At 48.4% G+C, this 142,897-nt stretch overlaps 2 protein-coding genes across 4 annotated transcripts; one reads left to right on the plus strand and one right to left on the minus strand.

Annotated features, from left to right (window-relative positions):
• Nucleotides 1–4,761: 4,761 nt before the first annotated feature.
• Nucleotides 4,762–95,088, plus strand: HK1 (hexokinase 1; the record flags this gene model as incomplete). Of its 3 annotated transcripts, none has more annotated exons than XM_080693889.1 (18): nucleotides 4,762–4,788; nucleotides 33,486–33,648; nucleotides 50,280–50,428; nucleotides 55,183–55,302; nucleotides 60,164–60,259; nucleotides 60,838–60,937; nucleotides 61,025–61,208; nucleotides 67,493–67,648; nucleotides 70,748–70,981; nucleotides 81,196–81,500; nucleotides 83,252–83,400; nucleotides 83,683–83,802; nucleotides 85,430–85,525; nucleotides 85,994–86,093; nucleotides 88,943–89,126; nucleotides 90,832–90,987; nucleotides 92,110–92,343; nucleotides 94,944–95,088. In XM_080693889.1, 17 exons carry the CDS (start codon nucleotides 33,507–33,509, stop codon nucleotides 95,086–95,088), a joined length of 2,670 nt encoding a protein of 889 aa, XP_080550015.1. The 3 variants fall into 3 exon arrangements, with proteins under 3 accessions (XP_080550015.1, XP_080550014.1, XP_080550013.1); XM_080693888.1 differs by lacking the exon at nucleotides 4,762–4,788 and adding an exon at nucleotides 7,015–7,198; XM_080693887.1 differs by lacking the exons at nucleotides 4,762–4,788; nucleotides 60,164–60,259 and adding an exon at nucleotides 7,136–7,198.
• A 2,775-nt stretch (nucleotides 95,089–97,863) lies between these two features.
• Nucleotides 97,864–112,351, minus strand: TACR2 (tachykinin receptor 2; the record flags this gene model as incomplete). Its single annotated transcript, XM_080694816.1, has 5 exons — nucleotides 97,864–98,080; nucleotides 99,941–100,137; nucleotides 101,769–101,922; nucleotides 106,592–106,786; nucleotides 111,960–112,351. 5 exons carry the CDS (start codon nucleotides 112,349–112,351, stop codon nucleotides 97,864–97,866), a joined length of 1,155 nt encoding a protein of 384 aa, XP_080550942.1.
• Between the last annotated feature and the right edge of the window lie 30,546 nt (nucleotides 112,352–142,897).

Raw genomic sequence — 142,897 nt, forward strand, 5'->3', positions numbered from 1 at the left:
TGAGTGAAAAGAGAGAGAGGTAAGGATGATACGGTGCAATAAACATCTCACCTTGTCGGAATGCCAGGGTGGTCTTGGCTCCAGTTCCAGATCCTCCACTCATGTAGCCTCCGGGAAGTCACTTGACTGCCCTGGCTCTCAGTTTGCTGTGAAGTATTTCTATAAAATGGGGGTATTGCTAGTCTATCTCACTAGATTGTTTTGAGGTGGTTAGTCAGCTTCTCCATCACTGTGACAAAACACGTGAGAAAAACATCTTCCAGAAGATTCATCTGGGCTCGTGGTTTCAGTCCATGGTCATTCTGCCTGTGCTTTGGGCCCGTGGCAAGGCAGAACATCATGGCAGGGAGCGCCTGGTGGGGCAGCACTGATCACCTCATGGCCGCCAGAGAGAGAGAAAGAGAGAAAAACAGACACACACAGGCTGGGGTCAAGATACACCTCTTCAGGACACGCCCCAGTGACCTACTTCCTTCCACTAGGCCCCACCTCCTACAATTTCCCAGTAGTCCATTCAGTTATGAATCCGTGTATGGATTCACCCAGTGATGAGACTGGAGCCCTCTTGATCCAGTTACTTCCCACAAGCTCTACTTCTGAAGATTACTGCATTGGGAACCAAGCATTCAACATGGGAGCCACTGGAAGACACTTCAAAACAAGGCTCACAAATTAACATAAGTAACATTTTTCTTAAAAAATTTTTTTTTTTGTGGTACTGGGGATGGAACCCAGGGGCACTCTACCTCCGAGCTGCACCCCCAGCCCTACTTTTTATTCTTTATTTTGAAACAGAGTCTCACTAAGTTGGGGAGGGCCTAAGTAGCTGAGGCTGTCTGTGAACAGCAATCCACTGGTCTCAGCCTCCTGAATGCTGGGATTACAAGTGTGCGCCACCACCCCGGCTCCTTTAATTTAATTTAATTTTTTTTTTTTTTGGTGGTACTGGGGTTCCTGGAAGCCCTTCTACCTCCGTGCTACACTCCCAGACCTATTTTATATTTTTATTTGGAAACAGGGTCTCTTAAGCCAGCGCGGCTGGCTTCGAACCTGCGCCATCCTCCTGTCTCCGCCTCCCAATTGCGGGGATTACAAGCGTGCGCCACCACGCCCGGCGACCTTTTGTTTCATATTTAATGCCGGAGATTGAACCTAGGGCCATGATTGTGCTAAACACACCCTCTACCACTAAGCTATACTCCCATCCCCAAAGAATTTAGAACAATACCCGGTGTATAATGAAGCTCTTTGTAAGCAGTGGTCATTGTTATCATAAAGCCAAATGTATTTAGTTTGAAAAGCAATCATTAAGCTGGGCACGGCAGCGCACACCTATAATCCCAGTATTTGTGAGGCTGAGACAGGATGATTGCAGGTTCAAAGCCAACCTCGGCAATTTAGCGAGGCCCTCAGCAATTTAGTAAGACCCTGTTTCCAAATTAAAAAAAAAAAAATAAGGCTGAGAGTATAGCTTAGAGGTAGAATTCTCCTGGGTTCAATCCCCAGCAACACACACACACACACACACACACACACACACACACACACACACATTATTTTTACTTCGTTGGGTCAAAACAGCTTTTCCTTTAGAAATTCTGTTGCTAAGAGATGGGAATTCTTACTTTAAAAAAGATCTTTTCTAGCCGGGCGTGGTGGCGCACGCTTGTAATCCCCGCGCTTGGGAGGCAGAAACAGGAGGATCGCGCAGGTTCGAAGCCAGCCGCGCGCCCTGGCTTAGGAGACCCTGTTTCCAAATAAAAATGTAAAAATAGGTCTGGGAGTGTAGCCCGGAGGTAGAAGGGCTTCCAGGAACCCCAGTACCACCAAAAAAAAAAAAAAAAAAAAAAAAAAAAAAGATCTTTTCTGCCGGGCGTGGTGGTGCACACTTGTAATCCCCGTGCTTGGGAGGCGGAGACAGGAGGATCGCGCAGGTTCGAAGCCAGCTGCGCTGGCTTAAGAGACCCTGTTTCAGAAATATAAAAAAATAGGTCCGGGAGTGTAGCCCGGAGGTAGAAGGGCTTCCAGGAACCCCAGTACCACCACCCCCCCCCCAAAAAAAAAATCTTTTCTTACTAAAATAGAAAGTCAGTACCTAATATGCTTGTATGTTTACTTTGCTGGCCTATGAGGTCCTGTGGACTAGGAACCCTGCCCAGGTGTGGAGGTGGCTTCTGTGTGTGAAGACTTCCCAGAGTGCTTTGGTGCTAATTCTAAGGAGAGAGGTTCTTTGCTGCCCCTGTGAAAGCCATCAGTCTTGTGTGGGTGCTGAGAAGAACTATCCCAGGAAACTCAGGGTGGCCAGCAGGGTGACTTGAGATTGCTCTGGTCCAACGAGATATGGGCTTTCTTCAGGAAGAAGCGGGCCTGAGATAAGGAGCAGGTCTGAAGCCTAGGAAGGCCTCAGCGTCCAGTTAACTCTGCCCTGGGTCCCAGTTCTCTCTGCCTCCAAGACTTGTCAGATGCAGTGGAATGAGAATATGATATCCAGAGACTGTCAGGGTGGGACTGGGCTTTTCTCAGCTCCCCTGAGGACTGTTGGTCCCAAAGGGCATTAGAAACTTCTTGGGATAAAAGTCAAGAAAGGTGATTCTGGGGGTTACTCTCTCTTTTTTTTCTTTCCTTGCAGTACTGGGGATTGAACTCAGGGGCATTCTACCACTCAACTATCCCCCCAGCCCTTTGTCTGTTTTTTTTTTTAATTTTTATTATATTATATTATATTTTTTATTTGGAGACAGGGCCTCACTTAGTTGTAGAGGGCCTCAATAGGTTCCTGAGGGTGGCCACGAACCACCCTCAGGAACTCAGGGGCCTTCTACCTCCGAGTTACAACCCCAGCCTGATATTTTATTCTTTATTTTGAAACAGGGTCTCACTAAATTGCGGAGAGTCTCACTAAATAGCTGAGGCTGGTCGTGAACTCGGATCCTCCCAAGTACTGGGATTACAAGCGTGTGCCACCATGCCTGGCTTTTTTTTTTTTTTTTTTTAAGCAGGGTCTTGCTAAGTTGCCAAGGCTGGGTTTGAAGCTGTGATCTTCCGTTCTCAGTCTCCATCACTGTGGATTACAGGGTACTGGAATTACAGGGCCCAAGTACAGGTGCAAAATTTGGATCTTGTATCCCATTTGCCCCTCTTATTTCAGCCTAACCCTGACCCTAGTACCTGAAGCCTTCTGCCTGTAAATTACAGTCATTAAGCTGGGCGTGGTGACACATGCTGTAATTCTAGTACTCTGGAGGCTGAAACAGGAGGATCACAGGTTCGTGGCCACCCTCAGGAACCTAGTGAGGCCCTCTGCAACTAAGTGAGACCCTGTCTCCAAATAAAAAAATCAAAATATTGTTGGGAGTATAGCTCAGAGATAGAATGTCCCTGGGTTCAACTCACAATACCAAAAAAAAAAAGTGATTTTACAAATTCAGCTACTCCAAGGACTGGTGACCAGCGCCTCCTCACCAGCTACGGACTATCACATACTGAGCAAAACTATCTGCAAAGCTGATTCTAAAGTTAAAATGAACTCTTAACCTTTTTTGCGCTCCTGATTTGCAGAGCCACTAAGACACTGGAGAGTATTGGAGTCAGTTCATTTTAGAATTTTCTTTCCGATATGCTCATTCAAAGTTAGAATCTAAATTACCGGTTCAAATTCCTGGCAGCACCTGAGTCTCACAGGGGGAACTTGAAAAAGCGGTGTTTGAACTGTGCCCTGGATGGATTCAGTCATTGTCTTGGCCATCCACAAACATTTGGAGAAAGCTCTTCAAGTGACTTGAGTGCAGCTGGGCTGGAAACCACTGATCTAACTCGTGAAATGCTGGACCAGGATCCCTGCAGGATGTGCAATGGTATAGGCACTTGCCTTAATTTTTTTCTTGCTTTCTTTTTGAGACCTTACAAGCTCTTTAATTTCCATACCTCATTGATTGATTAAGTGCAGATAATGATATTTGCCCTTCTAACCTCCGCAGGGCTGTTATCAGGGGAAATGAGGCAATAAACGAGAAACTGCTCTGTAAACTGTCAACGTTATGCAAACATTGCTGCTGCCAGTGTGCTCCCAGGTGCTGGGGGCACAGCGTCCACCTGCTAGAGATTATTTCAGGAGTCACATTCCTGGGGCTGTGGGTCAGATGGGAATCGGGAGAGGCGTTTTTACACAGCCTGCATTGTCTTACAGGCAGGTGTATTTTGTGGAGTAGCAGCAGCCTGGCACCATGTGATAATTTCTCCAACTTGTACAGGGAGACCATAGTGAACAGAGTTCAGGCAACTTGAAGGAAAGGAGAAGGCCTTATGGAGGGGCTAAGACTCCCTTTGGGATGAGGTCTTTCTGTGGCATCGGGGAGGAATCAAAATAAGCTGGGGGTTAAGAGTATGTAACAAGAGAAGGCAGAATAATAAAGATATGCATGAGGTGACCATTGGCCCGATAAACAGGGGGACACAGTACTGGAAGCAGTCTGATTGGGGCAGATAAAACCAGCCCCTCAGAAGACAGCCACCCATATCAGGCAGGCGGTCATGACTCAGTGTTACTTATCTGGAGCCCAGGCTGCCTGAGGTGGCAGGTGGCAGGGATGGACAGAGCACCAGCTGGGCATCAGAACTGGGTTTGAGTCCTGGCTCCAAACGTGACCGCAACCTGACACTGGGCAAGATGGCCCACCAGTTGCGTCCCAGGTTCCTCATATGCAAAGAAGAGCCTTGGTCTCCATGTGGGTGGACCCTGAGCCCAGTCCCGGTGTGCCCTGCGGAGGTGCTGAGGCCTGGGAGGCTGGGGTAAGTAGCTGTGGTGGTGGGGCTCGGGCAGGAGAAAGCGAGTCAAGAAGGCAGGAAACGTGAGCGGGCGCAGGCTCGGAGTAGACAGTAGGGGAGAGTGGAGTCATATTACTAAAGGCCTCAGCCACCAGGCTCCAAGGGAAGGTGGGCAGGGGCATGGTGTGATTAGGCTGCCTTTTAGCAGGATTAATGTGGCCTGGAGCTCAGAATGACTTGGATGGCAGGAAGCCAGGGAGAGGGAGGATTGCTGGAAGGCTCTTGTCATATTTTTGGCCCAGGGAAAGGAAGACTGGGGGTTGGGGGAGCAGTGGGAAAGGCCTAGAGATGTGTCTCCGTCAGCACTGCCAGGCCTTGGGGTCTGATTGCATGTAGAGGGTGGGTGGACTGAGCCACCCTGGGAAGGAAGGAGCTGCTTCCTCAAAGGCCAGGGAAGGGAGAGCAGAGGCACCTTCCTGCCTGCTCAGCCAGGCATTTGCAGGGTCAGCTTCTCCATCCCTGGCTCAGATAAGAGTTTAGGGGGCCAGCTGCAGGCTGGTTGAGCTTGGCAGCACATTTGCAGAATGTGAGAAAGGCGGTGCAGAGCCTCCACCTTGTCCTCATCCGCAGTCCTGCTTTATGGTTACACTGGTTAGTGTGTTTGATAGGTGCTAGAAAACCTCTCTGTTCCCGGTTTATAATTATATAATCCAGGGGCAGAGCCAGCCTTTGTGGGGCTTGAAGGTGGGGGAGGGGGTTCCCTGGAAAATAATTCAAACATAAAACTACTAGGTCCTCCCAGGGAAAAGGGAGTGAGTGCAGGTTTTAACAGCTTCCCAGTCAATTCTATGAAAATATCTACCACTTATTGGGCATCATATGTCTGTATTTTGTTTATAGTATTAACAACCAAGAGGAGGGGTGGGTAGTAGTATGTCCATCTTTTGGATAAGGAAACTGGCTCAGAGAATTGACTCAAGATGCCTCTTTGCACAGGCCACGAGGCAGGTGGTGCGGATGGGCTTTGGACCCAGGGTTGTGCTCCTCGAGTCTGAATCTAAACTCTTCCGCTGGTGATGGCAGCTGTCAGGTCCCTAACCAGGAGTTTCCTGGACTTAAACCATCTTCTTCCTGATGTAACTGTACCTTTGCTAGACCTAGCCAGGGTTCTCAGCACCTAGGGTTAAGGGTAGAGGGAGGTTGGACTCAGGGAATCGCATGGTGCAGTTTTGGTCTCAGGAACTGGCCTATTTGGACGCAGGGAAGCAAACCCCAGGGGAAGCACCAGCTTGGAAGATCCAAGCTCCAATACTGGATCTATGACTTCCTGGCAGTATCAATCCAGCAAGCCTGGCTTGAGAATGCAACTTCCTTACCTGTTGAATCAGGACAGTAAGTCTGAGCTCATTACTGTCCTGTAAGGAGAAAAGCTAGTGGCCTTTGGCACACAAAAGCAATTCGCTAAGAATCCTAAGAATCCATCCATCCATCCTTGTAGCATAAACTCTGTTTCCGCCATCCTCCCACCCACCTCGCCTAACTCCCTCTGAGGAAGTGAAAACGATGGACCTGGGAGGGGGCGCCTGAACTGCATGCCCGACCTCCTCGGGCCTGGATGCTCAGGAGGAAGAGGAGCTCAGGGGCACGGGGGCGGGCCTGGGGCCCGGTCCTTCCCGGCGGGGCCGCACGTTGTGAGAGCGCCACAGGAGCCGGTACCCCTGGGTTTAGCATCGCCAGCCGCAGACGTAGGCCAGGCAGCCGGGGTGGGTGGGGTGACGCGCGCCCGCGGAGGGCCAGCTGGGGGGCGCCGCGCCCGGCCCCGGCCCCGCGAGAACCGGCAGGCGCCGGGAGCCGGGCGCCAAGACGAGCTTCCTGGCTCCGGCTTCCGCTCGCTCTCCTCGCCGCCTCCGCCCCGGGCTGCGGGGACCCCGGGGGCGCGCCCTCATTTCCCCCGGGACGGCGCCCCGCCCTCCAGGCTGCCCCACCCCGCGGCTAGCCCCCCGGAGCCCCCCGCGCGGGCCCGCAGCTCCTCCCGCCGGGCGCGGGCCCCGACGTGGGGGACGTGCGGGGTGGCGCCCGGGCGCGGGGGACTTCGCGGCGTCGCCGCCCCTGGGTGGCGTGGAGGGAGCGGCCGCCGCGCGCCGCAGCCAATGGGCGCGGAGGAGGTGGGCCGGCGCTGTCACCCTCCCGGGCGCGGGAGCGCGGACACGGGAGCGCGCGAGCGACGCCGCGCCCGGGCCGAGGGGGAGGAGCCGCGGGAGGAGGAGGAGGAGGAGGAGCCGCCGCGCCGCCGCCGGAGGACCACTGCCTGCCCGGGCTGCGGAGGACCCACTGGCCGCACGCCTGCCTCCCCGCGCGCCCGTCCGCCAGCATGATCGCCGCGCAGCTCCTGGCCTATTACTTCACCGAGCTGAAGGATGACCAAGTCAAAAAGGTGAGCCCCCGCCCGCCCGCCCGGCCGCAGCCTCGCATTCCGGCATCCGCTCGCCGCCGCCGCCTCCATCCTCCCGCGCCCGGCCTCCCGCAGGCAGCATGTGGTTGGACTACGGTGCCCGGCGGGAAGGCCTCGCCCTGGGATTTCCCGGGGCATTGTCGGCCTCTGGGTGTGTAGAGGAGGGAGGCGGCGGGCCAGAGACCCCCGAGACTGGGCTGCTCGCTGCAGTGTCCTTGAAACAGGCCGCGGATGTCAGATGGGCCCCTGGGCCATTCGGGGAGCCGGCTGGGTGGAGACCAGAGGGCTGGCCCCAGGGCCTGTTTGGAGGGGTCCGCGCGCCGTGGGCGGAGGGAGGCGTGATCGAGGAGATGCTGGGGAGGTGAGCGAGCACCCGGCGGGGGCGCTGGCTCGGGGCCAGGCATCCCATATTTGGGGTTCCCAGCGGAGGGCGTTGGGTGCCCAAAGAAGCTGTCACCCGGGCTCCCACAGCTGTAGCAACTGCTCGTTAATCCGAGGACGGGGTGACCTGCCTTGCTTTCCGGAACCGGGAGGGGCGCGGAGGCCACCGGAAACTTTGCTCACAGGCCTCAGGTCTAGAGCCGCACGTCTCAATGGAATTTTTTATTCCTCTTAAGCTGTAATTTCCACTCAGCCTAGGAGCTCAAATAAGACTCTGGCCACTTGAGTTGGAGGCCCTGACGTGTGTGCATGTGGCACGTGTGGTACTGCACATGGGTGCATCTCTCTACCCTGGGGGATCGCCACCTTTACATCTTAGTGTCTGTCCTATCTGCTGGTGGGTCTTAAAGCTCTGTCTCATCCTTCTGCCAGTTTTGCTACCATATTTTTCAGAAACAGCTCAAGTGGCAGGGAAAGATGCCCATCTTATCTGCCAGGTGTGCACAGGCTCCCCACCTATCTAGTCGTGGGTGATGTTATTGTGGGGTTAGCTGAGATGGACCCCACAAAGTCAACCTCACTTTGAAGATCAGACAGGCAGTGCTGCCTACAGGTGAGAGGCAGAAGCGACAGACGTGGATTTTCTGTCCTGTAAGCCACGGGATGTCCCTGTCCAGTGACTCCCTCATCTGACATCCTAGGAAGCTGGCCTATGGAGGGGCAGCCACCTCACAAGGTCACCCAGCCTTTTAGAGGCAGAGCCAGGGCGGGGCTCTGGCCTCCCTCCACCCAGGAACTTGTCTGGGGCTCCTCCTGGAAGTCAGCTGAGGGGGAGGGGCTGGCGGCAAGGTCCCCAGGGAGGCTGCTCCAGTCCTGGATCCTGTGCAGGGTGGAGACCTGGAGTGGGGTAATTAGGAGATAGGTTTGGGAATCTGCTAGGGACCTGGGGTTGGCAAACTGCAGGACCCTCGCGCCCCTGGAGCACCTTGGAAATCGCCCTGGCAGTTGAACTTAGGGAGCCCGTGCCAAGGCATGTGGAGTCAGCCTTCCCACCCTGGCAGAGGGTGCCTGGAACAGGCCTCCCACCTGCAGACACAAGTTTCCTTTCCTCCTCCTGTGCATGGTGTTCTCTGGAGTTCAGGACAGCAGATCACCATGGTGGGGATCCAGACTACCTTGTAAACCAAGCCTCCAGCATTCACACCGCCACCTGTGTGACTGCAGCCGCTCCGCTCCCCGCTAGTGCCTCCTGCTGCAGAGTTGAGACGGGGTTTGGACTGCTCGTGGCTGGGATCTTTCATTGCACATGTAGTGTCTAGTGTGACCCCAGAGCCTTCCACTCCTGCTAGTGGCCTGAACCACATCTACCCAGGTGTATCCTGTCCACCGGCCCGGGTTGATGTCCGAGTGTGTGACTTCTGACTCAAATGATCAATCCCTCCTCACCCTGAGATTGTGACCTCAATATCCCTTCACTCCCAGAGCCACAGAACCTTGTTAGAGAAGAGTCCAGGGGCCCAAATTTCCATCCAGACAACATTGTATGTCAAGAAAATTCTTTTTTTGGGGAGGGGGTCATTGGGGATTGAACCCAGGGGCATTCTACCTCTGAACTATGCCTCCAGCCCTATTTTATTTTTTATTTTGAAACAGGATCCAGAGTTGTGGAGGGCCCTGCTAAGTTGCTGAGGCTGACTGTGAACCTGCAGTCCTCCTCTGTCTCATATTCCCAAGAACTGGGATTACAAGCACGTGCCACCACACCTGGCTGCAGTACTTTTTAATTTTTATTTTGAAACAGGTCTTGCTAGGTTGCCAGGGCTGGCCTTGACTCTGCTATACTCCTAGGTGTATGCCACCATGCCCAGGAAGGAGATTTTTTTTTTTTTTATAGTACTGGGGATTGAACCCATAGGCATTCTATCTCCAAGCTATACCCTCAGCTCTATTTTATTTTTATTTTGAAACAGGGTCTTACTAGGTTGTTGAGAGTCTCACTTCTTGAGGAGGCTGTCCTTGAACCTGTGTGATCCTCCTATCTCAGCTTCACAAATTCTGGGATTACAGGCATGTGCTACCACCACGCCCAGCTTAACAAGAGATTCTTCAAAAGGGAGATGGCTTTAAAAAAAAAAAAGAGAGAGATGGCTTGCTTACATCACATGAGGATTCCCCCCCCCCCCCCCCCCCCCGGGTCTGGGAATGGAACCCAGAGGCATTTGACCTCCGAGCTACATCCCCTGTCCTATTTTTTATTCTTTATTTTGAAACAGGGTCTTACTAAGTTGCAGAGGGCCTCACTAAGTAGCTCAGGCTGTCCGCGAACCGCGATTCTCCAGTCTCAGCCTCCCGAATGCTGGGATTACAAGTGTGCGCCACCATGCCCGGCACATGAGGACTTCTTGTGCCACTGTGTGTGTGTGTGTGTGTGTGTGTGTGTGTGTGTGTGTGTTACTGGGGATTGGACTCAGGATTGTTCCACCTCTGAGCTATACTCTCAACCCTTTTTATTTTTTTATATTTTGAAACAGCATCTCACTAGGGTGCTGAAAAGTCTTGCTAAGTTGCTGAGGCTGGTTGAACCTGCAATCCTTGTCTCAGCTTCCAAAGTACTAGGATTACAAGGGTAGTACACCATCACACCAGGCTCTTATTTATTTTTGTGGTGCTGGGGATTGAACCTGGGGGCATTCTACTTCTGAGTTGCGCACCTAGCCCTCTTTTATTTTTTACTTGGAAACAGGCTCATGCTAAGTTAATGACAGTCTCACTAAGTTGCTGAGGTTGGTTTTGAAACTGCAATTCTCCTATCTCAGCCTCCCAAGTACTGGGATTACAGGCATGTGCCTCCATGCCTGGCTCCACACTGGGCTCCTCTGCTGCTTTCTGTGGGGGATTGTGTGGATTCCTGCTGGGGTACCATGTCCACCTGTGCGGTGGGTTGGGCAGCCCTACCATGTGCTAATGTGGCCTCCTGAAGATGGGCCAAGTGGGCGCTTGCTCCAGGGACCTCCTTAGTGTTATTTGTTGCTGAGTATGCAGGAGCTAGAGGACCATGTCTGCTCTCCTGGGGCTCAGGATAAAGACCAACCATTCCCACCCAGCACTTACCATGGGAAAGACTGGCAGGGGGTGCAGGACTCCAAGCCCTGTTCTTCCTGTAGGGTGGGGCCCTGCTTGCCACCTGAAGAGGACCCAGTGAGGACTGTCCTAGCCTGGATGGCCATGATGATTCAGCCCGCCAGCTCAGGTAGTCTCTGGGGCTCTTGACACAGACCTGGTGACCCTAGTAACCCGCTCTCATCTTCTTGCTCTCTGGTCTGGAGGTAGGAGGAGGGAAGGTGGGGTTTTGCTGGAGAAGGTTTTTGGGTTTTTCTAGTGTACAGAAGTGATCAGAAAAAGGTTGTCACTTCTCATCTGTAAAGCACATCAGTAATCCAGCCTCATAAACTACATCCTGGGCTGAAACGTGTTGTTCAAGCATCTGACTTCCTGGCTCTGAGCCCCCTTTTCCAGGCTGCCTCTGCATAATATTGCTTAATGGGTGCTGTGAAAAGGGTGTCCTGGCATTAGGCTGAGCGAAGCATACAACACGGATTTTCCTTTCACCCTTGTAAAGCTTTTAGGAGGAAGAGGAGGCACGTGTGTGCTTGTGAATGAGTCCATTCATCAGAATGCCAGACATCTGCTAGTTCTGCAGCTAGATGTTGGGTCTTTTGACCTCTAAGTGACTTTTACCATGCCTCTCATCCACCAGCTTCCTCTCCTGAGTGTAGCCCCTAGGGCCCTGGGGGAGGGTGAAGGATCTCATAGTGGGCTGTTTGTTTAGAAAAGGAAGATGGATCCAGGAAAGTCAGAACTTGGCCTGTAAAGACTAGACTTCCTTCCCTCCAGGTTTCTCAGAATGGTGAGCACACACCAGTGGATTTTCTCTGGGTGGGATCCCTGTGGCCCTAAGTAACCTTCATTAGGAGGTGAATGGACAGGTATGGTTTGTCCAGTGGGGGATCCCAGGAGTCCTTGAGTGCTTGGCCCAAGAAGACGGGGTGGAGTATGCTTAGCAATTGAAGGGCAACCCAAGGTCCATCTCCTCAGAGCTTGGGTGTTCCAGCTGCAAAGGCAATCATAATGCAAACACAAACACAAAAACACCTGTTTCCTTATAGCTCAGGGATGTTATAAAATTATAAAAATTGTCTCGCACACCCCTCAGTCTGATGTGAATCAGCAAAAGCCTCTCTTGATGTGTCTTCATTTCACAATCCCTGTTCCCTGCACGCGGGTCCTCCTAGGCATTCTCCCCAAGGGAAGCCCCATCACTTCCTCTAGTTGGATAATTTGGGAATGTCGCAAGGAAATAAATGGGGCGGGCAGGGTGGCTACGAGGAGCTTCTGCATCTGACCATTCCCACACTCCTGCTGTTTTCTAGGGCAAGCATGGCCAGCTTTCCTCCAAAGATTGCTTGGGCGTGACTGGGACTGCGTGCGTGCGGGTGCGTGCGTGAGTCTGTAGCCAGGGATTCCTGGCTGATAGAGTTAGCCACTGGAGCTTGCCCAAGGAGGCCTCAGGAGAAATGCTGGGCACACAAAGGCAGCCCCACACCTCTGCATCCAGGAATCAGAGTTGGCCAGACTGCTGACACCTGCTTGTTGATTGGAGGCCCCATAAAAAAGCCAGTGAGGCTCACGCAATCATTTTTTAAAGCAATGCTTGAGTTTTTTATTATGTGCAGGCTGGGGTGACAACTGTGAGTCAGAAGTGTTCCTGTTCTCATGTAGCTAAGTAATTTGCTGTCTTAAGATTTGTGCGAAGCATACACTGTTATGAAAGCCTGTAGCGGGGTGGTCAGACTGGGGGTGGACAATCACTAGCTTAGAAACTGCTTAGAGCCAGGCTCCAGATGTGTTAACCTGGGCGGGGTGGACAGGAGTCTGGCTGGGAAATCAGGCCCGGTGCCCACTGCTTTCCTATCTAATAAACCACAGCTGTGGGATCTTACAAAATGACTTAATATATTCTGGGTTGTATACATTGTATCTGATCTTAAAGAAAGAACTGGTAAAAACTTTATTGATAGATAGGTTTTTACTTTTGGAAATAACATTGGCTTTTGGTAAATGGTCCAAATGGTGATGTTATTCTTAGGAACTTCATAAAGTGGTGTCAAATGGATAGTAACTGAAATGTCGTTTTAACGGTTGTTTGCTTGGAGCATCCCCACATATTTTCTGTTAGTCACGCCAGACATCAATAACATATATAATTGAGATTACATTATAAATATTTGAAATGCTCATCTGCTTTCATTGGATCTTTCCAAAACCTCCCTCAGCGAGGCCATGGGGACAGGAGGTGCCATTCCTGTGATTCCTGGCAGGCCTCTCTGGAGCACCTTGCAGGCTGCCCTGTATACTTGAGACAGCAGCAGGGGGCAGAGATTTTATCCTCCATCTAGAAACAGCTGCCCCCCCCCCATAACCACTGCTCCCGGGCTTGCAAGGAAATCTGGAATGGGGCCCAAGGGGCTGTTCTTCCTCCCTCTGCTTCCTTTATAGGAAAACTCAATGATTTTGTTTTCTTTTCTTTTCTTGGTACTGGGGATTGAACCCAGGGGTGTTCATCTCTGAGTTACACCCCTAGCCCTTTTTATTTTATTTTTTTATTTGGGTACTGGGAATTGAACGCAAGGACATTCTACCTCTGATTCTACCTCTGAGCTACACCACTTGCATAATTTTTTAATTTTGAAGCAGGCTCTCGCTAAGTTGTGAGGGTCTCACTCAGTTGCTGAGGCTGGTGGTAAACCTATGATCCCCCTGGCTTACCTCCCAAGTACTGAGATCACAACCTTGTGCCACCCAGCTCTGTTTTTGAAACAGTAGCTCACCAAATTGTTGAGTGTTTGGTCTCATTTAATTGTCAAGGCTGGCCTCTAGCCTGTGATTCTTATGTTTCAGCTTTCCAATACTGGGGTTAGAGCTATGCCACAGTGCCAGGGTCATCCTGTTGATTTACTTATTTATTTATTTATTTATTTATTTATTTATTATTTTTGAGGTGCTGGGAATGGAACCCAGCACCCCTAGCCCTATTTTATTTTTATTTTGAGTCAGGGTCTCCCTAGATTAAGACCTAGTGAGTCTTACTACTTGCTGAGGCTGCCCTCAAACCTGTGATCCTCCTGTCTCAGCCTCCTAAAGTACTGGGATTATAGGCATACACCACCATGCCCAGCTCATTCTGTTGATTTTTGTGGTTTACCTTGGAAGCTATATTTTAATTCTCTTCCTACACAAATAAAAAAATGTTAATTTTGAGCCTGGTGTGGTGGGGTACGCTTGTAATCCCAGTAGTTGGGAGGCGGAGACAGGAGAATCAGAGGTTCAGAGCCAGCCTCAGCTACTGAGTGAGGCTCTCAGCAACTTAGTGAGACCCTCTTTCCAAATAAAATATAAAATAGGTCTGGAGGTGTAGCATGGAGGCAGAAGGCCCCTGGGTTCCATCCCCAGTACCACAAAAATGTTAGTTTTATTATGAAATATTTGAGGCACATAAACATACCGAGGTTAGCATAACACAGGTGTGTACGGACTCTTCTGAGAAGTTAAACAGTTACATTTACATCACAGCTCTTCTGTGCCTCTGATCCCGGTCTTCCCCCAGAGGAGACCTCCGTCCTGAATTGCTTATCATTTCCAGTAGTGCTTTTGTACTTTATTACATATGGATAGATCTATCTAACATTGCTCTATATGGCTTCTAATCTTTTCAAATGCTGCTGTACTGAATGTATTTAAGCAATATGTGTATGGTATTTGTATGGTTTTATTTTATTTTATTTTTTTGGGTGGTACTGGGGTTCCTGGAAACCCTTCTACCTCTGGGCTACACTCCCAGACATATATATATATATATTTTTTTTTTTTAATTTTTTTTAATTTTTTTTATTTGGAAACAGGGTCTCTTAAGCCAGCAAGGCTGGCTTCGAACCAGCGCGATCCTCCTGTCTCCGCCTCCCAAACGCTGGGATTACAAGTGTGCACTGCTGTGCCGAGTGTATGGTTTTAAATTTTTATAATTGGTGCTATACAGTATCCATCTTACAGTATCCATCTTTCTGCCAGCTTGCTTTTTTAAAGGTCAACATATTTTAGAGATTTTTTTTTTCATGATCTATGTAACTCTTATTAATTTAAACTGCTACATGTATTTTTTTTTCTCTCTGTGGTATTGGGGATTGAATTTAGCACATTCTACCTCTGAGCTACACCTTTAGCCCTATTTTTAATTTGAAATAAGGTCTTGCTAGGTTGAGACCTAGTGAGTCTCACTACTTGCTGAGGCTGTCCTTGAACCTGTGATCCTCCTGTCTCAGCCTCCAAAGTACTGGGATTACAGGCGTGCATCATCATGCCTGGCTGTGTACTCTCACATTGTGTAACTCTCCACATTTAATTTATCATTAATGAATCCTTTCTTCTACTTTCTCTTCTTTTTTTTTTTTTTCCCCCCTTTGGTACTAGGGATTAAACCCAGGGGCATTCTGCCTCCAAACTACACCTCCAGCCCTATATAAAAACATTTTTTTTTTTTGGTAGTTATGGGAATGGAACCCCAGGGGCATTCTACCTTCAAGCTACACTCCCAGCCATATATATATATATATATATATATATATATATATATTTTTTTTTTTTTTTTTTTTTTTTTTTTTTTGGTGGTACTGGGGGTGGAACCCAGAGGCTTTCTACCTCCGGGCTATACTCCCAGCCCTATTTTTTATATTTTATTTGGAAACAGGGTCTCACTAAGTTCCTGAAAGCCTCACTAAGTAGCTCAGGCTGGCTTCGAACTCGCCTGATCCTCCTGTCTCAGCCTCCCAAGAGCGGGGATTACAAGCGTGTGCTACCACGCCCGGCTATTCTTTACTTTAAACAGGGTCTCACTGAATTGCAAAGAGTGTCACTAAGTAGCTGAGGCTGTTGGGGAACCACAACCACTGTCCTCCGATTTCACCCTCCTGAATGCTGGGATTACAAGGGTGCACCACCACACTCAGCTGTTCTTTAATTTTGAAACATGGTCTCACTAAGTTGCAGAGGGCCTCCCTAAGTAGCAGACCTAAACCTACTATCCTTTCTATCTCAGCTTCCCAAGTACTGGGATTATATCCTTTCTGCTTCTGATGGTTTCTAATTTTTTGAATGACAGTGTCCTATGAACTTTATCTCAACTCCTTCAGCACAGGCGCAGGTTTCTCCAGGCTTTAAGTCATCTGGGCTGGAATTACTACGTGAAGGGCTGTGTACACCTTGCCATTTACATTTTGTCAAATACCATCCTTAAACTAGGCATGGTGGTGCATGCCTATAATCCCAGTACTTGAGAAGCTAAGACAGGAGGATCACAGATTTCCAACCAGCCTCAGAAATTAGTAAGATTCTTAGCAACTCAGTGAGATCATGTTTCAAAAATAAATAAATAAATAAATAAGAAAAAGGGCTGGGGGTGTAGCTCAGAGGTAGAATGCCCCTGGATTTAATCCCCAGCACCCCTCCCCCCCCAAATTGCCATCCTTGGTGGCCAAGCCATATCATACTCCTATGAGAGTTATGACAGGTTGCCCTTGTTCATGGGAACCTTTGGTAGGGTCCAACCTTTAAAAATTTATAAAAGCGGGGCGTGGTGTGCGCACGCTTGTAATCCCCTCGCTTGGGAGGCAGAGACAGGAGGATCGCGCAGGTTCGAAGCCAGCCGCGCGCGCTGGCTTAGGAGACCCTGTTTCCAAATAAAAATGTAAAAATAGGTCTGGGAGTGTAGTCCGGAGGTAGAAGAGCTTCCAGGAACCCCAGTACCACCAAAAAAAAAAAAAAAAAAAAAAAAATTATAAAAGATTTTTTTTTTTTTTTAATGGTACTGGGGATGGAATCCAGGGGCATTTTACCTCCGAGCTACACCCCCAGCCCTATTTTTTATTCTTTATTTTGAGACAGGATCTCACTGAGTTGCAAAGGGCCTCATTAAGTAGCTGAGGCTGGCCGCGAACCCAGATCCTCCTGCCTCAGCCTCCCAAACACTGGGATTATAAGCATGCACCACCCTGCCCAGCTCTGAAAGATCATTTTTACAGTCTGTCCCACCTTGGTCATTTGACCATTCACCTCCCAGCATTGAGGCTTAGTTTAAAATGAGCTCATTTCCTAATTTGCCTTGTCAAATGGCCCGTGTTGCAGAGTCTCACGAGTGATGTTGACAGCTGTGGTTGTGAGCTGTGTGCTCTGCCACAGCTGAACCATTCCCGTAGTGCTGGGCAGGGGCGGCTGCAGAGGAAGGCTTAGAACAGCTCCCTGTGGCCTCTTGCATTCCAGGTGATGCTGTTCAACTCTTCTGGGAATTAAACAGCACATGTGTCTACTTCTGCATGCTCTCTCCTGGGTGGCTTGATTCTGGGTAGGGCGGGGTTATCTGTCCCCTGAACAGGCCCAGCCCTGTTCAGAGAAAACTTGAGCCAACAGCCTTCCTTATACCAGCTTCTGTAAAAGGAGATGGTTCCATAAAAGGAGAAGGTGACTGTCTCAGACACGAAGTCTGCAGCCCAGCCCTTTGCAAACAGAAGCTGAGCCATCCCTGTGCAGGCAGAAAATGTGAGCTCAGGCTCACCTGGAGTCCATGCCCATTCCGGGCTCCCAATGCCAAGGCTGCGGGAAGCCAGGGGGCAGGAGTACTCATGTCTTTAGGTTCCATCCTTCCTTTCTCTCCATGTGGCTCTCATTTAATCATTAGTGGTAATAGCACGAGGCCAACTATAATGCCTGACATGTTTCCTGCCAGGTACCCTGCAAGGGCACTGTGAGTGTCAGATTGTCTGATCCCCACTGGGCTTGTGTGAGGTGGGTACGGTGGCGAGCGCCTACGCTGGTGAACACCCTGGGCTCAGGAGTAAGTGATAGAGCCATCCAGCCCGATGGCAGGGCTCCCGCCTTATTCTTACTTGGGCTATAACTCATATAGCAATTCAGTGGCTTTTAACACGTTTACAAGGTTGTGCAACCATCACCATCATCGAGTTCCAGCATATTTTCAACACCTCAGAAAGAAACCCTGTATTCATTAGCAGTCACTCCCCATTCCTCCCTCCCTGTGGCTGCTGGGAACCACGAATCTACCCCCAGCCCCGCCATGGAACCCCAGGGTGCTCTACCACTGAGCTACATCCTCAGCTCCTTTAATTGTGTGTGTGTGTGTGTGTGTGTGTGTGGTGCTGGGGATTGAACTCAGAGCCATTCATTCTACCTTTGAGCCTCACCTCCAGCCCTGTTTTATTCCTTATTTGGAAACAGGGTCTCACCAGGTTGATTCCAGTCTCACTACTTGCCTAGGCTGTCCTCTGACCTGTGATCCTCCTGTCTCAGCTTCCCAGGTACTGGGATTATAGGCGTGTGCCACCTGGCTTGGCTTTCTTTTAATTTTTAGGGTCTCACTAAGTTGCCCGGGTTGGACTCAAAATTACGATCCTCCTGCCCTAGCCTCTCAAGTACCTGAGACTTTACTATTCTGGACACTTCATGTAATTGGAATTGAATGAAATGTGGCCTTTGAGTCTGGCTCCGCCCCTTAGCGACTGCTTTCAAGGTTCATCCCTGCGGAGCCCAGGTGGGAGCTCCAGAGGCTTGTGGAGGGACACTGGGATGATTTCCTCTCTGGGGCTGTTGTCAGTCATGCTGCTGTGAACATTCGTGTTTGAGCTTTTTGGATGGACATATGCTTTCATATCTCTTGGGTATATGTGGAGGAGTGGAATTTTTGGGAGGATCCCTGCATATTACCCCCTTGAGGAAGGCGCCATCTCCATTTGGACCCCAGGAAACTGAGGCCCTGAGTGTTGGAATTTCTTGCTGAAGACCATACAGCTCTTGAGTGGTAGGGGCAGAAGGCCCCCTGACTCAGAAACCCCTGTTTTTTCCACTCTGTTACACCCAGCTCTCTCATTTTGTAGTTTAGGGAAGTATCCCGGGAGGAGAGGCTGGGTGGGGAGGGCCAGCCCTGGCCAGGGAGCCTCCAGGTCCCTCCACCCCCCAGCCCTGTGCTAACCCACACCCCTGCGGCCTGTAGCTTGGGCAGGATGTTGCCCAATAAGGCCTTTCACAGTGCAATGTAAGGAATTTGCTGTTTTTCAAATTACTTCCAGTACCCTTTTCATTGGTCACCTCCCCCATCCATCTTTGCGTTTCAAAGAGGACCCCCAGAGAGGGCAGTACTTAGCCTGGAAGAAGATCCCTCCCCCACTGCCCACCATTTGGCCATAAACAACTGTGGGGTGACACACACACAGGGCATCCCGTGGGTGGAGTTATTAACCCACACCTTTCCCTGATGGATCCTGGTGTCTTCCAGGACCCTGGCTGGGTGAGTGAGGAAGGAGGAAGAGACCCAGGCCCCTGCTGTAATGGATACCTCTTCACTTTCACAAAGTTCTCTTCTGTTTACAGAACTATTTAGTAAACTGATTTAGATGAGAATTTGTAGCAAGCTTGGACATAGGTATTTCTTCCTGCATCTTACATGGTGCAGGTGAGGCTCAGAAAGTGGGATTTGCCTGATTTCGGTGGCCAGAAAGCAGTAGGGCCCACATGGGAGCCCGGGCCTCCTTGATGAACTGTGGCCAGGGCTTCAGACTCCCAGAGCCACTGATGGCGTTCAGGGCACAGTACCCCAAAATGTGGCACCTTAGCATTTGAGGAAACGGGCAGGAGGGGGAAGGTTACTCTCTGCCTTGTCCTCCCCTGAGGCCTCTTAAAACCTTGGAAGGACTGTTCTGATCTTCCCCTGAAGCAAGTCCTGAGACAAACCTTCATTGGAGACCTCTACCCTGCCTGCTCCTCATACCTGGAGGAAAGGGGAATCCTTACCTCCAAAGAACTGGGATACAGAGAAGAATCCAAACAAACAGGCCATGTTAAGTTCCCCCGGTTTGTTACCAATGGATCATACCGCTTTTGTCGAATCATACTTTTCCACAACTTCTACTTCATCAAACCTGGCTTGAAACGAGGTGCCGGGCACCGTGGTGCACTCCACAGTAACTTAGGAGACTGAAAAAAGAGGATTGCTGGTTTGAGGCCAGCCTTAGCAACCTAACTGGACTCAGTACCAAAACAACAACAACAACCCCAAACCAAAAAAAACCACACAGGCTCATTTGTTTCTCCAAGTCTTCATTTCCTTCTGAAGGCTCCCATGTCATGTAAAACATATTAATTTGTATGCTTTTCTCTTGTTACTATGTCATTTCTTAGAAGGAACTCAGCCATGAACCTAAGATGGGAAGGAAAGATAGTTTCTTTTACCCTGCACCATGTTCTGCAGCGCAGTGGCTTCCCAGTAGAAGTGGTCAGTCAAGGCTCCCAGATGTGTCTGAGAGGCTGGAGTCCTGCTGTCCAGGGAAGTAGCCGCCAGCCCTTTGTGGCTGTTGAACATATGAAATGTGTTGTCTGATTTGAGATGACCTGATGAGTATAAAATCCACACATGTTTTCATAAGCTTCATGTGGCTAAAAGAACATAGAATAGCTTATTTCTAAGTTTTTTTTTTTTTTTTTTTTTGTGGTACTGGGGTTCCTGGAAGCCCTTCTACCTCTGGGCTACACTCCCAGACCTATTTTATACATTTTTTTTTTTATTTGGAAACAGGGTCTCCTAAGCCAGCGAGGCTGGCTCCGAACCAGCGTGATCCTCCTGTCTCCGCCTCCCAAGCGCGGGGATTACAAGCATGCGCCACCACCCCCGGCTATTTCTAATTTTTAAATTTTGATTCTTTGTTGAAACAGTATTTTGGCTACTTGAAAATTTAAAATTGCTGTATGTGACTTGCATTATATTCCTATTGGACCGCTCTCTGCGAGGCAATGGGTTTGGTGACTCAGAGGCATGGACAGAGGCACTCTGCATCCTTTATATAATTTAAACATTTTTCGGGAATGCTTGTCATCAAACCCAGAGCCTTAGGCATACTAGGCAAGTGCTTCTACCACTGATCTACTTCCCTAGCTGGGTACCCTGCATTTAAAGCAACAGGCTCCTAAGAGTATTTGGCCCTCATCTTTCTTATCTTTAAGACCAGGAGCTGGAATCTATGCTTTCTAAAGAACCCTTGCAACTTGAGCAGTGCTGTTCAGGGGTATAAAACTCCCTGGGCCTCAATTTCCTTATCTGTCAGATGGAGTAAATGATTCCTGTCTTGTTACCTGCCCAATTATCAAATTAGAGACAGACATGGAAATGCTTGGAAAGTATATAGAACTGTAAAAATGTCAGGTGCTGTTATGACTAACCTAGAACATGCCTGTCGGCACCTTGAGCAGCCAGTAGCTTTCTAGATAACCGGAGCCCCAAGTCTGGGCAAGAATCCTGGGTTCCATTTTGCCTCATGGACCGTCTCTGTGTCCATGATCCCTGGATGGACAGTACAGCGCCATTGTGGGTGTCTGACATGCCTGTGCTCTGAGGACTCCCAAGTCCTCTGGAGCTGGAGTGTTGGCCACAGATGAGGGTGAAAGGGCGGAGGTCAGAATCCTCCCTTGTCACTGATGGAACCACAACGTGACTTGCTCAGGGTCCTCCAAGGCCGTGCATCTGGACGAGGCCCAGGGCTTTTGATGTCTGGCCTAGGCCCCTCTTACCACGGGTATCCTTGACCCATAGCCTGAGGGTCTGCTTTTCTCACAGTGAAAGACAACCTGCCTGTACTTCAGATGTCCTCTCCCTCTGTTGGGAGAGCCTGGAAATGGGAATTGCGTATGGAGGCTGGTTCCTTCCCAAGCCATCCACACAGAGACGGGGTTAAGCTTGTTGTTCCCGTCCCGCCACATTCCAGGGTACTGGAGCCACCTGTATTTTTAGCTAGTTTGGAGTGACAGCTTTGTTCTCCTCTTGGACCAGGGCACAGCAACTCTCAAGCTAGCCTGGAAGCTCTTATTTATGGGTGCCAGGGTCTCCAGAAAAACCTCAGACAGGGCCTTATTCCTGTCTTCCTGGCAAGAAGAGTCTGAGGAACAAGGCTGGAGCCTGTGTTTGGAATCCTAAACCTGTGCTGCTCTGGTGAGCACTGGGGCCTGGGACAGTTTTGCCTGCGAAGTCTGAGGTTCTTCCCATATGAAAGGAGGTCATTAATAGCCACCTTACAGGCTGTGCGGATTTGGAATTTGGATGGAGGCAGGTTGCTGTGCCCAGCATAACCTCTTTTCATTTTCTTGTTCCTAGAACCTCAGTTTCTACAAGAATAGGGGACTTGGGGCCAGACTTGGTGGCACATGCTTCTAATCTCTGCGCTTGGAAGGCGGAGACAGGAGGATGGTGCAGGTTCGGAGCCAGCCTCGCTGGCTTAAGAAAACCTGTTTCCAAATAAATATATAAAATAGGTCTGGGAGTGTAGCCCAGAGGTAGAAGGGTTTCTAGGAACCCCAGTACCACCAAAAAAAAAAAAAAAAAAAAAAAAAAAAGAATAGGGGACTTGGTGTTTTGGTTTTTTTCCCCCTCCTAGGAATTGAGCCCATAGGTACTGAACCTTCCAGCTACACCCCCAGCCCTTTCTGTTTTTTCTTTTCTTCTTTCTTTCTTTCTTTCTTTCTTTCTTTCTTTCTTTCTTTCTTGTGGTACTGGGGGCGGAATGCAGGGGCTTTTCTACCTCCGGACTATATTCCCGGACCTATTTTATATTTTATTTGGAAACAGGGTCTCACTAAGTTGATGAGAGCCTCACTCAGTAGCTGAGGCTGGCTTCTAACCTGTGCAATCCTGCTGTCTCAGCCTCCCAAGCACTGGGATTACAAGTTTGTGCCACCATGCTGGGCTCTGTTTTTTCTTTTGAAACAGGATCTCAGTACATTGCTGAGACTGGCCTTGAATCTGCCATCCTGTCTCAGCTTCTCACGTATTGGAATTACAGGCCACTGCTCCAGGTTGGGGGGCTTGTTTTCCTTCTGGTTTGTTGTGTGTAAACAGTTGTATGAACAGTCCATTCATTGAAACAGAACCAACAGATTAGAGGGATATGCCTGAACCTGGAGGAAGAGGCGGGGAAAGGGAGCTCGGCACAGGTGCCAAGTGCCTAGGAATAGTTTTTGTGTGTGTTTGTTTTTATTTTGCTTCGGTGATATTTGCACCGAATCTTTTATTGAGGAGCCTCTGCAGTGGGATTTATTTTCCCAAACGCATACCCTCAGTGACTTACAGATAATTCAGCTTGAATGGGAAGAGACTCCTGATTATCTTTAGAGTGCCTCCTGTGCCTCTGGGCCTCAGCCAGCAAGGGAGATGTTGCAGGAAAGGAAGAGGTTAGAAAGGCCTGGAACTCACCACCCTTCAGAGGAGCTGGGGCTTGGGGTGAAGGGCTGGGCCGTTTGGGGAAGAATTCACTAAGCCTTATCTGAGCCAGCAAACCCTCTGAGACCTCCCTGGGCTAGGCGTCACCAGAGGCCTCCCGCCGGGCAGAGGAGCCACCCAGGCTGGGTGAGGAGCCTCCGCGTGGCACCATCTCCAGGCCTTGGGGGCATGCAGAAGGCCCCACAGGCATGGCCCCTGAAGCTCTGTCACTCCCAGTCTAGCAGAGGCCTGGGCCATGCGTGTGTCCCTGCAGCACCAGGAGAGACACACACAGCGGGTCCACAAGGCTACCTGACTCCTGTGTAGTGGACACCTAGGGCAGAGGGGATGCCGAGGAGCGGAGTGGACGGTGTGGGGCGGGTGGATCATGGCAGGCGCTCTGCCAAAGGTGAGTCTGGAGGTGGGCTTGGGAGGAGCAGGATCACTCCCTGGGATCCAAGGGGCTGTTGAATGGTGGCCCTGTGAGGCCTTGTGGATGGAGGATCAGGGCCAGGTCCTCGGGTGGATTGCTGTAGAGCTTCTAACAGGTCCACAGTGGCTCTCCGGTGGTGAACTCCTTCCCTGCTTGGAGATGATCAGTCAAGAAGAGGACAGAAATGAGTGTTGGGCTGCACCGCAACAGCGAGGAGGGGGCGGGCAGCTGGAGGCCCCGCGCTGGCAGGAAGGAGAGAGTGGAGGACTTCAGCGGGCGCCAGCCACAGCCAAGAGCCTGGTGCGCCAGGCCTTTGGCTGCCATGGCTCATGAGCTTCCTTCCCTAGGAAGGAAGGTGTGTGAGTGCGGCAAGGAGCACGTAGGCAGCTTGTCGCATGTCCGGCCCCGGCTGGAGTGGGACGGGCCCTCTTGGAAACCACCGCATGGGACCACGCTACTCTGGAGTGGCTGGAACTGTGGTACTAATGCCACCCTTATATGCCTGTGTCCCACTGTACCAGGAAGCCCCTGGCCTGCTTCTCCCAGGGCTTAGAGGAAGGAGCATAGGGTCACAAGTCAGGGAGCTTGGTGTCCACCCTGGTTCCCTCACTGACCAGCAGGCCACTTGCCTGGCTGAGGGACCACTCTGGCCTCTGATTTTTTTTTTGGGGGGGGGGATTTAAAAGTGACCATGCTTAACCAGACATGGTGGCAGACACTTGTAATTCCAGTGCTTGGGAGGCTGGGACAGGAGGATCACAGGTTGATGGTCCTCAGCAACTCAGTGAAGCCCTCCACAAGACCCTGTTTCAAACTAAAGAAAAAAAAAAAAGAAAAGAAAGAAGAGCTGGGGGTAGTTGGTCAGATGTAGAATATCCGTGAGTTCTAGCCACAGCAACCTACCCCCCCCCCCAACACACATACACAAAGAGACCGGGCTCGCCTTGCTTCTCCAGGATGGGGGAAGGACCAGTATGTGCAAGTGCTGTGCCTGGTAAAGACCTTTATAGGTCAGTCATCGTTCACACCCCTGGGACACATAGGCAGACTGAGGTGCTGCCAGATGGCAAAGCCAAGCTGTGTTTGCATTGCCCCTCTGTGTCCTGACATCCAAGCAGGCAAGGTCCTGAGCTAAGGGTCCAGTAGCTATGACTGTCAGGGCACGTCTGAAAGACAGTTCCCAGGGGAAACAGGAAGCTGGAGTTCAGGAGCAAGTGCTTAGGATGTGATTCCAGTTTTGTAAAACAAAACAAAACAAAACAAAACAAAAGCCAGTGTCTGTATGCATGAATATTTGTTTAGGTAGGAAAATGGTACTATAACAGAAAGCTCTATTAGCAGGGATACCTCTGGGGAGATGAGGGGTAAAACTTATACTTCTTTTATGTATTTATGTGTATTTGAATATTTTAAAAAGTAAAGTATATTACTGTGATTGTTTTTTGGTGGTACTGGGGATTGAACTCAGGAACATTCTACCTCCAAGCTGCATCCCCAGCCCTTTTTTATTTTTTGTTTTGAAACAGGATCTTGCTAGGTTGCTGAGAGTTTTGCTACATTGCTGATGCTGTTCTCAAACTTGTAACCCTCCTCCCAACTACTGGGATTACAGATTTGCCACCATGTCTAGCTTAAATTTTTTATTTTGAAACAAGGTCTCACTAAGTTACTGAGGGTCCCATTAAGTTGCTGAGGCTGTCCTTGAACCTGTGATCATCCTATCTTAACCTTCCAAGTACTAGATTACAGGTGTGCACCACCAAATCCAGTGATTATTTATTTATTTATTTATTTATTTATTTATTTATTTATTGGTGGTACTGGGGGTAGAACCCAGGGGCTTTCTACCTCTGGGCTACACTCCCAGACCTATTTTATATTTTATTTGGAAACAGGGTCTCACTAAGTTGCTGAGAGCCTCACTAAGTAGCTGAGGCTGCCTTCAAACCCGTGTGATCCTCCTGTCTCAGCCTCCCAAGCACGGGGATTACAAGCGTGCGCCACCATGCTCAGCTAACCCAGTGATTATTTAAAAACAAAACAATGGTTTCAGAGGAATTTTGCCAGTATCTTTCTCATCTTGCTATTTTCAGGCATATTGTCACCTAGCTTACTTTTCTTGTCTACAAAATGGGCAAATAGCATTTGTCATAGATGCATTTTTGAGGTTTTATGTAAAAAGAGTTGGGGACACATGATTATGTCACTTAGGAATGGGGAAAGGGAATAACGTTCAGTTCTTACTTTTTTTTTTTGGCACATTAGCATCCGCCCATCATAGGTGAAGGCGTTACTAATCCTTTTTTATTGTGGTACTGGGGATTGAATTCAGGGGCATTCTACCTCTGAGCCGCACACCCCAGCCCTGTTTTATTTTTATTTTAAGAATGTTTTTATACAAAATAACCAGTTATATGGAAATAAATCTATAGATCTCAGAGGATCAAAGGCTTTTTATAAAGTTCTTTAAAAAATTATCCAACACACAGTATGGAACTATCGAGGTAAGTGTTGCTCTCAGTGAAACAGGGATTTAGCAGACCAGGAATAATATACACAATATCAAAATAAATAGCACTTGCCTTTCCGGTACTGTTTCAGGAAACTTTCCAGGAAAAATCACACAGCTTTTGCAGCAAGAGCAGAGGTGCCTGACTCTGTTGCCTTGGGCTGGTGGAACCTGGCTGGGGCTCCCAGGCAGGTGAATGAGGTGCCCAGAGCTGTTTTATTATTTATTTTATTATTTATTTTATTTTATTTTTTGCAGTACTAGGGATTGAAACCAGGAGTATTTGAAACCAGGAGTATTGAAACCAGGAGTGTACCTTTGGGCTACACTCCCAGCCCTATTTCTTTTTTGACATTTAAACAGGGTCTCGCTAGGTTGATGAGAGTCTCACTATTTGCTGGGACTGTCCTGCAATCCTCCAGCCTAAGCCTCCCAAGTACTGGGATTACAAGTACTACTATGCCTGGCTAGCCCTGTTTTATTTTATTTTTATGTATATATTTACTTATTTTTTGTGGTACTGGCCATTGAACCTAGGGCCATTCTACATCTGAGCTACACCTCTATTCCTACTTTATTTTTATTTTTGAAACAGGGTCTCCCTAGGTTGATGAGTTTCACTATTTGCTGGGCTCATCCTCCTGTCTCAGCCTCCCAAGTACTGTGATTACAGATGTGTGCCACCACACCCAGTATCCCCAGCCCTATTTTATATTTTATTTATTAAAAAAAATTTTTTTGGTGCATTGTAGTCATACAACTTAATGGGGTATAAGATGGTAGAGGCATACACGCACACATCACTTTATATTATATTATATTTTATTTTATTTTACTTTTGGGTGGTACTGGGGGTGGAACCCCCAGTAAAATATAATAAATATAATAAAATATTTTCTACCTCCAGGCTATACTCCCAGACCTATTTTATATTTTATTTGGAAACAGGGTCTCGCTAAGTTGCTGAGAGCCTCATTAAGTAGCTGTGGCTGGCTTCGAACCTGCGCGATCCTCCTCTCTCAGCCTCCCAAGCACGGGGATTACAAGCATGCACCACCACGCCCGGCTATATTTTATTTTAAAACAGTGTGCACCACCATGCCTGGCTTATTTTTACTTTTACTTTTATTAAAATCTTTTAGATTTTAGACTCTGTGTGAGTCACAGGTCTTACATTTCCTCTCCTATAACATGGAGATCATGATGTTTTTCCTACCTGCTCTGCCAGATTGTAGTGACAGGAGAGACTCGACTAGAGCCAGCCTGACTAGAGCCCCGCAGACCAACGTATTCAAGCACTTGCTTCATGCCTGGCACTTGGCATCCACAAGCTCATTTTATCGCTCTCTATAAAGTTCAAGTGGGATAAAGTACGTGAGTTTTCTGTGTATGCAGGGCTCAGGCCGCTGCAAACGTGAGGTCCTGAGTGATACTAGTCAGCACCCAGGACTGCTTCTGACTCACTCAGTCTCTTTTGGGGAACTGAGCCTGATGGTAAAACTAACATCCTCATTGACCCGTCACTGCCAGCTCCCGTGGTTTTCTTTGCAAGTGAAATGTCTTGAGTAGAAGTTCACCTGAAAGGTTCACTGAGCAGCATCCATCATGCCTGATGCTCTGCCTCATTCTTGATCCTCATGGGCATGGACAAGAAAGGAAATGGCATGTCCACGGCTGTGCCCCTCCACAGGAGCTGGAAATGTCTGCATTGCCAGTGGTCACCGGTGCTCCTGGCACGACTGGCCTGCTTGCTTGGGCGTGCTCAGTCATGATTTCGTTTCCCGTGCCCATTCCCTTGGGAGCAGGAGGTGGGGCAGCGATCGGTGCCACAGTGTTTGCGGGTATGGCTCGGTGCAGGCCACTGGGTTCTTTTCCTTGGCTGACACCTCTGGGCTGGGGGCTTGGCGAGGCTGTGTCTTCTCTGCTGATGACGTCTCCTGCCTCGGCCGGCGTCCATCTGTGGAAGCTGCTGAGTGCTTCAAGGCCCTTGGTCCACAAAAAGGACTATTGAGAATAAGCATTTGGGTAGTATTTGGGCAAGAGCGCCTGCCCTCACAGTTTGGCTCCCGCCCTCACGGAAGGGCTCTCTGTAGGGATGGTGGGTGGCGGAAGGCCTAGTTGGCTGGATGGGGGCCTGCACGTCAGTCTACAGAGCCCTGCTTGATTTGTGGTGCTAGTGCTTGGTACCTGTTTCCCTGCCAGTCTGAGTAGAGCCTGCACACTTGTGGCAGACTCTGCATTCAAGAGTGAGACTTGGATGGCTAAGGGTTCTAGCATGGCTCCCGGAGCCCCTGCCTTATGGCAGAATTCCAAAAGCTGATGCTTGCAATAGGAGCAGACTAAAGAAGCCGTGCTGGGCCCTGTCCAGCACCATGAGGTGGGGCTGCAGGGGCAGGAGGGAGTCTTTGGGCACCAGTGTTTGGTACAGCAATAAATCAGCAGAGGATTGTAGGGAACTTTTAAAGAGGGATGGGAAGGTGGAAATGGGAACATGTGTGTGTGTTGGGGCGGGGTAGGAAAACATCTGGAGATCTGTGGAGAAGGGACAGCAGTAAAGAAATTAGAATGGCCACACAGTCGTGGACCAGTGCCCCTTACTTCTTGGCTGGCCTTCCTGCTGGGGTTCTCCCAGAGCTCTGGAGCAAATGTGCAGGAGTGACTCCTCCATGTCCTCCTTCCCTCCCTCCTCCCTCTGTCCCCCACTCCTCCCAGCCTTTCCTTCCCAGGTGGCCAGGGCAGATAGATCTGAAGGACGAAGAGGCCTCTTGTCATTGGGGTGCCAGGTGCCAGGATCCTGGATTTTCTGCAGCGTTTTTCTCTGATGTGATATTTCTGGGCTACCTAAAGGGTCCCGGTACCCAGGCAGCAGGTCTGCCGAGTCCTGCACCAGGCGCTGCCTGGCTGGGCGGGAGTGCTGGGGAGCTGGGAGGTGGCTTTCTCCTGCCCAGCCCTGCCGTGGCTCAGAGCCTGTGCTGGCTCAGTGGCCCCTGCCGACGCAGGTCCAGTGGCAAGAAGAGCTTCCCTGGGCTCATCATTTGCAAGAGCTCTGGGAGGCCTCTGGTTCTGTTCCAGTTCCTGCTCTCTCCTTCTAGCCCCAGCTTGCATGGCTCTTCCAAGAGGAGCTGTATCCCACAGCGACACACGAGCCTGAACAGGAAGGCTGTTTGAGGCCAGACTGCCTTCTGTGCCCCCAGCCTGCATTTTTACTTAGCTCCTCGACTGTCTGGGTTTAGCTTGGCTGGGCTCTCCTAAAATGTCAGGGTTCCCGTGTGCGCTCCGAGCTGCCCCTGTGTAGAAGGCAGGGTGGATGTGGCACTGTGGAGAGCTCTGTCGTATCTAGAAGTTTCTCCCTGTCTGGCTGGAAACCTCCACAGCTTTCCTTAGATCATTTCTCCACAGAGTAGGGACCTGCCCTCCACTGGAGTGAGGTGACTATGGAGGAGCCTGAGCCCTTTGAGTACAAGACCTAGCGCCCCGCTCTGAGCTCTGAACTGACGCTTACCTTCTTGGAGCTTGTTTCTCCATCTGCAAAAGGGGGCTTAAGAATGTCTCCCTGAGCCCCTTGTGGTGGTGCATACCTGTAATCCCAGTACTGGGAGGTGGAGACAGGAGGATCGCAATTTTGAGGCCCACCACAGCAATTTAGGGAGGCCCTTAGCAACTTAGTGAGACCCTATTTCAAAATTAAAAATAAAACAGGGCTTGGGGTGGATCTCTGAGGTAGAACACCCCAGAGTTTAAGCCCTAGAGCCATACTACCACACACACACACACACACACACACACACACACGCACACACACACACACACACGCACACACACATGGGTCTCCCGGACAGGGTCATTTTGAAGGCTAAAGGACATACTTGGTGTGTGTAAACCACAGCATAGTTAAGTAGTATTGCAGCATTACTTGAGTTTCTCTGTGCCAGGCAGCGGGGAGCTGCGGAGGTCTACTCGCTGCGCTCCCTTCCCTTGGGGAGCTCACAGTCATGACACAGCGGGGGAGGCAGCACGCCCCCGGGTTTGAGGACGGTGCGCCTTTGTGCGGGGCCTTGCTCCTGCACACCTGTCCTCCACCGGCAGACACCTTGGTCCCTCAGAAGCACCATCTGATCGCTGGAGTGGCGTCCTGGCTGTGCCAGGGCTCCCGGAGCTCTGGGGTCTGGGCTCAGTTGCTGTGGCTCAGTGTGCCCCGCACGATATGGCTCCTGACAGCCCTTCCTGTTATCTCACTTCCTGCACCATCTGCCTCATCCGTGTTGAGTGTGTGTCTGTTCATGGCACCAACCGTCCTCCGTCACCTTTGGCCTCACACATGCTCCTGCTCGGCCTGGACGCTCCCTGACCTTGCCCGGCTAGGGAACCTCCTCTGGCATTGTGTCCAGACCCCAGTAGCCGTGCCCCTAGACCGAGGCTGCTGTAGCACAGCCGGCCTGTCCCTTCCCAGGCCACGGTTGTGTCAGTTTCTGTTCAGCGTCCGTGCTTTCTGATTGCCCTTCCTTGTGTTGCTTTATCATAAGGTGAAGAGGGAAGGTGATTGGGGCGGTGCTTGGAAGTGGGGGAAGTGGTTGACTGGCCCCAGAGCGCGCTGGCAAACTCCTGCTAGAGCCGTGACTATCCATGAGGCCGGAGACGGCTGGGGGCGGGGAGGGCAGGGACCAGAGCAAGACGGCTGCCCAGGCCCAGGACCAAAGCATGCAGAAGTGACCTCGCCTGGGGACGGCTGTGTCCTTGAGTCGGCACACTTCCAGCCACCCCGGCGAGTGAGCACAGGATGCGGTTCTCAGGCAAATGGGCAGCGAGGTCTTTTCAGCTGTGCCGGGTCACTGCTTGTCTCTCGGGTCACTGCTTGTCTCTCCGTCCACCAGGAGCCTCTGTGTGCCAGGCTCCCTGCCAGGCACTGGGGAGGTCGAGGCACAGGACACCAACACTGGAGGTGGCAGGCACAGGAAGTTGTGACCTGGGCTGGGACTTGCTGAGACACCAGAGCTGAGGGAGGGGTGTCTCCAGCCCCAGGCACTGGGATGTCTTCAGAAAGAGGTGACATTTGACCTGAACCTTGAGGGGCAGGTGAGATTTGGATAGCTGGAAAGAGAAGGAAGGGCACTCAGGTGGAGGTGACTGCAGAAGCCGCATTGCCTGGGGCACTGCCAGCGAGGGAAGAGGGGAGGTGCTTTGGCTACAGTTCAGAGAGCAAGGAGTCACCCCTGCAGGGCAGGGCAGGTTTGGGGCAGGGCGGGGATGACCAGGCTGCACCCCGAGGCTCCTGAGGCAGTGGCTGGAGGGTAGGTTGGAAGGAGAAAGGTCGAAGATGAAAACAGTAACAGAAGATGAAAACAGTAACAGCGGTGGAGCAGTAGTGTTTTGTGCTCCTGGTTACCAGGGCTTCCAGAGAAAATGAATGGTGAGACAGAGGGACCTCCAATGGGCTCCACTGGATGGTCCCTTGAGGACTGACATCTAGCCCAGTGCCAGGTACATAGGAGGTGCCCAGAAAACCCTTTTTGGGGGCGCTAGGGATCAAACCCAGGGCCTCATGCATGCTGATGAAGCACTCTTATCAATGAGTCGTACCCCAGCCTCCCCCTTTTTTGGAGATGCCAAGAATTAAACCCAGAGGTATTCTATCTCCAAACTACCACCCCCTGCCCCTTTAATTTTTGTTTTTTTTTAAATTTGGAAACAGGGTCTGTCTAAGTTACTAAGAGTCTCACTAAGTTGCTGTGAACCTGCGAGCCTCCTGTCTTAGCCTCCAAGTACTGGGATTACAGGTGTGCACCACCATGCCTGGCTCCGGAAAACACGTTTTGAGAGAATAAATGGAAGGACACTAGGAAGGAAGACCCTTTTACGGTCTGGACTGTTGTAGCTTGGGAGAACTGTCCCTGGGGACCTCTGTTAGGCTCCCCAAGACTATTCCCATAAAACCACAGGTTCTTGTCCTGAGCTCAGGATAGATATGCAAGAGCCCGGACTCTTGCTGAAGATTTAAAGGAGTTTATTATAAAGATAGAAATACAGAAGACAGTTACAGCCCCATGTCATTCAGGAGTGGCATGGGGGTGGTGGTTCGAAAGAATTCACCAATAATTACTGGATACAGAGTATTTTATAGTCAGTCCTCAACCAGACCCATCCCCTCTAGGACCCTTTTGATGTGGGGGATTTCTTCCTGCCAGTCTGTTCTGTTTTTAGTACTGACCCCCCAAATGTGTTATTTGATCATCGGATTCTGGTCTCTCTTGAAGGCTTCGGGCATCCTCCAATGGTTATGGAAGTCTGGGATCTCCTGAAGTAACAGCGGGTGGAGCAGTAGTGTTTTGTGCTAGTTACCAGGGCTTCCAGAGAAAATGAATGGTGAGACAGAGGGACCTCCAATGGGCTCCTCTGTCCCATTATGGCATCCTTCCCATATGGCATCTGTCCCATTATGGCATCCTTCCACTTCCTTGGGAAATCTTATCTTTATAATGGAAAAGGCCCTGAAACTATCGCTGTTGTCTTGCTTATCTCCCTTGGTGCCTGGAATTCTGCAGCCCCTTTCTCTGAAGCTCCTGGCTTCTTTACTACCAAAGATATATTTGAAAAATTCAAAGTCTTTCCCAATACTGGTACATTAATACATTTTGAAGCCTCTTCCCAATACTGGTACAAACCACTAGTAGCAGCCAGTGACAACCTAGGGCTTGAGGTTAGGAGCCTGGCCAATTTGAGGAGAAGGGGGGCCTGGGAAGAGGAACAGGTTGGGTCCATCCTGTTGAAAGATCAGAGCGGTCTACTTGAGGCGTGGGGACATTGGCCCTGGCACCAGGCCTCCCTGCACAGGGCACAGGGCTATCTCCATACCTTGAGAGGGCGGGGATAAGGATCTGTGCTCTGTACCTGCCACCCTGTGTTCTCTAAGGGTTTCTAGCCCTGTAGTTGCCATTTCTGCCTTCCTAGAAGTTACACCCAAGGAAACCCACCAGCACTACTGTCGCATGTTGGTAATAATAGCTGATGTTTTTCGAGACTTTTCTGTTTTCTAGGTGCCTTTCTGTGTCCTTTAATCTTACAGTATCCTCTGAGTTAGGCCCTACTTATTGTCTAAGTTTTCTACATGAGGAAATTGAAGTTCATGTTAAGCGTAGGGTTGGGATGTGAACCCAGGCTCTGGCTCCAGAGCCCTCATTTGTAATCTCTGCAGCACTGCTGTCTCTGTGAGGATGAGCTAGCCACTTCTCAACAGAAACGGGGGCTCAGGTGTTCCTGAAGCTGGAAGAAACCTCCTTGGAGACCGAAGGGCAGTTTCTAGGTAATATTTCAGGATTGGAGAGGACCTTGGAGTTGTTGAGTTTGTTTTGCAGGGAGGAACTGGGGCCCAGCGCATTTGCAGGTCAGCCCTGGGTGACATGGTTGATGGCGTGGAGTGACCTCGCATCGTGCGATGTGCCAGTGTGGGTGTCGGTGCCTGCCTGCAGGAGCTGGCTTGTATTGGGCAGGCGGGTTCCTCACCCTGCTCTGTCTTCCTTCAGCTGTGCTTGAGGGGAAATGACCTTCCTGAGCCTCGGCCTTACTGTTCTTTCTCCGCTCCTTCCTCCAGATCGATAAGTATCTCTATGCCATGCGGCTGTCTGATGAAACACTGATGGATATCATGACACGCTTCAAGAAGGAGATGAAGAATGGCCTCTCCCGGGATTTTAATCCAACAGCCACCGTCAAGATGCTACCAACCTTTGTAAGGTCCATTCCTGATGGTTCAGGTGAGTCTCACCCAGAGATTGGGCTGTAAGGGCTGAATGTTCTCAGAGCTCATTCTTCCACTTTGTTCATTCATTCACTCATCTATATGCCGTGCCAGCCACCTGTTTTCCCATCCAGCCATTGATTGGTCCACACATTCACTGATAGCTCTATCTGTCTGTCTGTCCATCTATCCATCCACTCACCTACTGTACATGTACGGAGTATCTGCCATGTGCCGGGCACTGGGGTCACTGTGTTGGACGAGGCTGACCTATCCTCATTGATCTGATTGTGTGGTAGCTTGTGACACTTGGGAGAGTGTAGTGTTTTGGGTCTTGCAGATGCTGTGTGGGTTGCTCTTAGGCCTCCAGAACAAATGAAGGGTTCATTTTAGGAGACCCATTTTAGGAGACCTCTCTCCCACTGGTACCCCTGATGGGTAGCAATCCTAGTGGCCAGGTGGGACTCGGACTCAGAGGAGTGACTCAGGTCCCCATTTGAACCAGTTCCCCAGATCAAGGCAGCCTGAAAGTAGAGCGATGAATAGGGGGAGGTAGAATTGGAAAAAAAAAAAAAATAAATAACATAAAAGAGTCACTTGATCTGTATCGCTGTGGCTCATGCCCATAATGAGGGTTGAGGGGCTCCCTGAGGATTGGCAGCACCCCCCCAGGAGCAGCCTCAGCCTGCCCTTGGCCCTGGCCTGCCCAGTGGGAGCCGTTCTGCTCAGCCACCCTGCAGTTATTAGTCTGCAGAGGCAGGTCTGCCCGCCCCGCCCAGCTTGGCTCACTCACAAGAACCGCTCTGGGAGACTTGTTTCCTGGGCTGGGCTGCAGCTCTAATTTAAAGGCTCTGGGTAAGAGCAGCTGTGTGGAGCCTGCAAAATAGACGCCAGGAAAGCCGCTGCAGAGGCAGCCACGCAGCCGGCTGTGATGGATGGGAGAGGCACGGCTTGTTGTGCAGACCAGCGGAGCGGGCCAGTCCTGTCTGGCTGCCTCTGGCCTTCAGAAGTCCCCAGTGAGAGTCCACCCGGTGGGGGGCGTGCGCTGCTTGTTCCCTGGCTGTGGACGGCTTCGTCTTGCGCATACACGGTGGCATTTATGTCTCTAGTATTTGTTCTTTGGCTATTTAATAATTTACTCCACCTCTGTCTTTGTTTTCCATGAGGTGTTGATTACTAACACTTTAGCTTTTTTTTTTTTTTTTTTTGTATTAGGGATTGAACCCAGGGCATTCTGTCTCCTAGGTACACCCTCAGCCATATTTTATTATTTTGAAACAGAGTCTCATTCAGTTGCTAAGGGCCTTGCTAAGTTGAGGAGGCTGGCCTTGAACTTGTGATCCTTTTATCTTTAGCCTCTCAAGTACTAGGATTATGGGCATGTGGCTGAATTTTAGTTTTTATTTTGTCTTGTTTTGTTTTCGTGGTACAAGGGATTGAACCCGTGGGCATTCTACTCTGAGCTACACCTCTAGCCCTATTTTTAATTTTTATTTTGAAATAGGGCCTTGCTAGGTTGATGAGAGTTTCATTACTTGCTGAGGGTGTCCTAGAACCTGCAATCCTCCTGTCTTCAAACTCCCAAATATGAGATTACAGACATGTGCTACCATGCCTGGCTGAACTTTAGCTTCTTAGAAGGTTTCCCTGAAGAGTTTCTGGCCAGCAGAGTGAGCTGTGTGTGGCATGCCTTGGGTGTGTTCTCATGCTGTGGCTGGGGAAGGGAGACCATCGGTTGTGCTTTTTTCCTGCCCTGGGTGGCACTGGTACCTGGAGCATAGGAGCCTTTCTGGGATTAGCAGATTTCTTCCACAGAGGCATGGCTGTGCCCACTCTCAGCTAAGAAGGGGAAGGAGGAGAAGATGGTGTGAATGGCTGAAGAACACACCTGCTTGAGCTTGGTTTGGGAGAGCTCTGAAGGATACCTGATCCCAGCATGCACCTGATCCTGTGTGACCAGCCCAGGGCTGACACCTGGGAGCAGGAGGAGGTCCAGGTGCCTTCTCTTGCCTACTGAACCCCTCCCTCTGGCCAGCTTGGCTCCCAGGACTTAGGTCAACAGGGGGCATTCTCCTTCACTCTTCCCACCAACCATTTCTAGGGTTGAGGGTCTCTAAGTGTGTTGATCCAAGTATATTTGTAATCTAGCTACTTGCCCACCCATTGCACAAGGCTCAGCACTCATACTCATTTGGCCACATTCTCCAGTTCCCATAGTAGATATAACACACTAAAGGCCCCAAGCAGACCTGCAGGAAAGAAACCTGTTTAACTTGGCATAATTGTCTTTCTCCTATATTTTATTTATTTTGAAACACTCATTCTTTTGAAATTTAAATATCTGCGACTGGGCGTGGTGGTGCACACACACTTGAAATCCCAGTACTTTGGAGGCTGAGAAAGGAGGTTTGCATGTTCACAGCCAGCCTTAGTAATTTAGCCAGGCCCTGCTTACCTTAGTGAGACCCTGTTTCAAAATAAAACAATAAAATAGGGCTGGGGTATAGGTTGAAGATACAATGTCCCTGGGTTCCATCCCCAGTACCACGCACACAAAAATAAATAAATAAATAAATGAATAAATATCCCTGAAATCAGAACTGCTTTATACAATAACTGCATCTTATAATTACTATTATTGGCAGCATTTTTTCTTTGTTAATGTCACATCAATGTAATGGTGTGTTTCACAATCGATGGTGTCTTTTTTTTCTTTCTTGTAATACTGGGGATTCAAGCTAGTGGCATTCTACCTCTGAGCTACACCCTCAGCCCTATATTTTATTCCTTATTTTGAAACATGATCTCACTAAGTTGCTAAGGGCTTTGGTAAGTTGGTGAGGCTGGCTTTGAACCTGTGATCCTTCTGTATCAGCCACCCAAGAACTAGGATTACAAGTGTGTGCCACCACACACGGCCAGTTGATGGTGTTTTAAACATGAGTTGGGAAACACTGTCGTAGGGTTTGTGAGATTGGAGCCAGTGGCCTGGCAAAGCCTCTTTTGAGCTGTTTCCTTGAGTGCTTATAGGGCCTAGAATTTAGGTCTTACAGGAACACACACCTGTGTGCAGAACAAAAGAGAGGTGAAACCAAAGGCCTGAGCTACAGGGACCCACCTGAGACCTCTGTGTGCCTCAGGGTGGGTCTTTGTAGTTTGTCCTCAGGATACAGTCATATTACATTAGGTCCATGCCAATGACCTCTCCTTATGGCATTGCTAGTGATGCTAAGGTTCCAGATACCCGACCCCGGTCCATTCTCCATCCCTGTGTGTGTGTGTGTGGGGGGGGGGTGGTTTGGGGTCCTTTGTTCTCCAAGAACCAGGACGTCTCCTGGAGCAATCAGAATGCTGGTTTCCTAACTAGGAAGTCCGTGGTGCTGTTCCCTTTTTGAAACCTTAATCACTGCTTCAACTGTAGTAATTATTCAGGGACAGAATTAGTGGTACTCCCAAACCACAAAAGGACAAATGGAGCTGATGTGGAGAAATGCCCCAGCCTGTGGAGTGATTCCCAAGGCAGAGGGAGAAACAGCCTGTGCTCTCCCTCCGACCTTCACCCTGGTGCACAGAATCTCCCTTGAAAGTCTATGGATTCTTCAGAAAGATTTCTGAAAACATACCCGAAATATATCAGCCCTTTAGTTTTTTTTTTTTTTTTTTTTTTTTTGGTGGTGGGATTGAACCCATGGATGTTCTACCTCTGAGCTAGATCCCCAGCCCTATTTCTCTCTCTCTTTCTTTCTTTCTTTCTTTCTTTCTTTCTTTCTTTCTTTCTTTCTTGTCTGGGGATGGAACCCAGGGACATTCAACCTCCGAGCTACACCCCCTGCCCTATTTTTTATTCTTTTTTTTTGGGGGGTGGTACTGGGGTGGAACCCAGAGGCTTTCTACCTCCTGGCTATACTCCCAGACCTTTTATTAAATATTTTATTTGGAAACAGGGTCTCACTAAGTTGCTGAAAGCCTCACTAAATAGCTGAGGCTGGCTTCGAACCCATGCGATCCTCCTGTTTCAGCCTCCCAAGCGCGGGGATTACAAGCGTGCGCCACCACGCCCGGCTTTATTCTTTATTTTGAAACCAGGTCTCACTGAGTAGTTGAGGCCGTCCTCCAACTGCAATCCTCCAGTCTCAGCCTCCGGAATGCTGGGATTACAAGCATGCACCACCACGCCCGGCTTATTTTTTAATTAATTAAGTTATTTATTTTTGTGGTACTGGGGATGGAACCCAGGGACATTCTACCTCTGAGAGATACCCCTAACCCTAATTTTTTATTCTTTTTATTTTGAAACCAAGTCTCACTGAGTTGCAAAGGGCCTCGCTAAGTAGCTGAGGCTGTCCACGAACTGCGATCCTCCTGTCTCCTCCTCCCGAGTGCTGGGGTTACAAGCGTGTGCCACTACACCTGGCTTATTTTTATTTTGAAAGAGGCTCTTAATAAATTACAGAGGGCCTCACTAAGGTGTTAGGCTGGCCTTGAACCTGTGATCCTCCTGTTTCAGCCTCCCAAGTACTGGGATTACAGGCATGTGCCACCATGCCCAGCTTATCAGTCCATTTTTAATTAGCTTTATCCTCTTTGAACATTGTTTTATGAACTCATAAACATTATTTATGTGTTTTTTTTTTTTGTGTGTGTGTGTATGTGTGTGTGTGTGCTTTAACTCAGAATTTACCAACTGCTCCACATTCATGCCCCCCTCCCAATTTATCACTAAGGATACTGTAGGTATTAACTAGATTGCAGGCTTTTAAGGGATATAAAGATGGTGCTTTGTTTCTTCCTCATGGTTCCTAGAATTGTCTTTACTAAAGAAGAAACAAAAAACAAAACAATTTCCTGGGAATTTTCAAGTGTACCACTCTCTTTTTTCATGCAAAGCTGAGTATTTATGGTGTGCTTGTAGCGTTTTGGGGGCCCCTGAATATACATGTGCCTATGTTCCAGCCAAAGGAAGAAAAATACTTCCTCTTTTTCTTTTTTTGCAGGTCTGGGGATGGAACCCAGGGGCATTCGACCTCCAAGCTACACCCCCTGCCCTATTTTTTATTCTTTATTTTGAAACAGGGTCTCACTGAGTTGCAGAGGACCTCACTAAGTAGCTGAGGCTGTTCCTGACCGGCTATCCTCTGGTCTCAGCCTCCTGAATGCTGGGATCCCAAGGGTGCAGCACCACGCCCGGCTATATTTCCTCTTTTCATCTGGAGGCACTTAGGTTGTCTGTGTTTTCCTGTCTGGAAGGATGATTGGATTATCCTAGGCGCCCTCTCCATCTTGTCCATTCAGCCTGTGTGTCCAATGTTCTGCTTGGGTTTCTGAAGGTGTAGAGTTCTCCCGGTGGGCGCAGGGGCTGAGTTACAGGCAGGAGGGAATGCCTTCGTAGCCCATTGGCCCAGCAGGGCAAAGGTAGGCAGCTCTTGTTTACCTTGTGTTCCAGCGCAGGCTGTGCACTTCAGAGACATCTGTCCCTGTTTGTTTTCATTATTTGCTGGTAATAATGGCTGTCAATAGAAAGTAGAGAGTTGCTGGGGCCCTTCGGCCCTTTTGTTTAATGAGCCTGCTCTCGAGTGCTTCCTTTGGCTTCCATAGAAATGGGAGATGTGGGGAGAAGTTGCCAGCAGGAGGCCCCAGGAACAGGAAGGCAGTTTTGAGACCAAAGATTTGAAGAGGAAGTTGGAGGGAAGCCCAATGCTGCTGAAAGGAAATGAACTTGAAGCTAAAGGTAACAAAAGAAACAAGACAAATGCAGAACGTGGACTGAGCCCTGGCACTCCCACTCACTGTGTGACCTGGAGAAGTCCCTTCACTTCTCTGAACCTGTTTCTTCAGCTGTGACGTGGGCGTGATAATCCCAACCCCGCCTGCTTTATCAGGACCAAGTGGCAGTGCTTTGGAAGCTGCAGAGCTAGTGGGTTCAGCCAGCAGCCTCCTTACTATCATTTAATAACTGGCTTTGTAAGAATTATTTGGGGGCCTTTCTTAGCCAATGTGGCCGATCCAGGACCTCACCCCTTGGGCCTAAAGGTGTAAGCCCATTCCCCAGAGGAGGGATGCAGAGGTCTTTTTTTTGTTAATTCCCTGGTATGTCTGTGGTGTTACAGGAGAATGAGGCGGAGGAGAGAGAGAAGGCAAGGCAGGCTGTCCCAGCCCTGCTGCAGCACCCTTCCTCTGAGCAGCTGGCCATATAAGCTAGCCGTCTAAATTACAGAGCTCACAGGCTGCAGCTCTAGCCACTCTGTAATGAGGTGACTACACTCTTTAGTTGTCATTTGGGAAGCCAAGCCGAGGTCAGAGGGGATAACAAATGCCCTTTGTTATAGAGGAAAAGTAGGTATCTGTGGGGACTCCTTCCTTAAATAAAGAACACTGAACTTTTTTGTGTGTGGTGCTGGGAATTGAACCCAAGGGCACTGTACCTCTGAGCTGTACCCCTAGCCTTATTTTCTTTTATTTTTTTTGAAAGTAGAGTTTCACTAAGTTAATGCAAGCCCCAATGAGTTGCTAAGGCTGGTTTCAAACCTGCAATTCTCCTGTCTCAGCCTCCCAAGTACTGTGATTACAGGCACGCACCACTGTACCTGGCCTGAACTGAGCCTTCTGCTTGTGGCTCAGAGGAAGACTCAAATCACTTTAAGTGAAAAGAGGAAATTCAAGGCTCCTATGTGCACGAGCTCCTGTCTTACCTTTCCTTCTTGTTGGCTTCATGCACAGGCTACTTCTCCCCTTACAACTATGGAGACAGTCCCTGTAGCACTAGCCCGACAGCTTGCCCCCAGCTAGTGATTCCAGCTAGAGGTCCCAGAGGACCAGGGACAGCCATGATTGGCTGACTTAGGTCATGTGATCATGAGCGGATTGCAGTGGCTGATGGGTGAAATGGATGCTCTGCTCACACATCTGTCTCTTTGCACCTGGAGCAGAGCTCAGCCTCACCTTGACCTCAGAGGTGAAAAGCAAGGGGGTGTAAGTTAAAGAAATGCTAGACATCCAACAGGGTTTACCAAAAAATATTGTTCCCTTACCCGAAGTCATTCTTTGGTGTCCTTCATCTGACAGTTTAGGTGTGAACAGACCATGCCACCACTGTCCTAGGCAGTTCTTTTTTGTGTGTGTGTGTGTGTGGTACTGGGGGTGGAACCCAGAAGCTTTCTACCTCTGAGCTATACTCCCAAACCTATTTTTTAATATTTTATTTGGAAAGAGGGTCTCATTAAGTTGCTGAGAGCCTCATTGAGTAGTTGAGGCTGGCTTCGAACCTGTGCGATCCTCCTGTCTCAGCCGCCCAAGCGTGGGGATTACAAACATGCGCCACCATGCCCGGCTCCCAGGCAGTTCTTGCTGCGCCTGCCAGACACACTTGCTGCTGGCCTGCTTCTGCACAGAGGAGGGAGGTGAGAGGTTAAATTGCCCTCACCTCCTGGTTGCTCCTCACCCAGCTGAGGAAGGGGAGATGGTATACATAAAAACAATGAGGATCTCCATGTTTGCAAGTCTGAGAGAAGAGAGGGCCAGGAATGAAGCCCTTGGACAGCCAGGCTGCAGTTTCTTTATTCACTAAACCCAAGAGGAGAGTTCACGTTTATCCATTGTTTCCAAAGCTGTAAACCTGATTTTCAGGAGGGGTGTAGCCGCCCTTTTGTTTTACAACCATTAAATTTACCAAGCTACACCCCAGCTCTATTTCATTTTCATTTTTTTATTTTTTGCGGTACTGGGGATGGAACTCAGGGGCATTCTACGTCCAAGCTATACCCCCTGCCCTATTTTTTATTCTTTATTTTGAAATAGGGTCTCACTGAGTTGCAAAGGGCCTCACTGAGTAGCTGAGGCTGTCTGTGACCTGCATTCTCCCGTTTCAGCCTCCCGCAGGCTGGGATTACAAGCATGCACCACTGCTCTCGGCTTGACACTCTCTTTCTCAGGGAAGGATCAGGAGTGGGTCCCCTCATGATGGCTTTCAGTGGCTGTTTATCAAGGGCTCGCAAGTCCATCACCATCACTTGCAGGTGCATGAAATGTCAGGTTTCTGTTGATGTTTTGGTACATAGAATTGAACCCAGAGGCATTCTGCCTCTGAGCTACACTCCTAGCCTTTTTTATTTTAAAACAATCTTGCTAAATTGCTGAGGGTATTGCTGAGTTGCTGAGGCTGGCCTTGAACCTGTGATCTGTCTCAGCATCCCAAGGACTGGCATTACAGGTATGTGCCATCATGCCCGGCTTGACCGGTTTTTAGCTTTGTCCTGACATCTCATGGTCACCCCTTCTGCTCTGGCCCTTCCTCTCTGGAACTCTGCTGACCTCAGCTTGCTTAGAAAGAAGCAGTGGAGAGGTTGGCTGAACAGGTCATAGACACGTGGGCCGGCCCTGTGCACCCTAAAGCTGGCTCTTCCCCAGTCTCTGAGCACCTGAGGTTCATTTATCCTGCTGGAAAAACATTAGGCCCGGGCCCTTTAGAAACTCGAGACCTGGCCCATCCTAGGTGAGGGGCTGAGAGCTTGTGCCTACTTTGTGTGTCCTGGACACTGATAAGCAGTCCCCCGGCCCTGGTTCTGGCATACCTCGTCACCGGGAGCTTGAGTGCTTTCTCTGATTCCTCTGAAAATGGGTTCAGGCTGGCAAATGAAAAATTCCCATGCTACTTTTAAAGTTAGGGTGAAAAGCGGGTGTGAAACATGAAATAAATGTTTATTTAAGTATTACATGGAAATAAATCAAAGTATTAAAAGTTTCCTTATTCCATCCTGGCACAGGACTCACTTTCGTGCCTGCTATTTTCCTATGCATGGGTGGTTTATAATTGCTTACTAGACCAAGGGTTTTCATTGTCTTTGTTAAAGAACAGAGCAAAACAAAACCCAAAGCCTCAGGGCGCGATGGATGTGGAGGAACCCCAGGAAAGAGATGTAGCCGCACCTTCTGTGATGTCCTGCCCTTGGGGGTCTTTGTCCCCAGCTCTGTCCAGGAGGCAGGAAGGTGGTTGTGAGTTTGGGCTTTGGAGTCAAGTGCTGCCTGCCACTTAGTGGTTGTGTTCTCAGGCAAGTAATTTTTTTTCTTTTCAGTACTGGGGATTGAACTTGGGCATTCTACCTTCAAGCTATATCCCTTGCCCTATTTTTTTATTTATTTCAAAACAGGGTCTCACTGAACTGCAGAAGGCATCACTAAGTAGCTGAGGCTGACTATGAACCTGCCATCCTCTTATCTCAGCCTCCCAAATACTGTGATCACAAGCGTGTGCCCCCATGCCTGGCTGAGCAAGTTATCGTGCCCCTTCCTGCCTTTACTTGCTCACCTGTAGAATGGACTCATCACAGTACCTACTTACTGGGTCAAGAGGATTAAAATAAAATGATGCATATAAAATGCCCTGTGATTGGTACAGAAAAGGCTCAATAAGTGTTAGCTAAAGTGTTTTTATATTCTAGTGACTCACCCTCTTGAGAGGAGCCACTTTATACTGAATTCAGCTTTTATGCCTTTGTGTATGGGGGGGGGCACTGGGATTGGGCCCAGGGGCATTCTGCCTTGGTGTTACACCTCCACCCTATTTTATTCCTATTTTATTTCTTATTTTGAAACAGGGTCTCACTAATTTGTAGAGAGCCTCACTAAGTTGCTTAAGACTGGCTGTGAACCTGTAATCCTCCTGCCTCAGCCTCTCAGGTACTAGGATTGCAAGTGTGTGCCACCATGCCTGGCTGAATTCAGTTTTTTTTTTTTTTTTTGGTGGTACTGGGGTTCCTGGAAGCCCTCCTACCTCCAGGATACACTCCCACGGGCTACACTCCCAGACCTATTTTTTTACCTTTTTATGTGGAAACAGGGTCTCTTAAGCCAGCAAGGCTGGCTCCGAACCAGAGCGATCCTCCTGTCTCCGCCTCCCAAGCGTGGGGATTACAAGCGTGCGCCACCATGCCTGGCTGAATTCAGTTTTTAACCTGGTAGTGGATCTAATAGCAGTCCAGAGAAAACCCTCAACTGATGTCATTTTTTTTTTTGGTAGTAGGGGTTGAACCCAGTGGTGGTCCACCTCTGAGTTATGCCCCAACTCCTTTAAATTTTTTTTGTTTTGTTTTGTTTTGAAACATGGTCTTGCTAGGTTGCTGTGAGACTCTTGCTAACTTACTGAAGCTGGTCTTGAACCTGCAATCCTCCTATCTTGGCCTCACAAGTACTGGAATTACAGGCATCTGCTACCACACCTGTATCCCAGACTAATTTGGACAACACAAAAAGCCAGGGTTAGAAATTCCCATAAACCTTTAATACCTGCTACTCAGCATTCTTACTTGGCCTCTTTCCTTTGGACCATATGAATAGTTTTAAGGCAGTAGTAGCCTGTCCCATCTCTGTATAATGTAACAGATCCCAGCCACATAAAGGAATTAAGTCTGTTGCCAGCCACACATGGATGAAGCTTGAGCACATGTGCTAATAAGCTGCGTGTGGTGGTGTACACGTGTAATCCCAGTACTTGGGAGACTGAGACAGATGGATCATAGGTTCGAGGACAGCCTCAGCGAGTAGTGAGACTCTCAGCAATCTAGTGAGACCCTGTTTCAAAATTAAAAAATAAGATAGGGCTGGCGGTGTGGTTCAGAGGTAGAGTGCTTCTGGGTTCAATCCCCAGTAATTAAAAAAAAGAAAAAGAAAACATGTGCTAAGTGAAGAGAGAATCACATGCTATATGATCTCATTTATATAAAATGCCAAGAATAGGGGAATCTATAGGGCTAGAAAACACATTATTGGTTGTTAGGGGATAGGGAGTGACCGCTGATGAATAGAGGGTTTCTTTTGTAATGGAAATTTTCTGAAGTTAGACTGTGATGGGAGTAGCATACCTTTGTAAACATATTAAAAACCACTGAATTATACATTTTAAAATGGATCACTCTTATATGTGAATTATTATTATTATTTTTTTTTGGTGGTACTGGGGTTCCTGAAAGCCCTTCTACCTCTGGGCTACACTCCCAGACCTATTTTATATTTTTATTTGGAAACAGGGTCTCTTAAGCCAGCAAGGCTGGCTCTGAACCAGCGCGATCCTCCTGTCTCCGCCTCCCAAGCTCGGGGATTACAAGCGTGTACCGCCACACCTGGCCTATGATATGTGAAATATATATATATATATTTTGGTACTGGGGGTGGAACTCAGAGACTTTCTACCTCCAGTCTATACTCCCAGACCTATTTTTTTTTATTTGGAAACAGGGTCTCACTAAGTTGCTGAGATCCTCCCTAAGTAGCTGAGGCTGGCTTTGAACCTGTGCGATCCTCCTGTCTCAGCCTCCCAAGTGCGGGGATTACGAGCGTGCGCCACCATGCCCGGCTGAATTATACTTTAATAAAGATGTTATTTAAAAAGCCAGCCTATGGCATAGCTGCTTTGTGCTTCATGAAAAAGAAGCAGGGTTCCTTTGGCTGAATAAATGAATCAGCTACAGATTTCTGTGTCAAGCAGTTACTGGGCTCTCCTGAGTGCCGAGGACAAACGCCGTCTCCGGAGCTGTGGTCTTCCCTTTAAGGGACTTTGATGAAATTAGTCAGGAATTCTTCAGTTTATTTATTTCTCCCTTTACACGCTCATCAATTCAGCAAGTCCCTGTTGAGCTTTGACTGTACGCCAAACACCATTTGGGGGAAGGGTACTCATCCAGGGGCATGCTCCCTCTGCGGTATACCCTCAGCCCTGTTTTATATTTACTTTGAAACAAGATCTTGCTAGGTTGATGAGAGTCTCCCTACTTGCTGAGGCTGTTCTTGACTCTGCCATCCTCCTATCTCAGCTTCCCAAGTACTGCTATTACATGCTTGTGCTGCCACGCCTGTCTCTTATTTTTTATTTTGAAACACAGGTTTTCTGAGTTGCTGAGCTTGGCCTCAAATATGCAATCCTCCTATCTCAGACTTCAAGTACCAGGGTGATAGGCTGTGCCACTATGCCCAGCTCCAAACACCATTTTAAGTTCCTACCACTTAAATATAGCATTGTATTAGAGCTTACAGCTTAGTGTAATCCAATACAGGGATATGTCAGCTATGTAAAAGAGAATACTCTTTTTTACTTTTTAAACAAAACAACTTTTTTTTTTTTTTTAATTTAAACAAAAGCCCGCCGGGCATGGTGGCGCACGTTTGTAATCCCCGCACTTGGGAGGCAGAGACAGGAGGATCTCACAGGTTCGAAGCCAGCCACGCGCACTGGCTTAGGAGACCCTGTTTCCAAATAAAAATGTAAAAATAGGTCTGGGAGTGTAGCCCGGAGGTAGAAGGGCTTCCAGGAACCCCAGTACCACCAAAAAACAAACAAACAAAACAAAAACAAAAGCCCAAGGGACCCAGAATAGCCAAGAAGAATCTTTTATTTTTTGTGTTGCCAGAGATTGAATCCAGGGGCATTCTACCTCTAAGCTACACCCCAGTCCTATTTTTATTTATTTATTTATTTATTTATTTATTTATTTAATTTATTTATTGCGGGTCTGGGGATGGAACCCAGGGGCATTCGACCTCCAAGCTACACCCCCTGCCCTAATTTTTATTCTTTATTTTGAAACCGGGTCTCACTGAGTTGCAGAGGGCCTCACTAAGTAGCTGAGGCTATCCGCAAACCGCCGCCTCCCTAATGCTGGGATTACAAGCGTGTGCCACCACACCCGGCTTTTATTTTTATTTTGAAACATGGTTTTACTAGGTTAATGAGAGTATCATTACTTGCTGAGGCTGTCCTGAAACCTGCAGTCCTCTTGTCTGAGTCTCCTCAGCATTGGGATTACAAGTGTGCTCCACCATGCCCAGCTTCTGAGAAGAATCTTTAAAAGAAGAACAAAGTTGGAGAACTTTCACTTCCCAATTTAAAAATTTACTACAACCAGAATCAAGCCTGTGAGGTATTAGCAGCAGGGCAGACATAGAGTTCAGTAGAGCCTAATTGAGAGTTTGGAAACTAACTCATACATTTATTGCCAATTGATTTTTGGCAAGTGTGCCAATAATACTCAGTAAGTGAAAGAATAGTCTTTTCAGCAAATGGTATTGGGACACTGAGTATCTATGTGCAAAAGAAAGAACTTGGATCCCTACCTCACATCATATACAAACAAACAACTTAAAGTGGATCAAAGAAACATGTTGTAAGAGCTAAAACTATTTGCCTTATTCATAAAAGATATGTAGGTATGAATCTTTTTGACCTTGGATTTTGTAGTGGATTTTTTTTTTTCATGATACTGGCAATTGAATCCAGAGGTATTCTACCTGAACTATACCCCCTAGCTGTTTTTTCTGTGTGTGTGTGTGTGTGTGTGTGTGTGTGTGTGTGTGTGTGTATGTGTGTGTGTGGTCTTAAACCTGTGATCCTCCTGTTTCAGCCTCCCAAGTACTAGGATTACAGGCCTGCACCACCACGCCTGGTAACATGGATTCTTAGATAAAATACCAAAAGAAAGAACAGACAATTAAAAAAAATAGACAAATTGCACTTCATCAGAAGTAGAAGCTTCTAGCTGGGCGTGGTGGTGCACACTTGTAATCCCAGCATTTGGGAGACTGAGACAGGAGGATCTCCGTTTGAAGACAGCCTCAGCTCCTACTTAGTGAGGCCCTTTGCAACTCACTGAAACTCTGTTTCAAAAAATAAAGAATAAAAAACAGGGCTGGGGGTGTAGCTTGGAGGTAGAATGCCCCTGGGTTCTATCCCCAGTACCACATACACACAAAAAAAAATTAGAAACTTCTATACATTAAAAGATACTACTAAGAAAAGTAAGAAACAAGACAAAGCAAAACAAAAACACAAAATGGGAGCCAAGTCATATATCTGATGAGGGACTTAAATCTAGAACATTTAAAAAACTTACATCTCACACTAAAAAGACAACTCTTTTTTTTTTTTTTTTTTTGTGGTACTGGGGATGGAACCCAGGGGCCTTCTACCTCCGGGCTACACTCCCCTATTTTATATTTTTATTTGGAAACAGGGTCTCTTAAGCCAGCTGAGGCTTTGAACCTGCGCGATCCTCCTGTCTCAGCCTCCCAAGTGCAGGGATTACAAGTGTGCGCCACCACGCCTGGCTGACAACCCATTTTTATTTATTTATTTATTTATTTATTTATTTATTTATTTATTTATTTTGAGGGTCTGGGCATGGAACCCAGGGGCATTTGACCTCCAAGCTACACCCCCTGCCTTATTTTTTATTCTTTTATTTTGAAACTGGGTCTCACTGAGTTGCAGAGGGCCTAAGTAGCTGAGGCTGTCCGCAAACCGCGATCCTCCAGGTCTCAGCCTCCCAAGCGCGGGGATTACAAGCGTGCGCCTCCTGGCTGACAACTCATTTTTAAAATGGGCAAAGGAAAACAAAAACTGGGCAAAGGATCTGAATTGACATGTCTCTAAAGAAGACACACAAACCACTGGTAAGCACATGGAAATGTCACCAGAGATGCGAAGTGAAACAGAAACGACAGGTGCAGGTTGCTGACGATGCAGAGAAATTGAAAACTAAATACATTCCTGGGGAGTGGGGAATGCAGCTGCTTTTGCAAACAGTGACCGTTTTACAAAAAGTTAAAATGTGAGTTCTCTTTCGGCACATCAGTTCTACTTCTTGGTATAAAAGCAAGGAGAATGAAGACACACAGCTTCAAGAAAATGTGCCTGCCAGTGTATATAGCAGCTGTATTCCTGATAGCCAAACGGTGTCTTCCAGAGGATAAGTGGATAAATACGTGGTATATCCAGAGAGTGAGGTGTATTATTAGACCACACAAAGGAACGAAATACTGATACATACAGCAACGCGGAAGAAATTTAAAAGCATTTTGCTAAGTGAAAGAAGCCAGTCACAAAAGGCCAGGTACTGTGCGCGTCCATTTATGTAAAATGTCCAGGATAGGGAGTCTAGGGAGACAGAAAGTAGATTGGTGGATGTTTGGGGCTTGAGAGATGATTAAAGGTACTGGGTTTCTTTTAGTGTTGGTGAAAATACTCTAAAAATGGTTGTGGTGACGGTTGTGTAGCTCTATACCAAAAGCATTGAATTGCATGCTTTAAATTGTGTTGTATGTGATGTATACGCCAATAATACGTTATATAAAATATACTATATAGAATTAATAACAAGGATTCTTCTCTGGGAGAGTAAGATGCCCCAAAGCAGTCTTGTATTGAGAGCCATAGGATTGAGGCTGCTTTGATTTATTTTGCACAGCTGGGGTCCATTCAACCCAGATCCCCCTGCGTGCCGGGCAAGTGCGCTACTGTGCAGCTACATGCCCCCCACCTCTATCATTTGTTTGTTTGTTTTTGTGGTACTAGGAATTGAACCTGGGGCATTCTACCTCCAAGCTACACCCCACCCCTTTTTAATTTTTGTTTTTGAACCAGGGTCTTGCTAGGTTTCTGAGTCTTACTACGTTGCTGAGGCTTTCTTTGAACCTGCAGTTCTCCTGTTTCAGCTTCCCAGGTGCTGAGATTACAGGTGTGTGTCACCATGTCTGGCACTTTTATACTTTTTAGACAATAAATCCATGAAGAGATGACACGACTAGTGGATGTCTGGTCTAGGGGTGGGGCGTTTAAATTCTAGGAGTGTTGCTAAGACAGAGTTTGGCTGGTCAGGAGTGGGGCGGTTCCAGTTCCTATGATCAAGGCTGTCTTCTGGCCTCAGCAAGTGAAGGATACTTCTCCCAAAAGCTTTGTGGCTTGCTGTGTGTAGAAGGCAGAGCCAAGAGCCCTTTCTGATTTCAGCTTGAGATGATCAGTATGGGTGGTGTTTTTGTATGGATCTGGATTGTTCTCTGTGGGAATTTGTAGCCATCTTGTTGTGCAAACTGGTCATCCAACCTTTTGTGTAGGGGAGGCAGGGGTGTCTGTCACCCTGGCCTAACGACACAAGGCACAATGTGGATAAACCTCGAAGACATTGGGTTGTGTGAAGAAAGTCAGTCACAAAGGTCCAACAATATATGACTTCACTTCTGGGAAATGCCCAGGATAAGCAAATATTAAGACAAAAAGTAGAGAAGCAGGAATGGGAGTTGGCAAACGCAGAGTGATTTCTGAATGGCTGTGGGTTTCTGTTGAGTGATGAAAACATTTTGGAAATAGAGACGGTTGCTCAGTATTGTGAATATATGTAATAAGCACCAAACTGTATGCATAAAAGTGGGTATATTGGTAAATTTTATGTATATTTTCTGCAACAATGAAAAGACAAGCCCGAGGACTAAGTAGGGCTCAGAACTATCAGGAATCTGGGTCTGTACTGACATGGGAGGAACCCAAGAAATGGACCTCAGATGTTGGGTTTTCTCTGAGTTGAAGTGCTGTGTAATTTTAATTTATGGACAGCAATGCTGTTTTTGAACTAGGCACTAGAGAAAAATGGGACGAACTTGGTATTTAATTCAGTACTCTATCCCCTGTATTCGGAAGGAGGAGCCTGGGATTGCTCGAAGCTCTTTCTGCCTGAGGATGTTGGGCTGGCCAGGGTTTCTTTCTCTCTTCACTGGGCTGGAGTTGGATGAGGCTGCTTCCTCCGGAAAGTGCCACTCGGCAGAGGGAGGCGTGGCAGGCACCCTTCTCCTCACTCTTGAATCTGACACGATATTTGTTTTCTCCCTAAACAGAAAAGGGAGATTTTATTGCCCTGGATCTTGGTGGGTCTTCCTTCCGAATTCTGCGGGTGCAAGTGAATCATGAGAAAAGCCAGAATGTTTTCATGGAGTCTGAAGCTTATGCCACCCCGGAGAACATTGTGCACGGCAGTGGAAGCCAGGTGGGTATCTGGTTCCTTGGGTCAACTCCATCAGGCCAGTGTCCCCTGGGGTACGTCCAGGCACCAGACTTGCAAGCATGGCCCCTGGTGCAGGACCTGGGAGGAGCCCATCACAGTGCACTTGGGAAGGGCTCCTAGGCAGAAGGATGTGGCAGCTGGATGTGTCTGGACTGTGCTGGAAGAGATGTTTACTAACGGGCGAGGTGGTGGGAGGGTTCACAGACTTCCTCAGGTGAAAGGTGTGGGGTGGGAGGCCCCATGGTTCTGTCAGATTAAAAGTGTTTATCCCTTGGTGATCCTGGGTTGTTTCCCAGCAAAGATTTGGCACCGCCCTGGGATGGACACGCCCCTTCCTCCTGGTCACCGGCCTCCTTACCCTCCCATCAAAGGCCAGGCCCCTGTGGGGGTGGCATGCCTCATTGGGCAGGAATAGTGTTCCCAGCTAGGGGATTTGGCGGCTCCTTTTCCTGGGTTAATAGCCTTGCACACCCTTGGCACAGCAAGGAGAGAAGCAGGCCTCCCTTTTGAAATCACCATCCCCTCCTCTGACATATGTACCTGGGCGCTGGGGCCGGGCTACTGTCCTTCACAGCCAGGCTATGGACACACCCAGGGAGGGCTGTCCAGCTGACCCTGCCTAACTGTGGTGAGTGGTCTCCCTAGTTCCCCAGGTGTTAGGCTGTTCCCTTCATGTTTTCAGGTGTCTCTAGGTGCCCTGAGCCATTACCCAGGGTGCTTGGCCACCGTTCTGTGGACTTCCACTGTCCATTTGTGCTTGCCTGCCGTTCAGGGCCAAGGCGCAGAGAGCTCGGCTGCTCAGATGTTTGCTATAGGAAGGGCGAGGGTGTGTTCACAAGTGAGAATTGACAGGTTCTGGGTGGACTTTGAGGTGAGACCCAGGAGCCTTCTCCTCTAGACTGTTTCTATAGTGTTTGTGGGACCTGGAACCAGCCACCCACTCTTTCTTTGTCTGAGAGACAAGGGCTAAACCTGGCTTTTAAACTGCTCCATGGGGTTTGGGTTCAGGGCTTTTCAGACCATATCGTGGTAAGCATTGAAGGGGATGCTAGGTGAGCTGCTTTTTAGCCAGCCACTGAAGCAGGTGCAGTGCTCACTGAGTGGCCCTGCCTGGAGGTCCCCCAGCTGCCTCTGCTGGGCTGCAGAGACTGGTCCTCTCATCTGGTGTGTGTACAAGACTACCAGCTGGGCAGGGCTCCTAACGTTGCCCCTTGGCCTCTGCATGGCTCTTCCTTCAGGTGGCCAGTGGTGTCAGGGCTCAGCAACAAGCATGGGCCTGTCACTCTCTGTCCCTGATGGGGTCCACACCCTGTATTCACTTGCACAGTAAGCTCCTTGTTAACTATTGTCTTCTTCCAGCCTCTGTCCCCATCTTCCCCTCTTGGTCCCAGGGTAACTCTGATTCCTGCTGTCTGTTTCTTCCTCTGCCTCTCTTAAAGACTCTAAAAAGATGCTGCTGCTGCTGCTGCTAGAATGTTGGTCTTTACAGCAGGTACTTAGTGCTTGTTATGTGCGGCTCACTGACATGAAGCACTTACACATATTCACACATGCAGTCATCACAACAACCCCGTTAGGTACATTATTATTGTTATTACTATTATTATTATTATTCCCATTTTGTACATGGGGATATTGATGCCCAGTTGTTTAATAATTGGCCACTGGGATTTGAACCTTAGGCAGTCTGGCTTCAGAAGTTCAGTTCCAGCAACTTGAAACTCCAAGGCAGGGTCAGGAGGTAAAGAACAGGGACAAAATGACAACCTCTCCTCTAGAAGTCTGGTGTTCATTAGAAATCAGTATCAGGTGGTCCTTCTCTCTTGAGAGCTCATCCTGACCTGTGCTCTGGAGGGTTATGGTGGCCCAGGTCCTGCTCACACTCACGGACTCTGAGTAGTGGTGAAGCCCTGGGTTGTGATCCTGATGGATGTTTGATTTTAAACTTTCTATCTCTCTTTCTCTCTATCTCTCTATCATCTTTGTGATACTGGCAATTGAACCGGGGGGGGGGGTTCTACTTTCAAGTTATACCCCCTAGCCCTTTTTATTTTTTTTTGTTTAGAAACAAGGTTTTGCTAGGTTGCTGAGGTTGTTCTCAAACCTGTAATCTTCCTGTCTCAGTCTCCTAGGTATTGAGATTGCAGGCATGTGCCACCATGACCAGCTAGACCTTTTATTTTAAATATTATTAAATTTAAACAAAAGTTTTAAGATAAGCATGAGGAGTTGCTCTGTGCCCCCTTCATCCAGATTCTCCAGTTGTTGGTTCTTTTTACCCTCACACATGTGCACTGTGTGCACGCACACACATACACACATACATGCACATATGGCATTGCAAAAGCCTCAGTGCAGTTTTAACCTTTAATAACTTCAAAAGCGCGAATGCAACATTATTAAAACGTCATCAATATATCATTTTGAGAATTTGGGATAATAAATAAATTTCTGTTGAAGTCATTGTTTGCCTCTTCAGTCAGAGAGACTGAGTCTCTGTGTGTATTATTATTATTATTATTATTATTATTATTATTATTATTATTTTGCAGTATTGGGGATCATATGATCTGCACCACAGAGCTACATCCCAGCTTTTCTTATTTTTATTTTGAGGCAGGGTCTCTCTCACCACATTGCCCGGGCTGGCCTCAATTTTGCTATCCTCCTGCCTCAGCTTCCTCAGTCCCTGGGATTATAGTCACTGTGTGTATTTTTAAAATAATAAGCATGCTAATCACCTATCAAGAAAGAAAAAAAATGAGTGTTTCTTGAAGTGCTCCAATGTTGCATCCTGAGAGGTCAGCTCGCCTTCCTGGCTGATGGCAGACCTGGTTAGCCAGGGCAGGCTTCCGGCCGCCTCAGGCAGGCTTGAGGCCCTTGGCTTGCAGATATTTCACAGAAATAGCCTCTCCTTCTTGATGGAGCGCTCTGGGCGTTGGGTTTGGCCTGGCTCTGGGAGCTGGGTTCTGGCTGGCCGTGTGGATCCCTTTCTGCAGCCCAACCACTCCTGGGCACTTTCCTGAGCCGCCCGCCTTCCTTCCTTCTGCGCGCCTGCGGCCGAGGAGTCAGGAGCTGGTGTGCAGATGGCACGGGGTGCAAGGACCGACTTAGTAATGGGTTTATATCAGTCTGAAATATAGGTCACAGGAAGCTTAGCCCAGCTTCTCCCCGGAGGCGGTCACGTGTCTCCGCAGTCACAGATGCTGGCTCCTGCCTGAGTAATGGTAACTCAGGGGCAGAACCTCCCGAACCAAAACTGACTGAGGTTTTCTTTACCTTAGCACCAAAGTCCAACTTTATTTTACTTTTATTTTGGAACTGGAGATTAAATCCAGGGTCATTCTACCTCTGAGCTGCACCCCAAACCCTAATTTGCTTGTTTTTAATTAGGAAACAGAGTCTTGTTAAGTTGCCGAGTCTGTTCTCGAATCTGTGATCCTCTTGTTTCAGCCTCCCAGGTTCTGGGATTACAGGTTTGTGCCACCACACCTGGCTCAAAGTCCCAATTTTAGAGATGGGACTTTGGGAATGGCAGTAATGACCTCTGGCTCCCTCTCAAGGACACCCCTCCGAGGAACCCCTCCAGGCAGGTGGCCTTGCCTGGGAGCCTGGGCTGGGGCTGCTTGTGACTGTGTGCTTTGGCCAGCATTGCCTTTTTCTGGGCTCCAAGAAGCTCTGTGGCTGTGTTAGTATCATATATAAAGAAGGTCTAGGAGAGCCATGAAAAGGAAGGTCACCTAGACTCTCATGAATGCCAAGAGAGCATCGTATGCTTGGGTTACATTAGTAGAAGCATAGTACTAAAGACAAGCAAGGGTCTTGGTGCTACTGATCTCTCTTATGATTGGAATTCATTTGGAATATTATCTCTGCTTCTGGTTACATTTCAGAAATGGTGGGAATTGTTAGAAAGATCCAAAGAAGGTTCCCTTAGAGGTGGTGAGCCTCTCGTCTCTAGAGCAGTTATGGTTAAGCCAGGGCATTAGTGTTCTGGGTCCTTTCTAGTGGATTCCTAAGTGTGCTGTTTAGCAGGCTAGCTTAACTGTGATCCAGTCAATTAAGTTGTGGTATGTTCACACCAAGGTACGCCGTGCAGCAGTGAGAGTGAACAGTCCACCAAAACACATGTCACAAACGACCCTCACACACAGAATGCAGAGCAGAAGGCGCAGGCAGCAGACGCCCACACTGCCTCATTTCCGTTTATATGCAGCAGAGCAATGGGCAAATTAATTGAGAAGGTTAGAATCAGGATGGCAGTGGCAGTGACTGTAGGGACACAAGGGTGGCACCTGGGTCTTAATGATATTACTTTTTTAAAATTAAAATATTTGTGGTGCTGGGGATGGAACCCAGGGCCTCATGCATGCTAAGCATGTGCTTTACCACTGAGCTACATACACACCCAGCCCAATGAACTCTACACTTAGGATGTGTGCGCGTGCGTGCGTGTGTGTGTGTGTGTGTGTGTGTGTGTGTGTGCATAATATTTTTTAGTAGAATGCAAGATAGGATGGTCTGAAGACAGTCACTCTATTTGGTTGGACGTGGCAGCTCTTTCCATCTTGGACATACAGTGTGGCATTTCAGACAGCTGCTTGGGCACCGTGGGTCTGGATGGGCCCCTTGGGTACACATGCCCCTTTCTTTGCATTCAAGGGGAATCCGTTACATTTCTCCCGCGAAAACCTAAGTTCCCTTGTCCTGCCTGACTGCTTTCCTGTTCCTTCCAGCTTTTCGATCATGTTGCTGAGTGCCTGGGGGACTTCATGGAGAAAAAGAATATTAAGGACAAGAATTTACCTGTGGGATTCACGTTTTCTTTCCCTTGCCGACAATCCAAAATAGACGAGGTAAGGCTGCCCTGGGATGATCGGGCTCTGCAGGTGCCCAGAGTGGAAAAGCTAATGGGCTTCTTCTCTGCCACTTTTCACTTTTGCTTTTGGGATGCCCTGTGTGTCTTTCTTTTTTCCTTTTTGGTACTAGGGATTGAACCCAGGGGCATTCTACCTTCGAAGTACACCCCTAGCCCTATATTTTTATTCTTTATTTTTGAAACAGGGGCTTACTAAGTAGCTGAGGCTGGTCTCAAACCTGTGACCCTCCTGTCTCAGCCTTCCAAATATTGAGATTACAAGCATGCATCACCACACTGGTGTGTCTGGTATTTTTAGAAATATTTTAAAAAATTAATGTGAGGTCATGACATAATGTTTATTTTTTCCAGTTTAGTTGCTGGTATACTTTTGGAGATTGTGGCCACTGATAGAACCACTTATTTTATTTTTTTATTTTTGGTATTGAGGATTGAACCCACGGGCATTCTACCTCTGAGATATACCCCCAGCCATTTAATTTGTTTCATTTTGAAACAAGGTCTCACTAAGTTGCTAAGGCTGTCCTTGAACTTGTGATCCTCCTGTCTCAGCCTCTCAAGTACTGGAATTACAGGTGTGCCCCACTATGTGAGAGAACCATTTAATAAACCCAGCAAATGAGGGAAAATAAAATAGGTTTAATGACGATGGAATTGCACAGCGTGGTGTTTAACGGGAAGCCACCGTGGTTACTGTGAAACTGGTCTATCCGGTGCGAAGGTCTGTGTCTCCACGGTGTCTCCAGTTCAGTGGTTCCAGTCCCCGGGGCCCCTTGGTTGCCTTCTGACTTCCCTGGTGACCTGTTGCACCCACCTTTTTGTTTATCATCTGTTCATTCGTTCATCTGTTCTTAGCCCTACTGTGTGTTCACATTGTATCTCAGAGAACTGCAGGAATACAAAATCCATTAGATGCAGCCTGTGCCTTTTCTGTGTGGAGCAACAAACACAGGCACAACCCTGTGAAAGAGCTCCTAATAACAGGAACTGGGATTGTTAACACTGTCGAGGAGGCCTAGCAGGTGCCAGGCTCTTATTTTAACATGTGCTTCACAGCTAACGCATATAATCCCTAAGCACCTCTGTGAGTTAAGTGCCTATGATTCCTTACTTTATAGGTGAGAAAACCGAGGCTCAGAGGGGTTAAGAACCTGCTCACGGTTCCCCGGCCTGGGAGTTGGCAGAGCCTGGGTGCATCACTGGTCCACTGCGCTGCAGGACAGTAACCTTTAGGCAGCATCCTGGAGCCCCCTTTCAGCAGGGCAGGCACCCCCTTCTGGGCACTGCTTCCTGCCCTGGAGCCTTTGCATCTTTATGGTTTGTGGAATCATTAGAAAGGGGCATGAGAGCCCAGCAGGCCAAATTCTACATTTCAGGATGGAGAAAGGAGGTCCCCTGATGTCACAGGGTTCATCAGTGGCAGGCCCTGGACCACTGTCCCAGGCCCCACCTTCTAGTCAGTGCCCTCCTCAATGTGCCTAAGTGCCTCTGAGATGGGGCTAGGTAGTGCTCTGTCGCCTCCTATCCACCTAGGCCTGCTGTGGTCACACATAGACTCTCGGATACCTGGCACTGTTACATCTCCAAGGTGTTCAGATCAGTTTAGCCCCTGGGGTGTTTGGTGGGGCATCACTCCCAAACCATTCTGCAAGGCCTGTTGATGGTACAGTAGTCTCCCCCATTTGAGTGGGATGTGTTCCAAGACCACCAGGAGATGCCTGAAAGTATAGGTAGTATTCCTTTTTTCATATATATATATATATATATATATATATATATATATATATATATATATATACACACACACACATAACCCATAATGAGGCTTAATTTATAAATTTGGCAGAGTAGAAGATTAACAACCACATCTAACGACAAAACAAAACAATTCTAGTGACATACCATAATAAAAGTTATGTGAATGTACTCTCTTAATCAAATTGGCCATGATACTTGACAGATTGATAACTGAGATGGCTACTAAGTGACTACTGGGCACTGGATCAGCCTGGGAGAGGATGATGGGCAGACGGGCTGCCCCTCAGAAGACACAGTCTTCCAGGGATAAAGATATAGCAGGAGGGGGATGGAAAGCCTTCATGGGCTCTTGGGGTGGAGCAGATGTTCCTGGAAGATGCCACTGAGGGCAGAGGAGGAGCCAAAGGTGGAGACTCCCTGCTTGCCCTCACCCCCACCTGGAGAGGGCTTCCTGGGCTGGTCCAAGCCGCCTGCCAGGGAACCAGCGTATCAAATTCTCAGTTAACTATCTGTGGGGGATAGATTGCAAGGAGTCTGGGACCTCCAGGACTCCAAACCCAGACCACTCCCTTATTCTAGATGAGCAAAGTGAAATTCAGAGGAGCAAACAGGCTGCAAGAAAGTGGGCCAGAACTGGGCTTGGTGGTGCACACTGGTGATCCTACTGCTCGGGAGGCTGGGAAGGGAGGGGACCGCAGGCTGCGGCCAGCCTCAGCAACACGAGGTCCTCTGCAACTTAGTGAGACCCTGTTTCAAAATAAATAATGAAAATAGGTCTGGGGTGTGACTCAGGTAGAATGCCTCTGGATTCAATCCGTAGTACCACATACAGGAAATGGGCTGGAGGTTGGAAATAGGACCAGGTCTCGTTTTTGGCAGGTGAAGTTCAGGGGAAAGAGAGCAGAATGCCCAAAGGCTTTTGTGGTACCAGGCTTCGCCATGGTTGCTCCTGAGTAAAACGCAGCCCAGGACTTGCCCTCCCGGTATAGTCTGTGTGTCTGTCAGAGTGAGGGAGGGTGGGGAGGGTGGGCCCGTCCCTGTGTAACACTGTGGAGGCCAGCGGGGTGTTGACCATAATGATCTCAACCTGCTGCATCTATAGTAACTTTTCCCATTCTGAGAAAAATAGCCGAACATAACAATTAGTTTTCTTTTTTAGTATTTGACCTTTTTTTTTTTTTTTTTTTTTTTTTTGCAGCACTAGGGATTGAACCCAGGGGCTCTTTTCTATTTAGCTACATCTCGAGCCCCCACTTTTTTGGTGGTACTGGGAATCGAATCCCAGGGGTATTCTACCTCTGAGCTGCACCCCCAGGTCTTTTATTTTGAAACAGGTTCTCACTAAATTTCCAAGGCTGGCCTCAAGCCTGTGACACTCTTTTCTCAGCCTCACAGTGCTGGGATTACAGGCATTTAAGACAGGGCTTTGCTAAATTGCCCGGGATGGCCTTGAACTTGCTAGCCTACTATTGCTCAGCTTCCCAAGTAGCTGGGATTACAGACACATGCCGCCCCACCCAGTTTGTCTTTTTTTGGGTGTGTGTGGTACTGTGAATTGGACCCAGTGCCATCCTACCTCTACTACACCCCATCTCTATGTTATTTTTATTTTTGAAATATATCTTGCTAGATCGCTAAGAGTCTCACTACTTGCTGAGGCTGTCCTTGCACCTGCAGTCCTCCTGTCTTAGCCTCCCAAGTATTGTGACTATAGGCATACACTACCGTCTCCCGGTTTATTTTTTTATTTTTTTTCTGGTGGTATTGGGGTTCCTGGAAGCCCTTCTACCTCTGGGCTACACTCCCAGACCTATTTTTACATTTTTATTTGGAAACAGGGTCTCCTAAGCCAGCGCGTGCGGCTGGCTTCGAACCCGCGCGATCCTCCTGTCTCTGCCTCCCAAGCGCGGGGATTACAAGCGTGCGCCACCACGCCCGGCCTCCCAGTTTATTTTTGATTAAAAAAATATAAAAACAATGTCTAAAACTATTGAAATAAAGCCAGGCATGGTGGCACACCCTTAAACAGGAGAATCATGATTTGAGGACAGCCTCAGCTACTTAGGCCCTCCGCAACTCAGTGAGACCCTGTTTTAAAATAAAAAATAAAAAAAATAGGGACTAGGGGTATCACTTGGAGGTAGAATGCCCCTGGGTTCCATCCTCAGTACCGCAAAAAAAAAAAAAAAAAAAAAAAAATTTTTTTGAAATAATATAAAATTAAGATGCAAAAAGAATTCTTCCCCTTCCACACTCCCAAGTGAATAAATCATTGGGTTGTCTAACCTTCTTGACATTTCTCTATCATATACAAACAGAAATGGGCCCTCACTATGTAATAGCAGGACCGCTGCTTACAAATGGAGCTTTTAAGTTCCACAGAGGCACGAATCACATGAGTCAACATTGTCCTTTAAATATCTAGGACCTGGCTCTCATGCTCGACAGAGATCTTGGCGTTTAGTTTCTTTCCCGTTTGGCCTTGGCTATTTTCCCTTGGGGCCATGAAAGCCAAGGTCTGGCAGGAAAATGGGGGAGGCTGTCAGGTCCTAGTAGAATTTTTCTTGCTCTCTTTTTCATTAAAAAACATATTTTTATTTCCTTTTATTTTTTCTTTTTTGACAGTACTGGGTATTGAACCCAGGGCCTCGCACATGCTAGGCAAGTACTCTACCACCGAGCTCTACTCCCAGGCCCAGGCCCCTCCTTTTTTATTTGAGTCAGAGATTTACTAAGTTGCCCAGGCTGGCCTCAAATTTGTGATCCTCCTACCTCAGCCTCCTGAGTAGCTGGGATTCTGAGGCACGTGCCACCTGACATCTGGTAGGTGTGCAGCGTGTGGCCCTGTGTGCCAGCTGGCCACTTGCTGTGTTCCAGTTTGAGCTGGAGGTTGCGAGATGGATTTTTTCCCCTTGATGGCTGCATCTTGAAAAACCCATCATGTGTCTGAACAGGAGATGAACAGAACTGTCACCCAGTGTGATCTGGGCCCTGGGCCTCTGCTTCCCCATCTTGGAGCAGCCACCAGGGCCCAGGGTGCTGAGGCTCCGGCCCTTGTCCCACTGGCCACTCTCTTGCAGGCCATCCTGATCACCTGGACGAAGCGGTTTAAAGCCAGTGGTGTAGAAGGCGCAGATGTGGTCAAGCTGCTGAACAAGGCCATCAAAAAGCGAGGGGTAATTGCTCTCAGGCTGTGCAGAGGTGGGGAGTGTGGGGAAAGCTCTGAGACAGACTACACCCTTTCTGGGGGCATGGTGCCATGGTCTGGGGACCCAGCGGGGAACAGGCAAGGGCCCACAGCCTGCGAGGTCAGGAGTCCCTAAGGCTGGGCCCTCAGAGGTGCTGTCCAAAGGCCATGAGCCAAGGGACGGGATCACCTTCTGACAGGGTTGTGGGCTGTAGGGAGCTGCTGTCACTGACGTAGCCTGCTGGGGTTAGAGCGAGGACCGAGGAGCTGGCCAGCTGTTGACATGGGAACCCCATGCGGGAATCTGGAGGAATGTGGCTCCAGGAGTAAAATCCGCTCCCCAAAGGATGCTAAGCCAGATGAGTAAGGGGGCTGTGCGGTTTCCATAATGTGACCACAACTCTCTAATGCAATTAGTTTGAATCCTGGCAGCAGAGAAGCCCAGGCCACGCACGCACTAGCGCAGGGTGGTTTTGAGAACTGGCATGCTCCTGCCAAGCTCCCCTAGGGTCAGTGACCTGTGCCCCCGCGTGGCAGCAGATGGTGACACCCTTTGTCTGTCCCCAGGACTATGACGCCAATGTTGTGGCTGTGGTGAACGACACGGTGGGAACCATGATGACCTGTGGCTATGATGACCAGCAGTGTGAAGTCGGCCTGATCATCGGTAAGGCGCCCCGCGCCCAGCCGACACTCTGAGAGGGCTCCGCCGCCCCCGGCTTGTGGCCTCAGCCCCCTGCATTGTCTCTCCCAGGCACCGGCACCAACGCTTGCTACATGGAGGAATTGAGGCACATTGATCTGGTGGAGGGAGACGAGGGGCGGATGTGCATCAACACGGAATGGGGAGCCTTTGGGGATGACGGGTCCCTAGAAGACATCCGGACTGAATTTGACAGAGAGATAGACCGAGGATCCCTCAACCCCGGGAAACAGCTGTGAGTCCTTGGCCTTCGCTTGTAACTATATATGTGATTTAGGGGCCACTTGACGGAACATTGCAGGGGGAGATGAAAGGGCAGAAAGCCAGGTGAGCACAGAGGCAAAAACCCCTCAGCTCTGTGTGATTTGTCATTCCCAGTGCACACAGGTGCACAGCACTGGAGTCTGTAGCTTTAAAAGCATTTAATAAATAGCATTGTGTCGAGAATGGTGGCACTTGCTTGTAACCCCAGTAGTTGGAAGGCTGCGACAGGAGGATCGCAGGTTCATGGACAGCCTCAACCACTTAGTGAGACCTCTGCAACTCAGGGAGACCCTGTTTCAAAATAAAGAATAAAAAATGGGGCTGGGGGGTGTAGCTTGGAGGTAGAATACTCCTAGGTTCAATCCCCAGTACCGCAAAACAAAACAAAACAACAAAAAATTATGCAACGTTTTGAAACTTGAAAGTACAGAAGCAGCTAGGCTGGTGTGACGCACACCTGCAATCCCAGTAATTGTGGGGTTGAGACGGGAGGATTTCAGGTTGAAGGCCAGCCTCAGCAATTTAGCAACAGCTTAGCGAGACTCTGTTGCAAAATAAAAAAGGGATAGGGATGTAGGTTGGAGGTGGAATGTTCAATCTTTAGTGCCATGAAAAACAAGAAAAGCTCAGGATTATTAGTGTAAATAAAGGTTTAAAACTGCCGTTGCTGCTCAGGGTGGAGGAGGCCACATCGTATGCAGAATATCTTTTGAGCCAGGACAACAAGAGTCCATTCAGTACATTTATTGAACATTTATTATGTGCTGAACTCTGTGCTAGACCCCAGGGATCCCAAGCAGTGCCCTCCTTCCTAGGACTTAACCGTCTAGTTGGGAAGGTAGATACATCCAAGTGTCTCATGCAGAGGTGTGGCTGAGGACTATACAAGTCATACAGACCTTAAAGGGAACGTCCACGTTAAGCACAGGAGCATGGGTCAGAGTTGATAAAGGACATCAGACTTACGGGGAGGTTGATTTTGGCCTTGGGGGGCTCCTGGCTGCAGAAATACAAGGTTAGAGTGGGTATTGCTTTCTTTGAGGTACTTATTTCCTGAAGTGTGTGCACACACATTTCTCTGTGATGCTGTTCATGCCACTGGCCCTCTTGGTCTGACCCAGCCTCCCAGAAGCCTTATGCTGGGATTGGGTACTCTCAGATGTTCACCGACCCTGTACACGTAACTGTCTTTATTCTATACTAGAGAAAACCAGGAGTTTCTAGTCATGCTGAGACCTATTGCTCACAAGATCTCCATGCCCCAGGCAGGACAGTTGGTCTTGCCATTCAGATTAATGCAATTGCCTAAGTGGGCCAGCCCACCACCAAACGGTGTGTTTGTGAAGAAACTGGGTTTTTCGATGAGAGGATACTCAAATTCTTAGACCCAGAGATGACCACCTGCTTCTCAGACTGACAGTGGGGCATGGACTTGGAAATATGGGGCCCTGGTTCCAGAGTTTTGACAGCCAGCGCTCTTTGTTGATGTTGCTTTTCCCTCCTAATCCTTAATCTACCTTGACGCTACTTACTTTTTACTGAAGAGTCGTGAAGGTGCTTGATATAGCCCTGCCTCAGGGACCTCTGGTACTCCATGACATATGTACCACGTTGTGTCTATCCCTAACATTTCCAAAGCACGTGCGTGCGGTGGCGCTCGCTCGCTCTCTCTCTCTCTCTCTCTCTCGCGCGCTCTCTCTCTCTCTCTCTCTCTCTCTCTCTCTCTCTCTTCCTCTGAGCTACACCTCTAGTCTTTTTTATCTTTTGTTTTGAAACAGGGTCTTGCTGGGTTTCTGAGCGTCTCGCTAAGTCGCCGAGGCTGGTCTCTATAACCTGTGATCCTTCTGTGTCAGCTTCCCAAGCGCTAGGATTGTAGGCATGGGCCACCACGTCCAGGTTTCAGGTTATCATCAGTCCCGTCCTCAGATGAGGCCTTGTGAGCTGTGCGGGTCACAGGCTTCCTATGCAGGCTTCCTATACTCAGTGATTGCTGAGCAGATATGGCCCAGGCCTTGACTGTATCCTTAGCCCCACTGCGGGAACTCTGCCTGGCTTGAGTGTCAACCTGGATTTCTCTACCACATTGATGTATTTCTGAATTTTCCTAAAGGGCTGACTTCTACCCAAGCTGAACTGTGACTCACGCTTACAGATGACTTGTGATAAATATTTTTGGGATGATGGTGGCTGACTAGAAGGATGGTGAGTGGGTGGGTGAATAAAGGGAGATTGGATGAAAGAGTGAAAGGTGGAACCTGTCTTCTCCAAATACTTGCCCTTTCTGCTACCCTGCTCACCACAGTCAGGTCTCACGAATGGTAATCCCTGAGATGGCAACTTATGAATCACATCACATATTCCTGAAATAGGTTGTTGGCCAGTGTTTTGCCCAGGCAAACGTTTGCAATTTTCCTGCCTAAATCTTTGGGTTTTCCCTATGACTTTTTCCATAGAGTTTCAAGTTCTTCAACGCCCTTTGTCCTCTGTGGTCTGGGGAAAGGTGTTCCCTTCTTTTAACTGATGGGAAAACTAAGGCTATCTATATTTTGTTTCAGCATCCCCCAGAGGGTGGTATCACCCACTTTGGTATGCCTCTCAAAGGGCATCTTTTATTAGTTATGGATAAAACCTATTAGGAATAGTCTGGGGCATGGTTTTTCATTTGAAGTGCATATAAGAATTATGTAAGGGCCTCCCCGCTCTTTTTGGTACTGGGTATTAAACCCAGGGCCATTCTACCTCTGAGCTCCACCCTCAGTTCTTTTTATTATCAAATAGGGTCTTGCTATGTTGCTGAAGCTGAAGTTGGGCCTGCGATCCTCCTGTCTCAGCCTCCTAAGTACTGGGATTACAGACACATGCCACCATACCTAGCTACTAAAGGGCCTTTAAAAATATGATGCCCAGTCTCCGCCCCTCCCAGTTCCAGTTCAGTTGGCCTGGGCAGCCTTGGAGAAACTCCCTGGGTGATTCCAGTGTGTGTGTGTGTGTGTGTGTGTGTGTGTGTGTGTGTGTAAGCATGTGTGTAAGTGTGTGTGTATAAGTGTGTGTAAGAGAGAGAAATATCACACACACATTGAGGATTGAACCCAGGGGCATTCTACCTCTAAGCTATACTCCAGCCCTGCCCTATTTATTTTTACTTTGAAGCAGAGTCTCTCTGATTCCAGTTTTTAACCAGGGTTGAAAACTTGTGTGTGCTACATGTTTGCAAAGTCTCTGCCTGCCTGGGTGTGCTCTAGATCTCTGTGCACCCACTCCTTCATTTTGTTTGAAGTTAGCATTTACTGAGTACTTAAGTGTTTATAGAACATGTTGTGGCAGTAACTCCGTGGCTTCTGCTTTCATTGGTGATTGGTGGAGTGGTGGGGCCCACGGTGAGTCTTGAGGACCCCCAGCCTTGCCCTGGAGCTCGGTGGCCTCTCTCTCAAATGATCAGATGTTTGGCTTCCCCTCGGGCCCTTATATTCCAGGCCTTTGGTGTTCTTGCCACATACCTGACTCCTGCTGTACATCTTGGTTCCCTCTCCTTTCATTTGTAACTATCCTCTTTCCTTCCTCTTTCCCTGGGTCTCTTGTTCTTTTGTTTTCTGTGTTGAGTCTGGAATCTCATTTCCCTGTGATTCCTTATCACATCTTTCAAAATGCGAGATGCTAGCCTCCCACAGCAGACAGCAGGACTGCAGCTGCAGACGCAGGTGGCTCAGAGAATCCTCGGCTTGGGTGGTGGTGGGGGAACTGCCCTGGGTCTCATCAGCCCCCTCAACCCCTTTTATTTCTTGTTGCTTCACCTGCTCTGTAGACTCTCTGAGCAGCTCCCATCCTGGGTGCTTGGCCATCGGCCTTCGTCCTTTTTCTTTCCTGGGCTGGGAACTAGAGCTGGCCAGCTGCCAGGAGAACGCCAATTGGCATGCAGGTCCTCGCTCATGACCGCCCAGGCCTGCCCGGCCTCACCAGCAGGCAGGGCGCCTGGAATGTGGCACTGCTCCTCGCTGCTGGCCTGTGGTCAAAGGCGTTAATGGCGGAAAGGCAGGGTTCACAGGGCAGGGACCTTTGTCTTGATAAAGGGCTCTGGAGAGGTACTGCAGCTTGTTCTGCCATTCAACAAGGGTTCTGGAGACTGGGAAAGGACAGGGCCTCGGCTCAAGGTCTGCTTCACCTGGAAGAGGGGCGGTGGTTTCTGCATACACTAAAGACCATCGGGTAGAAAAGGGAGTGGGGTCGTCCTGGGTCTCTGAAAGGCAGAGTGAGAAACGATGGCATGGGCTCCAGGAGGCTGGTGTAAGCTCATCCCCAGGGGAATAATCTTTCCTCCATGCTGCCCAGCTGGGCAGGCTGCTGAGGGAGAAAGCCACTGGAGGAGACAGCAGGGCTGGGTTGGGTTGGGGCTCGGTGGCCCTGGTATGACAGCACTAGTGGTCAGAACAGAGCCCCTGGGCTCCCTCTAACTGGGCTCTGAAGGTGGGCTTGCACCTGTTAGCTCTGTCTACAGGAAGATACACAATTTTTCTGTGCCTCAGTTTACTCATCAGCAAAATGGGGATAATGTTAATGTCTACTTCCTAGGGTTGCAGTGAGGACAAAATAAGTTAGTATATGCAAAGAGCTTAGAGAGGTCACAAGCACTGACTGTCAGCCAGACGGCAGAGTGTCTGACCTATATTAACCCATGTCCTCTACACAACCTTGCAGGAAAGCCTGGCCTTTGTCTCTGACACACAGGCAAGGAGACTGAGGCCCAGGGGTGAGGAGCCAGCCAAGGCGGAGTGGCGGCCCGCCGAGCCAGGGCGGTTGGTTCTACCCGGCTTCTGCCAGCTCCGGGCTCCACAGGGCTCTTCCCGCAGGTGCCCAGGGCGGCCGCCGGGCAGCCGGGACTCGGAGGACTGCTCTTCCGCCAGGGCCACAGCTGGGCGGTCCTGTCTGGCCCTGCCAAGAGCAGGAACAATGAGGACTGTGTTTCTAAGACACTGCGCGCTGCGGAGACAGACGGGCTGGGTGCTCATTTCCCAACCGCATCCCCGGCTCCCCGGCCGCCTCGGGCTGGGACAGGTTGTTTTGCTGTGTCACTGTCAGCTCTGGGGGTGCCAGCTGGGCTCCCGGAAAGGAGGGGCTTCGCTCTGCCCTGCTCAGGGGTTCCTCCTGGAACTGGCTCAGATACAGCCGGGCCGCCGTTCCCTGGCTCTGGGCTGGGCCTTCCTCGGTTGTGTGTTGCTGCCGCCTCGGGCTCCGCATGGCCACCTCTCCCCGTCTCAAGAGGCTCAAAGCTGCTGCTGCAGAGCCATGCCTCCCAGCACACCTCCCAGAGAGCAGGTTTACTCTGGACTGGCCTGTTCCTGAATGTGGCCGGAGCAGTGGGGAGAGCCGCCTCACTTTTGGCTACTCAGAGTCCACCCTGGGGTTTGGGGTGAGGTCAGCGGGGTGGGTGGGAGAGTGAACGCTTCAAAGAAAAATTTTGGTGCTTTTGGCTGGAAAAGGAGAAAAAGATACTAAGAAGGTGAACAGCAAGTATGGTGACAGTGGCCCCGTGGCAGTGGCTGCCTCTGCCCCTTCAGAAGACATCTCCCCTTTCTTTCTGCCCGGGGGAAGGTGGGAGAATGCCCCCTTGACAGTCAGCGCCTTCCCGCAGTGGGGCTCCTCGCCAGAGTGATGGAAGTGACGCTTCTAAAAAGTGCAGTGGTCCCTGGTATGTGACGCACACCTGTAGTCCTGGTACTTGGGAGACTGAGTCCGGATGATTATAGGATGGAGGCCAGTGTGTGGTGGCTTAATGAAGACCTTGTTTCAAAATAAAAAATTTAAAAGAGCTGGATGTGTACTTCAGTGGTAGAGTGCCCCTGGGTTCAATCCCCAGTACAATCAACCAACCCACCAATGAACACACAAACAAATGATATCAAATATAGCCTGCAATTTTGTAAGAGCTGATCATACTCTGCTCGTTTGTTGGGGGACCATCTCTTCTGTCTAAATCCTGAGGCTTCCCTGCCTCCAGGCAGCCTTCCGGATTGCCTCCACCCATGGTGTTCTCCTGGGCACAGGTGCTTGGTGTTGGGGGCCCACCCTCTCTGGGGTCAGCATCCCCGGTCCCCTCCTGGGTGAATCACACAAGAGCATGCTCTTGCATCCTGGTGAGACTGGGAGCTTGTGAGGGGTGAGGGGGGCCTTCACGATTTCTGTATCTGTCCCTTCCCCGAGTCCCAGTGTCGTATGAGGGGAGGGGGGACTGACAGGTGCCTGTGTGCTTTCCTCCCGCAGGTTCGAGAAGATGGTCAGTGGCATGTACCTGGGGGAGCTGGTCCGACTGATCCTGGTCAAGATGGCCAAGGAGGGCCTCTTATTTGAAGGGCGGATCACACCGGAGCTGCTTACCAGAGGGAAGTTTAACACCAGTGACGTGTCTGCCATCGAAAAGTAGGTACCAGTAGGTGCCACTGGAGGCTTTCCGGTTGTAGAGGGAACAGAGGAGGGAGATGGGGCCCTCGTTGCCTCAGAGTCCAAGTGTAGGGGTTTTCCCCCCAGGAGTGTAAGAGCTTCCTGGGCCTGTTTCTCCAACTCTGATCCGACCCATCCTGGCTGGCCTCCCTGCAGGCACCATGGGGCAATCTAGCTAGCAGCAGATGCTTCATGGATGGTTTTCCTGTAGGAGAGCAGCTCTCCTGCCTTCTCCCCCTCCCTCCCTCACACTCAGGGCAAATGAGTCTAGTGTCTGGCTTCTGAGAATGTCCTCTTGGTGGATCATGTCCTTCTCTAGGCTGTGTCTACAACCCTCGAGATCTCGAATGACAATCTAATAGGTCTGTGGACCCGTAGGATTGAGAAATAACTGTATATTCATTCTCTTTTAGAGATTTATTAGCAGGTTAAAAAAAAAACACACAACAGTTCACTTTGGTTGATTTATCATTTCCCAAGCCTTCTTTGTGCCCCAACCTGTCCTGGCCTCCACATATTCTCAGAGAATAGCTATTAACAGCCAGAAATGTTCTCTGACATGCAAGTGTGAGGACCGCTGGTTTAACAGATGGACTGAGATGGCTTGACGTAGGACAGAGCCCTCTTCAAGCTGCCTGCTACCCTTCGGCATCCCAAAGAAAACCCAGAATTCACCGTCTGCACCGTCGCTCAGAGGATGTGGGTCAGCTTGATGCTGTTGGTAGCATGATGTGATCCAGTGTCTGGGTCAGAGGACTCTGGCCATGTGCTGGCTTCCATGTGCCACCAGGCTTTCCTAGGCTCAGGAGGTCCCTGAAGCCGTGTGGGGCCACCTGCATAAAGATAAGGCCAGCCTGCGGCCGACCTCAACACTAGGAATCCTGTTCCATCCCCTGCACCAAGGGGTCATTTCCACCACTCTCAGTGGTGTTGGAAGTTTGGAGGGAGCAGTGGCCTCAGCTGTGGCTCCTGACTGATGTGTGGCAGCTGCCTTTGTGGTTAAAAAAAGAGGGTGCTGAGAGGGAAAAGGGCTTTTTTGGACTTGCTTCTTTGCTGAATTTTGTGCTGGAGTTTGTCCTAGGGTCACTCTCCTTCAGGAGTGATTGGTGCCCAGCCACAGTGGGTAGAGCCCTTCTCCTGACCTTCTAGCCATCTCCTTTTGCAGACTTCCTGATTGGTGGCTGGGAAGGGAGTCCTGGGGCTGTACCTCAATATCATTTGCCAAGTCAGGAAATGCCTGCCTTCCTTTTGGTCGGCTTCTGCTGTTGGCTCTGTGGTTACCAAGAATCATACATCCACTTGAGCTGGCTCCAGGAGTTATGTGTATAATAAAGGCTGTCTCCAAGAAGCACCCTAGAGGGCACATGCTAGATGCATTCTTTTTTCTCTTTTCTTTTTCTTTTTTCTTCGGTATTGGGAATTGAACTCAGGGGCATTCTACCTCTGAGCTATACCCCCAGCCCTATTTTTTAATTTTTTAGTTTGAAACAGGTTGAAACAGGGTCTCACTAAGTTGCAGAGGGCCCTCACTAAGTTACTGAGGCTCACCATAAACCTGTAATCCTCCCGTCTCAGCTTCCCAAGTACTGGGATTACAAGTGTGTGCCACCACACCCAGCGTTAGCTTAGATACATTCTTTCTAAAATCAAGACAGTATCCAAGTTTCTTTTCAGGATTGTGCTGGAGTTTATAACAACTCCAACTTAAAAGAAGAAAATAAAGGTGTAAGAATCAAAAGAAATGAAAAGCCAAGCATGCTGTAATCCCTGTACTTGGGACGCAGAGACAGGAGGATCGTAAGTTCAAAGCCAACGTCAGTAACATTGTGAGCCTCTCAGCAACCTAGTGAGACCTTGTTTCCAAATAAGAAATAAAATCAAGCTTGGGGTATAGCTTGGAGGTAGAATGCCCCTGAGCTGAGTAATCCCCAGTAACAAAAATAAAATAAAGTAAAGTAAAAAAGAAGCAGGGCGTGGTGGCGCATGCTTGTAATCCCAACATTTGGGAGGCTGAGACCAGAGGATCGCAGTTAGTGGACAGCCTCAGCTACTTAGTGAGGCTCTTTGCAACTCAGTGAAACCCTGTTTCAAAAATAAAGAATAAAAGATAGGGCTGGGGTGTAGCTCGGAGGTAAATGCCCTTGGGTTCTATCCCCAGACCTGCCAAAAAAAAAAAGTAAAAAAGAAACTAAAAGTATATTTACCACTTGCCAGTGGTAAATGTCTGCAGGGAACACCCCCAAAATATCTACAGGAAAGTGAACAGAATAAGAGGTCAGAGGTTAGAAAGCTGTCTGGAGATAACAGAAAAGTCAGTTCTATTTTCTCCACTTACTGTATTTAAAAATATGTATATTCTTTTTTTTTTTTTTTTGGGTGGTACTGGGGTTCCTGAAAGCCCTTCTACCTCTGGGCTACACTCCCAGACCTATTTTATATTTTTGAAACAGGGTCTCTTAAGTCAGCGCAGCTGGCTTCGAACCAGTGCGATCCTCCTGTCTCCACCTCCCAAGCGGGGGATTACAAGCGTGTGCCACCACGCCCGGCAAAATATGTATATTTTTTAAATAAATTTATCACTTTAGAAAAGCTGCAGACAGTCCAGGGGCCCTCGCATGGTCCTCATCATGCCCCCCCCCTTTGCTATGTGTGTGTATTTGAAAAGTACTCTGTGCAATAATAGCAGAACTCTAAGTACCTCTGAATGAATCCAACAAGATACAGACAGGGCACATATGCAGGAACTACAGCTTGACAAAGAGTATCAGGAAGGGTGTGTAAACAACTCATAGACCCCATAGGCCTTAAGCAGCTGTTTTTCTGCCTGCTCAAAGGCCATGCGGGCTCACCTCTCCCTGTCTCTCCATGTGCCTGGCGCGTCATAACCCAGCCTGGTACCCTGCTAGTCTGTGGTTTCTATGGAGGAGCCCCTACCCAGGCTCTTCCTGGTGTTTGACAGTCCCCACCCGTGCCGTGCACACGGGTGAGTGGATCCTGATTGCCCTCTCAGGCTCTCGTGCTTTGTACTGCCCGATGTGGTCCTGCACTCTTGATCAGTCTTGTTTTCCAACCTCACAGGAATAAGGAAGGTCTCCACAACGCCAAAGAAATCCTGACCCGCCTGGGAGTGGAGCCATCTGATGACGACTGTATCTCGGTCCAGCATGTGTGCACTATTGTTTCCTTTCGCTCTGCCAACTTGGTGGCTGCCACGCTGGGCGCCATCTTGAACCGCCTGCGCAGTAACAAGGGCACACCCAGGCTGCGGACCACGGTTGGTGTGGACGGCTCCCTTTACAAGACACACCCACAGTGAGTCTGCCCTTTGTTGTCTTTGCTCTCAGCACCCAGCGGGACTAAAGGCTCCTCTCCAGAGGTCAGACTTTTGCTGACCAGATGATGCCTGGTTTGGGCAGGAAGGTTAGATCTGCCCATTTTGCAAGGCTCGCCGTGAGCAGATTCTCACTGGTGGTGTTCCTGCATCTACTGTTACCTTTCTTCCTCTAGAGCTTTCTTTCGCCGTCCGTAGTGCTGGGTAGAATGTGTCTGTAGTTCTGCATTTCAGCAGAAGGAACTTCATCCTCACCGTAGCTTGGGTCATAGTTGTGGTACCCACATTCTTGTTTTAGAGGCTCCTGATAAAAATCCGCCAAATGGTCAGACATTACTCTTTGAAAGTGAAAAGCTTACATGTAGAATGCCCCTGGGTTCAACCTCTAGTACCACAAAAAGAAAAAAAGAAGTGGACAACTTGTCATCTCTTGGCATCTGAGAGCCAGAGAGACGTCAGCTCTAAGTAGTCCCCACTGAGGAGGAGGGGCTTGCTCTAACTGCCTACCTTTCTGTGTGCTGCCTGCTTTGGCCAGACCTAGCACGAGCCGACCTCAGCTTCAGAAGCCTCCTTGGTCAATGAGAACATGGCCAAACCTTTAGAAGTGGCCAAAGGCGAAGTCTTAAGTTTTTATTTGATAAGTTTTGACAGTAACTGCCTGTGGCGTGCTTTTTTAAAAAAAATTTTTATATTGGTGCATTATATTCATACATCATATGGGGTAAAAAACGTGTGTGTACATACATGCACACATCACCGATTTAACCCCTACCCAATTCCCACCCCATTCCCTCCCCATCCCTCCTTCCCTTGCTTGGCTTAGTGGTTGACTTTGATATGTTTAAGTACATTGTGTGTTTTAGTGAATTTCCTTCTTCCTCCCTCCCATCCCTTCATTTAGGTTGTCTTGTTTGCTCCTCTATAGGATTTCCTTTTCATCTAGAGTTCCTCCTATGACCTATTTCTCCTTAGCTTTCACATATTAGGGAATGCATCTGATTTCTTATTTTTTGTGACTGACTAATCTCACTTAGCATAATGTCCTCCAGTTCCATCCATTTCCCTGAAAATGATGTAATTGAGGGTTTTTTTTTTTATGGCTGAGTAAAATTCTATTGTGTACATATCCCACAGTTTTGTAATCCATTCATTTGTTGATGGGCATCTTGGCTGGTTCCATAGTTTGGCTATGGTGAATTGTGCAGCTATGAACATAGATACACATGCATTAGTTTGGTAGTTTGGTTTCTTTTCTTTTGGGTAGATACCCAGAAGTGGTATTGCTGGATCAAATGGTAGATTTGTCCCCATTCTTCTGAGGATTCTCCATTCTGTTTTCCAAAGTGGTTGCACTAATTTGCAATCCCACCAACAATGTTTTAGAGTTCCCACTTCTCCACATCCTTGCCAGCATTTGTTGTTTGTGTTTTGAATGATTGCCATTCTAGTTGGAGTTAGGTGGAATCTCAGGGTAGTTTTGATTTGCATCTCTCTGATTGCCAGTGATGTTGAGCATTTTTTCATGCATTTATTGGCCATTTGAATTTCTTCTTTCGTGAAATGTCTATTTAGTTTGTTTGCCCATTTTGTTATTGGATGCTTTGTTTTCTTAGTGTTGAGTTTCTTGAGTTCTCTGTATATTCTAGATATTAGTCCTCTATTGGAAGGGTAGGTGGTAAATATATCACCCATTCTGTTGGCTCGTGGTTGAGGTTCTTGACAGTTTCCTTTGCTGAACAGAAGCTCTTCGGTTTCATGCAGTGTTGGACCTATGCCCTATTCAAGTAGCTTCAAGGTCTCTTGTTTGATTTCCAAGTCTTTGATCCATCTTTAATTGTCTCTTGTGCAAGGTGAGAAAGTGGGATTGATTTGAATTTTCTGCATATGGTTAACCAGTTTTGCCAACACCGTTTGTTGAACAGGCTATCTTTTTTCCAGTGTATGTTTTTGGCCCCTTTGTCAAAAATCAATTGGCTGAAAGTGTGTGGACTTCTGTGTCTTCTAGTCTGCTACATTGTTCTATGTATCTGTTTTTGTGCCAGTACCATGCTGTTTTTATTACAATGGCTTTGTAGTATAGTTTAAAGCCAGGTATTGTGATTCCTCTTGCCTGGTTTTTGTTGCTGAGAACTACTTTGGGTATTCTTGGCTTTTTGTTATTCCAAATAAATTTAAGGACTGATTTTTCTATGTCTGTAAGGAATGATCTTGGTAGTTTAATGGGCATTGCGTTAAATCTGTAGATCACTTTTGGAAGGATGGCCATTTTAATGATATTTATTCTGGCAATCCATGAACATGGAAGATCTTTCCATCTTCTAAGATATTCTTTGATTTCTTTTTTCAATGTTTTATAATTTTATTTGTAGAGATCTTTTACCTCCTTGGTCAAGTTTATTCCAAGTGTTTTATTTTTTTGTGGGAGATCCTGAGTGGAAGTGTTTTCTGAATTTCTTTTTCAGTGGATTTATGGTTGGTGTACAGGAAAGCTTTTGATTTCTTAAGATTGATTTTGTATCCAGACACTTTGCTGAATTTGTTGATCAGTTCTATATGCCCTTTTGTTGAGTTTGTTTGTTTTTTTAAATATAGTATCATGTCATCTGCAAATAGTGAAAGTTTGAGTTCTTCTTTCCTATTTATACTTTTTTGATTTCCTTTTCTTGCCTTATTGTTCTGGCTAGAGTCTCTAGAACTATATTGAAGAGAAGTGGTGATAGTGGACATCCTTGTCTCATTCCAGTTTTTAGGGGGAATTCTTGAAGTTTTCCCCCATTTAATATGATGTTGGTGGTGGGCTTATTGTAGATTGCCTTAATGATGTTGAGATATGTTCCTTCTATTCCAATTCTCTGCAGTGTTTTTATCATAAATGGATTTTGGATTTTATCAAATGCTTTTTCAGTATCTCTTGAAATGATCATGTGATTTTTGTCTTTGATTCTGTTTATATGATGAATTAAATGGATTGATTTTTGTATACTGAACCAGCCTTGCATCCCTGGGATGAACCCTACCTGGTCATGGTGAATGATTTTCTTTATGTGGTTTTGAATACGTGTTGCTAGTATTTTGTTTAATAGTTTTGCATCCAAGTTCATCAGAGATATAGGACTGTAGTTTTCCTTCCTTGAACTGTCTTTATTTGATTTGGGTATTAGTGTGATGTTGGCTTCATAGAATGGATTTGGGAGAGTCCTGGTTTTTTCTATTTCACGAAATAGTTTGATAAGTATTGGGGTTAGCTCTTCCATAAAGGTTTTATAGAATTCACTTGGATAACCATCTGGTCCTGGATTTTTCTTTGATGGCAAGCTCTTTATTGCTGTTTCAATCTCTTTGATTGTTATTGGTTGGTTTAAGTGTTCTGTATCTTCTTGATTCAGCTTAGGAAGGTTGTATTTGTCTAGGAAGTTGTCAATTTCCTCCAGATTTTCCATTTTGTTGGGAGTATAGTTTTTCAAAGTAGTTTCTGATAATCTCGATTCTACACTGTCAATAGTAATGTCTCCTTTTTCATCTCTTATCTTCATAATTTGGGTTGATTCTCTTTTTTTTTTTAGTTAGGTTGGCTAGTGGTTTATCTATCTTGTTAATTTTTTCAAGAAACCAGCTTTGGTTTTGTTGGTTTTCTGTATTTTTTAAAATTCTCTATCTCGTTAATTTCTGCTCTAATTTTAATAATTTCTTGTCTTCTACTGGCTTTGGGGTTCAATTGTTCCTGCTTTTCAAGGGTTTTGAGGTGTGTCATTAGGTTATATATTTGAAGATTTTATGTTTTTCTTATATGAGCACTCAGTCCTATAAATTTTCCTCTTAATACTGCCTTCAAAGTGTCCCAGAGGTTTTGATATGTTGTATCTTTATTTTCATTTGTTTCTAGAAATTTCTTGAAATTTCACCTCTTACATCTTCTATGACCCATTCTTCATTCAGAAGTGTGGTGTTCAGTCTCCAGATGTTTATGTTGTTTCTCTGAGTCTTCATAGAGTTGATTTCTACTTTCATTCCATTATGGTCTGAAATGACACAGGGAAGTATGTAACATTTTTAAATTTGCTAGTGCTCATTTTGTGTCCCAGGATGTATCTATTTTGGAGAAGGTTCTGTGAGCAGCTGAGAAAAATGTAAAGTCCGCTGTAGTTGAGTGAAATATTCTATATGTGTCCAACATGTCCATTTGATTAATGGTTTTCTTTAGTTCTGAGGCATCTTTACTGACCCTTGTCTGGAAGATTGGTCTAATGTTGTGAGAGGTGTGTTGAAGTCTCCCAGTATTATTGTATTGAGATTTATGTGTGACTTCATGTCACACAGAATTTGATTTATGAAAGTAGCTCCACCTATGTTTGGGGCATAGATGTTGATTATTGTTATTTCCTCTTGCTGGATTATTCCTTTCACCAGTAAAATATGACCTTCTTTGTCTATTCTAATAGGTTTGGGTTTGAAGTCTAACTTGTCTGATATCATAGTTGCTACTCCTGCTTGCCTTCAAATTCCGTTAGCATGGATTACCTTGCTCTAGCCCTTTACCTTGAGTTTGTTCCTATCTTTACTCGTAAGGTGTGTTTCTTGTAAGCAGCAGATGGATGGATTCTGGTTTTTAATCTATTTTGCCACTTTATGTCTTTTTATTGGGGAGTTGAGGCCATTTACATTCAGTGTGATTATTGAGAGATACTTTTTAATTCCTAACATGTTAAGATTTTATTTCTGTTTGAGATACTGTTTATTCTTCTTTGCTCAGTTGTCTGCTGGATGGAAAATCTTGTTTCTTTGGTTCTGGTGTGTATTACCTATTTCTTCTTTGTAGTTAATCTCCTTGAGTGTTTTCTCTAGCACTAGTTTTAAAGACATAAATTCCTTCAGTTTCTGTTTGTCATGGAAGCTTCTTATTTCCCCATCTAATTTGACTGATAGTTTTGCTGGGTAGAAAATTTTTGGCTGGAAATTGTTTTCTTTCAGAGTTTGGAATATGTTACTCCAAGCCCTTCTGGCTTTCATGACTTGGTTTGGGAAGTCTGGAGTGATTCTAATTGGTTTGCCTCTGAATGCCACTTGGCCTTTTGTTTTTGTTGCCTTTAAAATACTCTCCTTGGCTTCCACATTGGTCATTTTGACAATTATGTGGCGTGGGGAACCTCTTCTCTGAGCCTGTCTAAAGGGAGTACTATAAGTTTCCTTGACCTGTGTATCGATCAACCTCTTGCTCTATGTTTGGAAATTTTTCTGCTATTACTTCCTTGAAGAGATTATTGAACCCTTTGGTTTCACCTTCTTTTCCCTCCTCTATTCCAATTATTCTTAGGTTAGCTCTCTTAAGATGGGCCCATATTTCTTCAATGTCAAATTCCTGCTGTCAGATTTTTTTTCTAAATTTATTTTTGGAGTAATCATCTTCTAGGAGCGAGATTCTATTCTCCATGTGGTCTAATCTGTTGTTTATACTTTGAATTGAGGCCTTTACTTCAATGATTGCATCCTTTATTTCTTTTAGACTCTCTCTAAATTCTTTTCGAAGGTTCTGTATTATTTCTACAGTTATATTCCTGATTTGATCTTCTGGAGATCTCTGAATTTCTGTGTTATCAGGTTCTGATTTTGTGGGGTTGTGGGCGTTCATTGCTCCATTGTTATTCCTCATTCCCATGATTTCAGAAGTTTGTGCCTTCTCTGGGTTCTTCCCTGGGTCACTATGACTTCACTTAGGGAGCTCTGGATCTCAGTGTGGTAATCTCAGTCACAACTACTCCTTTACTGGGTTGTATCGCAAAGTCTCAGACCCAGGAAGTTAATCGAGGCTGCGCGAGACCATGGGGGTGCCAGGCTGGGTGTTTTCCCATGGGGAGCTGCGACTAGGGTGTGGTATCTCTGCCACCACTACTCCTTCACTGGGTTGGATTGCAAAATCTCAGACCTAGGGAGATTATCAAAGCTGCGCAAGTCCCTGGGGGTGCAATACTGGGATTTCTCCTTTAGGGTCCACAATATCACTCACAGTTGTTGAGTGTGCTGATTTAGAGCAATTGTGGTCCCGGTTGACTTGCTACTGCCACAGGTGGCAATATGGCACCGCTGTGACACCCTCGGCCATGAGGCTGACGTTTTTCTTTTCTGGTTTTGAGCTCTGTTCTGAGTCCCTGGAGGGCATGCTGAGCTTGGCCACTGGGAGTTTTAGATGTTCTTTGTGCTGAAAAAAACTGCTGAATTACACCCAGATGATCCACAGCTGCTTACTTCAGCTCCTTGTTTACCTTTCCTCTCTGGAGCCTGGTGGGTTGTTGAGTGTTCTGATCTGGAGCTGTGGCAGGCACCGTGAATTCGCCGCCGCTGTTGGCTATATGGCGCTGCTGCTGCACCCTCGGCCGTGAGGCTGGTGTATTCTTTTCTGGTTTTGAGCTCCATTCTGAGTCCCTTTCTTCTCTGGAGCCTGGTGCTGCGAGGGAAGATGGCACCGGCGTGCCTCTGCTGCCACAGTGCGGGCTAGTTTCTTTTCTGGTCTCTGGTTGTTCTTCTAGCCTTCTTTCTCTGTCCCTTGTATTTACAGTTTTTTATTCCTCTGCTGATGGTGTTTTCTGGCTGTGAAAAGCGCTGATTTTGTGGCAATAGTGATTGAGTGTTAGTAGGATTCGTACATGCTGCTTTTCTCGGTCACCATCTTCCCGGAAGTCTGTGGCGTGCTTTTTGAATGCAGGACCTCAGATTGTTTTCCCACAGCAGGCGTGAGCATGTGAAGTAGCCTCGCAGACATTGGGCCTTTACAGCCATCACTATAGATCACTATAGACAGTTACACGGGTGTTAATTTAAGTTGGAGGAATTCTGTGTTGAGGACCCGGGGTTTGAGCTATTTAGGTGGTATTTGCCAAGTTCATAATTTTGTTCTTTTTTTTTTTTTTTTTTTTACATTTTTTAAAGGATTTGCAAAATGTTGGTAATGAAACTAGCCATTTTTTCCCTTGAAATTTATTTTCTTCCTTTTTTCCCCTTAAGAAATGAAATCTTACAGGCTGGTCCCAAACTTCTCGCCTCAAACAATCCTTTTGCCTCAGCTTCTTGAGTATTTGGGACTTTAAATGTAGTATAGTGCAAATAATATAAAATATATCACCTTTGCCATGTGTGTTTGTGTGTGTGTGTGTGAGAGAGAGAGACTGAGGATTGAACCCACGGGCATTCTACCTCTTAGCTACATATCCATCTCTTTTATTTTCTGTTTGGAAGCAGGGCCTCGCCAGGTTGCTGAATCTCACTATGTTGCTCAGGCTGTCTTTGAACCTGCAATCCTCCTGTCTCAGCTTCCCAAGTAGTGGGATTACAGACTTGTGCCACCACGCCCAACTCACCATAGCCTCTTTTTTTTTTTTTTTTTTTTTTGCAGAACTGGGTTTTGAACCCGGGGGCATTCTATCTCCAGCCCTATTTTTAATTATTTATTTTGAAGCAGGGTCTCACTAAGTTGTGGAGGGCCTTACTAAGTAGCTGAGATGGCAAACCTGCGATCCTCCTGTCCCAGCCTCCAAGCACTGGGATTATACATGTGTGCCACCATAGCCATTTTTGAATGTACAGTTTTGTGGTGTTAAGTACATTCATATTACTGTATACCCATTACAATGAACTAAAATCAGAACTCTCTTTATCTGCAACTTATTTATTTATTTATTTATTTAGTGGAATTGGGTAGAACCCAGAGGCATTCTACCTCCAAGCCACACCCTCATATTTTTTATTCTTCATTTTGAAACAGGGTCTCACTAAGTTTCAGAGGAACTCACTAATTAGCTGAGGCTCGCTGGGAACTCACAATCCTTCTGTCTTAGCCTCCCAAGTACTGGGATTACAAGCATGCACCACCACACCTGGCACGTTTTATTTTTTTATTATTTTGGTGGTACTGGTAGTAGAACCCAGAAGGTTTCTACCTCTGGGATATACTACCAGACCTATTTTATACTTTATTTGGAAACAGGATCTCACTAAGTTGCTGAGAGCCTCACTAAGTAGCTGAGGCTGGCTTTGAACCTGTGCGATCCTCCTGTCTCAGCCTCCCAAGCGCAGGAATTATAAGCATGCGCCACCACGCTTAGCTCCAACTTTACATTTTAAACAATAACTTTAATTAGATATTTCAGAAGTAATCCAGACTCAATATGGAAACTTTATTTATTTATTTAATATATCCTTTTTTTGGACTAGGAACCCAGGGGCATTCTACTTCTGAGCTACACCCCCAGCCCTATTTTTTATTCTTTATTTTGAAACGGGATCTCACTGAGTTGCAAAGGGCCTCGCTAAGGCTGGCTTACCCTCAGCCCTATTTTATTTCTATTTAGAAACAAGGCCTCCTTAGGTTACTGAGGCTGACTTCAAATCTGCGATCCTCCCGTCTCAGCCTTCCAAATGCTGGGATTACAGTTGTGCAACCACGCCCGGCTCAATATGGAAACTTTAGACATTCAGAAAGTTACAAAAAGAAAAGAAGGCATTCTTACCCCACCTCTTGGAGTTGAGTACCATTAATATTTTGGGGAATTGTTTTTCCTGCTTCCTCTGGCAGGCAGTCTTCCATAACAAAATGCAAGTGTTATGTCTTACATGGTCCTGACTGTCCTAAACTTCTCTAGCCACTAAGAATGGCTAGACTTTTGGGAGTTGGGAGTGGAGGGAAAGAGCCAATTTGAAAATAAAGAACAAGGGTGAATATTTATTGAGCCCTTCCACAGTGCCAGTTACTAATTGAAGGATTTTAATGACCTTATTTAGTTTCTAGTACACCATCTTGATGCCAGACACTGTGACCCTCATTTATTCCAAGGTCGAGTGACTGGCTCAGGACACCTGATGTGGACACGGTGGAGCTCACCCTTGTTTCTAGATCTGACTTTGAAGCATTCTGTGTGTGGGGCGGGGGTACTGGGGATGGAGCCCGGGGGCATTCTTTCTCTGAGCTACACTCTCAGCCCCACTTATTTTTTATTTTAAAGTAGGGTCTGGCTGAGAATGGTGGTGCATGCCTGTAATCCAAGTACTTGGGAGGTAGAGACAAGAGGATTGCAGGTTCGAGGGCAGCCTCAGCAAGTAGTGAGACTCTCATCAACTGGGCGAGACCCTATTTCAAAACAAACATGGAAAATAGCCCTGGGGGTGTAGCTTGGAAGTAGAATGCCCATGGGTTCAATCTCTAGACACACACACACACACACACACACACACACACACACACACACACCAACAACTAAAGAAAAACAGGTTCTCCCTAAGTTGCTGGATCTGACCTTGAACCTGTGATGTTCCTGTCTCAGCCTCCCAAGTCCTGGTATCATAGGTGTGCTCCACCATGTCCCACTTTGATGCGTTATCTCCTTGATGTGGTAGAGGCAAAATCTTTTGGACCTCATAAAATAGTGAGGATTTTTTTTTTTTAAATACTGGGGACTGAACCCAGAGGGGGTGGGGTGTGCTCTACCTCCGAACTATACCCCTAGCCCTTTTTCTTTTTATTTTCTTTTCATTTTGGTACTAGGTATTGAACCCAGAGACATCCTACTTCCGAGTTCAACCCTTAGCCCTATTTTATTTTTATTTAGAAGCAAGGTCTCCTTAGGTTACTGAGGCTGATCTCAAACCTGCAATCCTCCTGTCTCAGCCTCCCAAGTACTGAGATTACAGACATGCGCCACTTGCTAAGTTGAAGAGCGGCGTCCAAACCCTAAGGGTCTTGGGTTCTCACTAACTTGCTGACGCTTGACTATTCCTCCTGTCCTGGCCTCCCAAGTACTGGAATCATAGGCATGTACCCTGTGCCCAGCTAGAGTCCTTTTAATGTATGATTATGGGCCATTTCACTTTTTCTTCTTACTTTTGTGGGGATGGGCAGTACTAGAGATTGAGCCCAGGGCCACTCTATCACCAAGCCACACCCCCAACCCTTTCAAGTTTTCATTTTTGAGACAGGGTCTTGCTAAGTTGCCCAGCCTGACCTCAGACTGGCAATCCTCCTTCCTCAGCTTCCTTGGCTGGTTTTTCTTTTCTCTTGTCTAGAGTTGCTGCCTTTTCTACAATGGTGGATAGGATTTGTGTAATGAAAAAAAAAGAGCAAGTGTAATGAATGGAAGTGGAGTGTGTGGACAGAGAGGGCTGCCAGCAGTCCCGACGGGTGCTCAGCGCGGCTGTAACCTCCTCTCCCCAGGTATTCCCGGCGATTCCACAAGACCCTGAGGCGCCTGGTGCCCGACTCTGACGTGCGTTTCCTCCTCTCGGAGAGTGGCAGCGGCAAGGGGGCCGCCATGGTGACGGCGGTGGCCTACCGCCTGGCCGAGCAGCACCGGCAGATAGAGGAGACGCTGGCCCACTTCCGCCTCACCAAAGAGAAGCTGCTGGAGGTGAAGAGGAGGATGCGGGCCGAGATGGAGATGGGGCTGAGGAAGCAGACACACAGCAAGGCTGTGGTCAAGATGCTGCCCTCCTTCGTCCGGAGCACCCCGGACGGGACCGGTGAGGGCCTGTTGGGGCTGCTGTGCCTTGCTCTTTACACCGTGTTGACTGGTCACGGGGCTAGGAGGAGGCTGGATTCTCCTGTGGACTCATTTGCACTAGTGATGCCTGATTTACAAGAGCCGGAAGCTCACTCAAACCCATTTTCTATTTTTTAATACATATTTTTATTGGTGCATTGTAGTCATACGTCTTAATGGAATAAAAAAACTTGTGGAGATATACATGCACACATCACCCAATCAGCCCTTATCCAATTCCCATCCCGTTCCCTCCCCTCCCTCCTTTCCATGCTTGATCTAGTGATTGACTTTGATATGTTTAAGTACATCATGTGCTTTAAAAAGTTTCCCTCTCCCCCCTCCCATCCTCGCAGATAGGTCACCTTCATTGCTCCGCCATAGGGTCCCTTCTTCATCTAGAGTTCCTCCTGTTACCCATTTCTCCCTAGTTTTTGCATATTAGGGAAAGTATCTAATTTCCTATTTTTGGTGACATTTCCCTGTAGGTGCCATAATTTTCTTCTCTTTATAGCTGGGTAAAATTCCATTGTGTACATATCCCATAGTTTTGTAATCCACTCCTCTATTGATGGACATCTTGGCTGGCTCCATAGTTTGGGAATGATGAATTGTGCAGCTATGAACATAGCTGACTTGTCATAAGTGTGGCTTAGGACAGCTAAATTCCTCTGGCCAGACCTCTCCGTCTAGCGCTATCTCTAAAACCGTGTTAGAGTTAGAAAGTATGCTTCCAAGTCACAGGAAGCTGGGTACCAAGGTTATTACAGGTGTTAACACAGAGTCTTCTCTTCAGTCTTGGCAGGGCATGTGTGAGGGAGACAGGAGATTCTAGGGCTGTTCCTGGGCAGATGGAAGAGCAGCGTCCAGACCCTAGTGCCCAACCTTCGAGCTGAGTTCTTTGTGGAATCTGAAGAACTTTTTGGGTAGATCCTCAAAATAACTAGTGTGTGTGACATGAATGCATTATAAACCACCCTCAAACTCTGTGGCATGACTCAGCAACCAGTTCTCATTGCTCATGAGTCTCTGGGTCAGCTGGGCAGTTCTGCCGTCTGGGCTAGGCTTGGCTGATCTTCGTTGGACTCATTCCTGCCCTTTGGTCAGCTGGGAGGCCGATTAGTCTGTCTGCTGGTGCACAAGGATGCGGGCCATGTGTCTCGTCTTCCAGAGTGGCCACCGGGCTTGGGCTCCCTGAGGGTAGCATCAGGGTCCACTGTGGAAGACTTAAGAGGCCGAGGCTGGGGCCTGGCCCAGCTGTGCTTCTGCTACCCTGAGGGCCCAAGATCCAAGAGGGGAAGAAACAGGTTCCATCTTTTGGTGGGAGGAACTGCACAGCCTCATTGCAGAGAAGGGTGGGTGAAGAGAAGAGATGGGAAGGATAGTGGGCATTTTTGCCAACACAGCCTCATTGACATGAGCTATTAATTTTTGTATGAGGTTCCCTAAAATCAAGGCCCTATTGCCAGGACTTTGGTCACCCTAGGGAAGTGTGTTTATTTTTAGGTGGTTCATTCATAGGGCCTTTTGTCCTTCCGGTGTGGCCCGGTGTCTGGTCAGTGACTTGGTGCTCTGCCCACTAGAGCCTGCCGTGCACTGGTGGGGATAGTTGCGGCTACCCCCGTGTGCAGTACGGAGGGTCCCCTCCTGCAAGTCTGGAGTCTTGGGGTTACCGGCTGCCAAGAGCCACTTAGCTACTTGTGGCATTCTTTGTGTTCTTTCCCATAACAGAGAATGGTGACTTCTTGGCCCTGGATCTTGGAGGGACGAATTTCCGTGTGCTGCTGGTGAAAATTCGCAGTGGGAAAAAGAGAATGGTGGAAATGCACAACAAGATCTATGCCATTCCCGTTGATATCATGCAGGGCACCGGGGAAGAGGTGAGCCGCCCGCTTTACACCCCTGTAGTGCGCGTGCGTCACACACACGGCTAGAGGCGCCTGTGGTCACGTGATGCCCACAGCTGTGTTTGTGCCCTGTGGCCCAAAGGGCACTTTTGGCTTTGCCTTGCCTACCATGTCCTGGTGGCTGGAAGCAAGGGGCTTGCTCTGTGTGTGTCAGTGTGTGTGTGTGTGTGTGTGCGCGTGCGTGCGTACATGTGCGTGCATGCTGAAAGTAGGAAGCCAGAGAGAGCCTGAGTAATCCCTTCTTGTCTCCTAAAGCTGTTCGACCACATCGTCTCCTGCATCTCTGACTTCCTGGATTACATGGGGATCAAAGGCCCCCGAATGCCCCTTGGCTTCACCTTCTCATTTCCCTGCAAGCAGACGAGTCTAGATGCCGTGAGTCTCTTTCCTATGGTGACAAACTTGGGGCGCACGAGTCCCCCGGGGCCAGGGTGGGCTGGCCCCCGGGGCCTTCACCAGCCTCACTGTCATCCCTAAGTGTCGGGATGGAGCACACGTCACAGTGGGCTGACCCCGCTCTGCCCAGAACATCCCCAAGGCTTAGCTCACTTTACCCCCTCGTTGGGAATTGTATACTGGGGTGCTGTGTCTCTGATCCACATCCCTATTCCTATTTTATTTTGAAACAGGGTCTCTCTAAGATGCTGACACTGGCCTCAAAATTGTGATCCTCCTGTCTCAGCCTCCCAAGTACTGGGATTAAAAGTGTGCACCACTGTGCCTGGCTTCTCCACTTCTTTCTTTGTTGAAAGCATCCACTCTTCTGGTAAGCCTTTGGGGCCTCGAGACACAAAGAACACACCCTCTCCTGTGTTCCCTGTTCTTTTGTTGCCTTGACGCTTACACTTCTTGCACACTTCTTGCACACTTACTGGTAGAGTAGCCCTGCCCTGTCTTCCTTTTTGGCTGGTGGCTTGTGCCCTAGCAGGAGGTGCACGCCCATATGCCCCAGCATGGCGTTCTGTCAGAGGAGAGCTTTAATACATGCTTATTCAATAAATGGGATGAAACAGGGTCTGAGCTGGGGCTTGAGTACCCACTCCAGCACAGAGCTCAGGCCAGTTTCTGTCGTCAGGGAGCCCCACTCTGGCGCAGGAGCCCTTTCACCTGCCTGTGTGGGAAGGGCTGGCCGATTGGGCGGGTCGACTGTGGGCACAGGGAGCCGGCTCTGCCCTCACCAAGGCGAGACCCAGCCTGTGTGTTGGAAGCGCTCCAGCATCAGTGGGGAGGTGTGCCCGGGGAGCCGGCCTCAGGCCAGGGTTTAAGGTGTGATTGGCAGCGCTGAGAGAGCCAGGTGGAGTGACGTAACACAGTCACCTGCTTACCTGGGGCCTTTTCCTCTCAATTGTTAGATCTATATAAATGTGTTTGTTTTCTCATTTTGCAATCATTAGAGGTCTGATATATTTTTAAAAGGATTTACTTACGCCATCACCTTATAAATCATCATAACTTCACACCTGTGGTGCTACCCCCCAACAAGTGTAATAACTTAGGTCCAGTGAAACCTAAAAGTTACTTGCAGTAGTACCAGTGCTACTACACTCTCCCATTTCTTCAGTTGTGTGGTCAGTGAATTCTTCTTCAGGGGAGCTAATTGTTCATACCTGTGCAGCACCGAGATAAGAATCAGCCTAAGAATTGTTCAGTATAGACATTTTCCTTTTATTTTTAATTTTTGTTTGTTTGTTTGTTTGTTTTGTTATACTGGCGATAGAACCCAAGGCCTGTCGTGCTGTGCTCCCAGCCCCAGTGTTTTTGCCGTGCTGAGGGACTTGGACATAGCCATTCATCTTATGTACCTCAGTTTCTCCATCTGTGAAGTGGGTGTTGTGTAGCAGCCAGTGTGAGGGGAGTGTGGAGGGGCCAGCCACAGGCTCCATTCCTCCCCTCGGCTTGCGCTCCTCACAAGTCCTTGCAGTTGTTAACTCGGGAGGGAGTTTGGGGCTTCACATTCTGCCCAGACAGGTTAATCATCCGGAACTCTCCTGGTGCCTTTCAGGGAATCCTGATTACTTGGACAAAGGGATTTAAGGCAACTGACTGTGTGGGTCATGACGTAGCCACTTTACTACGGGATGCGATAAAGAGGAGAGAGGTAACTACTACAAGAATGTCTTTAAAACTCTTTACTTCCTTGCTGTGAATCATTGGAACAGTACAGAAGCATTTGATCTGAGTAATAGAACTTCCCCATTTTCTCACTCAACTGCCAGCAGTAAAACCAGGGTTATCAGTTTTGTGTTGCTAAAGGATGATTTTTTTTTTTTTAAAGAAAAGTAAAATCATGATTCTCCTTAGTGGACTCTGACCGTTGGGCCTAGCCTGGCACAGTACCTAGGCCTTGGTGGTCTTGTCGAGCATAAACAACTTCCCAGAGTGCAGGTATGAGACACAGACACCCTGGCATGATGAAAGTAGACCAGAATGAGACCTGTCCATAATCACGTCCACCCCGGAGCAAAGCCCTAGCAGCCTACTGGTTTCTGTGCAGCAGAGTGAACCAGCAGGATTCCAGCCAGACCAGGCCGGCCCTTCCCTAAAGCATGTCCCTTTCTTTTCAAAGGAATTTGACCTGGATGTGGTGGCAATGGTCAACGACACGGTGGGCACCATGATGACCTGTGCTTATGAGGAACCCACCTGTGAAGTTGGACTCATTGTAGGTGCGTATCCTGAAGGCGTCTCTTCTTAGGGGAAGGAAGGCTGGTCTCTCCTCTTATGTGAGACCGGGACCCAGCAGCTGAGTTCTCAGTTTGGGACAAATCTGTTGTTGTCTCATCCCCTATCCCCTCCAAAGTTCAGTGCTGGACAAAGGCTGTAGAGTTCTCTACGGGGCTTTCCCTTCCTCTGCACGCCCCCAGTGCCGCACACTGATTGCGATCAGACTGTCAAGAAAAGAGCTCTCTGGGTGTGAGGCTGAGAGAGGCTCACGTGGGTAGGGTGCTCAGGCTGGGCTGACCTGGCGAGCAGGGCAGTGGAGCTCGTAGCCCTCGAGCTGGCCTGGCTAGCTGGGCAGCGCCGTCGGGCTTCGCTAAGGGGCTGCCAGTAGGTGTTGCAGGGTGGGAGTCAGGCTGGAAAGGAAGGAGAGACCTTTTTTTTTTTTTTTTCCTGACTGCTTAGAGCTGGAAAAGACCAGAGTGGTCCTGGGAGCCATCCTGCCTTCAGCAGCTACTCTGTGTGAGTGGTCCCAGCCAGGTCAGAGGTTGCAAAGGGTTATTGGGTTATCTGTTACTCCAGACATGTTGAAGATCCGGTTCACAAGACCATAGAACTCCTGGAGTGTACAGATCCGGGTTGTGAAGAAAGCCTGGTGCATTCTACCTCCAAGCTTTATCCCCAGCCCTATTTTTTATTCTTTATATTTTGAAGCAGGGTCTCACTGAGTTGCAAAGGGCCTCACTAAGCTGAGGCTGTCCTTGAACCGATCCTCCTTTCTCAGCCTCCCAAATGCCGAGATTACAAGTGTGCGCCATCACGCCCAGCTTCCATTTGTTCTTGAGCCTGCCTTGGGGACCATTTGCTGAATGTCTGGAGATTGGGATGGGGCTGCAGCAGGCTGCTCTCCTGGTGCCTGGAGGACCTTTTAATTTGTTGTTAAACTACTTTGGGCTTCTACTGCAATTCAGAAAACCAGGAAGCAGCCCCAGGAAAGCCTGTTTGGGGACTGGCTTGGGGACTTTATTTCTTCTTTCTTTGGTAAGTGTTCTCCGCCCAGCCCCACCCTCCCTTGTGCTTATGAACGGCTTAGCTGGAGTGACACAGCACATTCTCTTCCGCCAGGCCTCACCTTCCTGCCCAGGTCACTCTCCTGCCAAGCCAACACAGTCTGATTAGATGTTGCTGCTTCCAGGCTCCAGCCATCATTTTCTTTTCTCCATCAATTGATCTCCTTGCTCAGAACTCTCACGGGCAAGAAGTATTGTTTACCCCCCCCACACACACACACGCTTTGTAGTACTGGGTGTTGAACCCAGAGGCATTCCACTTTCAAGCTACACCCCAAGCCTGATTTTATTTCTTATTTGAAAACAGGGTTTCACCAGGTCTCTGAGCACCTAAGTAGCCAAGGCTAGCTTGGACCTGTGATCCTCCTGTCTCAGCCTCCCAAGTACTGAATTACAGGTGCTGGCATTGGTTTACATATTTGGCTTGCTTGATATGGCCCTTCTATTTCTGGGGCTACTTTTCTCTGGCTTTGTACTTTGAGTAAAAGGGAACTGAGAAAGCAAAACGAGACAAAAAAAAACCCAGTAACACAATCAGAGTACCCACGGATTCTACTTAATTTTCTTCTGAGGGAATGAAAATGAACTGGTGCTTTTGGTTTGGCTAAGGGCCGTGCTCTTGAGTCACCCAGATGATGTTGAAAGTTCGTCTGTCCACTTGGGATGGGCTGATGATGCTCCGGGGCCTTGCTACCAGAAGTGTGGTCCATGGACCAGTAGCAGCAGCAGCAACACCTGGGAGCTTCGGGAGCTTCTAGGTTGTTCAGATGTAAACTGAGGTATCTGTAGCGAGGACTCCCTGATTGGCTTTTGTACAAAATTTTCAGTCTATTCAGTAAGACAAGTCCAGTGACCACAAAGCCTGTATGTCATGGCAATTAAAACTGCTGTGACTGCTTCTCCCACTTTCTTTACTTAGCTCCTTATGTACTGGAAGAGCAGTTTGTGGCCCCACCTGAGGCCTGGGCCTTTGAGTCATCCTGCTCTAGGGAGTTCAGGAACAGAAATCAGAGACTCCTGAGCCCTCAAAGCCATATGAGATTGTGTGTGTGCATGTGTGGGGACACCTGCAGGGATGTTTTTCTCATCGTCATCAGATTTTCCAAGAGTTGTGTGATACCAAAACATTGAGGAATCATTGCTTTATTTTATTTTGTGTGTGTGGTACTGGAGATTGAACTTAGAGGCCTTCTGCCTTTGACCTGTACCTCATTTCTTATTTATTGAGAGACCTCACTACTTGCTGAGGCTGTCCTCAAACCTACTATCCTGTCTCAGCCTCCTAAGCATGGGCTACCACGCCTGACTGAACCACTTGCTTTAGAAAAGTGAGCTTTATTCTAAAACATATAGGAGAGCTGGTTGGTTGAGTAGGCACAGTCAGTGACCTTTTCTTTGACAAGAAAAATAGACATCTGGGGTATGGTAGTAGATATGTATATGCGTATATGTCTATAAAATATATGTATATAAAATATATATTTTTCTAATCTGAATATTACCTAAACTTCTACCATACATTCTTTTGCTGTAAGACTATCATCTTCTATTAACATAAATATAGCCCTGTATGTACAGGTCAACACATAAAGCTCTTGACATAAAGTAAGTTCCTGTGATGCTGTCTGGGTGATTTAAACTTATATCTTGAAGTTTTCCTGGAATACATTGGGAAAGCAAAACAATCGCTCTGTTCATCGAAAAAACCTACATTATCTGTGGACCTGCGGGCCCCGGGTAAATCCCGCCCCTCGTGTGGTGGCCACTCATCGCCCTTTGTGTTGCAGGGACTGGCTGTAATGCCTGCTACATGGAGGAAATGAAGAACGTGGAGTTACTGGAGGGGAATGAAGGGCAGATGTGTATCAACATGGAGTGGGGCGCCTTTGGGGACAACGGGTGTCTGGATGATATTAGAACAGACTTTGACAAAATGGTGGACGAGTATTCTCTAAATGCCGGGAAACAAAGGTACCTAGCTGGTGGGGGAGGCACCTTAGGGTAGGGAGAGTGTTTGGCTACATTCTGCCTCTTGTAGTAGAAGTTGTTTCTAGTAAGAGTGAGGTCTACATAGCGCTTGGAGAGTGGTCCCTGTGGTTGACTCCTGAACTTAGCTTTTGGCCTAGGGACAGCAGAGAATTGGAAGGATGGACCCCTGACAGGGTACAAAATGGCCCGGAATGTGCTGGGAGAACAAATGACAGTGACACCCACTGTCTCATGGCCTTTCTTGGCCTTCCCTTTGCTGGGCATTTCTTCCCCATCACACCCTGTGGGGTGGGCTGAGGGTGGAGCCAGGGTACCTTTAGCGTCCTATGCCTTCCCACTCTGAACCTCTCGCACCACCTAGTGGCTGGTCTTAGGAACTCTGTCTGAAGTGGCAGTGTCCAGTCCGAAAAAAGACGGAAGACTCTTTGTCTCAAGCCCTCGGGAATCAGGCCGGTGCAATCGCCAGGACAAGTTGGTCCAAGTCATGTCCCTGGGAGCAGCAAGGGCTGGGTAGCACCTCCCCATGTAAGGTAGCCCCCCTGCTCAAGATTGTTTTTATATTGAATAATGCCCATACTGTTAATTTACTTGGTGCTAAAAGAAATCAGCTTATATTCTTAAATTTAATGAGGAAAGAGAAAAGTGGAAAACTAGCATTGCCATAAATGGACAGTAATCAAGAAATTAATCTGATTCAGTTCTTGTTAATCAACTCTAGCTAGACAGTGTCCCCTGCCAAAGCCAAGACCCCCTTAGTTGCAAAGGAAATCAGCAAGTGTTGGAAGGCCTAAAAGCCATCTCAGCACCAAGCCGAGCTTGCCCCCTTGGTGGGATGCGAAGGGCTAGATGGGGATTGTAATGGCACCCCCACTCTGTCATTCCCTACTGTTCCACACTGTCTATGGGCCACGTGAAATCTTCTCCAGTATCCTGGAGGATCCGGAACCCAACGGACCCTTCTTGGCTTGGGGATACTGTGTGTGTGCTGTGGAAGCATCTAAATCTCTTGTTATTTCTTAGGGACCTTGAGCATGGAGAGGGCAGGAAATTAAAAACCCTAACAACAGGTTGACCTCAAACTGTTGTAGCTGCCTGAATTTTCCCGCTTGTGTGGCCTTATCACTGCTGTGTGCTTGACCAGCACTCTCGGTGTTTGCAAACCTTCAGAAATTGAGGAGCTCTCCCTCTGTTGCCCTCCTGTCCCTTTAAGACTCAGCCCAGTCATTTGCTTATTCTGTAGCCCTGTACCTGGTACTCTGCTGAGGGCCTCACGCCCCGCTGGGCATGTAGCCCACTTCCTGTTCTCCGGGGCCCATCAATCAGTGCAGTGTGTTGTTGAGAAGGAGAAGGGCAAGGTGTGAGGGAGCCTGGAACAGGCAGGTAGAGACAGTCTGGGGGCACGAGAGACCTCTCCTGGGACAGGGCATCTGGCCCAGAGCTAAGTGCAATTCAGCCCAGTAAAGCAGGAGGTCATGGGGAGGGAGACTGTCTAGCAGCCAGCCCTGTATGCTGGGGTTTATGTCTGATATGGAGAGGGTAGAGGGTTTCCTGGTCCTTCCTGGTTCCCCGCTCTGTCTCTGCTGGGAGCTTGGGGCAGGCACATGTCCTGATGGTGCCCTGAGACTCAGGAAGACTGAGAGCCAGGGCTCTCAGCCACGACATCACAGCTCCCTTCCTCCTGTCTCAGGTACGAGAAGATGATCAGCGGTATGTACCTGGGTGAGATCGTCCGCAACATCTTGATCGACTTCACCAAGAGGGGCTTCCTCTTCCGAGGGCAGATCTCTGAGCCGCTCAAGACCAGGGGCATATTTGAGACCAAGTTCCTCTCTCAGATCGAGAGGTGAGTAGGGATGGTTTTCCACACATTTTCAGTTTGTCCACAGTCATCGTACCAACATTTGTTGTTCTTTTTTTGCTTTTATAATAGCTATTCTAATGGGTAGTGAATGGTAGGGCAGGTCTTTTTAAACCTAATAGCAAAGAAATTATAAAGAAAAAATCATTAACTGTAGCTATATAGATTCTGTACTTTTTTGGAAATAAATCATAATCAAGCCTAAAAGACAAAACAAACAAGAGGGAAATTTGCATTGTAATGACAAGATGCAGAGCCTGACAGGGTGGGTGAGAATTTTAGCAGACCTGCTGAGTGAGTTACTTAAATTCTTTCAGCCTCAGTTTTTATTTATTTATTTATTTATTTACTTATTTATTTATTTATTTATTGGTGGTACTGGATATGCAACTCCAAGGGCATTCTACCTTCAAGTTACACATACCCCAGCCCTTTTTTAAAATTTTGTTTTTGAAACAGGGTCTCACTAGGTTGATATCTCACTACTTGCTGAGACTGTCCTCGAACCTGTTATCCTCCTGTCTCAGCCTCCCATGTATCATAAGAGCATTTCCCCTGTGTAGTGACATCTAGGAAAGATAGATTGGAAGGAAATATATTAAAATGTTAATAAAGCTGAGTCGTGGCACACGCTTATAACCCCAGTACTTGGGAGGCTGAGACAGGAGGATCACAGGTTCAAAGTCAGCCTCAGCATCTTAGTGAGGCTCTTAGCAATTTAGTGAGATCCTGTTTACAAATGAAAAATAAAATAGGGCTGGGGGTATAGCCTGGAGGCAGGTGCCCCTATGTTCCACTCCTAGTAACACACACACACACACACACACACAGAGGTTAATAGCATTTTCTTAGGTGTTAGGATTGTGGATAGGTTTAATTTCCCAATTTTTATTTGTCTATATTTGCAAGTTTTTCTAAAACTTAACATGTAAATTTTATTTAAAAATATTGGGGATCATTTTAAAAATAAGTGTTATTTTAAAGGGAAACCCCTACAGTGCTGTTCATAAATAAGTACAGTGATTTGGGGCCAGGCCTTTGGAGTCGGGCCCCAGGCTGCTGTCTGGGTCCTGTTTCATCCAGTGCCCTGGCTTCTGTCCTCTGCAGTGACCGACTGGCGCTGCTCCAGGTCCGGGCCATCCTTCAGCAGCTGGGTCTGAACAGCACGTGTGACGACAGTATCCTCGTCAAGATGGTATGCGGGGTGATATCCAAGAGGGCTGCGCAGCTGTGCGGCGCTGGCATGGCCGCCGTGGTGGACAAGATCCGAGAGAACAGAGGGCTGGACCATCTGAATGTGACCGTGGGGGTGGACGGGACACTCTACAAGCTTCATCCGCAGTGAGTGGGGCACCTCGGGTGGGATGGGCAGAGCTCCCTGCGTCTGTGAGTTCTTGGAGAGTTCCTGGGTGTCAGGGTGTGCTTCACACCCCACTGGGCACAGGGACAGGTGCCTCTCTGGGAGAATGAGCACCCCTAGAATTGAGGCCCTTGGGGAGCAGGGCTGGGCTTCACTTGGCCAGCCACACAGATGTGGCACGAGCCCCTCTGAGGTGAGTGCCCAGGGCTTGCCCAGCAGCCTGGCCAGAGGCAGCCAGCTCCAAAGGCTGTGCTCTGTAAGTTTGGAGAGGAAACTAAGAAAGGGGGACGAGGGCCCATGTCTTTTTTTTGTTTTTGGTACTAAGGATTGAACCCAGGGCATTGTACATCCAAGTTACACCTCCAGCCCATTTTATTTATTTTTTATTTATTTTGAAACCAGGTCTTGCTAGGTTGCTGAGACTGCCCTGCTGTCTCAGTCTACCAATTGCTGGGATTACAGAGGTGTGCCGCCATGCCCAGTTCCTTGTCTTTTGTGTGTGTGTGTGTGTGTGTGTGTGTGTGTGTGTGTGTGTGGTATTAGGGGTAGAACCCAGGGGCATTCTACCTCCGAGCTACCCCAGTCCTGTCCTATTTTTTATTCTTTATTCTGAAGCAGGGTCTGACTGAGTTGCAAAGGACCTCACTAAGTAGCTGAGGCTGTCGGCAAACTGAGATCCTCCTAGCTCGGCCTCCCGAATGCTGGGACTACAAGCGTGCGTTACCACGCCTGGCTTTGCTTGTCTTTTGTGTATGTGTGTACAGTAATGGGGATTGAACCCAGGGGCATTCTACCTCTGAGCTGCACTCCCAGCCCTATTTCATTTTTTAAAAATTGGAAACAATTTAAGTTGTGTAGGACCTTGCTAAGGTGCTGAAGCTGGTCTCGAACCTGCAACCCTCCAGTCCTGGCCTCTCAGATAGTGGGATTACAAGTGTACGTCGCCTTGTCCAGATGTTCCATCATCTTGTTCACCTCAAAATCAGAGTCTGTGGAAACTCTGGAAGGGCAGGCACGGTGTCAGCCCTGGGCTTTGTGGCAAGGAGGGGCAGTGAGGGGCCACCTTTTGGTGAAGTACCTGACACCCCATGTCGGAGAAGGACGTGTGACCCCTTCTGCTGTTTGACTCACTGTATTTCTAAAAGCTTGGCTCTTAGTAGAGTGGCCACGTCTCAACTGGAGGTGCTTTTACCAGTGAAAAGAGTGTTGCGAATGGCTACTGTGGGGTGGAGGCTGACTGGGACCTTCCTGGCTAAACTGGGCCTTCCCATCATCCTGCTTACAAACCACCTCCTCTAGCTCCGCAGAGGTGCCCTGCGGGAGCATGGAACAAGACATGACGCGAGGTCATGTCTTGCTCCACCCTGTCATCTGCGCCCCACCTTCTTGGCTGCCCCCCCCTTGTCACCAGAGGCAGAACAGGGGGAGTGGTCTGGGCTTTGGAGCTGTGCGCTCTTGGATTCGACCCTGGTGCCATCAGAAAAGCCTTATCTCTGCCAGTACTCATCTTAGTTTCATCCTTCATGCAATACAGCCATAGACAGGACCAGAAATTTTATATATATATATATATATATTTTGGTACTGAGGATTGAACCCAGGGGCATTCTACTTGTGAGCTATATATCCCCCCAACCCTAATTTTTATTTTGAAACAGGGTCTCGATAGGTTGATGAGAGTCTCACTACTTTCTGAAGCTGTCCTTGAAACTATGATTTTTCTGTCTGTAAAGTATAAGGCACCTAGTAGATAGTCAACAAAGGGAATTTATTTCTTCTCCTTCTCCTTCTCCTTCTCCTTCCCCTTCTCCTTTTTTTGTAGTACCGGGGATGGAACCCAGGGGCATTCTACCTCTTGAGCTACACTCCCACCCCCTTTTTAAAATTCCTTATTTTGAAACAGGATCTTACTAATTCGCAAAGGACCTCACTAAGTAGCTGAGGCTGGCCACGAACCTGCGATCCTCCTTTCCCAGCCTCCCAAATGCTGAGATTACAAACGTGTGCCACCATGCCGGCGGGAAGTTATTACTTCTAAGAACTCCATGGTCCCAAGCGTCCCCAGTCTGACCCTGTCTTTTATTTTCAGCACAAAACATAAATACCTCGAGTCACCTTACACTTACAGATTATCCCTTAGTTGGGAGCTGCAGGTCCTGGGGGCCGGGCTGTGTTCAGTGGTGGCCCAGGGGTCTCAGAGGTGCAGTTGGAGATGGTAAAGGTCACTCCTCTGGAGCATCCTGAACTAACCCAACGCTTGACGAGCTCGGGCCTGCCTCAGCGGGCCCTGCCCGGGCTTTAGATCCTTTTTGGTTTTCAGGCTCCTCACCAGCCCCAGCCTCTGGGGTGGGGGCATCTGAAGGTGTTACTCATACTCTGGCCCTCATGAACCGCAAGATTGCTTGCTTTGGGATTCTCTTTTGTGCCTCCTGCTGGAAGTTGTGATAATACCTCCAACTTCTCGGTGGCCGCAGCTACTTTTAAGCGGCCTGCCCACATTATGGTATGTTTTTTCAGGTGAGCCTGGAGTCAGTTCTCCTCACCCCATACTGATCTTCTCCTGATTTGTTGCCTTTCCCAGCTTCTCCAGAATCATGCACCAAACCGTGAAGGAACTGTCACCGAAGTGCAACGTGTCCTTCCTCCTGTCTGAAGACGGTAGTGGCAAGGGGGCCGCCCTGATCACGGCCGTGGGCGTGCGGCTCCGAGGAGAGATGACCAGCTAAGAGGCCAGGACCCCGGCCCGCCGCCCTTCCAGCACTTCTCTCTAAAAGCGACGACCCCTTATTCCTCTCAGTGAGCCGTGCTGGGAGACCTCGGCGCCAGAGCCCGCCACACCGCAGCGGGGAGGAAGATATCCACCGGTGGCATATAATGTAGGGTACAAGATAGAGTGTGTGCTGTTGATAATCTCTCTCACCTGGACCCCTCTCACCTGCCCTGCCACTCTGCATGATTCGATTTCCACCCAGTGGTGCCTCCCCCACGTGTGAAGTTAGCCGCACCCATCTCCACCGTAGGCGCCCGCCCAACGGAGTTGTTCACTGGCTCAGATGGAAAGTCCCACCATGGGACAGGCCTCTGGCCTGCAAAGCCCGTCCTGGGGGTCGCCTCCCCTGCGTGAAGTGTATTATCACCAGCAGACACTGCCGGACTCCCCGGCCCAGGGGACAGCCTGAGGGCAAGTGTGGACATAGCATTAGCGCTTCCGCCCGTCCCAGTACCCACCGCGGCCTGGCGTCCCATCAGGATGTGTCGATGCCACTAAATCGTGTGTCCATGGAACTGGTCCTAACCACATCGTGACAGTCTCGCATTCCGTGTCTTTCGTGGGGGAGGTGGGAAAACGTCTTGTCGCCGTTTGGGTCGAAGGAACCAACCCACAAACAGTGCCGTCACTGGAATCTCCCATCGCTTCTGCGAGCCGTGTTGTATGACCTAGTAAACCTTGTATCAAGTCAAAAAGCCGAGTGATGCTTTGTGGCTGGGGACAGGGGAGGAAGATCTTGGGATGTGGCCCTTCTGGTAGGGGAGAAAATTTAAAATAAAGAGTATGGTCTTCAGCCCCCAGCCTTGGTTTTGCATGAGGACTTCTTTACTGTCCCTGGAAACTGTCACAGAGGTTGCCTCTCACCTGGTCTCCAGCACCTGCCTGCCAGTTCCTATACAAATCCCAGCATCCTGTAGCCCCTGTCTACCCAGGGTGGCTGTGGGAAGGGCCCTGTCCTCCAGAAACTGTCCTCCTTACTTTTTGGAGCAAGGGAAAAGGGAACTGGTTCCCAGGGGCTATTTAGGTTTAATGAGGGGACAGAGCAGGACTGGTCCTCTCCCTACCCCCACACAGATCCTGTCTCACCCCCTCTCCGCCAATGTCAAGGGATATGGGGTCTGGAACAGCTGGGGAGGCAGGGTTGCTGTATCCTCCCCTTCCAGCATCCTAACAACCTGGTTGTAGGAAATTAGCCCTTCTCTGACCCCTACCCTGACCCTAAGAGACTGCTGGTCTGCCCCAAGGCTGCCGTTTGGGGATCTCCCCTCAGCCCTTGAGTGGATTTCACATCATTGCGTCCAGGTGCACTGCGGTGTCCTCAGCCACAAGGTCTAGCTGGCTCCCCAGGACTGAGGACACATCCACTTGGTTTGCTCAGATCAGTGTCCATTTATTTGGGGGCACCAACAGTGTGCTGGTGGCTGGCACAGTGATCTCTGTGGAAAACACAGATGACGTAGAATCTTGGGTGTGCCTGTGACCTGGCTCTTCTGGAGGGCCCCTGGGATGTGGAGGGCGAGTCAGCAAGTGGGAAGGGGTGCGTCCTGGGGGAGGACTGAGCCAGGCATGGAGCATCCTGGGTGTTGGGGCGGTGTTCTGGGCTGTAGAAGTGGTGGGAGCTGCATTCCTGACTCTAGGTGACGCATGTAAAATGGCTGGTGTAGTAACAAGTCATGGCTAACATTTATTGTGGCCTGCTAGTCGGTAGGCTTCGCTTCCACTGATCTTTTTTTGTTTTGTTTGTTTTTGTGGTACTGGGGATGGAACCCAGGCGCCTTCTACCTCCGGGCTACACTCCCAGATCTATTTTATATTTTATTTGGAAACAGGGTCTCTTCGAACCTGCGCGATCCTCCTGTCTCAGCCTCCCAAGCGCGGGGATTACAAGCATGCGCCACCACGCCCGGCACTTCTACTGATCTTCACAGCATCCCTGGCAGGTAATTTTGCCAGTGGGGAGAGGAGGAGACTGAGGACAAATGACTTGCCCCAGGCTACTCAGCTGAAATTCCTTCTGACTTAGAACCTCCATCGACTCGGGGCTGTATCTGACTTCTTTGCTTCTGAGGCAAAGAAGCCTTTGGTCCTCTCATAGCCAGTGGACTTTGCAGAATAGAAGCGCCCTCCCTGTGTCTTTAGCCGGGTAATGGATTGGTATCATAGTGGTATGCTTTGTCTGACTTACCCAGAGTTTATAAACGCTGTGAGCCAAACTTAACGAGTCTGGGAGTTTCGTGCACACATTTGGATTTCCAGCTTTTCTTGAAAGATCTGGCAACAGTGGGCTCCCATTTCCACCTGAGAGCGGTTGTCCAGGGACGAGCAGCTGCCATCCCCTTTGGACGCCTGTGCCCTCCTGTTTACCACCGTCCCCACCTTTCCTAAGTACTCCAGCTCTGAGGCAGGATTCAGCTGCTTCATCGTATTTGAGGTTTTTCTCTCGTACTGGATCCAATTTACTCATTATGTTGTATGCCACAGGAGGGCATTTGAGTCTGCAACTCCTAGCTCAGATACATGTTGGCTCACCCTGCCTTCTCTAGCCCTTGCTGGTCCTTGTAGTGGAGCGATGGCTGTGTCCAGTTAGAGGCGGCATCCTCTAGAAAGCTCCTGGTGCCATCTTGTTTTTATGTTGGTGTACTGAAGGGTGGGCCAAACTTTCAGATCTGGTCTTCTTGATTGGCTGCTTCTCAAAGGATGCTGAGCCTGGCCCTGTAGCCTGACACAGGCCTTAGGGTTCAGCAAGCCCTCCTTCTTGGGGGCCCCCAACTTGCCCATTGGTAGCCTCGGAGGGAGCCGCATCCCCAGCTAGGAACAAAGTCTCCTTAGTGTGACACCTGTTGACCCTCATGGAGAGGGATGGGGTGTGCGTCAGCTCCAGCTTATCTTCCTCAGCGGGTGTGACCCATGGACAGCACCAGAAAGCAAGCCGGAATCCAGAGCGAAACCTGGGAGATGGAAGGTCGCCTTGAGCAATGGAGTTAGGGGTACAAGAACTCTCATGGGGCTGCTCTCAGCCTGGAGACCAGCTCCCTACCAAGAGCCTGCCATTCCCATTGCTCAGAGTTTCTTGAAACACCCATTCTTTACTGGATAAGACTTTTCTTTTTCCAGTATTGGGGATTGAACCCAAAGTCATTCTACCTCCAAGCTATATCCCCAGCCCTATTTTTTATTCCATATTTTAAAACAGGGTCTCACTAAGCTGTAGAGGGCCTCACTAAGTATCTGAGGCTGGTCGTCAACCTGAGATCCTCCTGTCTCAGTCTCCCAAATGCTGGGATTACAAGCATATGCTACCACGCCCAGCTGGATTTGACTTTTGGAAATAGCTAGTAGTATTCTGTATTCTAGCGATTGAAGTGGGTGATAAAACTGACATAGACATCTGTTATTATAAACAAGTATACCTATAGAGGAACAGGAGCTTCCCTTCCTCCCTTCTTCCTTCCCTCTCTTTCTGTTCCTTTTTGGTCCTAAGGATTGAATTTAGGAGCATCTACCTTTGAGCTACGCCTCTAGTCCTTTTTTGATTTCGTATTTTGAAACAGAACCTCGCTAAGTTGTTGAGAGTCTTGCTAAGTTGCTGAGGCTGGCTTTGAACTTGTGATCCTCCTGTCTCAGCTTCCCAACTACTGGGATTACAGGTGTGCAGCACCAGGCTGGGCCAGTGAGCATCTTCTGAATGAAGCAGTTCTGCTTGGAGCATTAGACCTGCTCCAGTTCGTACCTGGAGCGAGTGCCATCACTTTTTTTGTTGTTGTTTTGGATACTGGGGGTTGAATCCAGAGGCCTTCTATCTTCAAGCTATACCCCCAGCCCAATTTTATTTCTTTTTTGTGTTCCACAAAGTTTCTGACGGCCTCCCTAAATTGCTGAGGCTGGCCTTGAACCTGCGATCCTCTTGTCTCTGCCTGTCAAGTACTAGGATTACAAGCGTGCCCCACCACGCCTATCTGTGCTATATCACATACGAGTGATTCAGGGGTGACTGCCGGTACCTGTGACGCCCTGGGGTGTTGCTCAGAGGCCCAGGGGCTGTGGTTGGCTGGCAGGAGAGCAACCAGCACAGACAGACATGGTGTGCTGGTCCCTCCCTCACGTGACTGTTCAGTCTCCAAGCTCTCACTCCACCAGCGTCATGGGAGAGAAATATGTGGTGGGGATAAGATGACGGGCCTTGGGGACACATGGAGTTCTGGCTCCACTGCCTTGATAGGGGTTTAGGGCAGCCTTTCTCAGTCTGTTTCCTCATTTGTATAGTGGGGGCAACTCTCTGTTACCTACTCACCTCCCGGGGCAATTAGTGCCTCATCCCTCCTGGCCTGGCCCACACAGGCACCGTGAACTGACTGTTCACCTGGGTGGTGAAAGGCCAGGGCCAGCCCCCAGCCTCCGCTCAGCTGCTTCATAGGCCAGATAGGCTCTGCTCACCTGGCTCCAGGTAGGTCCTCCAAAGGAAGCTCGTCAAAATAACACATCAGAAGTGACCTTCCTCCTTCACTCAACTCTTCTTCCTCCCATCTGTCTGTCCATCCTCCCCCCTGCCTTCTGGCTACGCTTTGTCTCTCTCAGACCCCAGAGGAGAGCTCAGCAATGCGGACGATGGAGCTCCAGCCCCGGCGATGGCGCGAGGCTGGGGGGAGGAGGTGCTCCAGCGGGGTGCAGGGAGGGCTGTGCTGTGGGCCGCCCTGGAGGCTGGCACTCCCACATCCCCAGCCCCAAAGCCTGGCACCTGTAGGCACACCATGCTGCCCAGCACCCCAAGAGGGATGGGAAGCAAGCCCAGGGTGGGGCGGGCAGCTCACCTGTGGTTGAGGCTGCAGTAGATGATGGGATTGTACATGGTGGAGCTCATGGCCAGCCAGAAGAGTGCCAGGTACACCTGCTGGATGAACTTGTGGCAGTAGATGTCCTTCTGGAAGCTGCCCAGGATGAAGTAGAGGTGGTAGGGCAGCCAGCAGATGGCGAACGTCACCACCACCAGCACCATGGTCTTCACAAACTGGACCGGCACAGGCTCGGGTTACTCCTCAGCGCCCGACCCCTCAGCCCCCCACCACTGGGACCTCCCCGCCTCTGCAGCCTCAGTCCTGGAGCCCCGTGGGCTCCCCACTCTGCCGGCCCTCGCCCGCACTGCTGTTCTCTCTCTGAAGTCCTTGCTCCTGCCTGGCCACCTCCTGCAGAAGGGTCTCAGGTCCCCTCCCTCTGAGCTGCTCTCCCACTTAGAAGGCGGAGGAGCTCTCACTTCTGACCCCACCTTTAGCGGGATCCCCAGTGGGGTCCCATGCTGCCGCTGCCTTCCTACCTGTGGGCAGTGAAGCTCCAACCAGGGACCCCAGCTTCTGCTCAGGGACAGGGTCCCTGTCTCCCCAGCCCCAAAGCCTGGCACCTGTAGGCACACCATGCTGCCCAGCACCCCGAGAGGGATGGGAAGCAAGCCCATCCCAGGACAACAAACGGAGACCAGCTTTCCATAAGGACGGACAACCCCATGGTGACAGATGCTGGCTGCCTTCTAGAACTGCCCTGTTCCAAGTATAGACTATGGAAGCCATGTCCTGATTAACCCTTTACCTCCCTGGGTTGCCTAGCAGGAAGGGGGCGCAGCAGCCTTGTTGGGAGAGGACAGAGAATGTCTAGAGCAGAAAATGCTCCACCTGAACCCCTGGGGCTCTGGATGGGGGCAGGGGCAGGGTGGGGGTGGGGCGTGGCATGTCCGTAGAAACTGGAGACAAGTTTGAAGGAGCCAGATTATAGTCTGGTTTCCAGAACTCTGAGGCTTGTGTTTCCAGCATTCGAGGATCCCCTGAGTCTCTCTAGATGCCTCTTCTATACTTCTAGGGAGTTTCTAAAGTTCAACATTCTAATCTAACATGTTAAGATTCTGTCCTAAGATTCTTGGAGGCATCTAAAAGTCCGTGGGGCTTTGGGATTCCCTGGTTCCCCAACATTTTTTCTTTTTTCTTTTTTTTCCCTTCAGTACTGGAGATCGAACCCAGGGGGCATTCTACCTCCAAGCTACACCCCAGCCCGATTTTTAATTCTTTATTTGGAACAGGGTTTACTAAGTTGAGAAGGACCTCACTAAGTAGCTGAGGCTGGCCGTGAACCTGTGATCCTCCTGTCTCAGCCTCCCAAGAACAAGTATGCACCACCAGGCCCGACTCCCTAACATTCTAAGAAGTTTCTTTAGCTTTGTATTTGCTCAAAGGCCAATCTGTGTGCTGGGATGCAGGGACTTCCTGGTTCTGTCCCAGGCTTGTTACACAGGCGAGTCACAGAGCCAGGCCTGGTGGGGCACACTTGTAATCCCACTACTTGGGAGACTGAGATAGGAGGATCATAGGTTTGAAGCTATCCTCAGCAACTCAACGAGGCTTGCATCAACTTAGCAGAGCCTGTTTCCAAATAAAAAAATAAGGCTGGGGGTGTAGCTCAGAAGTAGGATACCTCTGGGTTCAATCAATCCCTAGCAACACACACACACACACACACACACACACACACACACACACACACACCACACGACAGGCTGATCCTTTGCTCCTAGCGCCCCATCATGGGCCAGCCTTGAGCTGTCACCAAGGGTGGCTCCTGAGGCAGGCCCACCCAGATCCCACCCCCAATGCCCACCTTTTTCTTAGCCCGCAGGTGGCGCAGGTTGGCGCCATGCGCCTGGTGTCGGGGTACCCCGCGCTTCCAGAGCGTGAAGCCAATGACACTGTAGGCGACGAACATCACCACTAGGGGTAGGAAGTAGATGAGGGCGATCACCACAAGGTGGTACCTGGGAAAAGACAGGGGCCTGGGTAGTGGTTGGCCAGGGGCGACTGACCCCAAGTCCATCTGCTCCATCCCAGGGATGCCGCAGCCCCCGCCCTGCAAGCCCCACCTGGGCACCTCCCAAGACCTTGGTTTGACTTAAAGAAAACTAAATGCAGCATGGGCTAGCATATGTGCTAAAAGAGGGCTTTTCTGCAAAACCGCTGCCAGCATTAGCCCTGCATCCTTCAGTGTGACAGAGGAGTGCTAAAAGAGGAAATAATAGCCAAGCTTTATATTTGCTTAAGATATGAAATATCATTAAGCACCAAAGAGAAAGTTACATTACTGCCCCATTTCCAACACTCTTAGCAATTTGTCCTTTTTCTTTCTGAATCTCACATATGTATGTGCGTGTACATATTTACATGTCTACATATGTAGGTAGATGCTCCCTGACTGTGTATAGAGAGAGCTGCTGGAGTTCGTAAGGTGCCATCCAGTCCCAGGATCCCTATAAAGGGACAAGGCGGTGGGAAAGCGCCACCATACACACACACCATCATGGCATTGGCCTCCTGCCCGCTCGTCAGCATTTGGTTGGATGGAGTGCTTGTGATAGCAAATACCCTCATGCCCACCTTTGAGCAAGTGGCCCAGAACACCACAGCATGGCTACCCTGCAGGCCCCAGGCAGACAGGACATCATGCGGTCAGTGTAAAGGAGATGTGGGTCCCTGGCTCTGGTTTCTGAGGGGTGCTGCAGGCTGAGGACTGACTCCCAGGCAGGGCTTCCAGGCAGAGGGCCCGTTGGAGCATCCCCCAGAAGGGCCCCAGGCCCCCAGCCCTGCCACGTGACTGCCTTCCTACCCAGAAAGGTGTGCTGTTTCCAAGTCCTCTCTGCATCCCCTCATGAGCCAGGTTTTCTGGGCCCCTTTCAGGAGGCGCCACCACCCTGAGGGAGGGGAGCACCTGGCTCCAACAAATGTCTTTTAAAGCCTGTGTTTAGAATACCACCTGCTTGCTTGGCAGGCATGCCAATTACGAAAGGCACAGAGGTGCCTGGAGCGCTGACCCTGATGTAGGCTCTGGTGAGAGCCCCATCATCCAGCAGGTGAGGTGAGCGACCATCAGGCACCTGTCATCCTACAGAATGTCTCAGCTAGAAAGACCTTGAGGGTCAACTGAGCCACCTGCTTCAGTGTCCAGATGGGAAAACCGAGACTCAGAGAGGTGCAGGAAGTTTGTGTCATAGAAAAGAGTCCTACAGACTTAAAGCCCAAATGATCTCCCTTTCACGGAAGATCAGCACAGTCAGAGTCAAAACAGGGCTCTTGTCCAGACTCTAATATTTATTTACTATGTATTTACTTATTGTGGTACTGGGGAACGAACGCAGGGGGGCATTCTCTGAGTTACACCCCCAGCCTTTTTTATTTTTTAAATAAGGTCTTGCTAGGTTGCTGAGAGCCTCACTAAGTTGCTGAGGCTGTGATCCTCCTGTCTCAGCCTTTTTAAGTACTGGGAGTACAGGTGTGCACTACTATGTCTGGTTTAGCCTCTAATTTAAAGTGGCAAATTAGGTCTCCTCCTCAGCCTCAGCTTCCCCAACTGTAAAATAAGAACTAATCTTAGTCCTTCTTGCGTGCGGGCCACACCTTATTCTTTCCCGGGGACACGGTGCAGGATAGGAATTCAGTCTGGGCTGGGCTCCCACGCAGAAGCTCATGCTTAGGAATGTTGTGGGTCAGCCTCTAATATCTGCCACAACCAGGGAGGCCTCCCCTCAAAGTCTGGACTGTTCTTTGGCATTTTGGTTGGGGAAAAAGTGCAAGTGTATGTTTACCTGGATAGAGCATCTGTAATTTCATTAGCTGTCTACACACACAGGGTATGAGCCTGAGGATGAATGCCCCAATGCAAATCTCTAAATTAGATCCCCTGAACAATAACATATCCACACACAAAGATCCAAGATTTCTCCAAATCCTGTCAAGACTTTTCTTTTTGGTACTAGACTGAGCCCAGAGGCATTTTTACTTCTGAGCTACATCCCCAGTACTTTTTATTTTTTTATTTTGAAACAAAGTCTCACTAAGTTGCTGAGGCTGGATTTGAACTTGTGATGCTTCTGTCTCAGCCTCCCAAGTACTGGAATTACAGATGGGCTACACCCACCTAGCCAAATTTGTGTGTGTGTGTGTGTGTGTGTGTGTGTGTGTGTGTGTCTGTCTCTGGGGATGGAACCCAGGGGCATTCGACTTCCGAGCTACACCCCCTGCCCTATTTTTTATTCATTATTTTGAAACTGGGTCTCACTGAGTTGCAGAGGGCCTAAGTAGCTGAGGCTGTCTGGGAACCATGATCCTCTGGTCTCAGCCTCCCAAATGCTGGGATTACAAGTGTGCGCCACCAAGCCCGGTGTGGCCAAATTTTTAAGAAACACCAAAGTATGGCTTTCCTAGCTTACCCTGCCCTCTAGTTTTACCCTGTTGCCTGAATCAGGATAGGAATCCACCATCCCCAGAGAGGGTACTCTGTATCCTAAATTCTTACTGGTTCCCCTCTAGGGGAGGAAAGCCCTGCATTAATGTGGAGAAACACTGCCACCTAGCGGTCAGTTCCAAAATGTTCAGCTCTCCACCATGAGTCAGAAAGCGGGTGTGAACACCACTTTGAGAAAGAGAGTGGGACACCAGGTGGAGGTGGACACCCTGGGTAGGGCCCTCCCTCAGGACTTAGCAATAAGCTTCTCTGAATGCTCAGTGGCAGGTGCTCAGGACAGGGGAGGGGTGTTCAAAGGGACAGGACCGGGGCTGTGTTGCCATGGTTACCTGTAAGCCACCAGATAAGCGCAGGCACACCCTGAAGCTTGGGGCAACAGGGACTGTTGGACTAACTATGCCACCCCAGTTTGCTTTCGCTAGTCCTTATTTAAACGACCACATACTGGGCATCGGTCCTGTGCCAGGCAGTCTACGGGCTTCATGTGCATGATATCATTACTACTAATCCCCATGCTAGAGAGAAGCCAAAGGTGCAGAAACACTGAGTGACCACGAGCGTCCTCTAACTAGGAGGGAACAGGCCAAGACCCTGACCTGGCTACCGACTGCACAACCCATCTCCTCTCTGAACTAAGGGATCACAAGTCTCATCATGAGAACCTAGAAAACGTGCAGAATTGGGAAGGACTTAGGGCCACACAGCAGCTGCTGTGACTGCGCTCCAGCCCCTCCCTCCCCGTCCTTGTGTGCTTAGTGTTACTTTATGCACTGTTGCTTTTAGTATAGAAAAGTTCCCCCTTTTTGTGGTGCTGGGGATTGAACTCAGGATGTACTACCTCTGAGCTATACCTCCAACCCTGTTTTATTTTTATTTTGAAATGAGGTCTTGCTAGGTTGATGAGAGTCTCACTAGTTGTCAAGGCTGTCCTTGAACTTGTGATCCTCCTGTCTCAGCCTCCCAAGTGCTAGGATTACAAGTGTGCACCATCATACCTGGCTTGGGATGTTTCCCCTTCCCCTCCCCCCTTCTCCTTCTCTCTCTCTCTCTCTCTCTCTCTCTCTCTCTCTGTACTGAGGATGGAACTCAGGGACATTCTACCTGTGAGCTATAACCTCCATCCCTATTTTTATTCTTTATTTTGAAAAAGGGTCTCACTAAATTGCTGAGGCCAGCTGGCTGTGAACCTGCGATCCTCCTGTCTCAGCCTCTCAGGTACTGGGATCACAAGCATGCGCCACCATGCCCGTCTTGACTCTGATTTTTCAACTTTATGATGCAAAAGCATTGGGCATTCAGTATAAATCACACTTTGAATTTTGAATTCCGATCTTTTCCTGGGCTAGTGGCATGTGATATGACCTTCTCTTGTGATGAGGGGCAGCTGCAGCAGCAAGCTCTGTCCCAGTCAGCCACACTGTCATGAGGGGTGACAAGTGACACCTGCAGCATATGGTATGCTCAGCCTGGAGGTGAGCAGGTCAGGTGTATTAAGTGCTTTTTTTTTTTTTTATACTTAGGAGATCTCCTTTCCTATTCTCTCTCTCTCTCTCTCTCTCTCTCTCTCTCTCCTTTCTTTCTTTCTTTCTTTCTTTCTTTCTTTCTTTCTTTCGTAGTACTGGGGATTTAATCTGGAGGTATTGTACCTCTGAGCTCTACCCTCAGCCCTATTTTATGTTTTATTTTGAAATTGGGTCTCACTATGTTGGGAAGGTCCTGACTATGTTGCCTTGAATCTGCAATCCTTCTATTTCAGCCTCCCCAAATACTGGAATTACATGTGTGTGCCACCAGGCCTAGTTTAAGATTATATATATATATATATATATATATATTCTGGGGATGGAACCCAGGGGCATTTTACCTTTGAGCTACACCCCCAGCTCTATTTTTTTATTCTTTATTTTGAAACAGGGCCTCACTATTAGCTGAGGCTGTCCAGGAGCTGGAATCCTCCTGTCTCAGCCTCCCAAGTTCTGGGATTACAAGTGTGTGCCACCACACCTGGCCATCTTAGGATATTTTCAACTTAGGATGGTTTGATCAGGGCATGGTCCCCTTGTAGAGAACCCTTTATATAAACTTCCATGATACTGTCTATGCTCACAGAGTCCCATGCACACCCGCCAGCACACACTATGACAAGGACACGCCATGTGCCCCTCCCCGCCCCTGGAGGGAGGCCTTACTGGAGCAGAGACTTGCTTCCGCTGTCTTCTGGCCAGGCCACCACACACTTGGTGGCGCCCTGGTCCACGGTGATGGCAGAGTAGAAGCACTGGGGGAAGGCCAGGGCCAGGGCCACCAGCCAGATGCCAGCGATAACTGCCTTGGTGCCAGGGGCTGAGAGCCTGGGATGGAAGGGGTGGACGATGGCCATGTACCTGTAGGCAGAGCACAGTGTGAGGGGGGCACCCTCCCTGCTCCCACCCAAGTCTACACCCCCAGCCCCTCCCATACTGCCACCAGCGCCTGCGGGTGCTGAGTCACACTAGGCCTGCAGAGACCAGCGCCCTATATGTCCAGTTTGGTGATCACTAACCACATGTGGCGAGGAGCACTGGAAGTGCTAACGTGACTGAGGCACAGAGCTCCCAACTTTAGTGAATGTGAACTTAATAGGCACTTGTGCTGGCTCAGACCTTTACACTCAGGCCCTCTGGGCACAGCCGGTGCGCTTTCCAGTGTCCTCTGTCACTGCTTCCTGTGCCCTCCTTGGCTCACTCTGGCCCTGCGGCAGCCCTGACGGGTCATCTGTACAGCGTGTCCTCTCTGCCGCAGCCCCCTCCCTCTTTGTATTCACTAAAATCCACGCGAGATGCCACCTTCCCACAATATCAGGGATACCGGTTTCATCTCTACCCTGCCTCTCCCCAGAGGACCTGGGGGACTTGAGCTGATGTTTGGCAGCTCTGGCAAGGTGCAGGGCCCATTAGCCAGTGGTTTTAGCCAGGGATCCTTATCTCCATTTTCCACATCAGGAGATACAGGGTTGGGGAAGTGAAGAACAACCAACTTGTAAGAGGCTGCGCTGGCCTTGAAGACAGGCGGGCTCCACTGTGTGCTCTGGGGCTGCCGCTCCCCTCTGCTCCTGGGACTCCACAGGCTGCAGGAGTTCTGGGGACTGGTGGGACAGGCCTCTTGGGGTGCTTGAGGCCTCTTGGGGGCCTCAAAGGCTCCCAAGGGCACCATCCACCAAGGACAGCAAAAATACAGGGCCACTTCCTCCATCCCCTCAAGATGCAGTGTGACGGGCCCTGGTTTCCTTCTCAGTAGAAGGATGGAGTGGGACCGAATTGAATGGATGGGCCTGAAGGAATCTATGTGAAGCCAATAGACTCCTGCAGAATAAGACTTTTTTTTTTTTTTTTTGGTACTGGGGATTGAACCCAGAAGCATTCTACTTCTGAGCTATACTCCCAGCCCTATTTTATTTTTTTTATTTTGAAACAGGGTCTCACTAAATTGCTGAGGACCTTGCTAAATTGCTAAATTGGCCTCAAATCTGTAATTCCCCTGTCCCAGCTTCCCAATACTGGGATTACGGGTGTGCACTACCATGCCTGGCTAGAATAATATTTTATATGAATAAATTATAACATACGGGATTACAAAAGGCATCAGTTATACTGGAACACAGTTATCAAAATGTAAAATAGCCGGGCGTGATGGCGCACTCTTGTAATCCCAGCTTTTGGGAGGCTGAGATTGGAGGATCGCGGTTCATGGACAGCCTCAGCTACTTAGTGAGGCCCTCTGCAACTTAGGGAGATCTTGCTTCAAAAATAAAGAATAAAAAATAGGGCAAGGGGTGTAGCTCGGAGGTCAAATGCCCCTGGGTTCTATCCCCCCCAAAAAAAACCTGCAAAAAAAAAAGTAAAATAAATTTGGGACACTGTAACATATGTCCTTCTTTTATTAACTCAAGAAACAGCAAGATCTAGCTGCAATCTGGAGCCTACAGTAATTTTAAAGTAGTGATAGGCATAGGGGGATTTTGATTGTTGCAACAATGCATATACCTGTGGTTTCTATTAGTGACAAAGGCCCAGGCACTGCTGGAGTTCCAGAAGACTGCTTGGCTGCCTACATTTGTAACTGTGACTTTTCAGTCCCCACACAAGCTTGTCCCTGAGGTTTCTGCCCCCAGCGGGTGGTCACATTTCGGGTACTTTTGGACAAAGTGAGCATTGATTTCCTCCTTCCTTGCCTGCAACACTGACCTCCTCCTTCAACTGTGCGGGGCCCTGGGCTGGCTCTGGCCTTCTGCAGCCGGGCCCTAAGCGGGGCCTCAGGGAAGGGGGCTCCCCAGAGTTCTAGAGCATGTCCTCACTCCCAGGCCTCATAGGTGCCAGGAGCACCTGGGGCTTAGGTTCCCCTGCTGTTCTAAGGACATGGTGAGAAGGAGGACAGATTTCTTCTCCTGCTAGAATAGGGACAGGTCCTGGGATTTGGGGTTCAGACTCCTGTCTCCACGCTTTCTAGCAGTGGCGTCTTAGGCCACATCCTCAGTTATTTGTCGTCCATGGCTGCCTCTGGGAACCAGACGCCAGCCATTCTTGCCACCAGGATTGTGTGTGAAGGGAACGGGGTGCTGGGGAAGCACCCGCAGGCAGCAGGAGCTTGGGTTTGAGCATCTGACTATTCCTATTTATTGATTTTCTTTAAGCTCACCGGAAATGGCTTTGATCCTGGGTGAGCCCTGGCCCTTCCTCCCTGGGGTTAATCTGAGCCTTGGGACGAGGGAGGACAATAGAACCTGGCCTTGAATTTCGCATGGCAGGGTCTTGGGCGTCAAGTGAACGCTGACTGCTGGCTGTGCGCATTGCCTAGAATGTCCACCCGAGCTCCTCCAGGAGCCCCCCATCGCTAACAGGCTGCTGCATGCCTGGCTTCCCCTCTCCTCTAGTGCTTTCCCATAGCACTCAGGAGCTCAAAATAAAACATGGAATTTATTTAATGGTGCTAAATGGAATTTATTTATGATTTAAATTCTTACCAGGTCAGGCCCATTTGCCTGGTTTCCCCACCTCTCCAATGCCCAGAATAGTCTCTGTACATAGCACCAGGCACTGGACATATATTTCTTTTCTTTTCTTTTTTCTTTCTTTTTGTGGTACTGGAAATTGAAACCTGGGCATTCTACCTCTGAGGTACATTCCCAGCCCTAATTTTTGTTCTGTGTGTGTGTGTGTGTGTGTGTGTGTGTGTCTGGGGATAGAACCCAGGGGCATTTGACCTCTGAGCTACACCCCTGCCTTATTTTATATTTTATTTTGAAACAGGGTCTCACTATGTTGCAGAGGGCCTCATTAAGTAGCTGAGGCTGGCCGCGAACACTCCTGTTTCAGCCTCCCAAGTACTGGGATTACAAGCGTGTGCCACCATACATATTTCTCTCTCTCTCTCTCTCTCTCTCTCTCTCTCTCTCTCTCTTTCTTCTTTCTTTTTGTGGTACTGGGTATGGAACTCAGGGACATTCTACCTCTGAGCTACGCCCCTTGGCCCTATTTTTCTTTCTTTCTTTCTTTCTTTCTTTCTTTCTTTCTTTCTTTCTTTCATTCTTTATTTTTTGGTGGTACTGGGGTGGAACCCAGAGGCTTTCTACCTCTGGGCTATACTCCCAGACCTATTTTATATTTTATTTGGAAACAGGGCCTCACTAAGTTTCTGAGAGCCTCACTAATTAGCTGAGGCTGGCTTTGAACCTGCGCGATCCTCCTGTCTCTGCCTCCCAAGCGCGGGGATTACAAGCGTGCGCCACCACGCCCGGCTCATTCTTTATTTTGAAATAGGGTTTCACTGGTTGCATCGGGCCACACTAAGTAGTAGCTATATTTCTTAAATAAATAAAAAGACAGGGAAATGAGCGAGTGCCAGTTGTGGTCAGCCTGATCTGAGCTCCCACCCCCTCTCCCTGGATTCTTCAACAGCTCCCTGTGTGGTACGCTGGCTCCTGCCCTGCCTTCTGCAGCCCACCTCCACCTGCTAAAATGGGAGCTCTGTGTGGCCAGAGGTTGGACTGATCTCTTCATGCTGGTGAGTATCCCCCAGGGCTGGACATACCACGAGCACTTAGATTTGTTGCACAAATGAAAAGCAAGCCTCAGAGGGATGTTCAGAACCATCCAGAGGGTACTGGTGCTTTCTGGATCAGGCAGGACAGTCAGATGACAAACCCCCTCTCCCCCAGCCTGTGCCAACAGCCCAGCTCACTGGCTTCCAGCCCCCTGCTGTTTCTCACTGGCTGGCTGACCCCAGCTGATCCTGGTTATCTGTAGCCTCCATTCTCCTGGTTGTAAAGTTAGAAGTAGAGTTTAGAATGTGGGCGTGGTAGCAAACACTTGAAATCCCAGTACTTGGGAGGCAGAAACAGGAGGATCACAAGTTCAAAGCCAGCCTCTGCTACTTAGAGAGGCCCTCTGCAACTGAGACCCTGTTTCAAAATAAAAAATAAAATAGGGCTGGGGATGTAGCTTGGGGTTAGAATGCCCCTGGGCTAAATTACAAGTACTCCCCCCACCAAAAAAAAAAGTTGAACTTAGATTAATGGTGTTCAAATTCCTTCCTTCTTTCCTTCCTTCCTTTCCTCCTTCCCTCCTTCCTTTTCTCCCTTCTTTCCTTTCTTCTTCCATAGTACTAGGGATTGCTGAGGCTGACTTTGGACCTGCAATTCTTCTGTCTTAGCCTCCCAAGTACTGGAATTATAGGTATGCACCACCATGCCCAGCTCAAATTTTTCTTTTCTTCTTTAACTAGTGGGAAACATTTCCCCAAATGAAATCTTCAAAACAATTCCATAGTGAAACAGATAAAGCCCAGCAGTGGGCTGCTGTGGGTGAGGGTTGCTGGGGCGGCTGGGGGGGAAGTGGAGACTGTGAGGCTCACACCGGGCAAGCCGTTCAGATGAGGACCGTGTCTCTGCCGGCCCCAGGCCCCTTGTCCCGCCTGCCCTTCACTGCCGCATCTTTCCAGCATCCTGTCCTGCCTGCTGGAGTCTGAATCACATTCCCCCAACCACTCACATCCTTATCTGTGTCTAAACTGAGCCCTGCCTGCCCCGACAGCTTTCAGAGAACTCCAGACCTGCCGCTGCCCGCTCCTCAGAAGGTCACTGTTGAGAGCCCTCCAGAGCAGCAGGCAGAAAATAATTGGCTCTGTTATAACTATATGCAAACTGCACGCAGTGTTAAATAGCTTCCTTCACATAATCCATCTGAAATAGGAAAGCAACATGAACGGTTTCCTGGTAGTGACGGAAAGACACCCAAATAAAGATCAGGGAAGAGCACGTCAGAAGGTCCCCCAAACGCTGCCCACGGTTCCCTACATCACTGACCAACCCCCCGGTGTGAGGTTCTTCCTGTGTCTGACCCCAGGGCCACCTGCTTTGCTTCCACAGTCCCCCTGACGTCCAGATGCAAGGCTCTGAATCATGACATGTTTGGGAAACAATTCCCTGGGCTCTCCCCTAACTTGCTGGGTGCCCATAGACTCAGTGCTCTGTCTCAGTCTCGAAGTGACCCCCTCCCCCGGCCCCCGGCTTCCCCGGCTTGCCTGTCAGCGGCGATGGCAGTCATGGAATAGATGCTAACGAACATGGCTGTGATGGGAAAGAGGTTCTGGAAGTAGCAGAAGGCGCGGCCAAAGTACCAGATGTTGTGGCTGGCATAGACGAAGTTGAAGGCGGTGTTGAAGGCAGCCATGCAGAGGTCGGCCAGCGCCAGGTTGACGATGAAGTAGTTGGTGACCGTGCGCATCCTCTGGTGGGCCAGGATGATCCAGATGACCGTGGCATTGCCGGTCACGGCCACTAGCACCAGGGCCAGGTAGGCTGTGGCCCACAGTGCCAGCTGCCAGCCGGGCATGGAGAAGGTGGTGATGCCGGTGGTGTTGCTGTCAAGGCCAGATGAGAGGTTGGCGTCAGTTCCGAAGGTGCAGGCCCCCATGGTTGTTTCTGGTTCTGGGACGAGGGGGGCCTGGCTCCACGGCTCCGCGGTTCCTCCTGGATTTTCTACAGAAGAGGAACCTCTTGGGTCTGTGGCTCTTTGGGAGTAAAAGGGGAGGAGAGGGAAAGATTTAAAATGAGGCCCATGCAGCCTGGGGCCACGCCTCCGTGTCAAGTGGAGATGAGTTGGGCCGAGCAGAAAGTCCAGTCCGAAGCCAGGGTCACGTCAGATTCCTGCATCCCGGCCAGACCTCTCCAGTGTCACGTGGGCCCTAGAATTCAAATCACAGATCCAGAGCAGGAGACATCCTCATAGATTATCAGGCCAATCCCTTCATTGAAGACTGAGAATTCAAGAGAGGATGTGACTGGCCAAGGTCACTCAGTTGGTGACAGGCTGAACTTGAACCCGAGTCTCTGCTGTCTTAATTCCGGACTCATTCCAATGAGAGGCACTTGCGGCAGGAGTCTGGGGGTCCCACACCTCAACAGCGCGGCAGCCATCTCTCCAGGCTTTGGGCGCAGGCTGGGCTGGGGCTCATGGCTCTGCCAGCCCCGGCAGCGGCTTTCCAGCTGCTCTTTGGTGCAGGGCGGGCGAGGGCCTTGGCAGAGGTGGCACTTTTCCTCCCGCCCTCGTCCCGCCCCCTGCTTGGATGGCTGGGCCTCGTCTCTTGAAAGATTTAGGTCTTGCTATGAGGCAGGGAGAAACCCCAGAGAAGCAGGCACAGCAGGGGCAGGTGGCACGGAGGGCACAATCCTCAGCAGCTTGTTTACATTGGGTCTGGGACCAGAGCTTCATCGAGAAAGCGATTCAGGTACACATTTGGGAGACTGAACCTGGCTCAGCGACGCCCAGCTACCTCATCTGAAAAAATATAGGGGAAAAACAGTGTGCATCTCATGGTGTTTGTGAGTTTCAAGTAAAAGTGTGTGCCTAAAGCATTTTCAGCACAGGAGATGGCACAAAAAAAGGAATGACGCTGATTGGTGGGCCCAAGGGAGGCCTTCTAAGCAGCCCAGGGCTCTGCAGGAGGGAGAAAATAGAACATGGAGCATTTCTGAACTAATCCAAGGTGATGTTGATGCTGTGGGTCCAGGGGCCTCACTTGGAGAACCGCTGTCTTAGGACAAAGGCAGGGCTTGCTGCTGCTTCTGGGAGCCCCAAAGGATGAATATTTAAGGCCTCTGGGGCTGCTCTGGGTTTGTCAAAGCTCTCTGCTCTGGATCATTGACTGTATGATAGGTCCCGGGCACAGGTGAAGTCGTGATGTTTTCTTTACTTTGTGCTGGGAATGGGACCCAGGGGCTTTCTACCTCTCAACTACACCTGTAGCCCTGCCCTTCTTTTGAGATATTTATTTGGAAACAAAGTCTCACTAAGTTGCTGTGGCTGGCCTCAAACCTGTAATCCTCCTGGCTTAGCCTTCCATGTACTGTGATTACAGGCATGCACTGCTGCATGTGGCTTGCGATATTTTAAGTGACTGTATGTTTGCGGCTGATGTGTGTGAGCTCACCCACACTCAGACACCTGTGTACACCTTTGCTGTGTGGACCTGAAGGCAGGCAGGCTCAGATGGTGGGACATGTCCCTCTGGAAAGCGAATTGGGAATGTGATGTCTTTTGGCAGCAGTTCCCACACAGTGGCCTCGGGGCTCCCAAGGCTCCGCCTGGCACAGCCTGGAATTCTGGCCATGCATCCCCCTCACCCTGGTTGCCTCTTCCAGCTTCCCTCCAGAGACTCATTTTCCAATCTTCCAGCCTCCTGCCTCCCTATCTGATCTGGGAAAGACCTTTAAAGGTCTCTAGTGTTGAAAAGATTAGGTCAACCATGGAATCCAAACTGAAACCAGTGCTAAGCCATACGTCATGAACTTAACTATGGGCTGAAATAGAAAGCTTCTTTCTAAGCCGGGCGTGGTGGCGCACGCTTGTAGTCCCAATACTTGGGAAACTGAGTCAGGAGGATCGCAGGTTTGCGGCCAGCCTCAACTACTTGTGAGGACCACTGCAACTTAGTGAGACCCTGTTTCAAAGTAAAAGAATAAAACAGGGCTGGGGGTGTAGCTCAGAGGTAGGATACTCTGGGTTCAATCCTCAGTGCCACACATACACAAAATAGCTTCTTTCTAGATTTTTCTTCTTACCCCAGAGAGTTCTACCTCTAAGCCATTCCCCCACTCCCTTTTTCTTTTTCTTGGTATTTCTGGGGTTCCTGGAAGCCCTTCTACCTCCGGGCTACACTCCCAGACCTATTTTTATTTTTGGAAGCAGGGTCTCTTAAGCCAGCGTGGCTGGCTTCAAACCTGCGCGATCCTCCTGTCTCTGCCTCCCAAGCGTGGGAATTACAACATGTGCCACCACGCCCAGCTCCCTTTTTATTTTTCTATTTTGAAACAGGGTCTGGCTAAGTTGCGGAGGCTCTTGCTGAGTTGCTCAGGCTGGCCTTGAAGCCGTGATCCTCCTGTCTCAGTCTCCTAGGTACTGAGTTTATAGGCACACACCACCATGCCCTTCTCTTTTTAGGTTTTTCTGACTATGAACTTCTGGGTTAGTTTCTCGACAATAAACCCTGAAGTTACATTGATTCTTTGGCTCTCGCTGCGCCGATGTGCTGAGCTTGTGCTGGGTCTAGGGGGACCCAGCCCTTGTCCTTGGGAGGGGCTGCTTCCCAGCTCTCTCCCCCCCGGGATGTGTACCAGAGCACTCGGGGCTCTTGCCTTCCCAGCACCAGCTCTGGCACAACTGGTTCCAGCCCTGGCTGGGTCACGGGCCTGTTCCTTCTCTGGAGCAGGCCACCTTCATTTATTTGGACGTTGGTTCCTTGCTGAAGGGTCTCTGCCTTTTATCTCTTTTGGTGACAGCAGTAGCAGCAGCAGCAGTACCCAGTCAACATTAGGTCTTATTCCTGTCTCCTGTTCACTTGGCCTGGATCCTAAAGAGGAAAGTGTGTAGAACTAGGAATGTAAGCACAAGACAACCTCCTCTCTTTGCTGTCCTGGGCTCCTGTTCTTGGGAGAAATTTGTTGAGCTTCGAGTACAAACAGAGTAGGGCTGGGATACTTGAGAACAGGACTCAAGTCACAGGAGCACAGACTAGCACCCTCGCCCCCAGCAGCATCCTGCCACCTCTGCTATGCATGCAGGGGATTACATTTTAGAGCTATTAAATCTGGGTTTTTATTTCCCCTGTAAATCATAGGCTCTTGTAGCTTTCCAGCTGTGTGCTACAGGGTTGTAGCCCCATGGAAGGGCAGGCTGAGGGCCACTCCAGACTAAGCGGCTACTGGTCAGCTTTGTGCTCAGAGCTGGACTTCCGAGTTCACAGGTAGGCACCGATCTTGAAGGCTAGTCTTTGTTAAAAAGAGAAAAGAATATTCTAAGTTAGACATAGTGGCACATGCCTGTAATTTTAGTACTTGGGAGCCTGAGAATGGAGGATCCCAGGTTTGAGGCCAGCCTCAGCAACCTAGTGAGGCTCTCAGCAACCTAGTGAGAACCTGTTTCAAAAGAAAAAAGAGCCGGGCGTGGTGGCACACGCTTGTAATCCCCGCACTTGAGAGGCGGAGACAGGAGGATCGCACAGGTTTGAAGCCAGCCCTGCTGGCTTAAGAGACCCTGTTTCCAAAAATAAAAATAGGTCTGGGAGTGTAGTCCGGAGGTAGAAGGGCTTCCAGGAACCCCAGTACCACCACCAAACAAACAAACAAACAAACAAACAAGACAAGGAAAAAGAAAAAAGAGCTGAGGACTTCAATCCCCAGGACCCCCAACACACACACACACACACACACACACACACACACACACACACACAGAATATTCCTTCATCCTACTGACATTTCAAGGCTGGAGGGTTTGCTTGTGGAGGTCTGTGCATGTGAAGTCCTAACCGGGCAGGAAGTGGCGACACACACCTGTAATCTCTGTCACTCAGGAGGCTGAGGCAGGAGGGTCAGAAGTTTGAAGACAGCCTGGGCAGCTTAGCAAGACCCATTTTCAAAATAAAAAATAAAAAGAGTTGGGGATGTCGCTCAGTGGTAGTGTGCTCCTGGATTCACTCCCTAGTACTGTGTGTATACGTGTGCGTGTAGGGGGATCCCACCATTTCTCAATATAGGCACATTGGGGACCAAGCTTCCAACACACGGATGCTTTGGGGGACTCACGAAACCACGTCTAAGACACAGCAGAAAGGAATTCTCTTTCAGGGAGTTTGGAGGATCTGGCTGGGAGCAAACGTAAGGTATGAAGTAAGTGGGAAAGAAAGGGAAGTGCTGTGGACTAAGTAGTCCTTCCACAGTGTCTGAAAGATGCTTTTATTTTTTGGTGGTACTGGGTTTCCTGGAAACCCTCTATCTCCGGGCTACACTCCCAGACCTATTTTATATTTTTATTTGGAAACAGGGTCTCTTAAGCCAGCGAGGCTGGCTTCAAACCTGCGTGATCCTCCTGTTTCCGCCTCCCAAGTGTGGGGATTACAAGCGTGCGCCGCCACGCCCGACTTCCACGGTGTCTGAAAGATGCTTTTAAAAGTTGTCTAACACCTCCGCCCCAGAGCCTGCCCTGGGCCACAGCTTCAGTGGGCCACGTGCAGCACTGTGGGACACGAGCACTGGATGGCACTGCAGGTTACTGGTCATCATGGGGTAGTGCCGGCAGCGATGAGTGCCACCTGGACCAGGTGTTATGGTTTATTTATTTATTTATTTATTTATTTTGTGGGTCTGGGGATGGAACCTAGGGGCATTTGACCTCTGAGCTACACCCCTTGCCATATATATATATATATATATATATATATATATTTTTTTTTTTTTTTTTTTTTTTTTTTGGTGGTACTGGGGTTCCTGGAAGCCCTTCTACCTCCGGGCTACACTCCCAGACCTATTTTAACATTTTTATTTGGAAACAGGGTCTCCTAAGCCAGCGCGCGCGGCTGGCTTCGAACCTGCGTGAGCCTCCTGTCTCTGCCTCCCAAGCGCGGGGATTACAAGCGTGCGCCACCACGCCTGGCAATTTTTTTATTCTTTATTTTGAAACAGGGTCTCACTGAGTTGTAGAGGGCCTCACTAAGTAGCTGAGGCTGTCTGTGAACCGCGATCCTCCAGGTCTCAGCCTCCCGAATGCTGGGATTACAAGCGTGCGCCACCACGCCTGGCTAGGTGTTATGATTTAAATATGCAGTGTTCTCCAAAGGCTCATGTGTTGAAGACTTGCTTCCCGATGCAGAGGAGGGACTTGGGGGAAGAGATGGGGTCATGATGACGGAGTTCATCGATGGCGAGTCCCCTGATGGGCTCATAAGTGCATGGACTCTTGGCAGGTGATGGGAACTGGAGTGGGCGGAGCCTGGGTGGGGGAATAGGTCACCGGGTCGTGCCCTGGAAGAGTCAGTTGAGCGGCTTTCCTTCACCCCACCCTTCACTTCAGGCCCAAAGGCGTGGAACCAGCTGGTCATGGACTGACCCTCTGAAACCCTGAGCCCAAAGAACCTTTCCTCCTTAAGCCGATTTTGTCATAGTGATGGAAAGCTGCCTAACACACCAGGCAAAATAAGGACCAGAAGGACAGGGCAGTGAATGCTTTATCCAGCTCCATGAATCCAGCATGGGGGACCTCTCTGCATTTTGTTATTTTGGTTTTAAATATCCTTTTAAAGGTTACTGAAGGTCTTGCTAAGCTCCTGAGGCTTGCGATCCTCCTGTTTAAGAGTGTGAGTGCCTCCTGCAGGGGAAGGGCTGGCCCAGGTTCCGCCCGCAGTGAGGGGGTGCCCACACCTGGACCTCAGCCCCGCATGGATGGCCTCTATTTGTCTGTCAGCCTCCTCCCTCAGGAGGCCCATCAAAGCTACCTCCCTGTCACACTGAGGAGCCGCTGAGGCGCAGAGTGTCTTGTATCCAGTGTCTGGAAAGGTGGCCTGTGATGTGGCATTTGATGCCCTATAAATATTGATTGAATGAAAATAATAACTAAAATTGAAAATATGACTCAAAATGAGGGATGGGGAATTTAGTTATATAATATGTATAACTTATCTAGCTATACCTGTATAACATAGGTACAGGTATGTATATAAATATGTAGGTCTTAACTCAGCTGGATTAGCAGTAATGGTGGGGTTTCAGACAACTTTGGGTCAGCAGGAAGGTATCCCAGTGTGTGCCCAGTAAATGTCAGGTGAATCAAAGAAGGACAAATGATGGGTGAAGTTTAGAATATTGTCCTATCAGAGGTGAAGGGAGCCCGCTCCGCCTGCCTGCCTGCCTGCCTGCCTGCCTGCCTGCCTGCCTGCCTTCTTTCCTTCATTCCATATCGGGGATTGAGCCTAGGGGCATTCTACCTCTGAGCTATACCCCCAACCCCATTTTACTTTTTATTTGGAAAAAGGCTCTTGCTAAGTTGCCGAGTCTCACTAAGTTGCCGAGGCCGGCCGCAAACCTGCTATGGTCCTCCTGTCTCTAAGTACTAGATGATAGTGTGTGCTTTCTTTTTTATTTTATTCTTTTGTCCTTTTTGGTACTGGGGATTGAACCCAGTGTGTTGTGCTTGAGAGGCTAGCACTTTGTCACTGAGCTATGTCCCAAGCCCCATTCTTATTTTCACAGGATCTAATGCTTAACATAAAAAAAAAAAATCTTTATTAAATTGGGCAGGGTCTCTGTAAAATTAACAGATTTATAGCTCCCCTACCCTGTGTTTATAAGACACAGGATCTCAGGCTGCCTACTTTGGGAGATGAGCTCCGTGTCCCTTGGCCTGGGCATCATTAACCCAGGATTTGGGACTTACGCTGGGAGCCAGGGGGCCTGCTTCTGCCAAGAGCATGGGCTGCAGCTGACACCTTCTTTAAACAACGAGAGTGTGTCGGGGCAGCGCCTTGCCCTGAGAGCCTGAAGTTTATCTAGCTGGAGAAGCGAGGCCGGAGTGTTTACATCTGCTGTGGTCCTGGTGTACACAGAGCCCAGAGGCTCTTAACACAACACATTCATTTCTCAACCCTGGGCTCCAGCAAAATCTGTCCTTCTATGGCGGGTGCAGGAGGAAGTGGGTGAGGCACCCTGACACTGCCTGCTGGGTGGGTAACAGGAGGTCATCCCAGAGCCAGGCCTTGTTGCCTTCCCAGGGTGCTGGCCGGTGTGGACCATGTGCTGCAGCATGGTGAACCCCCACATGAAAGGGGGTCCACAAAGGCTCAGCTGCCTGCCCCAGACCCAGCCCTGGCCCTGTGGCGGAGCCCTCACTGCTAGCAGTTCGGCTGATCAGCCCAGAGCCAGGAGGAAGGGGCACATCTCTCTCTTCATGAAGCCCCCAGCCATGCTGGGAGCCAAGTCCCGGCCTCACAGACAGAATTCCTCATGCCCTCCTGTCCCAAGGCTGACACCAGAGCCTCGAGCTTCAGAGGAAGGTGGAAGAGGCCTCTGGGCTGCAGCGGTGCGGAGGGGCTGGAAGAACTGGAGGAGGGGACATGGGAATGAGCCCCAGTCCTGAGGAGGTCAGGACAGTGGGCTGGAGTAAAGGGTCCTGCAGGAAAGGAATGGGAGAGGTGGTGAGTATAAAGGTCAGCTTCCAGGCGGGCGTGGTGGCGCATAGCTGTAATCCAGGACTTAGGAGGCTGAGGCAGGAGGATTGCAGCAGGTCCGTGGCCAGCTTCAGCAACTTAGTGAGACCCTCCGTAACCTTGCTAGACCCTCAGCAGCTTAGTGAGGCCCTGTTTCAAAAGAAACAATAAAAAGCATTGAGGTATAGAATGCCCTAGGTTTACTACCCACTACCTGTCTACCCCTAATATCTCAATTCCCGAGGATGGGGTACAAGAAAGCAAGAAAGGTCCTGTTTCTTTATTTTCTTTCTTTCTTTCTTTCTTTCTTTCTTTCTTTCTTTCTTTCTTTCTTTCTTTCTTTCTTCCTTCCTTCCTTCCTTCCTTCCTTTCTTTATTTCTTTTTCTTTCTTTCTTTCTTCTTTCTTTCTCCTTCCTTTCCTTCCTTCCTTCCTTCCTTTTCTTTTTTTTTTTTGGTACTGAGGATGGAACCCAGGGACATTCAACCTCTGAGCTACACTCCTATCACTATTTTTTAGTCTTTATTTTGAAACAGGGTCTCACTAAGTTGCGGAGGGCCTCACTAAGTAGCTGAGGCTGGCCGTGAACTGTGATCCTCCGGTCTCAGCCTCCCAAATGCTGAGATTATAAGCGTGCGCCACCACGCCTGGCTCTGTTTCCTAATATTCTAAAAATCAACTCCATCTTGACTCGGAATCTCCATCTTGTTGAGTTGGTGGGGAAATCCCACCTCATTACACCTGGGGGTCCCACTGCCTACCTCCTGGGCTGTCCACAGGGCCCAGGCCTCTGGGTGGGCCCTTTGTTGGTCTAAAGAGATTCCTTATCTCCCTGTTTCTGTAGGGATGCTAGATGTTGGGGGTCTATTATTTCTGAGACATACTTGGGGCCCGGGAATTTGGGGCTCATCTGGAGAGTGAGTCCTGGAGGCCATCTCTCCAAGAGCCCTGACCTTCCCCATTGTGTTCTCTCCTTCCAGGGCCCTGCAGGGAGGGGCCCTGAACACCCACCTGTCCTGGCCCCATGGTCCTCTGTCCTCCTGCTCTCCCTAGGAAGGCCCGCTTCCAAGTAAATCTCAGCCTCCTCCAAACCCACCAGCCTACGCGCTCTTTCTCAGTATTCTGAAAAGACCCAGAACACTGGCAACCAAACCAAACAAAAACCCCAAACATTCTGCTTTCCTCAGGGCGTAGAGACTTTTACTCTTAGGACCTTCTTAGGAAGTGAAAACAGTATTTGCATTCCATCGGTGTGGCAAAGAAAGGCCAGAAAACTAAAGCTAAATTTCCATATGAAAGCAATGAGAATATCCAACTCCTACCCCAAGCTAGGGAGAACTTTGAATGCTCCTTCTGTGATACCCGGTCGGAGGTCACTCTGGTGCTCCAGCAAGGACCTGTCAGATGCTGCCTTCTCTATCTTGGACGCACCAGCATGTGATCTTTGGGCCAGGTGGCTTCCTTGACCATCGGTGTTGACCCCCAGGAGGTCTCCCTAAGACCACTTGTAAAATAATCTTCCCTACTCATCTTTACGTTAGGGAGCAGAGCCCGACTCTGCTACAGGCTTGGCCCTACTGGAGATTATAGTGGAAAGTCCATCACAATATGAATCTAGGTTTAGATTCACTAAAATACCTTCTAAAATGGAGGGATTCAGAAGACCTCCTGCCCAGTGGGAAACAGGAATGAACGAAGGTGTTATGTGCCTTCAACTTGGGCTGCAATCCCATCTTATTTGGAAACAGGGTCTCGCTAAGGTGTGGAGGGCCTCGTTAAGTTGCCTGGGTTGGCTTTGAACTGGCGATCCTCCTGCCTCAGCCTCCCAAGTACTGGGATTACAAGCGTGCACCACCACACCAAGATTGCCTTGTTATAAATAGCTTTTCAGTTGGAAAAAAGAAAAGTCTCCTAATCCCCGGAGCCCTTCTGTCTATCTTCATTTGGCCCCATTATCAATAGATTTGCCAATTAGCCTCCTCACCACCCCTCGTACTGTTTTCTCCCCTCCCCTCCATCATCCCTGGCTGCCACAGTAATCTTTTAAAAACACAAATCTAAGCCGGGCGTGGTGGCGCACGCTTGTAATCCCCTGGCTTGGGAGGTAGAGACAGGAAGATCGCGCAGGTTCAAAGCCAGCCGCTTGCTCTGGCTTAAGAGACCCTGTTTCCAAATAAAAATATAAAAATAGGTCTGGGAGTGTAGCCCGGAGGTAGAAGGGCTTCCAGGAACCCCAGTACCACACACACACACACACACACACACACACACACACACACACACACACACACACCACACACCACACACACACCTATAATCTCAGTACTTGAAAGGCTGAGTCAGGAAGATTGCAGTTTCAAGGTAAACCTCAGCAACTGAGTGAGACTCTGTTTCAAAACAAAAAACAAAACAACAACAACAAAAAAGGGATAGGGGCATACCTTAGAGGTAGAATACCTCTGGTTCAATCCCCAGCACAGGAAAAAAAAAAAAAAAAAAAAAAAAAAAAGCCTCCCTGAGCGTTAGCTGTCCCCTGGCTGACCAGCTAAAGGTGACATTTCCAAGCTTCTTTTCCAAGCTGGATGTGGTCACACTACTGAGATCTGGCCAATGGGATGTGAGCAGAAGTGAAGCACTCAACTTCAAGCGCTTGTGCGTGCCCCCCACCCCTCTTTCTCTCTCTTTGTGGTACTAGGGATTGAACACAGGGGCATTCTACCTCTAAACTACACCTTCAGTCCTACTTTATTTTTATCTTAAAACAGAGTTTTGCTAGGTTGCTGAGAATTTCACTAAGTTTCTGAGGTTGGCCTCAAAACTGCAATCCTTTTGACTCAGCCTCCCAAGTACTGGGATTACAGGTGTGCACCACTATGCCTGGCTTAAGGTCTCATCTTTAATAAGGGAACTGGTTGTCCATCAATTCTGCTCTCTCCCCTTTCCTACTGGCTGGGCAACAATGGAAGCTGCCATCTCGAATCCACAGAGGGAAGCCATGTTGAGGATGGCAGAAAGAACATGGGAAAGAAGCAGGTATGTGGAAAAGAAAAAAAGAAGCAAAAGAAACCCAACTGCTCTCTTATTTGAGGCACATTATGGGAGCATCTAAACAGATAATCATTAGCCTTCAAGAACTTCCCAGGGCTGACTGAGGTTGACTATCTTTGTTCTACTTTCTATCCCAAAAGCTTCCCAGTACCTCCTTTTTTTGTTAATCAACATCCTGATCCATCACACTTGTTTCAAGAGTGTTTTCCCCTATGAAGCTTAGAAATATGCAAGGCCAGTCTGGCGTGGTGGCGCACTCTTGTAATCCTAGTACTTGGGAGGCTGGGACGGGAGGATTGCAAGTTCTAAGCCAGCCTCGGCAACATAGCGAGAGGCTCTCAGCAAGTCAGTGAGAGCATTTCTAAATAAGAAATAAAGCCGGGCATGGTGGCGCACGCTTGTAATACCAGCATTTGGGAGGCTGAGACAGGAAGATCGGTTCACAGCTAGCTTCAGCTATTTAGTGAGGCCCTTTGCAACTCACGGAGACCCTGTTTCAAAATAAAGAATGAAGCCAGGCGTGGTGGCGCATGCTAGTAATCCCCGCGCTTGGGAGGCAGAGACAGGAGGATCGCGCAGGTTCGAAGCTAGCCGCGCGCGCTGGCGTAGGAGACCCTGTTTCCAAATAAAAATGTAAAAATAGGTCTGGGAGTGTAGCCCGGAGATAGAAGGGCTTCCAGGAACCCCAGTATCACCAAAAAAAAAAAAACAAAAAAAATAAAAAATAAAGAATGAAAAATAGAGCTGGGGGTGGAGGTCGGAGGCAAAATGTCCCTGGGTTCCATCCCCAGTATTGCAAAAAAAAAGAAAGAAAGAAAAAGAAAAAAAGAAAGAAAGAAAGAAAGAAAGAAAGAAAGAAAGAAAGAAAGAAAGAAATTAAATCAGGCTGGGGGTATAGCTCAGAGGTAGAATGACTCTGGGTTTAATCCCCAGGAAAAAGAAAAAGTAAAAAGAAATCTGCAAAGCCAGGAACGATGTCTCGTCTCTCTATCTTCTCTCTTGCCCCTCCCACTCCCACTGTGACTGGCGTGTACCATATACTCAATGATATTTGCTCGCTCAGCGGATGAATGATGGGACAAATGAATAAATATACTGAAGCAACTTGGATATGATATTAGATATACTTTTTCCCTAAGTAACAATGACTTAAAGTAGGGGCTTGTTATTCTCACATAAGTAGATGTCTGGAAATAGGTGAGTCCATGAGAAACAGCTCAATGATGTCAAATGCTCCTCGGGAAATTTGACTTTTCTTGGCTTTCTTCTAATGGCTGCAAGGTGGCTGTAACAGCTTTAAATATCATGTCCTTATATGTCAGCACCCCATCCCAGGAAGGGAGCAGGAAGGAAAATAATTCTGATTCTAAGCTTATCTCTCTGTTATGGAGGAAAATCTTCCCCAGATCCCTAGGCAGACGTACCTTACATCTCATTGGCCAGAGCTAGGTCACATGACCACCCCTAGCTGCAAGGAAAGCTGGGAATGGGAACTTCTTTCTTCAGGACCCAACTGGGTTTTGTCACTGGAGCTGGTGGGAAAGAAGCCAGTTCTTGACCCTCCTTGCCAAGGTGGACCCATTTAGTAAGCCCCGGGGACAATGAGGTATCACCGTGTGGTCACAGTGGAATGGTCACGAGCTGTGTTTGGTGCATGCTGGGGAAGGTACTTTCTGTTTCTTGAGATTCCGCCTTGACTGCTCTGAGCTCATCTGTCTTAACACAATCAGTGGCCGTCATCTCCGTGGTCACTGTGGCGGCTATGTACTGGCTGCCAGCCATGTGCCTGGTGACTGAACGAGTTACGTATCCTCTTGGTGTTTCCTCTTGTTTGTCTGTAAAATGAGACCACTGTGCTACTTGAGGAGTGCTGTGAGGATTAAATTAGTGAATAATACAAAGTGCCTGGGATAGCGCCTGGCACGCAGGGCTAAAGCTGTATTTGCTGTTGCTGACTTATCCTCATTTCAAAGATAGGAATATATGTTTATAAAACTTAAATAAGTTGTCTCAAATCACACATCTGGGGGAAACTAAGAGTCAAAGCTTAGTCTGGGGCTCACACACTCCTTCTTCTCTTCCTATGGGCTTCTCTGTGCCTGTACCTTTCTCCTGAATGTCCTGAGGGTGGATGTCTCACCACAGACACTGTTTATTAACTTATGATATTTCAGGCCCCAGTGGAACGCCACCTCCTCCTGGAAGCCTCCTGGACACTTACTCGCTGCCCCTCGCGAGCACGCGCAAGCCGCCTAGAAAACTCAGAGATGCCCCTTGTCTCTTGTGGGGGTGGGGCAGAGAACGTCAGTCTTGCTGTAGCCATTGACAAAGATGCAAAGCCCTCCAGAGACATCAGCCCATTAAGGATACCGTGGCCCAGACTGCTCCAACTCAGACAACTGAGCTCAGGCCCCAGGCCCCTTGCCTAGCACCTTCTGCCTCCTCAAGCCTTCCCCTGTGAGCATTTTGCAGAGACATTGGCTCATCTAAATCAGACCCCACACAGTATGCCAAACTGGGGGCTCCCCTGGAAGATCCTGGCCTGAGAATTAAGGGGAAACCATGTCTTACCCTTCCATGGAACCCCCCAGCCCTACCCCTCAGAGGCCTGCGGCTGGAGCCTGAGTACCTGTAATACACAGACCACGACACTAGAGGGCGACCTCGCTAATTGATTCCTCACCCCCACAAGGGCTTCAAGGAGCTTCTCAATCATGGTGATGGTAAGGATGCCACGGTGGTTATGGCAGCCAAGACTACTATTTATGGAACCAAGCTGAATTTCAGTAGGCACACAGACTCTCTAATCAGCAGGTCTTCCAGCGCATACCAATGTCCCTCAACTGTATTCAGAATTTCCCAACGTGGACCACATCCACAGACACCCCTGCCTGAAACCTGGATCATCTTCAGCTTCATGCCCCGCCACCCTCTACACTATCTCCTGCTTCTGTCCCACTCTGCATCCTATATCTGTTTATTTAAGGTACTGGAGATGGAGCCCAGGGGCATTCTAACTTCGAGCTATACCTTTACCAGCCCATTTTATTTATTTTTTAAAATTCTGGAACAGGGTCTCACTAAGTTGCTAAGGCTGGCCTTGAACCTGCGATCCTTCTGTCTCAACCTCCTGAGTCCTGAGATTACAGGCGCATGCTGCCCACCCAGCTTGCATCCTGTATCTTAACCCATCACCCTCTCTCCATCCTCCCTCTTGGACTCCCCATTCTGTTTACCAAGAGCTACAGGCCCTGGCCTTGGCCCTGATATAGGCCAGCGGTTCCTAAACTTTGCTGCACATCAGAATTACCTGGGAGCTTCCAAACCTCCAGATGCCCACCCCACACTTCAGACCAAATTCATCAGGGTGTCTGGGGTAGGAGCCAAGCCCCGGGACTTCTTAAAGATCCCAGGTGGCTCCAGTTTGCAGCTAAGTTTAGGCAATAGCCTGCCCCTGGTCTGAGACCCTCTTCCACACCTTTTCCCCTGGGCAACTGTCTCTAATCTGGCAGGACTTTATTCATCATTGATGAGATGCCCAGCGCCAAGCATCTGCTCCTCCAACCTCCAACCTGCATTTACTATGTTACTGCTTTTTGAAATGCCTGCCCCCCCCCCCCCCCGCCACAGCTGTACAGTCAAGCCTGGGCTCCTGCCCTATCTGTGTGCATATGAATGGAGTACATCTTGACAGCGTGAGAGGTAAGTTTTATTATTCCTTCCTAACAATTCTAAATTTTGCTCCAAGTTCTTGCCTCTGCAGTTTTTCTGTTTACGAGATTTAATGCACAGAGATACATTTACTCTCTAGACTTGGTGGTGCATGCCTGTATTTCCCAGTACTTGGGGAGCTGAGACAGGAAGACTGAAGGTTGGAGGCCAGCCTCAGCAATTATCATGAGTGAGACTGCTTCAAAATAAAACATGAAAAAGGGCTTGGGGCATAACTAAGAGGAAGAATGATCCTGGTCTCTATCCCCAGTGCTTGGAAGGAGATAGAGATAGATAGGTGATAGATAGATAGATAGATAGAGATTAATTGAGAGATTTTCTCTTTACATGTTAATGTAGATGTAAAGACATGTTTTTAATACACTCAAAGCCATTTTTTAAAATCACTTGAAATTCCCAAACTGTGGCTCAGTGACCTTGAGACTATGGAAAATACCCGAATGCTATGGTTTATGGAGAAACAAAACCAAAACAACTTTGAACCAGGAAGTGACAGCTGGGGTACGGGGCTGGGTTGGTGTGCGCTGTCTCTGGGGCTCCTGCCTGAGCCGGGGTGGCGGCGAGTGGGCGCGGGGCCCCCTCAGGAGGCTGGAGCTGCTTCTGTTTCCTCCTACAGTGGTCGCTCTAGTCAGTGCCGCTTTTCTTTTTTGTGGTACTAGGAACTGAACTCAGAGGCATTCCACTTCCAAACTACACCTCTAGTCCTATTTTATTTTATCATCTTGAAACACACTTTGGCTGAGTTATTGCATGCTGGCCTTGAACCTGAGATCCTCTTGTTTCAGCCTCCCAAGCACTGGGATTACAGGTGTGCCACCATGCCCAGCTTAGTGCCCCAATTTACAAAGGAAAAAACCTACACTTAAAGATGAAATGAATTAGCTGGGCATGGTGGTGCACACCTGTAATCCTAGTACCTGGGAGGCTGAAACAGATAACAGGTTGCAAATGGCTTCAGCATCTTAGCGAGGCCCTCTGGAACTTCATGAGACCCTTTTTCAAAATAAAAAATACAAGCCGGATCTGCTGGTGCACGCTATTTTTTTTTTTTTTTGCGGGTCTGGGGATGGAACCCAGGGGCATTCTACCTCCGAGCTACACCCCTGCCCTATTTTTTATTCTTTATTTTGAAACCGGGTCTCACTGAGTTGTAGAGGGCCTCACTAAATAGCTGAGGCTGTCCGCGAACCGCGATCCTCCGGTCTCAGCCTCCCGAATGCTGGGATTACAAGCGTGCGCCACCGCGCCCGGAGCTATTTTTTATTCTTTATTTTGTAACAGGGTCTCACTGAGTTGCAAAGGACCTCACTAAGTAGCTGAGGCTGTGCGTGAACCACGGTCCTCCTGTCTTTATTTATTTTTAATATGCTTTTACTGGTGCATTGTAGTCTCACATCATAATGTAAGTCTTGTTGACAGTGACATACGTGCACACAGCACTTGGTGCCCCCCCCCATTTCCCCATCTCCCCCTTCCCAATAGAGAGTACTGAGGTTGGCATTGGCATGTTTACGTATGTACACAGAGTTGAAGGTATTAATTTCATGAATGAACCTCAGTCCCCCCCCCTTCTCTTAACCACCTCTCTGGTTTCTCCTCCATTACCTGGGGTCCCTCTGGCATCCCAATTACTCCCTAGCTTCCACATATTAGAGAAAACGTGGCCCTTCTCTTTCTGTGACTGGCTAATCTCACTTAACATAATGTTTTCTAGGTTCTTCCATTTTCTTGCGAATGACATAATTTTGTTCTTCTTTATTGCTGAGTAGAATCCCATTGTGTAGATATCCCATAATTTTGCAATCCATTCATCTGTTGATGGACACCGAGATTGGCTCCATAATTTGGCTATTGTGAATTGTGCTGCTATGAGCATGGGTATGCATATATTACTGTAATTCTCAGATTTCGGCCCCTTTGGAAAGATACCCAGGAGTGGTATAGCCAGATAATATGGTCCTTTCCCAGTTTTCTGAATAATCTCCATACTGATCTTCATAGTGGCTGAACTAATTTGCAATCCCACCAACAGTGTAGAAGAGTTCAGACTTCTTCACATCCTCACCAATATTTATTTTTTCTTGACTTGACTTCATATCGATACAGGTAAAAACTTCCACAAGACCCCCAAAGCTCAGGAATTAAAATAAGAATTAATAAGTAGGATGGCATTAAACTAAAAAGTTTCTGCACATCAAAGGAAACCATCAAGAGTCTAAAGAGAGAGCCTACAGAATGGGAAAAGATCTTTGCGGGTTATCCTTCTGACAGAGGAATGATATCTAGAACATATAAAACATCTTAAAGAGTTTACACTAAAAAACCAAATAACCCAATCAAGAAATGGACAATTGAATTGAATAGACACTTTACAAAAAAGAGATACAAATGGCCAATAAATACATCATTAGCAATCAGGGAGATGCAAATAAAAACTACACTGAGAATCCATCTAACCCCAATCAAAATGGCAATCACGAAGAAGTAAAAATCAATAAATATCTTAAAAATAAGCTTTAATGTGTACATTTAAAGTATATGCTAGGTGTAGTGGTGCATGCTTGTAGTCCTAATACTTGGGAGGCTGAGACAGGAGAATCATAGGTTCAAAACTAGCCTCAGCAACTTATCAAGGTCCTCAGCAACCTAGCAAGACCCTGTTTCCAAATAAGAAATACAGTTGGGGTGGGTGTATAGTTTGGAGATAGAATACCTCCAGGTTCAATCCCTAGTACCAAAAAAAAAAAGTATACACCATTATATTATGCTACATATATTTTGCTACCTCTAGGTAGCATAAAGGTTAGTAAGTATAGTGAAGCAAATTAACATTCACAATTTCACAGTTACCCTTTTTTATGGCAAAAGCAGCTAAAACCTGCTCCTTTAACATAAATCCATATACATATATGTTTATTATCTATAGCCCTCATGTCGTACTTTAGATTTCTAAACTTATTCACCCTACATATCTGCAAAGTATCCTCTGACCAGCATCTCTCCATTTTCTACCTTCAGCCATTGTTTTGTTTTCTGTATATTTGAATTTTAAGAATACACACAAAAGTGGAATCTTTTAATATTTTTCTTTCTGTGCCTGGCTTATTTCACTTAGCATAATGTCCTCCAACCTCATCCATGCTCTGAATGGAAAGACCTCATTATTTTTTAGGGCCCATACATCTGTATTTTTACATATGTACCACAGATTCTTTAACTGTTAATCTTTTGGTAGATACCTAGGTTATTTTCACTATTGCTATTATGAATAAAGAAGCAATGAACATGTAAGTGAGGCTGTCTTTATGAGACAATGATTTAATTTCATTTGGGTATCGGCCTAGAAAAGGGGTGGCTGGGTCAAAAGGTACATTTAATTATACCAGTTGTCCACCACGGTTTCACTTTGTCAACTCCATTTTGAGATCTGATTTAAATTGCCATTTGGTTAGAGTACCTTCTGGGGCGTTCTATTCATGTGTACATGCATAGCATTCTCTCTGAGACCTTGTGTGATCAAAAAAGAAAACAAAATTTAATCCTTTAAGTAAATGAGATCTTGGCAGGATGTAGATTCTTAGATTATGGCTATTTCTTCTCAACAATCCATTGATGTTACTTCTCTGTCTTCTAGATTTAAGAGTTTAAAATGGCCGTGTGTGGTGACGCATACCTGTAATCCCAGTACTTGGGAAGCTGAGGCAGGAAAATTGCAGGTTCAAAACCAGCTTCAGAGGCTGGGCGTGGTGGCGCACGCTTGTAATTCCTGCTTGTAATTCCCGAGTTTGGGAGGCGGAGACAGGAGGATCGCTCAGGTTCGAAGCCAGCCTCGCTGGCTTAAGAGACCCTGTTTCCAAATAAAATATAAAATAGGTCTGGGAGTGTACCCGGAGGTAGAAGGGCTTCCAGGAACCCCAGTACCACCACACACACAAAAAAACACCCCAAAAAACAAAAAACAAAACCAGCCTCAGCAGCCGGGCATGGTAGTGCCCGCTTGTAATCCCAGCATTCGGGAGGTGGAGACTGGCGGACAGCCTCAGCTACTTAGCAAGGCCATTTGCAACTCAGTGAGACTCTGTTTCAAAAAATATAAAGACTAAAAAAAGTAGGGCTGGGGGTGTAGCTCAAAGGTATAATGCCCCTGGGTACCATCCCCAGTAACACACACACACACACACACACACACACACACACACACACACACCAAACAACAAAAACCAAAACAGCCTCAGCAATTTGGTGAGACCATCAGCAACTTAGTGATACCCTGTTTCAAGATAAAAAATAAAATACAAGCTGGGCATGGTGGTGCACACTTGTAATCCAAGCACACTTGGGAGGCTGAGATAGGAGGATCACAGGATCATGGCTAGCCTCAGCTACTTAGTGAGACCCTCCTGTTTCAAAATAAAATAATAAATAAATAATTAAAATGTAGCAAGGCTGGGTATGGTAGTGCATGCTTGTAATCCCAATACTTGAGAGGCTGAGACAGGAGGATCACAGGGTAGGAGGTTCAAAGCCAGTCTCAGCAACTTAGCTGAGGTTTCTCTTAGCAACCTAGTAAGACCCTGTTTTCTAATAAGAAGTAAGAAATAAAACTGAGGGTGTAGCTTGGAGGTAGAATGCCTCTGTGTTCAATCCCTAGGATCCCCCCCCAAAATACAGCAGAGAATGTAGCTCAGAGGTAGAATGCTACTGGGTTTAATCCCTGATATCACACACAAAATACATACATACATACATACATACATACATACATACATACAGCAAGCCAGGGTGTAGTTCAGAGGTAGAATGATTCTGAGTTCAATCCCCAGTACTTAAAAAAATGTTAAAAATGAAAATATCCTTTTCTTTAAGAAACCTCCTCTTTCTGCAGAAAGACTATAGATTTTTTTTTTTTTTTTTTTTTTTTGGTGGCACTGGGGTTCCTGGAAACCCTTCTACCTCCGGGCTACACTCCCAGACCTATTTTTATATATTTTTGAAAATTTGGAAACAGGGTCTCTTAAGCCAGTGAGGCTGGCTTCGAACCCGCGCAATCCTCCTGTCGCCGCCTCCCAAGCGCGGGGATTACAAGCGTGCGCCACCACGCCCGGCATAGATTTTTTTCTTTCATCTCTCTCATTTGGAAAATTTAGTAACTTATAAGTTTATACCATAGATATATATAATGAATATCAGTTTTATTTAAATATATCCAGTACCTAATGAGTCTTTCAATTTGAAAACTAGATTTTCCTCATGACAGGGAACTTTTCTTTGACCATTTCTTCAATTGTTACTTCTCACATTAGTTAGAAATATTTTCAGGTATAAGTAACAGATAATTTGAGTAAAGAGTGCTGGGAACAAATAGGTGGTTATTCTCCTCACTTAACAAGAAGCCCAGACGTCGGCAGCTCTTGGCATTGGTTCTGCCTTCTGGAAGCCGACGTCTCATTGGCCAGAACTGTGTCACATGGCAAGGGAAGCTGGACATGAGTGTATTACTGGCCTTTGCCATGAAGTCAGAGCTGGACGGAGGCAGCAGGGAAGGGGTTGAGCTGCTCTGAGAATGTTACTCAGAGTTACTTGGTGGGGCAGAGGGGTGAAGGACGTGTGCAACCCACGCTCAGTCATGGGAATTTCAGGATGCATTTGAGCCAAACTTATAAAGGGTTTGTTTTTGCTTCATCCCTGGAGATGTTTAGATAGTTTAGACCTGGATGTTTTTGAACAGACAAGTGTTATAAATCCAGGTGTGAGTTCCTTATTTGCCCCAAATGGCATGGGAGGGCTCCTCTGGAGGCTGTCAGGAGCCTGATGGAATTAGAGTAGTGGTTTCAAACAGTGGGTCAAGACAAGAGTTAAGACAAAAGGGAAAGTATCTAAAATCTAAGAATGCAACTCATGGTAAGAATGAGTCTGTTTCATGCAGCTTTTGCTCAGTGTTGGGTTTGGTGCAGTCATGCACACATGACGATGCTTTGACCAATGGCCAACTGTACACAGGAAGGCAGCTAGTGATTTGATTTTATCACCTGGTGATGTCGTAGCCATCTTAGTTTGTGTAAGGATACTTGCTGATGCTCGCACCATGACAAAAACTGCCTAACACCTTATTTCTCAGAATGTATCCCCAACATTAGCGATGTATGGCTGTACGTCAAGCTACAGCATATAACAAATTTCTGGATAATGTTAAAAGCATATGAGCAAGATACGCATGGTAACGCATACCTGCAGTTCTGCTACTTGGGAAGCTGAGGCATGAGGAATCATTGGGCCCAAGAGTTCAGGTTCAAAGCTGGTCTGGATAACATAGCAAGGCCCCTTCTCAAGAAAAAAAAAAGTATAAGCAATGCTAAATTAGAGGACATTCTGAGGCAGTTGATTAAAATTGGAGGAAGATTAGGTCCTTTTTAAAAGAATTTCATGACTCCATCCACCCCTGGTTGACTTTTGACTTTAATTAGCAGGTATCCCCTGGCACTTATGATACACACCGTAACCAACTGCTGAATAGGAGGCGAAGTGCGTGTTCACAGTGAGTCTTGCCCCAGCCCCCTACCTCCCACCCTACAGGACGTCTGGACCAGGCTGGGTTCCTAGTCCTCAGGAAAAGCTCAGGGCCATTTGGGGGGAAACTTGAGGAGGCTGTGGGGAGGTGAGAACTAGCTCCAGGTTCTAGTCCCCGCATGGATTCTAAAGGGCCTTAGAACTTAGGGCATGTGTCTGAGATTAAGTCTGCTCGTGGGTCAGACAGGCAGAAAACCTCCTTGCCTTCTTTTCCACACACACAAAGCTATGTGTGACCCAGGAGGAAGAAGGAAACAATAGTTCCAGTCCACTCATTTTGGTCAGAGAATTGCATTTTGCTATTGGAGGGACTCGTGTTTTTTTCTGAGAAGAGCTGAGAGGGATTTGGGTGTACAAGACAGAAGGTAGCTGCTGAAGCTGATCTGAGCTCCGGAACAGGAAAGAGGAAGTGGGAATGCCCTGAGGAAAAATACAGGAAGTAGGAGAGAGGAGCCACAAAGTCTGGGAGCAGAGGACTGACCCCTCACAGGGACCAAGCCAGGTTTCCAAAGAAGGCCCTGGCGACTTGGTTTCTGTTAGGAGCAGGGAGAAGGACAGAATTCTGTGGTCTGGAGCGGGGCCACCAGCAGGTCAGCCTGCATGGCCGGGCACAGCTAACTAGTGGCATCTGCGTTTCATGAGCGTCTGCGTATTCTGGCACCACAGGCACCCAGGCCCACGTGGCATCTGACGGAGGGATGATCCTTCCCACCTACTGTTCCATCGGTCCAGCAGGACAGGGGGCACTGTCCAAGGAAATTGGGGAGTGGCCAGTACACTGATATGTTGGGTGAAAATACTCTATACCAATGGTCAGCTTTGAAGTCCACACTTAAGAGCTGCTGGAGTGGGGGTTCCCATAGCAACCATCACATGGCTGAGCATCAGGGCTTATTTATTGGCTTTTTTGCCCTGGCCCAGATCAGCAGATCCATATTAGTTTTCCAGGTATAAGAGCCTTCCATCCCTTCTGCCTGTCTTCCTCTAGTGCTAAAGAGTAGCCCCAGACTATTCCGTGTCCCTCACCCCGCCATCCTTGGCAGCTGCTCTTGTTAGGATATTCTCCACCCAGACTTTTTCATGTGTTGGAAACTTAGTCCCCACATTCATATGTTACTGGTATTTGGAAGTGGGCCTTTGAGAGGTAATTAAGATCAGATTAGGTCAAGAGGGTGGGGCCCTCGTGGTGACATTAGAGACTTTACAAGGAGAAAGTCTCGCCACCCTCTGCCCTCTGCCCTGTTACGATACAACAAAAAGACCCTCACCAGATGTTGAGCAGATGCTGGCACCAGGCTCAGCCTCCAGAACCGAGATTCAAATGAGCCTCAGTTCTGTATAAACTAGCTGATCTGTTATTCTGTTAAAGCAATAGAAAATGGACTTGGATAAGATCCTCAGAGTGGCCCAGGAGCCAGCCAGCTCCCCAGCAGCGCCCAGCTTTTCCGAAGCAGATGCCGTCCCCAGTGACAGGTGGGGCCTCCCTGGTACCCGGTCACTCCCAGTGTGAGTCACGCAGGCCTGGCCCAACATCCCATCAGCCGGGGCTCCCAGGCTGCTTTCCTGGGATGCCTGGCTGAACCCCAAGGAGGCCAACCCCAGCTGGTGGCTGGTTCTGAGACCCTTCCTCTGTCTAAGCTGTGAGACTCCCCAGGATGCCCTCCACTCGAAGGGCCCCTCTGCTACTGGGGCAAGAAGTTCCAGGGGCCTTTTCTCAGCCTGTCATCCATCCACATCGGCCTCTTATAAGAGTCTATTACTTAATTGGAAAATGTGCAAAGGTAAACACATGTACAGAATTACAAATGACTAATCAACACGTTAAGATACATCCAACCTCATGAATCATTAGGTAATGAAAATTAAAACAGGAATAGTTTTCTGTTTAAAGAACATTTTAGCCGGGCATGGTAGCATAGGCCTGTCATTCCAGTACTTGAAAGACTGGAGGATTGCAGGTTCGAGGACAGCCTCAGTAACTTAGAAATGCTCTTCACAACTCAGCAAAACCCTGTTTCAAAATAAGAAATAAAAAGGGCTGGGAGTGTAGTTGAATGCCCCTGAAGAATGCCCCAAAACTTCGCATTGGCTTGTCCCTATCCCAAGAGGTCTCTTGGGATGAGTTCCTCCCTTTCCACCAGGACAGCCTCCAACTGAAGACACTGGTCCTTTCCTGGGCTGTCCTCTCCTGTCTCTCCACTTTTCCACAGAGGGGGCAGGCCTGAGGCCTTCTTGCCATGGGGGAAGGACAAAAAGAACCAGGGTGACCCACTTGTTCTGGTTTTGCCCAGGATTCCCCTGAGGACACCCAAAGTCCCACGTCCCAGGAAACCCCTTAGTCCCAGGCAGGTTGTGTGGTATGCTAGCGACTGCCCTGGTGTAGAAACGGAAAGTCCCAATTCCCTGTGGCCGCCCTGGCAAACAGGATGGTTCATGACCTAGAAAGAAAGGACTCAAGAAAGAGCAGATTTGCTGGGGCACCATTGTTGCCCCAAGGGATCCAGAGGGTGAGGGGCTGAGAGGAAAGTGGCCTGGTGCTGGACCACAGGGAGGATTCTCTCCCACATCACCCTGGGGAGGGCCTGGCTGGATCCCGGGCTCAGAGTCAGGGTCAGGGAGCCTGGGAGAGCTCCAGGTGACGGGTTGGCATGGGCCAAGCCTCTTACCGTCCTCAGCAATGTGGAGCTCAGGACACTACACTGAAGAGACTTGCTGAGGAATGAAAAAGTCCCAGAGTTCAGGCTGGGAAACCGAGGAAAGGACTAGACATCTGTTGGTTTTCCATTTCAGGGGAACCCCCAACCTTCTTGAAATAGCTTCCCTTTCACAGAGGTGATACTTCACCCCTACACTTGGAGGGGCAGGAAGGAAAACTCTGATTGTACTGAGCTTACTGTTGGGTGTCCTGTTCTGCCTACCCCTACCACACAATGTCATGAAATGACCTAGCCCTCCAATACCAAATACTAGGCCACCCCAACTCATATACCACCTATCACCAAAGGATAGTTGGCATTCAGCACCTGTGCCCTTCCAAAAAAGCTCATAGGGCACAGTAGATAGAACCCTGGCAGGCTCAGCCATCTCCTGGTTCCCATCCCCAGCTCTAGAACCTCTGCCTGGAGTGAACATCTTTTGGGACCCACCCACCAGCCAGATCCAGGACCCTCCAGTTTGAATCTCTGGGCTCTGGCCTGTGCCACCTTCCCAGGACTCCCTGGGTGTCCTTTTCAGAAGGCCTACAACAGCTCCTCTCTGGGCTCCATTCACCTGCTGGTACCACCTCTCCACTCCCCCGACTCATTCCTGGGGATGGAAGCCCAGAAGTCCTTGCTGAAGTCTCAGAACTAGAAGAAGGTGACCCATGTCCTACTCCCACCCCAGGACACAGGGACAGTGCCTGGCGATAGGAGGAGCAGTTCCCACGACACTCAGGACCTTTCTGTGTCACTCTTGATGGCAGCACGGAGCTCCATGGCACGGCTGGGCCACCAGGCAGTAGTGGCCCCGTGGCTGGTTGTTGGTTATGGGTGTTACTGACACACACTGACGGTTGCTCCTGAGATCACCACTCTCTCTGGTCAGGAGCAGCCTTTTGGCTGAGGAGAGGGAGCAGGCCTGGGGTGCATGGGGAGAGCGAGAGGCTGTGGGAAGGTCTTCTGTGGGCAGAGTACCCTGAGCCACCATGGGGAGAGGGCAAGGTGTTCAGAGGCAGCTTTTTGGGTTTTTTCCAAGCGGGAAACTGCACAGTGACCAGCCCCTCTGAGCGATGAGCATTTTGCATTTGGAGGTTTTTGTCCAAAATCAGGCCCCAAAGTCACCATTGTGTGCCCTTCACCCCATGCAGGGCTCGAAGAAATGTGATCTCAGGTAGATCTTGTCATGTGACAACCATAGTCAAGAAGTTGTGTAATTTTGCTACGTCGAGCACAAAACATAAATAACCACTGTTGCCTTTGATTTTCCCCTTAAATATGAAGCATATAGCTTTGAGGAGGTTGCATTAAACTCCAAATGAAACAGGGGCCAGTTCTATGGGACAGTATTTCCCAAAGTGCCAGTTCCTTCAGGTGTTAATTAATAGCTGGTGTCAGGGTTGTGTCTTCATATAGAACTCAGAAAGGTTAGCAATGGATGCTAAATAAATAACTATTAGAGGCCGGGCGTGGTGGCGCACGCTTGTAATCCCCGCTCTTGGGAGGCAGAGACAGGAGGATCGCGCAGGTTCGAAGCCAGCTGCGCCTGCTGGCTTAGGAGACCCTGTTTCCAAATAAAAATGTAAAATTAGGTCTGGGAGTGTATCCCGGATGTAGAAGGGCTTCCAGGAACCCCAGTACCACCAATAAATAAATAAATAAATAAATAAATAAATAAATAAATAACTATTAGAGATACATGTGGAATTTTTTCCCTCCCCAGTGTTTGGGATTGGATGCTCTACTACTGAGTTACATCCCCAGCCCTTTTAATTATATTAATTAATTTATTTAATTTGGTACTGAGGATTGAACCCAGGGGTATTCTACCTCTAAGTGACACCCCCAGTCCTTTTTATTTTGAAATGGGGTCTCCCTAAATTGCTGAGGTGGTCCTTCTGATTCAGCCTCTTGAGTAGCTGCAATTACAGGAGTGCACTGATTACAGGGGTTCACCACAGTGCCTGGCTAAGTGTAGAGTCTTCAGAGTTGAAATGGTTGGGGAAGGAGGAGAAGTGGCCTAAAATTTTAGCCAGGGGAAGGCGCCTTCAGGAGGAAGGGAAAGTCTGAAGGACAATTGAAATCTCTTTATAAGAATAAATACATAGACTCAAAACTGCAGTTATTTATGGGGAAACAATTAGAAAAAGAGGAAGGAAAAAGATGGGTATTTGAGTTCATGGGTTTTGGTTTTGTTTGGGACCTAAGAATGTGTCAGTTTGCTTTTGCTATAAAACAAGTCATCCTTGAGTTTAGTGCCTTAAAGTGACAATCATGTATTCGCTCATAGTTCTCTGGGTTGACAAATTTTGGTTGGGCTCAGCTGGACGGTTCTTCTGACTCGTGTGGGTTTTATTGGCTGTTAGGTGGATGGACTGGATGGGCTGCAATGGTTTCACTCATGTCTTGTTGTTGGCTGTCAGCAGGGAACCTTTCAGCTCTAATTCATGATGTCTCTGTGGCAGGCTAGCTCTGGCGAATTCTAGCAGCAGCAGTGCAGCATTCTAACAGAGTCAAGCAGAGCAGCAAGGCACCTTGATTTCTAGGCTTTGACACAAACAACCTCACCTCCATTGCATTCTATTGATGTAAATAAGTCAGAGGTCAGTGCAAATGTGAGGGTGGGGAAATAGATTCTGCCTCTTGACAGAAGATGATGCAGAGAATTCCTGACCATTTGAACTCTCCCTCATGGAGGCCACTAGGTGCATTTGGTAGGTTGGAAAAAACTGTATACACGAACTCCCATTGTTGCAGACCTGCTTGGAAGTATATACAGCTTGAGTTTCTCTTATCCAAAATACTTGCGACCAGAGTGTTTTGGATGTTTTTTTAGATTTAGAACTTTTGTGTGTGTGTGTGTGTGTGTGTGTGTGTGTGTGTGTGTGTGGTACTGGAGATGGAACCCAGGGGCATTCTAGCTCCGAGCTACACCCCCAGCCCTATTTTTTTTTTTTTTTTGGGTATGGGGATGGAACCCAGGGGCATTCTAGCTCCGAGCTACACCCCCTGCCCTATTTTTTATTCTTTATTTGGAAACAGGGTCTCATTGAGTTGCAAAGGGCCTCACTAAGTAGCTGAGGCTGTCCGTGAACCGCTTTCAGCCTCCCAAATGCTAGGATTATAAGCATGAGCCACCACACCCAGCTAGATTTAGAACTATTTATATATAACTAATGAGATATATTGGGGTGAGATATCTTAAATATAAAATTACATAAATTTAATATTAAATAAATTATATAAAATTAAATAAATAACAATATATTTAATATATAACTTACATGTAAATTTTTATATAATAAATTTATATGCTAAATTCATTCATGACTCATATATACCTTATACACATAGCCTGAAGATAAAATAAAATTATCTAAGTGCAACTGGGTGGGGTGACACACGCTTGTAATCCCAGCATTCGGGAGGCTGAGATAGGATCGCGGTTTGTGGACAGCCTCAACTACTTAGTGAGGCCCTCTGCAACTCAGTGAGATTCTGTTTCAAAATAAACAAAATAGCCGGGTGTGGTGGCGCACACTTGTAATCCCCGTGCTTGGGAGGCAGAGACAGGAGGATTGAGCAGGTTCGAAGCTAGCTGTGTGCGCTGGCTTAGGAGACCCTGTTTCCAAATAAAAATGTAAAAATAGGTCTGGGAGTGTAGCCTGGAGATAGAAGGGCTTCCAGGAACCCCAGTACCACCAAAAAATAAATAAGTAAATAAATAAATAAATAAATAAATAAATAAATAAATAAATAAATAAACAGAATAAAAAATAGGGTTGAAGGGTGTAGGTATTCTGAGGTAGAATGCCCCTGGGTTCCATCCCCAGTACTGCAATACATAAATAAATAAATATCTACGTGCACCTGTGATTTGATTGTGAGCCATCACATGAGGTCAGATGTGGAATTTTTCATTGTGGTGTCATAGTAGGATTCAGAGAGTTTTGGATTTTGGAACATTTTGGATTTTGGAGTAGGGATGTACTTCTCTGTGCTATTGGTACTTGCCTCCTCTCCTCGATCCATTCTTTTTTTAATTTTTATTTTTTAGTCTATTTTTTATTTATTTATTTTGTGGTACTGGGGGTGGAACTCGGAGGTATTCTACCTCTGAGCTACACCTCCAGCCCTATTTTTTATTTTTATTCTTTATTTTGAACAGGGTCTCACTGAGTTGCAAAGGGCCTCACTAAGTAGTAGCGGAGGCTATCCGTGAACCGCGATCCTCCTGTCTCAGCCTCCCAAATGCTGGGATTACAAGCTTGTGTCACCACACTGGCTTGGCTTCTCGATCCATTCTAATAAAGCTTTTGCCTTAATATTCCATTAAAAGAGCTCTCAGAAGATCACCGGTGACCCATATTGCAAAGCAAATGGTTAATTCTCTCCTCTTTCCCCACTTGACCTCTTAGCACATGGCAGAAGTCTTGATATATGGAGGGAGTTCTCATGATGGTATACCCTGTTCTGTTTCTCGTTCAGCTTCTCCACACATCACTGCCTCCTCTTTGACTGAATCATCTCAATTTCTTTCCTTCCTTTGTTTCTTCTATTTCTTTCTTTCCTACTGGGAATTGAACCCAGTGACATACTACCACTGAGATCCTTATCTAGCCCCCTTTATTTTGAAACAGCATCTCAATAAGTTGTCCAGGATGGCCTTGAACTCTCAACCTTCCTGCCTCAGCCTCCCAAGTAGCTGGAATTGTGCTCCATTGATTTTTTTTTATTCTTTTAAATTTTTCTATTGGTGCATTATAATCATACAACATATTGGGGTAAAAACTTGTGTGTACAAACATGTACTCATCGCTGATTTAACCCCTACCCAATTCCCACCCCATTCCCTCCCCATCCCTCCCTCCCTTGCTTGGCTTAGTGATTGACTTCGATATGTTGCAGTACATTGTGTGTTTTAGAGATTTTCCTCTTCCCCTCTCCTTTCTCCTCCTTTAGATTGTCTTGTTTGCTCCTCTATAGGAGTTCCTCTTTCAAGAGTTCCTCCTATGACCCATTTCTCCCTAACTCTCACATATTAGAGAAAGCATCTGATTTCTTATTTTTTGTGACTGACTAATCTCACTTAGCATAATGTCCTCCAGTTCCATCCATTTCCCTGAAAATGATGTAATTGAGGTTTTTTTTTGATGGCTGAGTAAAATTCCATTGTGTACATATCCCACAGTTTTGTAATCCATTCATCTGTTGATGGACATCTTGGCTGGTTCCATAGTTTGGCTATGGTGAATTGTGCAGCTATGAACATAGATACACATGCATTAGTTTGGTAGTTTGGTTTCCTATCTTTTGGGTAGATACCCAGAAGTGGTATTGCTGGATCAAATGGTAGATTTGTTCCCATTCTTCTGAGGATTCTCCATACTGTTTTCCAAAGTGGTTGCACTAATATGCAATGTCTTAGAGTTCCCACTTCTCCACATCCTCGCCAGCATCTGTTGTTGTTTGTGTTTTGAATGATTGCCATTCTAGTTGGAGTTAGGTGAAATCTCAGGGTAGTTTTGATTTGCATCTCTCTGATTGCCAGTGATGTTGAGCATTTTTTCATGCATTTATTGGCCATTTGAATTTCTTCTTTTGTGAAGTGTCTATTTAGTTCATTTGCCCATTTTGTTATTGGATGCTTTGTTTTCTTAGTGTTGAGTTTCTTGAGTTCTCTGTATATTCTAGATATTAGTCCTCTATCGGTGGTGTAGGTGGCAAAAATCTTCTCCCATTCTGTTGGCTCTCGATTGAGGTTCTTGATAGTTTCCTTTGCTGAACAGAAGCTCTTCAGTTTCATGCAATCCCATGTATTGATTCTCCTTTTAATTTGTTGTGCCTTTGGGGTCTTGTTGAGGAAATGTTTGTCTGTGCCTATGTGTTGTAGTGTTGGACCTATGCCCTCTTCAAGGAGCTTCAAAGTCTCTGGTTTAATTTCCAAGTCTTTGATCCATCGTGAGTTGACTTTTGTACAGGGTGAAAAAGTGGGATTAACATCCAATTTTCTGCATATGGTTAACCAGTTTTGCCAACACCATTTGTTGAAGAGGCTATCTTTTCTCCAGTGTATGTTTTTGGCCCCTTTGTCAAAAATCAATTGGCTGAAAGTGTGTGGACTTGTTTCTGGGTCTTCTATTCTGCTCCATTGGTCTATGTATCTGTGCTCCATTGATTCTGAGGAGCCATGTACCCTCAAAGGCCCCTCTTCCTGTGGGCGTTGGAGGGTCCCATCTTTGCCTGTGGCTCTCTTCTCCTGTTTTGCTACACTTTCTTCCTGATGATGATCTCACATAAGCCAAGGTATAAATTGATGTGATCACTCTCAAGTTCACATCATCCAACCCAAACCTCACCTCTGGATTCCCTCAAGAACTCCGCTTGGGTTTTTTTTTTTTTTTTTTTTTTTTTGGTGGTACTGGGGGTGGAACCCAGAGGCTTTCTACTTCCAGTCTATACTCCCAGACCTTTCTTATATTTTGTTTGGAAACAGGGTCTCACTAAGTTGCTGAGAGCCTCACTAAGTAGTCGAGGCTGGCTTCGAACCCGTGCGATCCTCCTGTCTCAGCCTCCCAAGCGTGGGGATTACAAGCGTGCGCCACCACGCCCGGCTCCGCTTGGGTTTTTAAAAGGCACCTCGAAAAATAAAATGAAGCTGGGGGTGTAGCTCAAGGTGAGAGTTATTGCCTAGCATGTGTGAGACCCGGGGTTTGGTCCCCAGTACTGCAAAATAAAATAAATCAATAAAATGAAACAAGCCAGGTGTAGGGGTGCACGCCTGTCATCTCAGTACTTGGGAGGCTGAGACAGGAGGATCAAAAGTTCAAGGCCAGCCTCAGCAGCTTAGTGAGACCCTATTTCCAAATTAAAAAAAGATAGAGCTAGAGGTGTAGCTCAGAGGTTCAATCCCTAGCACCACAAAAATGAATGAATGTATGAA

This window comes from Muscardinus avellanarius (assembly GCF_963383645.1).
Source record: "Muscardinus avellanarius genome assembly, chromosome: 4".
NCBI lineage: Eukaryota > Metazoa > Chordata > Mammalia > Rodentia > Gliridae > Muscardinus > Muscardinus avellanarius.